The following is a 121,896-nucleotide window of genomic DNA, read 5'->3' as shown; positions in this document are numbered from 1 at the left end:
AAAACCCAAAAACCAATTTTTTTCAAAACTTTGGGCAAATTCAAAAGCTGAAAAATGTCATTTCGGGCTGAAAGAAACGTTTTGATTTTGAACGGGTTTGAATGCTTTGGATTTCCTTCCCTTTTATTTTCAAAACAAGGCTGGAAGGAAAAAAATTTGTTCTGACTGAAACCTAAGCGGTTTTGTGCCAAAATGACACATTTCAAAATTTTCCAGCTTCCTTACATTTCTTTTTCAGGTTTTTTCCCAACCAAAACCATTTGGCAAAGTTGACACAGCGTCGCGAAATGTTTTGGGGTTACCGAAGCTGCCAGAAATAAGGTTTTGGTTGGAATTTTTTTGCCCACCACTCGTTTCAAGACAAGGTCAGGTTCTCCCCTGGGCACAGAACGGCTGTGTCATGGGAATCGCACCCAGGGACCTTTATGTCTGGATATACGACAGACAGACCTCGACCGATCTTCTCTGGTATATGGCGGCGCTCAGTTGCTGGTCTACACTTGAAAGTTATTCCCCGTGCAGAGATGGTGTGAGTTGAAAGCGGATTGACTATTCCCGATTAATTCCATCCACACTCTTCATCCGGAATAAGAACACCTTGTTCCGGATTAGTCTAATCCACTTCCAAAGTGGATCAAGCTAATTCAGGACAAGGCACTTGGCATTGTACGGGAAGCCCTGGAGAGTGAGGAATGAGGGAAAAAGAGTTGATTGGCCAGATGGGCTGTCAATCGCCCAGAGAGAGTAGGGAGGGGGCTTCCTTCCCTGCAAAGGATTCTGGGTAGGGAATCCCTCTATAAAACTCCCTGGCTTCTGGCTGGGAGTCAGAGCTGCAGGATGAAAGGCATCTGGGAAGGACCTCTGGCTGGTGGCGTTATGGTATGGAAGTGCTATTGTTTTTTTAAAATAAATCTTAGTTTTATTGTTTTTAAAACCCTGTCAGCTGGGTCTTGCTACTTCACTGGACAGCCTTCCTCCTGCCCTCTGTCCCCTTCCTCTCCCCCTTCATAGTCTGCAATAAAACTTTCCACATGTGGCATTTGCCCTTTCAGATCCCGCTCTGCGGGTGCAGATTCCCCTCCAGGAGGCTGAGAGCATCCCATGGCCCAAGGGACGGGCCAGGAAACCCATGGGGGTTTTGAAAACAGAAGCAGCCAGTCCCCTGCCTTAATTCAGTGCTGAGACTCCTTTCAAGGAAGGAGAATCAAATAAGAGGGACTCAATCTTCCACCCCACCCCGACATCACCCTCCCCCCCCCCACAGGCCCCAGCATGCAGCACAACCTAGCACCCCAAGTCCTTTGGTTGGGACGTGAGTACGATTTATTCTCCACGGCTCCCATGTTGTCTGCATTTTTGCCATCACCCCGCCAGGGGGCGTGAGTGGCTCGGCCACCCCTTTGAGTTTTTGGAACATGCAGCCCCCTTGCTGCTGGATTTGGAACAGTCCAAGAGGACAGTCAGTCCTTATCTGCGAGGGTGTGCATTATGGGGGTATGGTTTACTGAGTGCTGGAGGCGAAGAGGCTGGGCTATACGGACCCGTAGTGTCTGGTCTGGTCTGGTCCAAGCAGGGAGGTGCAGTTCTGTGACCCCAGAGAGGTGGCTCCTGTTGAGATCCTGGTGGCTCCGGATGCCGGCTGTTTGGGAATTTTCCCCGCTGGGATAGGCATGACGTCGCTCCTGTTCTCTTTGGATGCCCAGCGCTTCCCTGCTCCCTCGGAGAGGCCAGCTGACACAGCACCCCCGTCAGTGCCGGGAGAGCACGGCAGGCAGAACAGCGAAGGTGAAGAAGCTGCTCTCAGCCGGTGCCGACTTGGGGGTCTCGAGGGAATTGGCCAGCCAAGGGGCCCTCAGGTCGGTGTCGTGGGTGCTCTCCTGGGCCTTGTCCACATGTGACGCCTGCTGGTGCAGGGAATACTCAGCCACAAGCACCCTGGCCCGGGCCGCCTGCTCGTGGCTCTCCAACAGTGTCTCAATGTGATTCAGGAGGGCTGAGAAGAACTCCGGGACGCCTTCATAACCTGCGGAGGCCACCAAAGAGTCATCCGGGCTGTACCAGGGCGTCCCAGAGCACCTTACAAACACTGCCTGTTAAACAGCTGCCCTGAACCACCCCAGAGGTGGCTGCACCTTGGTGCTGAGTAAGAGATCTCTGCAGCAACAGCGGCCACGCCCTGCCCATTTCTGCTCCCTGCAGCACAGCACCCCCTAGTGCAACACTGGGGCATAAGAGCCAGCACTGACTGTAGGGAAAGCGCCCCCTGCTGAGCCCCCCTTTTCCTCCCTCGTGCTCTCACCTGGGAAGGCGTTGACGTCTATGACGGCGCACCGCCCCGTCTGCTTCTCCACAATCAGATCCACCCCAAACAGAGAGAGCCCCAGGGTGGAGCGCAGGCCCCGCATGGCTCGGCAGATGACGTTGTCAGAGGGCGGGGTGGGCTCCAGGGTCGCTTCATCCAGCTGGCAAAGGGGCAGAGAGCACCATGGGCTTGGGGGAGTCACAGGGAGGGACACCCGGCGGGGTGTCTCCGGGAAGGAAGCCGAGGGAGTAAGGCTAGCTCTGGGAGATGGACAAACCCCCTCCGCTAGGACAGATAACTCCGAGGGTAAAGCAGCCCCCTAGCGCCGCACTGGAGCATGGGGGACAGTGGCCCCCTAGTGAGCCCCTCACCCCACTCCCTGAGGCACAGCGCCCCCTCAGCTCAGAGCCGCTGCAAGGCTCTCTCCCTCTGCATCTCTAGCCCCCCGGGGTGGATTCGCTCCCTCCCCAGCCTCCCTCTGTCTGCGGCGCTCGCTTATTCTTCCTCTCGGCCTCTGGCCCCGCGCCCGTACTCACCTCAGTCAGGCGGGAGCAGGACTCCGGCTTGGAGACACTGTGGCTGTTGAAGAAGATGCTTCTCCTGGCTGTAAGGAACAGAGCGAGGTCGCGAGCCCGGCTCGCCTGGGCTCGGGGTGCTCCCGGGAGATTCCCCAGCCCCGGGGTCCAGAGAGACTCCGGGTTCAGTTGTCACCGGCTCGGAGCCGTGCACTCTGTCGCTGACGCAACTGACGAGCGATGCCCGTTGTCCCCGGCTGGGGATCTGGCCCCATTGACCCCAGTGGGGCAACGGATGGTTGACCCCGGCTGGGGATCTGGCCCCTACTCTGAGGGCGCGTGAATGCTTTTGCACCCCAGGTTGCCCGGCTTGATTCCAGCTCAGTACAGAGCAAACCGGATGGTCATCCGTGCAATGAGCTTGCTGGGCCTCAACCCTGTTTCTCCAGGGACGGGAGCCCGTGGCACCGAACCGCCCCTTCCAGGATTGGCGCTAACTGCTCTCCCCACCCGCCCTGGGCTGCCTCAGCAGGGAGACCGAGGGCTGGAGGGACCACAGAGTCCCAATTCCAGCCCCCAAAGGAGGAGATGGCCCAGGTGCCCCCTCCGCCCCTCCCACACACACACACACACACACACACACCCCCACATACACACCTGATTCCCCTCGCGGGAAGTTCTTCAGGGACGGCCGGCGCACCACGAAGTGGGAGGAGCCCACCACAAAGACCTTGAAGAGGACAGCGTCGTGGTTGACGAAGCTCTGGAGCAAGCAGGGGGCGCTCACCTCCCCCAGCCCCTCCTCGTTGAAGATCAGCGCCATCTATCGGGGGCGGGGAGAGCGGAGAAGAGCAGGGTAACGGATGGAGGGGCCTCCATAGGGCGGGGACGTGTCTATAGGGGGCCTCTCTCGAGGGATGGGGAAAGGGGAGGGGCTTCCTTAGCCCCACCCCCTTCTAGCCTCCCTCTAGCCCTGGTTGCCATGGCAACTTGCCAGCAGCCAATTGCAGCTGGAACCAGAGGTGTGGCCTGTGAATGGGGCACAGCTCCCAGCCTGCAATGCTGTCTGTTGGACCGACTTGTTGCAGGCGGGGAGTTCCATGCAACGCCCTATACTGAGCCACTGCCCAGCCCCACAGCATGCTGGGAGGTGTGGTCTCATCCAGACACACCCCAGTGGCTGCATAACGAGGACTAGGAGGGTCAGAGAATGGGTGGCAGGGACCGAGGGGCTCAGAAACACAGTCCTGGTGCCTCATACCTCAATTGGTGGGGCTTCCTAGCTGGACTACGTCTCCCATGATGAACCAAGCTTTCCCCTCCTGAGCCACAGTGGTGCATCATGGGAGATGCAGTCCCCCTGGGCAGCTAGCCCATGGGACAGAAAGGAGACATAAAACAGCTGAACTACAGCTCCCATGATGCACTGTGGCGGCTGAGGAAGAGAATAACTTGGTGCATCCTGGGAGATTGAATTCGGTGCCTAGAGCATGAAGAAATAAAGGTCCCAAACGACAACTCCCATAAAGTACCCCGGCAACATTTCCAAATAGAAATTTTTGGGTGTTGGGCCAAATCTGGGGGCGGGGGGGGGTTTGTTCTTTTTTTTTTTTTCTGAGGAAAAGTTGGATTTTTCCAGTGGGAAGCAGCCACTTTCTGTGTAGTTAAAAATCTGATTTTTCCAGCAAAAACTATTTAAATGGAAAACTTCCCAGCAGCCCCACTGCTGACCCCACCCTGATCTTTGGCATTGCTCTTGGTGTGTTAAGAGGGCACTTGCCCCTCCTTTCTTACCCACCCACCCCAAAGTCTCCTAGTGCTTTTATACCCACCCCTCAAAATGGGTCAGCTGAGGGATTTAAACCCACAACCTCTCACGCAGCCACCCAGGCCTCCGCGGCTTGAGCTAAAAGAGTAATTCCATTAGCAAGCCACAGTAGTAGGCTGTTATCCTCCCCGTGGCCTAGCCGCTGGAGGAGGAGCTATAGCCAACCCTTTACGAGCAGGTTCTGGGACACGATGCTACTGACCTCGTGGGAGCTGGGTCCGTGAGCCACCCGGGTTTTGCAAACTGAAGGAGGAAGACGAGGAGACAGTGGGGAGTGAGATGACTTAGCCCCGCCCCTTGTTCCACCCTGGGCTCTGACTCATCCAACAAGAGCCAATGGGGCTCCTGGGCCTGGAACTTTCTACTCCAAATCCCTCCCCTCCCAGCCGTTGGGGTGTGACTGAAGCCGAGCCCCCCAGCACGTCCCCCAGTCAGTGGCTGGGGGGCTGCAGCAGCTCCCACCTCCTCCCCCAGGGGGCGGTGCATGGACCCAGAATAGCCAGAGCACAGGTCTGCCCTGCCGACCCGCCCTGCCCCTTCTCTGCTCTGGCTCCCTTTGCCCCATAGTCAATGAGGCCCTGAGTCGGCAGTTTATTTGGCCAGCGTTCCCTTAGGTGGGAATGTAAGAACCAGCCCCATCCAGGCGACCAGCAGGATTTGAACCCGGGTCCCCCCGAGCACAAGCCGCTACTGCTTGAGCCAAAAGAGCAACTCCACAAGCCAGCAGCAGCAGCAGCAGGCTGTTATCCCCACCGCACTGCAGCCCACGCTTTGCCCACGGCTCAGCGTGGCAGGGCGAGCCGGGGAGCACCGAGGCCTGGAAACTCATTGCACTGGTGAGATTGCAAGCCCAGCATGGCGGGGTGCAGAGCAGCTCCCTGGGTGTCAGGACAGGTGGCAGGAAGGGACGTATTTTGATTGGTTTCAGGTGCTCTGGTTCATCAGCAGCACCTAGTGCCATGAGGCTGGTTCTCCTCCCCCTCCCCCCAGGTATAAAGGCCCCATGGATTAAGGAGGTGCTGGGCTCACTCACTTAAGGGGAAGGTGAGGCCCTGCTCCCGGATCCGTGCCACCGCCTCACGCCCGGTCCCACTGTTCAGCTCCACGTAGGGCGGGGAGAAGATGCAGCTGTCTGCAGAGCAGGGTGGGGCAGAAATAAGCGTGGAGTGGGTGGTTTGCATGGGTGTGAGCTGTCCCCGCTCCCCACCCCACTGCGAGGCTCCACCACCCCTCCCACACACACAGCCCTGCCTGTGCCCCCAAGCCCGGCCCCCAACACACACAGCCCCAGACACACGCCCCACCCCACTCAGCTCCTGCATTCCCGCCCTCCTTGACATCTTAGCTGTTCCATAGAACTGGGTCTCTCGTCCTGCCCACCCCATGTTAGGATTGAACCCCTGGCTCCCACACATGGCTGCTCCCTGAGCCAAAAGCCAAGCTCTTAGCCTTGCCTCTGGAAGGCGCTCTATGGGGCCCAGCTCCCCTTAGCGGGCCGTGAGTCATCACCGCATTCACACTGGCCACCTTCTCTCTAACCTTGCCCTGCAGGGAATATGGTTCAGAGCAGGGAATGCTGGACTCTCAAGGCCTAAGCTAATGCTCTGATCACCAGGCCATCCTTCCTCTCTGGTCCGACAGCGCCTCCTTCTGGTGTGTGATTCGAGTTAGGGGACTGCTTCAGTCTGTTCTGGGGGAAGAGCGCAACTGGATATTGGCCACCTGGGCTTTACCAGGAGACCCCAGAAACGCATACCTTGCTTCTGAAAGTCCTGGAGGAGGCGATAGGATTCAAATCGGTCCAGGAGCAGCCGTACGGCTGGAAATGGGTCAAGGAGGATGATGCTGGAATAGGTTTCCACATAGGTCTGAAGGACCAAAGCAAACGTGTAATTAGCCCTGGGGGCGGGGGAGGTTTAAAGCCGCAAAGCCAGTTAGTGGGTTTGTGTTGATCACCTCGCTGCTAACGCAGGTGCTGTCCAGACTCAGACGCGTCCGAGTGCTTCGTTACGCATTCTGGGGAGCGGAATCCAAAAGGCACTTCCTGTACTAAGGAGCACTATAACCAGAGCTACCACTAGTGGGAGACAAAGACACCACGTGCACCTAAGCAGGGGACTCGTGAGTATCGGTCAAGAGGTTATTTACCCTCCATATTTGGCACGGGTGCGACCGCTGCTGGAATCCTGTGTCCAGTTCTGGTGTCCACAATTCAAGAAGGACGCTGATAAATTGGAGAAGGGTCAGAGACGAGCCAGGGGAATAAGGACTGCCTTATAGGGATAGTCTCAAAGAGCTCAATCTATTTCACTTAGTAAAGAGAAGATCCCAGTCTATAAGGACCTATGTGGGGAACAGAAATTTGATCATGGGCTTTTCGGTCTAGCAGAGGAAGATTTAACAAAATCCAATGGCTGGAAGTTGAAGCTGGAAAAATTCAAACTGGGAATAAGGCGTCCATTTTTAACAGGGTTAATTAGCCATTGGAAGAACTTACCAGTGGTTGTGGTGGATTCTCCATGGCTGGCCATTTGTTGAATCAAGAGGGGATTTTTTTTTTCTTTTAAAGATCTGCTCCCGTTCAAGAAGGAATTAGTGTGGGGAAGGAGGGGATGGCCTTGGCCTGAGTCATGGAAGATCCTAGTGGAATCTACTAAGTCCTTACCTGGAAGTCGCGGATGAGCTGGTGAGACTGGCTGTCATAGCTGGACTCGAGGATCAGGTCAGAGAGTTTGTGGATGATGACGTCAAAGGGGCCCTGCTCACAGAGGGGTTTGGCCAAGTCAATCTGGGACAGGAGGAGAAGCGGAGATTAAAAACCCTTCTTTGCTGGGACCCAGAGCAAGGCTGGGAACCCATCCCAACATTTCCCAGCCCTCATCAGGACGAATCCGAGACCTTAGGAAATGTTTGGCCGACAAAACGCAGAGAAAGAGAGTGCCAGGGGGTCACCACGCTTACCAGGCCTGGAAGACACCCAGGGTCCATCGCTGCTCTGGAAAAGAGACTTGGGATAAGAAGTGGTGAGATTTAATTCCAAAGGTTGTGTTTCCCCCTTCTGTTCTTCCATTATAACCAGCTGTCGGTTTCCTTGCTGAGTCCACCCTCTCCAGTGAGACACCAAAGGACCTTATTTTAGATTTTAACTCCTTTGTAAAAAGTGGCCTAAGAGAGCTCGAAAAGAATTGCTTTAGCCATGGCTTTTACTATTCGAACCTGGTCCCTGGTGGGCCAGCCTAGTCAGAGAGCAGTAGCCACACTCTTCAAAGTGTCTGGAAGACAAGCGCACCCTTGGAAGGGTGACAAATGTGTTAGGTACTAAAGTAGGGTGACCAGATCGCAACTGTGAAAAAACAGGACAGGGGGTGGGTGGTAATAGGCGCCTATGTAAGAAAAAGTCTCCAAAAACGGGACTGTCCCTTTAAAAACGGGACATCTGGTTACCCTGTACTAAAGGATTAATAATTTGGTAGTTGGTTATGAATAAGCAAGTGTCCTGATTTGAGAAATGCTGTTCAAGTTAAAAGTTGATCTGAAAAGAAAAGCATTGAACTAGTAAACTGTTGGATCTGGTTATATATCAGCAAACCTGCGTCGGTAGATTTCAGCTGTAATCGCTAACTGGCATGCTGGCAAATTCACAAATGGACCCCCTTTAGTGTGTGCGTAGGCTGACCAGATAGCAAGTGTCAAAAATCGGGACAGGAGGTGGGGGGTAATAGGTGCTTACGTGAGAAAAAGATCCCAACAGCAGGACTGTCCCTATAAAATCGGAACATCCAGTCACCCTATGTGTGCATAATTTGGTCTTCCCCATCCTAGCAGCGGATTCCGATCTCGAGGCTATTAGCTCTTCTCGGGGGGGGGCGGGGTGATTTCTCAGTCTTTCCTGTCCCCAACTCCAGCTCAGGCCGAGCAGGGATTTAAGCCCTGGTGACGGCTGGAAGGTGAAGCTAGACGAATTCAGAAGGGATCGAAAGCGTGTGTTTTTAACAGGGAGCATCGCGAACCTTTGGAACGACTGGCCAGGCGTCCTGGCGGGTTCTCCCTCGCTGGCAATTTGTAAATCAAGATGGGATGGGCTGCTGCTTTTCTTTTTTCTTTTTAAAGATCTGCCGAAGTTCAAACCGGGATTAGTGCATGTGTGATGCAGGTCAGACTAGGAGGGCACAGCGGTGCCTTCAGGCCTGTGAATGCCAGCTGCATGCCCCTATTTGCTGGGCTATTTGCTGACTCTTGTTGTGAGTGAAATTCCAGGCCTGAGGCCCCCTTCCCCAGGAGATGTTTGGGTTTGGCGAGAAAACTTCCCGCCCCGCTCTTCTGACAGCGTCCTTTGACTTTCGACCCTGCGGTGCCTTTCACCTTTGGTCCCACTACCCTCAGCACCACCAGGAACCCAGTTGTCGCCAATGAACACAGACATTCTAGGACCTGCTGAGCCCCTGCAAAGTAATACTGCAGCGTAGTGGGCAAAGACAGCAAGCAGTGTGTCCCTCCCCAGAAGTGGCTGCATCTCAGTGGGGCGGGAGTGATCCTTTATAATCAGCTGCCCTGCCCCACCCCAGAGGTGGAAGCCTTTCAGTGGCAGGGCGGGGGTGGGAGGGAATCCTCCCCAGGCCCGTAAGTTTGTAAATTGTTCTGATCCTTCACGCTATCTGAAAGTTGTGATGATTCATCACCCGAGGGAGGGGGGGAATGACCACACACCAGTGAACAAAGCACCCGTCTCTTTCACGCCCACCCGAGTTAATGCCTTATTGACTCCGTACCATATTGGTCATCCTCACCCAGTGCCACCCAGAAACGGCTCTCGCTTTATCTCTGTGGACTTTGCCAGCTGCTGTCAGTTTAAACCAGTTCTTATTGACAGACGAGGCCGATCCCAGCGCAGGCAAACAAAGACGGGCACTTAAATCCTCAGCCCCTCTGCAGAGGGAGGCGATGGGTTCTGGCATGCTCCATCTTGGGTGCCCATCAGCCTGGTATCCAGGCAGCTGGGCCATTGACCTATTCTCCCGCCCCCGCTTGATTTTTATCACCTGTCCTCTAGCCAGCTCTGCGTTGCTCTGAGCAGGGCCAAGAAGACCCGGGGTGGGGAGCGCAGGGTTGACCCCAATGTGGTGCTAGCTGGTGCTGGAGGGAGCAGAGCTCGGTAGGGGGGCTCTCTTCCCTCTGAGTCCCAGCACCCCAGCGTGGTGCATGAAGACCGCAGTCATTCCCCTATAGATATCCAGACGCCCTAGCACAGCGGTCTCCAGACTTTTGAGGGTCACGACCCCCCTCACCCCGTCTGTGCCCCCCAGGAGCGGGGCCGCAGCTTGGGCGGGGGATGCGGGCAGGGATTAAGGGGGCCAAGGCTGGAGGCTGGCACAGGGCCGGGAGCAGAGCCAAGCCGAGGCTGGGGATGGGGCCAGGAGTGAGGCTGGCTGGCGCTCCCTCCCTGTCCCCCCCGCCCCCCCCGTGGGGGCTGGCCCCACAATTTGGGGACCTCTGTTCTAGCACAACAACTGTGCAGACCCCGACTCCGCTCCCTGAAGCGCAGCGCCCCCTAGCGCCAGCATCCTGGGTCAGCCCCACCATGCCCTGCGGCATCACCCTCTCCCCGGCACTGACTCATCTGCGAGTCACCCACGCCCCTCCCTATAACATCAGGGTGTGCCAAGGTCTCCCATCCAACCAGGCCGGACGCGGCGTGGCCTGCTGGCACATGGCCAAAAGTTCCCGGTAGCAAACCTCAGGGTGACAGCTTCCCATATAAGACCCGCTCCTCCAGCATCCCCTGCCCCCCCCCCAATGCACACCTCTGCTCCCAGGCCACCCACGGCTCAGACTCACCTCAATGACTTCATAGCCTCGTTGCCTGGGCAAACAAAATAAAGAAAAACCGAGTCAGGGATTTGCACCCGAGCATTATGCTGAGAGAGGCAGCAGGGCCCAGTGATTAGCCAACAGGACTGGGGGTCTAGGGGTCACAGGATCAACCCCCCCACCTTTGCCACCGACTCCCTGTGCAGACTTGAGCCAATCACTTCTAATCGCTCCCTGCCTCAGTTTCCCCACCTGTGAAACGGGGATAATAATTCTGTCCTTGCCTACTTAGATCTAGAGGAGAATGTGGCACCCTTTTACCTAAGGGGTGTCATACTGAAAGGTCCTAATGCCTTTGATCCAACACCAATCACAGGCCTCGCTGGGCTGCTTCAGGCTCAATGGGAGGAGGAATGAAGCCCCTCTCTGGGCTCAAGAAGGTTGCAGGCGCCGGGGGCTTACTGCCCAAAGCATGGCAGGTCAGAGCTAAGCCGCACCCAGTGTGGTGTTTTCCCTGGGCTGCAGGTTGCGGGATATCTGCCAATGGAAGTCACTGCGAGGATGCAGAGAGACGCTGTTTCTTGCGCACAGGACCTGCTGGAGAGGCAGACTTGGGAATTTCGGTGCAAGGAAGCTGCCTGCTGCTGTTTTGACCGTGCTCAGGAGACCAGGACTGTGTGTACATTTCTTGTAAATAAACAGGATGGTGCCAAAGAACACACCTGCTTTGTAGCACCACTTTCTCCTCCTAACAGAAGCGACTCTGCAAAGGCTGGGAACACTGGCAAAACGGCGTAACTTTAAACTGGCGCGAGCCCCTGCCTTGAGACGTATGTTTGTTTAAACCCGTCTTCTTTCACTTCAACTTAAATCAGAACAGGTGGAAGCTAAACCGAACCTATGTGGCTCTTAAACAGGAACCGGAGCTTTCACCCTCGGGTTTGTGCTGCTTTTCCTGGAGCAGCTTCGGAGCCGAATTAAGGTAACCCTTTCCCAAGAAGAGAAGGCCTACACGCTCTGGGGCAAGATTTCGGTGGGCATCTGCAAGGACAGTCATTTTGGAATAAAACTGTCGTCATAGAATGATAGACTATCAGGGTTGGAAGGGACCTCAGGAGATCATCTAGTCCAACCTCCTGCTCAAAGCAGGACCAATCCCCAACTTTTGCTCCCAGATCCCTAAATGGCCCCCTCAAGGATTGAACTCACATCCCTGGGTTTAGCAGGCCAATGCTCAAACCACTGAACTATCCGTCATCGTTTGAGTTCATTGCGCTATCAAACTAGGAAACTTTTGTGCTGACATCAGGGGCCATACAAACTTGCATGCAATTGACAAAAGGTGTGAGTTACCACTGATTTTGTTATTTCAGTGCAAGTTTGCATGTTGTATGTGTCTGTGAGCACCCGGCACAGGGGGGCCCTGATCTCGGTCAGGGTCTGGGCAGCGCCTGGCGTGACAGGGCCCTGATCTCGGCCGGGGTCTGTGCAGCGCCCGGCACGACGGAGCCCTGATCTCGGTGGGGGTCTGGACAGCGCCTGGCGTGACGGGGCCCTGATCTCGGTGGGGGTCTGGGCAGCGCCTGGCGTGACAGGGCCCTGATCTTGGTCGGGGTCTGGGCAGCGCATGGGGTGATGGGGCCCTGATCTCGGTTGGGGTCTGTGCAGCGCCCAGCGCGATGGGGCCCAATCTCGGTGGGGGTCTGGGCAGCGCCTGGTGTGACGGGGCCCTATCTCGGTGGGGGTCTGGGCAGGGCCTGGCATGATGGGGCCCTGATCTCGGCCAGGATCTGTGCAGCGCCCGGCGCGACGGGGCCCTGATCTCGGTGGGGGTCTGTGCAGCGCCCTGATGTCTTCTGTGGCATCTAGGCAGTGTCTCGCTACACATAATAAAGAGGGACTTTCATTCCTTCTCTATACAAACATCACAAGTCGATGCCCTCGAACCTGCTGAGACAGAGAGTGAGGGAGAACAGGGGAGGGAGAAAGGAGAGGAGGGAAAACCAGAGATAAGGGAAGTGGAGAGATAAGATAAGGAGCGAGGGAGGGCTGGGCCTTTAGTGTGCCAACCCTGAGAGGCTTTAACCAATACATGCAAGGGAGGTGCCCTTAGGGTGAATGATCCTGTGATTCATGCTGCAAGCATGGGATCACGCACATCACTCCGTGCCTCAGGTTCCCCATCTGTAAAATGGGGTTGATAATCCACTCTTTGCCTATTTAGATAGTGAGTGCTTAGGGGCAGGGATTATGTCTCACTTTGGTGTCTGGGCAGCACCTGGCATAGTGGGCCCCGGATCTCAGTCGGGGCCTGTCCAGCAACCAGCACAAAGCGGCCCTGATCTTGGTCGGAGGCCGTGCAGCACCCGGCATGACGGGGTCCTGATCTCGGTCGAGGTCTGGGCAGTGCCTGGCGCGATGGGTCCTGATCTCGGTTGGGGTCTGGGCAGTGCCCGGCATGACGGGGCCCTGATCTCGGTTGGGGTCTGGGCAGCGCCCGGCACAATCTCACTTGGTGCCTCTAGACTTTGCTGCAAGTCACAGAATGAATAAGGCTCCTGAAGTGCTTTACAAACCGTGGTCCTGATCGATGTCAATGGAAACAGATCCCAGCAGCTCTGGATCAGACCCTAGGGCCAATCCCCCGACCCACCCCGACATCAGCCGAGGGCAGCTTGTTTCCCCTTACTTGCTGGGGGAAGCTGGCTCTTTAAGAGGGTGATGGCTCCAGGTAGCCTGCTGCCCAGGTGAAGGGAATGAGCCCAGGAGGGGGGAAGGTGTTGCATAAGGTGGGAGGGAGCAATTGACGCAGCAGCAGACCTGCTGGGGGACTAGAAGGGCAGCCTACGCGGGGGTGAGGTTCTGAGCATTCAGGGACAGGGCTCTGAGTCTGGGGGCACTAGCTCGCTGTGAACGGACAGAGAGAGTTGTGTTGTTTTGAGCTCTCTGTTAATTCAGCACAGTAGCTGGGAAACCAGCCCCCGTCCCCGCCTGGGAATCTGGCTAACCAGGGAAGGAAGGGTAATGGAGGCTGTAGAGGGGTCCCGAGGCCAGACCACAGTGGGCCCGTTTGGGCCCTTGTAGATACACGAAACATTTGTCACAGGTGGCCAGAAAGTCCCTTTGCTTCCTAGAGTGTAGGACGCCAGAGGCAGCGTGGCCTAGTGGATGGAGCACTAGACTGGGCGGCTGGAGCCCTCGGTTCTAGGCCTGCCTCTGTGAATGGGGGCAAGTCACTTCCTGCCTGCCCCGTCTTGTGCCTTAGTTTCCCCCACCTGCCGAATGAGGCTGATGATATTAACTTCCTTGGTAAAATGCCTTGAGGTGGCAGGGTTGGCTGGAACTCAGAGCAGCGTGTGCTGGCCAGTTCCAGATTTCCACCTCAGTGAGGCAAAGGACCAACTGATGTTGCAAAAACACAAGCCGGGAGCTGATCTGAACCAAAAGGAAGTGGCTCAACCCCGCGGAGCCAAGCGGGAGCATCGCCCCAGCCAGGATGTTAGGTGAGAGCCTCGGGGCCCAGAGCGCGCACCATCTGTTGTGCGAAACAGACTTGGGGCTATTTTAATTCTGGCAGCTGGAATGGGGGCGGGAGGGGAAAACACAAAGAAAAGTCAGAGTGAAATTCACCCCTGTGCTGGGAGCCTAAATGGCACCCCTTAAATCCGTCCCAGGACTCCTGGGTTCTTTCCCCAGCTCTGGGTTGGAAGTGAGATCTACGGAGGGTGGGCTGGGTTAAAGCAGGGAGCAGTTTTATGAGGTACGCATTATCTAATGGCCAGGACTTCTGGGTTCTTACCCCAGCTGCCAGTCGGGAGTGTGATCTATGGGTTAGAGGAAAGGGGGCTGGCAGTCCGGACTTCTGGGTTCTTTCCCAGCTCTGGGAGGGGAGTCTAGTGGTTAGGCAGAGAGAGGCTGGCAGCCAGGACTCCTGGGATCCCTCACCAGTTTAGGAGGACTGTGGTCTAGTGGCTAGAATTAAGATTCTTGGGTCTTATCTCCAGCTCTGCTACTGACTCGCTGTGTCTCCTAGGGGCCCTTGCCTCTCTGTGCCTCGGTTTCCCCATCTGTAAAATGGGGATAACAATAGCGATCCAGCTCAGAGACCCTCGGATGAAAGGCGCTACGTAAGCATCAAGTATTTTATATGATTTTAGCAACTGAGCTTCCGTCTGTTCTGTATCACTATTACAGATCCCTGTGGGGCGTAGTTATTGACTAGAGATTTAATCGAGGGCCCTCGGCCAACGCGTCCAATCTTCTACCCCCAGCTAAAACAGTAATTAATGCTTAGTTCTTAGGGTTCAATGAAAGCAGGAGGATGTGGGAGCCAGTTCCCCTATAAAGGTCCTGGGATAGTTACACTCAGCCATGAGCGATGCTCCCCTCCAGAGGTGTCTGCATTTTGGTGGTGCCGTGCGGGTGTTGCTTGGGGGCTCGTTTCGGACATAATGCAACCTGGGGGTGAGGCTAAAAACTACGGAGCAGGTACAGACCCTGTAACTAGCATGGCTAGGGTAGGCAGCAGCTGGGGTACTAACCTTGGATATGGGAAACCTGGTTTCAAGTCCCCTGCTTGGCCCAGATCCTCAAATGCATTGAGATGCATGGGTGCGACTGGAAGTTAGGAGTCTCAGTACCTTTGAGGATCTGGGCCTAAGCCATTCCGTGTCTCAGTTTCCCCAATGGTACAGTAGGGATAACAGTCCTGCCTCCCAGGGATAAATACGTGAAAAGGGGGTGTGGAGCTCAGACCCCGCACCGATGGTTGGGGGTCAGTTAACCCCACAGCTAGATGAAGGCTTGAGATGCAGAGCAAGAGGTTTAGAAGCAGAAAGCCAGTCAGACCGGTAGCTGGTGCAGCCATTTTCCCCAGTCCCTTGTGCGTGCCCTGGGCTACCTGCCCCCTCTTTTTGCCCTGCTCCCAAGGATCTCCCAAGGCACTGAGTGCCAGAGACTCTGTCCCTTACCTGCAGAGATCCTCAAACCCCTGGAAATTCAGTTTCCTTTTCTTCTTGTCGTTCAGGCAGTAGCCGATGCGTTTCCCTTTCCTCCAGCTCGGCATCTTTTTGCATCCGTCTCTTTATTTAAAAAATAAATAAATAAACCAGGCCCCACACCTCTCAGTGTGGAAATCTCCCTCTGTGTGAAATGTGCAAATATTGTCTCCTCTGACTCTGGGCCTGTGCCCTCTTCGATCCGAAAGCGCCAGCCCCTCCCCGAGTGGCAAAGTCCTTTGCGAGCAGGAACTGGGCAGGGTGCACACAAGGTGGCAAATTCTATCTTCCTCTGATCAGCTGATGCGCCGTAAATATCAATCCGTGTTGCTTAATAACTCGTGGCCAGGAGCCTGTTACCTGAGCCTGGTCTGGGGCTGATTGTGAGCCGTGATAAACGCTGCAAAATGCACACTTAGCTCCAGACCTCTGGCCTGTGGTGCCATGGGTTGGTTACACCCCGTCAAACTAGTGCCTTGCAAATGCTGACGCTGAGATTTCTGCTGAGCCCCCGCCCCAGAAAGCATCCCTCAGCCTTGGGCCATCGAACACCTGATCTCTGGTACGTGCATCAAATAGGGGTCTCCCTCTTTCTGTGCGTCACCCGGGCCGGTGCTCAGATCATATTGCACCAGCAGCCAGGGAAGAAATCTAGTGGTTTATTCCCCTCCACACACAGGTGGAAATTTGAGCAAGAGGATATGCGTGGAAGTCCCAGTCTCTTCTGCGTTTAGATGCAGGAAGATCAAAAGCTGCTTAAATTGGTTCAGGGGAAGATCTCAGAGCCCAGCTCACCTCCCCAGGGGCTGAATGTGTGAAAATCTCTCCCCTCCCATGGCTGCCTGCCACTCCATGTCTGAATCGGACTGGTTCACAGCCCCTCTCTCTGGCTTGCTGGGGTCTCGAGGGATAAAGTCCTGCCTGAGGTTTAGGACACCTGCGTTCTAGTCCTGGTTCTGTTACTGGCCAGCTGCGTGTCCTTGGCCAAGGCCTGTTCCTGCTCTGTGCCTTGGTTTCCCCACCTCTAAAAGTGGGAGGGGCGTTGGGATCTACTGATGGAAACAAAGGTTGGACAATTCTAATCAATCTCTTTACTTTCCCTGCTCTCCCAGGTTCCCCCCGTTTTGTGATGCCTGAATTTGACAAGAGCCCTCCCATGCTCCACCCCCACCGTTCCAGTGGGGCTGGGGGTATGACCCGCAATGCCACCTCCTCTTGGCCAGGGCTGGCTGGCCAGTAGAGATCCCCCATCAGCCTGCAAATTGGCAAGCCTGCCCCTAACCTCAAGATGCGGTTGCACCTGGCTAACGTTGATCGTTGTCTGGCTGAGTGTCTCGGGTCCCTCTCCAGGGAGAGAGGCCTTTGCCTTGGATTTGCCATTACAAAATTTATAAAATCTCCCCTCCACCTCCGATTATAAGAACATCGGATTTTCACTGCTGCACGGGGTAAGAACTCATCCTCCCACTCCAAGACCCCAAGCAGCTGCTGCTTGAGCTGAGAGGGGGATCTCCCCATTAGCTCTCTAAGGGACTGTGACACATGGAGGCACAGGTCTGCGCTCAGCCAGCAGAGGGCAGAGGTGCATGAGCCAGTCCATTGCCCCGCCTGGCTCCTCGCAGCCAGGGGTCATTGTATCAAGGTCCTGCTGGGTCTTGAAAGGTGCCAGGGGCTCCCTTTGCACAGCGCTGAACAGCTCCGGCCCCCCTCTCTGCCCCGTGATCTCGCTGCCCCCTCTGCATCTCGCCGCCTCGTTCACGCCCCCTCTTCGCTGCCCACCCGGGATGGTACAGACTCCGCAGGCTGCAGAGCAACGCAGGGCGCCATCCGCCTCCGTCTAGACGAAACCCTGCCCTGACAAAGGCCTAGCGCGATCCCGTGCCGTGGCGGTGTAAAGGCCGCTCACGCCCCGAGGGGGCAGCCAATCCACCTCCACCCCTTCCGTCGAGCGCCGTCTACACGGGGGCTTTGGGGGGGGGGGGTTGGATTTTTCACACCCCGTCTCTCATCTGCCTCGGGGCAGGCGGCTAGACTCCAGCTGATGTCACCAGCCTGCTATTTCCCTGCATCTGTGCGACATGCAGCCTCAGGTCTAATGCTGAGTTGAGGTTTTGGGGAGGCTGTGACAGCCATGGCAATTCCCTGCACTGTCTTGGGGAGATCTCCCTGTCTTAGGTTTCTGTACGATTGGGGGGCCAGGGATGGTCTGTAGTGCCATGGGAGAAGGTGACCACAGCCCGCTAAGGACTATGGGGGATCAGGCAGATTCACTCCAGAGAGGTACCCCCCGCTGGGGAGACTTGCATATACTGGTTCAAACTGGGTTCCCCAGAGAGCAGCAAACAAAGAAAGGATTCTTGGCTAAATTGCCCGGGTTTAACCTGATCTGGGACCTGCTTTCTGATCCTGCAACACACCGGATCGTGAGCCGCAGGGGGGCCTCCAATCTGTAGGGAAGGGTTGGAAGGATGGACGTGTGCCCGAGGCTGGAGCTGGGTGGATCTCCGGGGAGCTTTTTAGCCCGCGTGTAGGTTTACATGGTTTCTCCGTCATGCGGTGACCTGCGGAATAAAAGCGCTGGCTGAGAAAGGGCTGGCGGGCGACCGCGGGGCCGTTCTGCGGCCCAGAGCCCCGGAGGAGGGAGCTCAGCGTGGCCGTTGGCTCGTTGAGGCCGTCTGGCTCACTGGGCGATTGCCAGCACTGGGCAGGGAGCTGCGGAGCCTGGGAACACCCCGGTCAGGAGGGGGAGAGCTGCAGGGCTCTGCCCAGGAGAGGTGATGGCGAAGGAGCCCCCGACGTGGGAAATACAGGTGCAGTTTGCCCAGAAATGTGACAGATGTCAGGGCAGGATGGTTCCCCCTGCTGCTGCCCTGCCACCCCAAACTGAACCCACTGGGCTGCTCTGCACCCTCATCCCAGTGAACCCCCAACCTGACCCCCTCCTGACTGCCCTGCACTCCCCAACCCCAGTGATCCCCCCCCCCATATTTTCCCAGCACCCCCTCTGCAGCATCCAGTTCTGCCCAATTAACGCAGCCTTTCCCAGCAGGTACTTTCCACTGGTGAACTGAAAGTGAAAGGGAAAGAGGCGAGTATCCGTGTCTCTGCAGAGGGCCCTGTCTGCCTGTCTCCCTCCCGCTGCCCCCGGGCGGACGGCGAAATGTCCCGTGGGTCCAGCGCCGGCTTCGATCGCCACATCACCATTTTCTCCCCCGAGGGGCGTCTCTACCAAGTGGGTCAGTCTGTAGGGTGCTGTCTGGGGTGGGGGGTTCACACGTTTCTCATCCCTTGGGATTGAAGCCAGAGCCGGGTTGGCGCCCTCGCTCCCAAGCATGGGGCCTGGAATAATCAACAGGACTCCTGGGTTCTGTCCCCTGCTCTGGGAGGGGAGCAGGGTCTAGTGGTTAGAGCAGGGGGGGGGGCTGGGAGCCAGGACTCCTGGGTTCTGTCCCCTGATCTGGGAGGGGAGTAGGGTCCAGCAACTAGAGTACAGGGTTGGTGTCAGAAATCCTGGGTGCTGGTCCTGGTTCTGAGAAGGAGCAGGGGCTAGTGCAGGGGTGGGCAAACTATGGCCCGCGGCCGGATCCGGCCCCGCCAGCTGTTTTAAGCCGGCCCTCGAGCTCCCACTGGGGAGCAGGGTCTGGGGCTTGCCCTGCTCCGCCACTCCAGCCCAGGAGCAGGGTCGGGGACCACTCCATGCGGCTCCAGGAAGCAGCGGCATGGCCCCCCTCCGGCTCCTACGTGCTCCAATGGCCCCCTCCGGCGCTCCAATGGGAGCTGCAGCGGGGTGGGGGGGTGCCTGCGGACAGGGCAGTGCACCACCCAGAGCCTGCACCCCTGAGCTTCTCCCCACACCCCAACCCCCTGCCCCAGCCCTCCAAACCCCTCGGTCCCAGCCTAGAGCACCCTCCTACACCCCAAACCTGTCATCCCCAGCCCCACCCCCAGCCAGAACCCTCATCCCCCCCTCACTCCCCACGCACCCTACTCCCCCAGCCCAGAGCCCCCTCCCTCACCCCAACCCCAATTCTGTGAGCATTCATGGCTCCCCATACAATTTCTATTCCCAGATGTGGCCCTCAGGCCAAAAAGTTTGCCCACCCCGGTCTAGTGGTTAGAGCTGGGGAATTAGGAGTCAGGACTCCTGGGTTCCATGCCTGGGTCTGGGAGGGGAGGGGGGTGAAACTAGAGTGGATTAGGACTGGGGCGGGGCTGGGAATCAGGACTCCTGGGCTCTATTCCCAACATCGTACTGATTTGCAGCATGGCCTCAGGCAAGTCCCTCCCCCCCCCAGTGTGCCTCAGTTTCCCCATGCAGCAGCATGCATGTTTTTGTCTGTGAAGCCCTGATGGAAAGCCCTTGAGAAATGCCATCACCCCCCCACCTCCCTCTCTCTTCTTCCATTTACCGATTGCTGTCTCTGGTTGCAGAATATGCCTTCAAAGCCATCAGCCAGGGGGGGCTGACCACCGTGGCCGTGAGGGGGGAGGACTCTGTGGCCATGGTCACCCAGAAAAAAGTGCCGGTAGGAGCCCAGCGTGTGGGGGAGAGGCCGGAGATTGCGGGGGTGGGGTCAGGCAGGTCCATGGTGCCCTGCATTAACGAGGGCAGCCTCGGCTCTTTGCTGGCGGCCCCGATCCTTGTGCCAGCTGAACCCGCCGTGTGGGGAGCCTTAGGGGAGAAAGAACACGGGCGCAAGAGCTGGAGTTGGGCCAGGACCCCAAGGCTCATAGCTGGGCTCTCGCACATCATGTGCCACAACCAGCTTTGGGGGCGGGCAGGGGGGCTGTGAGTGCTGTGGGGAGAAAGCGTCCACTGCTGGATCACAGCACCCCCTAGCGCCACACTGGGGTCAGCACAGACTGGGTGGGGAGAGCGCCCCCTGCTGAGCCCCCTGCCCGGCTCCCTGCAGCACAGCGCCCCCTAGCGCCACACTGGGGTCAGCACAGACTGGGTGGGGAGAGCGCCCCCTGCTGAGCCCCCTGCCCGGCTCCCTGCTGCACAGCGCCCCCTAGCGCCTCATTGGGGTCAGCCCAGACTGGGTGGGGAGAGCGCCCCCTGCTGAGCCCCCTGCCCAGCTCCCTGCAGCACAGCGCCCCCTAGCGCCTCATTGGGGTCAGCCCAGACTGGGTGGGGAGAGCGCCCCCTGCTGAGCCCCCTGCCCGGCTCCCTGCTGCACAGCGCCCCCTAGCGCCTCACTGGGGTCAGCACAGACTGGGTGGGGAGAGCGTCCCCTGCTGAGCCCCCTGCCCCGCTCCCTGCAGCACAGCGCCCCCTAGCGCCTCATTGGGGTCAGCACAGACTGGGTGGGGAGAGCGTCCCCTGCTGAGCCCCCTGCCCGGCTCCCTGCAGCACAGCGCCCCCTAGCGCCTCATTGGGGTCAGCCCAGACTGGGTGGGGAGAGCGCCCCCTGCTGAGCCCCCTGCCCGGCTCCCTGCAGCACAACGCCCCCTAGCGCCTCATTGGGGTCAGCCCAGACTGGGTGGGGAGAGCGCCCCCTGCTGAGCCCCCTGCCCGGCTCCCTGCCGCACAGCGCCCCCTAGCGCCTCATTGGGGTCAGCACAGACTGGGGGGGGAGAGCGCCCCCTGCTGAGCCTCCTGCCCGGCTCTCTGCCGCACAGCGCCCCCTAGCGCCACACTGGGGTCAGCCCAGACTGGGTGGGGAGAGCGCCCCCTGCTGAGCCCCCTGCCCAGCTCCCTGCAGCACAGCGCCCCCTAGCGCCACACTGGGGTCAGCACAGACTGGGTGGGGAGAGCGCCCCCTGCTGAGCCTCCTGCCCGGCTCTCTGCCGCACAGCGCCCCCTAGCGCCACACTGGGGTCAGCACAGACTGGGTGGGGAGAGCGCCCCCTGCTGAGCCCCCTGCCCAGCTCCCTGCAGCACAGCGCCCCCTAGCGCCTCACTGGGGTCAGCACTGACTGCCCCCCCCGCTCCCTGCCGGGTTTCTTTGGAGGCTCCCCACCTGGCTCGGCACATACAGCCCAGGGATGAGCAGGTCCAGCCGTAGGATGCAGGGGCGATTTCCACCTGGGCCCCGGGGCAACCGCCCTCCAGCCTGACCCCCGGGGCAGCAGGTGACGGGCCGGGGCGTCCTGCCGGGAAATCACCTGGCCTTGGTGTCTTCACTCCCACCCCTAGGATAAGCTCCTGGATCCCAGCACGGTCACCAACCTGTATCGCTTGACGGAGACCATCGGCTGCGCCATGACCGGCATGAGTGGTAAGCCGGGGCCAGGGGCGGGCTCTGGTTCCCTCCCAGGGGATGAATCCTGACCTGGCGTTAGCAATTCCTGGGGACTCCTGCTCTGCGCCCGTCCATGCAGGGTACAAGTCTGGGACCGCCCCCGGAACAGGGCCTGGGCCCTGCCCCTCCACCTTCTCGCTCTGGAGTTCGCTGGTTCAATCCCCCACATCCCCCCATGTGGCGGCCTGAAACCAGATCTAGATCTGACCCGGAGACGCTTACACTGGCTGCCCCAAAGTCCTGATCTAGAGAGCAAGGTGCGTGGGGTGATCTCGTCAGGCTGGCCGGCAAGTTTTTCTCCTCTAGAAACACGCTAGCCTGGATGCACTGAGATCTCAAATGCACGGTATTACGGCAGCGCCTAGGGGCCACAAGCTGAGATCGGGGCCCCTGTTATGGGCCCCCGTCGAGATCAGGGCCCATGTAGTGCTGCCTAGATCCTCCCCCCAACGGAGATCAGGGGCCCCATTTGCCGGGCGCTGCCCAGACCCCCCCCCCCACACACACACACACTGAGATCAGGGCCCCTGTTATGATGGGCGCTGCCCAGACAAGAGCACATTATAGTCCCTACCCCAAGGAGTTCACTCTCTAAATAGCGACAGGCAGGGTGATTATCCCTGTTGTACAGATGGGAAAACTGAGGCCGCGAGAGAGGGAGTGACTCGCCCCAGGTGTCCTTGGGAGCCGGCCAGGGGTCAGAACCCTGGTCCTCCAGCTCCGCAGCGGCCAGGCTCTAAGAGGACGACTCTTGGGTGTAGCAGTATTAGGGCTTTTATCCTGTTTGTGAGCTGTTTGGCCCGCAGAAAGCAACGGGCTCATTGAACGACACAGCTCTGATTCCCTCTAGCGGTGGGGACAGACACACACAGAGCAGGACTTAGACCCTCCAGCCTGGGGTGGCAGGAGGGTGGGACACACACACACACGTCACGCTTGTGCCTCGTTTGACGGGGGCTCCTTTCCCCGCCCAGCCGACGGCCGGTCCCAGGTGCAGCGTGCCCGGCACGAGGCTGCCGAGTGGAAGTACAAGAAGGGCTACGAGATCCCGGTGGGGATGCTGTGCAGGCGCATGGCTGACATCTCCCAGGTCTACACCCAGAACGCCGAGATGAGACCCCTGGGCTGCTGTGAGTGATGGGGGGCAGGGGAGAGCCCCCCCCCCCACCATGGACTCACCCAGAGTCACCCCTCTCCTTTACCCAGCCTCCATCTGTTCCCCACTTAGCCCTGCTCACTCAATCACTGATCACCCCCATCCCCTACCCCACTCACAGCCTGCCCCATAACCCCAGACCACCCCTTAACTCAGCCCTCCCTTAATTGCTAACCCCCACATGGCTGCCCCAGCAAACCCTCCAACTTCTTCCCCTTCTCTAAATGCCCCCTCCCCCCTTTCACCTCCCTGAGGACCCCGGTGGTCCCCTAGGAGCTCCCCCCACACCGCCACTGACTATTCCTTTAGGGCCCCTTCACACTCTGGCTCCAAATGCCCCTGGTTCGGACGGTTCGAGACACAGGATCCCACCCCTTCCCCTGAACCCTCCCTTCCCGCTTCTGGCAGCAGGTATGATCCTGATCGGGATCGACCAGGAACTGGGGCCCCAGCTGTTCAAATGCGACCCAGCGGGTTACTACTGTGGCTATAAAGCGACCACTGCTGGGGTGAAGCAGACCGAAGCTAACAGCTTCCTGGAGAAGACCTTGAAGAAGAAACAGGGCTCACCTGTGGATCCTGTAGAGGTCAGTGTGTGTGTGTGTGTCTCCATGCATGCCTGTGCCTTGTGTGTGTTACCACACAACCGTGCATTACCGTACATGACTGGGTGAGTGTATCCCCTTCCTGGAGCAACGTGAGCCCTGTGCTGGTATAGATCTATCAGTCTGGTGCTAGAACGTATACGCAGTCCTCCACTAACAATCCCACAATGCAACACTCCCTTCAGCAGTGACTTGTCTGGTGAAAGTTTTGAATTCTACTCTCCAGGGGTGTCACGTCCCATTTAAAAAACTAGCACAGGTCATAGAGCGGAAGAATCAGGACCTGTTATTTGTCTCGGTAATATCTTGGGGCAGGGAGTTCCACAGGTCAACCACATGCGAAGTAGAAAAAGTCTTTTCCTTTTCTTCCTTGGCTGACAGTTGGCAATTACTTGCTTATCGACGGTCCTCTCCACGGACTTCAAGGCCAGTGAGATTGAAGTGGGGATAGTAACATCAGAGCATCCCCAATTCCGGTAAGACTTCTTGGCCTACAAGTTCCTCCCGCCCATTTCCAGAGCAGTCTCGAATTAACACCACCCTGTCTTGGTGGCTTGCAGGACACTGAGCGAGGATGAGATCGAGCGTCACCTGGTCACCATCGCAGAACGGGAATAACCTCAATGACCACCGAGTCCTTCAGGATAAGAAACTGCTTCTGAAAGGGACCCCTCGAAAGCCTGGATCTTAGTTATCACATTAACATGTAGATAACCCCACAGTAATCCACTTACAACAGGGCTAATGTCATGATAGCCTGCAGTGCTTTTTAAAATGTTTAATTAAGAACCCTCCTAGTCCAGTTCCTTCCTGACCTCTGTGACCGCTGATGGCCTGAAGCATGAGATTTCTCTGTTTCTCTCTCTCTGTCAGGCCTTGTCTGTGTTATGGAAAAAGGTGCATTTAGACAGAGCACATGCTTAATCTTTATGGGATGTGTGTAACATTAAGCCAGGGCGTAAGTCTTTGCAGCAGCGGCAAGCCCCGTAAAACCAAATACTGTGTCCAGTGCTAGTGCTCACAACTCAAGGAGGACATTGATAAATTGGAGAGGGGTCAGAGAAGAGCCACAAAAATGATTAAAGGATTAGAAAACCTGCCTTGAAGTGACAGACTCAGAACAATCTCTTTAGCTTAACAAAGAGAAGGTGAAGAGGTAAGTGGATCCAGGCTATCAGTACCTCCATGGGGAACAAACATTTAATACTGGACTCTTCGGTCTAGCAGAGGAAGGTCTAACACAATCCAATGGCTGGAAATTGAAGCTAGAGAAATTCAGACTGGAAACAAGGTGTACATTTTTCACAGAGAGGATAGTTAACACTTGGAACAATCTACGAAGGGCTGTCCACCACTGGCACTTTTTAAATCAAAACTGGGAGGGAGGACAAACTGTAATGGGCTTAATCTGCAGCAAGGGAGACTGAGGTGAGATATCAGGACAAACTTTCCAACGCTCCGGGGAGTGAAGCTCTGGAACAGGCGTCCCAGGGAGGTTGTGGGATCCCCATCACTGGAGGGTTTTAAGGACAGGTTGGACTTGCTCCTGCCTGCGGGCCGGGGACTGGACTAGACGACCGCCCAAGGTCCCTTCCAGCCCGAACGTCTCGGATTCTGCGTGCTTGGAAAACACAGCGCTCTGTAAGAGCTAATAAGCTGACGTCACCCTAGGCAGAGCCAGCATAAAGCCTAGTTGTTAGATACATTCCAGGGGCTTTGAAGGATTTAGGAGGTAAAAACGGGCTGGCGTAGCTATTTCAATATCACAGCCCACTTTGGATACTCGATCCTGGAATGAGTGGCTCTACGGCAGAATAGTTACTCCACCCGCAAAGTCAAACGCTACCAAACTAGCTTCGGCTACAATAGCTCTGCCCGTCAATGCCAAGTGGGTCACGTGTGCAGAGGTGTGAAAAATTGAGTGCCTGGCCCAGACACAGCTAGGTGGCTGAATTCTTCTGTTGACCCAGCGACCACAACTCAGATTAACTACAGCAGCAGAAAAACTGCTTCTGGCTACGCATAATAATCTCCCCTGCAGCAGCTGGAGCGCCCTGGGTGTAGACAGGGCCAAAGTAGGGCACAATGCTAGCAGTGAGACTCCTGGACACAGAGATCGGGAGCATCTCTTCTCCCAACACAAGAACAAAGGAAGTATTTGAGGAAACTGAAAAGGTAGCAAAGTCAGAACTCCGGAGAGGGAAGCACGCACTGCGTGGGGGGCAGCATGCAGGACTCGATCAGGCACGCATGGCCTAGTGCGTAGACTGCTGGGCTGGACCTCAGGAGCCAGGGGTTCCAGGCCCAGCTCTGCCACTGGCCTGGTGCATGACCTCGGGCAAGTCACTTCCCCTTTCTGTGCCTCAGTTTTCCTGTCTGTAAAATGGGGATAAAATGCTGCTTACCTCCTTTGTGCAGCACTTTGAGCTCTATGGATGGGATGTGCTATGTAAGAACCAGGTATTATTAGAGATGGACTATGGCGGTGATGCAGCGAGTCCAGTCCTCTGTCCAAACGCCCTGCCCTCCACATGAACACCGGACACGCTGTATAGTTCAAGCAGTAGCTTTAATCTCATCCCCCATCACTGGTCAAGAACATACACGATACAGAGAGCGGGATCCAGCAAAAGCAAAGACTGGTGGGGAGAAAGAACACACAGACACAGAACCGTATAAAGTTGAACGACAGCTCACACAAAACTCACAACATAGCTTAAAACCCACATGCACTGGATGAGAGCGATGTGGTATCTGGGTCTTTAGACACAGAACCAGCTGGGGAAATGAAGAGACAATGCTTACATAGAGAAAGCCATTTCCCTTCTGCCGAGTTTCTTCAGCCAGCCTCTTCAGTGTGGTGTTCGAGAAGAATGAGCCAGGGACCAGGTTGTTTTCAGGAGCTAACCTGGGAGGAGCCTCATGAACAAAAGTGTCCCTCATCCAATGGATCAAAACCCATCTGTGGGGCTGGGCATCGGTCTGTCCATTCCAAGAACGCCAGGTTTGAGGCCTGATCCACGCAGCAATGTTTGTAACAGTAGAACTAGGTCATTTGCGGGGTGACAGGTTTGTGGGGGGTTTTTTTGTTTTGTTTTTAAACTGATAGCAAGACAGTACAACCGCTAGTGTGGTCAGTTAGACTGGTCTAAAGGTGCCTTATATTGGTACAGCCTATTCCCCTTCCCAGAGGGGAATAAAGCACCTTTGTGACAATATAACTGCGTGCCCACAGATGGGATTGTACAACTTTAACTAGAAAGACACAAAGAGGCAGTGTGATCTAGTGCACAGAGGACTTGGTGAACCTGGGTTCTACTCCCAGTTTGGCCACGGGCCTGTTGGGTGACCGTGGCCAACTCATTGTGCATCTGTTTCCCCATCTGTAAAATGGGGACAATGAGACTGACCTCCGTGGTTATCTCCTGCTGCACAGAGCCAGGTGTTGAAGAGCTACAACTTGCGTGTTAGACAAGCCCTTTAGTAATAAGTGCGGAGGCCTAGAGGGCTCAATGCTGGTCCACTTGCGAGCTGGGAAAAGTATTATTGACTCTTAACAGTCAGGTCCCTCAGTCCTTCGCACTGGGGCAAGTGAACTAAAAATCCAACCCTACTTCCTAGGGAGGCTACTGATTCTAGCCCCCCCCCCCCCCGCCAAGACACACCCAGAACCTCATTATCCCACCCCCACCTCCTGGTACTGGGATCACATTGAGGTCAGCTAAGGTGCTCAGAGCTTGAGAATTAACCCCCGCCCCCTAAAAACAGAGAGCCCCAATCTCCCCTTACATTTTGGCCTGTGTTTTCATTTACAAGGCATATGAGAATGTAAAGGAGAAAACAGCAGCCTCGTTGAAGGAGGATTTTGTTTAGAATTAGATCCTTTCTCCCCACACCTTTCCAAACCACAAATGGAATGGGGGCGGGTAGGTCTTACTAATAAACCATCTGTAACTCATGCAGCCAGTTTCTAAATCAAGTCCCAGGTCTGCCTAGGGCAGCTCTTCCAAAATTACTCCCCGCTTTCCCCCCCGGCAAACAGAAGCCATTTCAGACAGCACAGCACCCAGTGGGTCTCATCTCCATCACATTAGACACAAAGATCAGAGCTAGTTGGGAATTTGACAAACCGGTTCCCCCCCCGCCCCCCTGGAAAAAAAACCACATCAATTTGTCAGAGCCAAAGCTGCTTGTGAACAGGGCTGCTTTGGCTGACTTGCTCAATCCAAAACACTGGGGGGCGGCTGGGGGTTTAAAACCGGTGAAACGTCCTGTTTTAACAAGGAAAGTTTCCAGTTTTGTCATCAAAACAATTTTTGGTTTTGAAATGAATAAATTCAGACGACAAAACGATCAAAATTTAACAACGCAACTGAAATTATTTTCAGCCGTTCCGCTCGTGAAAGGCCGAGGTGGGAGTTTTCAGATCAAATTTGGAGCAGGCAAATTTGTTGATCTCTAAAAACGTTACGGGATGGGACAACTGCTTCTCACACAGCTCCAAGAGACCCCATTGACACCCAGCGCCGAGGACAGCACGAACAAGGCTTTACAGCCAATCAGCGGGCACCGAGGAAGAAAACCGACTCCTCAGGGAAAGGAATGAAGATGGTCCCACCCTGCAGTACTGGCTAGCTGCTAAGAAGCCAAGATTGGCCCTTCTGGACACAGATGCATCTTGGACCCTACGCACAGGTACAAGAGATGCGCGGTTTCTACACCAGACAGGGCACAGGCGCAGTCCCTCCTTCTCCATGTCTGACCCAAATCAGACAGCTCCAAACACACCTTGACTCTTTCCAATCTCTCACCCCCACCTTCGAGATCTAAAAGGTCTCGCTCTTTGGCCTCTCTTCCCTCCTCTTCCTCACTCTGTCACTCCCTCTGCTCATCACAGACCCCACCCCCATTCTTTCCACCAGCCTCATCTCTCATCTGCTCCTCCTGTGAATTCCTCCCCCGCCCTGCCTGTTTCAATCCACCTACCCTGTGCCGGAGCTCTTGCCCTGTCTTGGCCGATAGATCCTAAACGCTAGCAGAGGCTCAGATTTTCAAGAGCACTCACCGACCCTCGGCCTTACGGCTGCAGGAGGAGACCAGGGCTGCACGGCGCTCGTGAAAATCCATCCACCTCATTTAGGTGCTTAGATGGGGCCGGATTCTTTTTAGCTGTTCCCAAGTACTAAATCCAACTGGAGCTGGGCGGCGCTCAGTGCTGCTCAAGATAAAAGCAAACAGGCCCAGGGCGTTTGAAAGGCAGCTAAAACCCAGCCGGAAATGTAACATGTGCTGTGCAGCTCCCCACTAACCCGAATTGCTTGGTTATGTGAACAGCATCTGTGGACTCCAGCAGGACCCCTTGCATGGATAGGGATGACGCTCCCGCTTCGAATGCAAACGACAAGTGGCTCAACAGGGCAAAGGATACAGCGAGCAGAGAAATCCTGCCGACAGTCCATCCCAGTTGTGACTGCAAAGAGCAGCAGGTGCCGAAATACCATTTTTTTTATTTTAACGTAATCAAAATAACTCGATATAAACTGACTGAGCTAAGAACACAGAAGAAAACAAACAAGGGGGGGGGGAATAAACGGATTAGATCAAGGCTCACGGCTACCGGTTCCAAGTAGTGGGAGCTTTACACTGAGCATTGCCAGAAACTGCAGCTTTTGGATAAATAGTCGGAACTAGCTGGGAATGGAGAGATTGAGCCACTGCCAAACTTCTTCCCACAGCGGCAGAGCAGGACACGAGTCTTTTACGGAGAGGTTCACTGCCACGATGGGTAACGGCTCACGCTGCAGGGGATGCCGGCCCGGCCCCGTCAGTTCTTATAGTGTCCACTGTTGATGACTATGTCGTCGTATTCCTCCTGAAAAACGGGAGAGCTTCACTGATGACCTGAGAGGTATGGCGGGATCGAAGGGGGCGTGGGCGTGTTTAGAGACTGTTATGCAGCAGGTGGGGAGGGCCAGATTAAAACACAAAGTTGGCTGTTGCTGCCAATGCCCCGTGTTCAGGTTTCTTCCCTTCTTGTATTAGGCTCATAGATCCTAAGGCCAGAAGGGACGACTGTGATCAAGTCTGACTTCCTGTAAAACGCAGGCCCTGGAGCCGCCCTGAATTAATTGCTGTTTGAACAACAGCAGATGGGGGCGGGGGGGGGAGAAGAGACACAGACCTCCAATTTTGATTTAAAAACATTGTCAGTGATGGAGAATCCATCACAGCTCTAGGAAAATTAAGGACTAATTACTCTTAAAAATTTGCCCTTCTCTCCTGAATATCCTGAAGCTAGACAAGTCTGAATGCTTCAATTTCCAACCACTGGATCATCTACTGTCAAATTTCTTATACCCACATAGCAGTGCTTAATTTGTGCTAGGGCCAAGTCCTGGCACCTTTAGGCTTGGCAATTCATAGCACCGGCATCTCGGGGCTTGCCAGGTCAGTCATGAATGTTAAAAAAAAATCACATCTCTTTTACTACAAATTAAGCACTGATGTACGTACTTACAAACCGATACAATCGCCCCTTAACCTGGTCTGTGTTAATCCAACTAGACCAGAGACTCGAGGAACTCAATCCCTTCGAAAAGAGAATCCCCTGCTGGTGAAAGACCCCTTTGGTCTGCACTGCTGCCAATCGCAATGCCAGCTTCCCCACCCAGTGTGTTCTAGAGGGACCCACTCTAAGCAGGGGGGTTCAGTCTCTGTGGGTCCTGTTTGATCTTCAGCGTCCACTAGGCTTACCCAGGAGGGGGCTGGTTAGTGGCAGAGCGAACTAGGAACCAGGCTGAGACCTGCCAATTCGTTCCACATGGGGGATGCTACATGGCTAGAGAATGGGAATGGCTTTCCAGTACTGCTGTCTAGGCCTCAAGTCCCCCGTCGCTCCTACAGGGGGAGGGGTTGCTCTAGGACAGAGATGAGCCACACTTGCAAGGGGTGAAGCTTGGCCTGGTGTTAATTCAGCACCCCCACCCCACTCACGTCACTGCTCTCAGCCAGGCTCTCCTCCGAATCCCAGTCGGGCTCCTCCGAGCCGAACTCCCGGAGCAGCTGCAAGACCTTTTGGTTGGGCCTGTGTACGGCGCTATAGATGGGGGTGTAACCGACGTACATCCGGGCCCTCGGGTCCGCTCCGGCACGCAGCAGACACTCCACCACTTCCGCGCTCTGCGACTCCACTGCCAAGTGGAGGGGACTCCGGCCACAGCTCAGCTCCTGCCAGCGGTGGACAGACAAGTCAGCGAGGCTGCCATGGAGTACTCGGGGAAGGGTAAAAGCCTTCCGATCTCTTCCCACCCCTCCCCGTAGACGATCCACCCCAGCGCCCAGTACTAACTGCCTTGTTGAGATCGGCTCCGGCACCCACAAGGAGCTTGACCACTTCAAGGTCCTTCCGCAGGACAGCCACATGCAGCGGCGTGTAACCTGTGGAAACCAAGAGCGGACAATTTTGGTCAACCCCACAAGTTGATTTCCGTCTCCCTCAGGCCACCTAGTAACCTACTGGTGGACCAGCTGGCTGCTGTCATGGCAGCACGAGAGGATTGTTTGCCCTGCTGGGGGGGGGGGGGGGGGAGGGAGGAGGGAACCAAGACTAGAGGGATCTTTTATGGAGCAGTCTCATTGATTTCTTCGCTCCAGTCATGTCTGGCAACAGGCAGTTCCACAGGTTAACTATAGGCTACACAACAGACTATGTATCCATCCAGCACGCTGCCTTTTGGTTTTTGTCACCCCCAAAGTGGCAGGCCTCTCTCTCTCAGTTAAGCCATTTCTGCACTTGGGGAAAACGGGCATGGAAGTCATTTTGGTGATGGCCAAATTCCGGTGTTTTCTTGGGTATGTTAGAGAAGCCTCAGGACTGCTCTAACTTACGTTTGGCCCTCCACAGGCTCGGAGGGAGCGGAGCATAGCTGGAGCGCAGCATGCTCTGGCCACGGAAGCTGGGCTGGTGCCAGGCTGTTATGCCAGCTCCATATTGGCTGGGGAAGGGAAGGAGGGTGAGAATGCTCATGACAAAGGTCCCACGTGTAACAGGCCCAGTGTATTTCCCAGGTGGGTGACGAGAGTCTCCATACCATCATAATTGGTGCAGTCCAACTGAGCGCAGGCATCATTCCCCTCGCAGGGCCTGTGCCCGCTCAGCGATGCCAGCAGCCACTGTGCGCAGTCCTGGCAGCCCTCCCGGCATGCCAGGTGCAGCGCGGTGTGGCCAGCTTTCTCCTGCACGCAGAGCCCCGCCCCGGCTGCCATCAGCTTGCGGACAAAGTTGGAGGCCCCGAGAATGACTGCGATGTGCAGTGCCGTCTGGAGAAGGGCAGCGAGAGAGAAGGGGGTGAGAAAGCTCAAGGTAGATCTCCCCTAAAAGGGGCCTGGCCTACCGTCATCAACAGCACTAGAGATCACTTCTTTCAGTGGTTTTCACCCCAACTTCTCCCAAACAGCTTTGCACCCTATAACCCAGGAACAGTGCTGAAATGCAGCCACCTCTGGGCAGGAGGGCAGCAGCCAATTGCACAAGAGGGTCAGGAATTTTAGCCAAGGATGCCAGGGTAAATCCACTATTCTCACAAAAGCCGCCTGTAATACTCGGGCGCAGTAGCGGACAAGGTTATATCCTCCCTGTGCACGAGGAGCTGCACGGAAGTCAGTTTATCTGCCTGGGATGAGCGAAGACCCCAGGATGAGTGCAGATCAGCTTATGTCCTGAAACAAAGCCTTCCCTGACCCTGTATCTGCTTTGGTCCATTGCTGTCAAACCCCCACGCTTGCTCCCCATCCCCCTGCCACAAAAGGGGCAGATGTGTTTTGATGTCAGCCCCTGTTAACACTTATTTTGCAGTAGCATCTCCATCAGGTTGGGACTCTATCCTGCTAGCTACAGTACAAACACAAAGCTAGGAACAGTCCCTGCCCCAAAGAGATTGTTGTGCTCTGTAACACTCTTCCCTGCTCCCACAAGTCATTTATGATGCTGAGGGGTTTTTTAACATGGGGTTGTGTTTCATTTTCTAACCAGCACCCCAAGCATTCCATAAAGAAGGTGGCATCATGCGGGGACCAGACTGGGAGCCAGTACTCCTGAGTTCTGCCCCCCGACTTGCTGTGCAATCTTCAGGCAAGCCAATTTGCCCCCTCGTGCCTCAGTTTCCCCACTGGAAAATGGAGGATGATACAGACAGAAAATGCTCCAGTCTCGGCCCAACCTGGCCCAGGTCGTTCTGCAGATCCAAGTATTCCGTCCCAGCCGTGTACTGCAAGATAGAATCCAGAAAGGCCTCATGTTCGTGAATCACAGCCAGGTGGAGAGCTCTGGGGAGAGAAGAACAGACACCACTCCCAGCAAAATGAAAAAGCGGTACCACGCAACTGGCTGAAAATACTGCACCTGAAAGGGAAGCAAAGCGATTAGCAAGCCGAGGAATTGATTTAGTCAACCGAGAGAGAGAGCAGGTACCAAGGAGCTGGGGATATAGCAGGGAGGCCATAGGGCAAATCTTGGTAGGAGCGTAGGCAATGGAAAAAGCTCCCAGGGGTGACCGAGTTGCAGACGCCGTCTAAAGCCTCCCGGGACCCAGAGGCCAGGGATTGAGGGCCAGGGTCAGCGGAGACAGCACTGAAATACCAGCGGGGGGGGGGTGTCCGCGGCTTAGGGCTGAAGCACATCAACAAAGCTGCGTGTCCGAAGTCCGAAACTAGAGCAGGGAGCTGGCTGTGGGCCAGGACCGAGGCGCACCCGGGGGAGCCGACGACTCGGACCCCCCCCGCAATGCTGCACTTTCACGGCCCATCGAGCCGGGCTGCAGCCCAGCGGCTCTCCCGGAGTTGGCTTCCCCCTTAACGTCGCCCCCAGGCCGGGGACCCGTTGGGGAGACGGGGCTGGGGACCACGAGGCCCCAGCCAGGGCCGTTCCCGGGAGAGGGCCCCCGGCGCCCGCGCAGGGGGCCGCGGCGAGAGGGGGCCTGGCCGGTGTGGGGACGGCACCGCAGCGGTGGGCGGCCCCCGGGGGGCGGGGGCTTCACCCCCCCCCCAAGCCGCGGGGGGTGCGGGGGGGCGCGGCGGACAAAGCGGGCGCCCGGACACTTACGTATCCCCGTCCTCGGTCACGAAGCCCAGGACGTGGCGCAGCCAGGCCCCGGGGGCCACCGCGGGCGCCTCCCCGGGCCCGGGCGCGGGGTCCCCGAGCCGCACGGCCTCCACGCCCCGGGCGAGCGCCCCCAGCTCCGGCCCCGCGGCCGCCCCCCAGCCGGCTTCCTCCTCGCCCAGGGCAGAGTCCAGGCGCTCGGAGACCGACCCGCAGGCCTCGGGGGGGCCGGCGGCCGGGGCCGGGCCCGGGGGGGGCTTCTCCGGCGGGGCCCCCAGGCCGTCCTGGATCTGGCTGAGCTGCCCCTCGCTCAGGGAGCCCAGGCCGCTGTCGCACCAGTCCTCGCCCGCCTCCGGCCGCTTGGCCTCCCCGAGCGCGGCCGCCGGCTGCGGCGCCGCCATGGCTCCCGGACCCGCCCTAACCCTGCGGCTCGCGGGGCGCCGCCGCCATGCCCGGCCCGGCGCCGCTGGCTCAGGCTGCGCCCGTGCAGGGGATTTCGGGGCCCGGGGAATTCCCCGCGCCCCAGCCAATCCCCGCCGGGCGACGGGGGGCCGCGGGGCGCGCTGGGAGTTGTGGTCCTGGGCCGCGGGGCGCGCTGGGAAAAGGGGGCGGGGCCGCGGGGCGCGCTGGGAGTTGTGGTCCTGGGCCGCGGGGTGCGCTGGGGAAAAGGGGCGGGGGCGCGGGGCGCGCTGGGAGTTGTGGTCCTGTGGCGCGGGGCACGCTGGGAAAAAGGGGCGGGGCGCGGGGTACACTGGGAGTTGTCGTCCTGGGCGCGGGGCGCGCTGGGAAAAGGGGGCGGGGCCGCGGGGCGCGCTGGGAGTTATGGTCCTGGGCCCCGGGGCGCGCTGGGAGTTGTGGTCCTGGGCCGCGGGACGCGCTGGGAAAAGGGGCGGGGCACGCGAGGAGCTGTAGTCCTATGGCGCGGGGCACGCTGGGAAAAGGGGGCGGGGCGCGGGGCACACTGGGAGTTGTCGTCCTGGGCGCGGGGCCCCCTGGGAAAAGGGGGCGGGGCGCGCGGGGCCCCCTGGGAATTGTTGTTCTGTCGCGGCGGGCGGACCCGTTCCCGAGCCGCTGGCGGAGCCGGGCAGCCCCGCGCCGGGATCTATGGCCAAGCGGGACGGTAGGAAGCGGGGACACCGCCTCCCGCGTCACTGGGGTCCCCCCATCCTGGGGTTTCTCTCCCCCGCACCTCCTCCCGAGTTACGGGCCTCCCCTCCGCACCCCTGAGTCACCCGGGGTCCCCCCCTTCCGTCTGGGGCTCCTCCCCTTGTGCCCCACGGTCCCACCCGCCCCCCCTGCCCGGGATGACTCCCCCTCGTCGCAGGCACCCCCCCTTCCCCTCCTGTCCCCCCTGAGTCACTGGGGTCCCCCCTTTCCTGGGGGGCTCCTTCCCCCTGCCCCCCAAGTCACCAGTGTCCCCCTGCCCCCCAAGTCACCAGTGTCCATCCCCCCGTGCCCGCTGACCCAGCGGGGTCCCCTTTCCACCCAGGCTTCGGATAGCAACTTGGATTTTTTCCTTTCTGTGTCACAGCGGCTGGTGCCGGAGGAAGTGAGGCAGAGAGGGGCTTGGACTCTCCTGTGAGTATTGGGGGGTGCGGTGTGTGGAAGCCCTTTTAGGTAAGAAGCCAGGGTTCCCCTTTGTGGCGAGGCCCAGCAAGCTCGGAGCGGGGCATGTAGTTGTTCTGAGCTAACCCATTGCAACCAAGGGACAGGGGGAAACCCCATCAGGTCCTAGCTAACCCTTTCCCTCCCTGTCCCCCAATTGCACTCATTCCCTGCACTCTATTCCCCAGGGCTCAGCCCCGTGTGGCTTTCATATCCTGCAGCGGTGACACTGGACCACGGTGAGAGTCTCACCCAACAGTTGTGCAAATTGTCCCTTCGGTGTCTGGCGTGAAAGTCCTTAGAGAGACGGAGTTTGGTCCTGATCTCCAAACCCTTCTCTGGTGATGAACCACCAAAGCACGCTCCCTCTTGGAGCCAGGAATAGAACCCTGGAGTCCTGACCCCGCCCCATCTCCCTGCTCTAACTTGCTCGGCCCCACTCCTCTCCCAAAGCTGGGAATAGAACCCAGGTGTCCTGATCCCCCAAGCTCCTACTCCAGTCATTTAGACCCCTCTTCCCTCCCACAGCTGGGGCTAGAACCCAGGAGTCCTGACTCTCCAATTCCCCAGACGATTCTACCCCAGGCTGAGATGCTTCTCACAGTAGCCACTAAACATAGAAGACAGTTCTGTGTTCACACTGGTTTACTTCACCGACAGATCTTTTTATATTTTGTTCTTCAGGACTCTGATTCTGACTCCGAAAACGGTGGTGCCTCTGGAGAGTCTGAAAGTAAGTTGCTTGTGCATTATTCCAGGGGGCGGGATGGGGCGCGTGGGAAGGCCAAGCTGCCTGGGCTTTCTTTTGTCATACCGAGGGGATGGACTGGGCGTAGCCAGCTAGAGAGAGCCTGCGAGAGCCAGCTGGGTCTATTAATCTATGGCTCTTCCTTCCTCTCGGGAGTGCGTTGGGTGAATGCACTTAGGCCATCTTTTTCTGTCCAGGCTTCGAGGCAAAACCTGGTAGGAATCGGGATTGAATAATCAGTGTCGATTGTGCTTGTCGGGCCCCTAAACGCCTCGTGATTTCTAACATATCTGTCCTCATAACTCCCTGGGAGGCAGGGCAGCGCCATTATCCCCAGTGTACAGGTGGGGAAACTGAGGCTTGGAGCCTGCCAGTCCGGCGACACCACCGCCAGAGAAGACGGTAACTAAACTGACAGGCGTGCTCTTCTGCTGGCTTCGCCGCATTGGCGCTGTGGGTTCTGCTGGCACAGCTGGGTCACCTAGTGGGCGTGAACATTCCTAGCCCACAGACCTATGTGGGGAGAACTTTGCAGCGTGCGCCAGGCCTGGGTGACTTGTCCAGCATTGCACAAGGAGTCAGTTGCAGAGCTATGACTTGAACCCTAACCACGGAGCCCTCCTTCCCCTCTTAAGTAGCATCTTCAAGGCGCTTTCCAAACATCAACTAATCTTCACAATAATCCCCCTCTGTGAGATTGGGAAATGGGAATAAATAGGTTCCTGAGGGGGAAACTGAGGCTCAGGGAGGGGGACTACCTTGCCTAAGGCTGCTCAGCAAATCCGTGGAGGAGCTGGGATTAGAACCCAGGAGTCCTGGCCCCCGGCGCCTCCTGCACTAACCACTAGCCCCCATTCCCTTTCCAGAGCTGGGAACAGAACCCAGGAGTCCTGACTCCCAGCCCCCTGTTCTAACCCACTAGACCCTGCTCCTCGCCTACAGTTGGGAACAGAATCCAGGAGTCCTGTCTCCCAGCCCCCTGCTCTAACCACTGAACCCCACTCCCCACCCAAAGCCAGTGATAGAACCCAGGAGTTCTGGCTTCCAGCCCCCTGCTGCTTTTGCCACTAGTCCCCTACTCTCTTCCCAGAGCTGGGAACAGAACCCAGGAGTCCTGGCTCCTAGGGGTCCACAGCGGCTAACGTTGTTTGTTCTCTCCCTTTCAGTGGATTTCCTGCGAAACCTCCTGTCCCGGACGCTGGGCCTGGGCAGCGAGAAGCCGGAGAAGGTGCTGGATGAGCTGACGCTGGATGGAGTGAGCCGCTTCATGCAGAGCGAGAAGTGTAAGCTGACTCTCCCTTCTTGGGAGGAAGCTTCCCTGAGACCAAGCCAGGGAGCCAACCCTCGTTCTGATCCCCCAAACGGGAAGGGGAAGGTGCTTGCGGGTAACTGCCTGGGAGAGACCGAGGGCCAGAGGGGGAGGCATGGAGCCGACCATGGATGTGGCAAGGACTCCATGTTGGTGTAATTTACAAGCTGCGGGACAAGTCTGACTTACACATTCCTACGTGTATCGGTTCTCCTTCCATGCTGCTGGGAGAGATCAAGCCTCTGTGGGCCTGATTCGCAGTTACTCCCTCTCGGCACTTGGGACAGGATTGGTGGAGGTGTCTTTAAACCTCCCTTGCACTGCTCGTATTCTGGTCCTAGCATAAGTTAGAGCTGCCTCAGGGCTGCTCTGCTGAGTCTCTGCTTCCCATGGCCCCTGTGAAGCAGAGAATTGCCATAATGCAGTGTGCTCTGGCCGGGCTGGTCCCCCATGCTGGGAGCGGGGCCTTGATGTGAGCTCCATGCTAGCTGGGGAGGTCCCTAGGGACGCTCTTAGAGGGCTGTCCCTCTCCGGAGCAGCATAGAGGGGCCTGCTTGTAACTGCAGATCAGGACCTGGCCCAGCAGAGGTCAAGAGTGCGGGAAGCACCCCGGTTTTGATCTAGTTCTTAGACGGACTAGCTCTGAAGAGAGCCTGCTGGTTTGCAAATTGGGCCACGTGGCTGCCATGATGTCTGCCGACGCCGGCCCCCCCCAGGCGCCGAGAGCGTGGGGCTGTTTTCCTGGTAGCTTTCCAGAGTCAGGTTTGACACCTCCCTCTGTTACCTTGCAGGCAGGAACATCGTCTGCATAGTGGGCGCTGGGATCTCGACCTGTGAGTACAGCAGCGGGCACGGTGGCGGTAGATCAATCACGTTGAAAAGAAACCAGCGCATAGCAATAAACGGAGGGGTTCTGATACGACTCGGTTCTGCCCAGTGTTTCTATAGCACTTTCCATCCCAAAGCTGTCTACAAGCCACTGCTGAAATACAGCCATCTCTGGGGTGGAACGTGGCAGCTGTTTGTACAGGGATCGCTCACCCTTCCACGGCAATGCAGATGATGCTTGAGGTTGGCAGCTGTTCGTACTGGTCCCTCCTCCAGTGCCGAGACCCAGCCAGTTCTGGGTTTGGGGCACAGTAGCTGTTTATGCAGGGATCACGCATCTAGCACCGAGTTGGAGTGGAGCGTGACAGCTGCCCAGCAGTTAGGAGAGGAAGCGAAGATGAACCCTGTATCTGATTGAAACTGCAGGAGGGTGGTAGGGAGGCAGGATGGAATGGGGCTGGCTGGAACTTGACCGGAACGCTGTGTCTAATGCCAGGGTGTTACTGGGCAGAAGGGAGGGAAAGGTGCTGTGGGACCTTGAACGATCAGGAACGTTCAGGACTTTCATTTAAGTCTTGTCTGAAAGACAGCACCTCTGGCATCACAGCGCCCCCTGTTGGGCCGTGGTTCTATTGCACATCCAGACTTGCACATCGGCCGAGTTTCATAACCAAAGCACCTGGCTCCTGGGCACTAAGACCCAGCACTGAGGTGTGTGGCCAGGAGCTTTATGATGTGCCTATGCCAGGTGGGCATCCACCTAGCACTGGTCAGACTCGCAGAAGGCCTGTCTGCACCTGGAGTGGGCTCCCTGTAAATCCTGGGATGGATTCTGTGGGGAGTTGGGGGACTTTGGCTGTTCCCATGTCCTGGTGAAGAATCTGGAATCCCTAGAACCTAATAGCTGTGTCCACTGCTGATCTAATCTATGCTGGTGGCACCCCAGAAAATGAGTGTTACTAGAAAACTGCTCCCCTACTAGGCTGAGGGACAAGGAGGTGACGAGCCCCTGGCTAGAGGGCTCCCCCCCTCCCCCCCCGCATTGAGGCATCCCTTCTCCATCTCATCCCGTTGACCGACACCGCTTGGCATTTGGGTGGGTTTTCTAACAAGCTCCCCTTGTGTCCCTCAGCTGCCGGGATCCCGGACTTCCGGTCGCCCGGCACGGGGCTCTATGCCAATCTGCAGAGCTACAACCTTCCGTACCCTGAAGCCATCTTCGAAATCAACTACTTCAAGGTAGCACCCAGGATTCCTCCTACCTTGGAGATCTCCTTCCATAATGATTGATCATTGCCCGGTGGGCCACCTGAACAGTCTCTTTGATGCGTCTCACACGCACGCCCACCCACCCACGTCCTAAAGAATTCCCCTCCATTGTCAGCACTTGCAGACGCGTCGTATTCTTGTTTGATCCCTGAGCGAGGACGGATTGAGGTTAAAAACACGACTGGGACTCCCTAAACTGCTCGTGTTTTTAGTCTCGTTAGGGGAAACTGTCCCAGTTCAAACTCCTGAAGATCTCAGGGATACAAACTCGCACCTGCTGCCTCCCGTCTCTAGCCGACTGGCCAAACCAAACCCCTGTCTCTCTAAGACCCAGGCAGCCGAGGAGGGAGGGCCGAACACCAGTAGCCCCCCGCTAGAGCCGATGGGAGCTCAGCACCGGGCCGTAACGCGAGGATGGGGGCGTCCGGAGTGCCAGTGATGGGGAGCTGTGCTTGTTTTGCACAGAGGCGGGCATGGAGTTCAAATCCTGGGGCACAGGGAGAATTGGGGGTGGCCAAAGAACTCCCCCACCCCCGCTTGAGGGCCTGATCCTGAGACCAGTTTGCCAAACCCCAAAACTGGGGGGACCGATCAGTGAGGCATCATCTTGGGGGACATACAGGATTTGTTCTTAATCGGTAAACCAAACTTAACCCCGCCCCCAAAACGTTTGTCTGTTTCCCTCCACACAGCAACACCCGGAGCCGTTCTTTGCCCTTGCCAGGGAGCTATATCCAGGCCAGTTTAAGGTACATCCAGCCTGAGCTGTCGGATGCTCTTCGCTTTCTACAGCATCTTAATACAGAGGCGTTGTGTAGTGCTGTGACCCAGAGACTGAGCGCCAGAGCTCCTGGGTTTATTCCTTGTTCCAGAAAAGGGAAGGGGTCTGGTGGCTAGAGCAGGGGCCTGGGAGCCGGGACTCCTGGGCTCTCCGATCTTGGCACTGGGATGGCAGGGTATTGGGGAATAGATGTGATGCTATCGTGGATCAGACGAAAAGGCCCAGTTGTCTTGGTATCCGTGCACAGCCAGACACGCACCTCACTCCAGATCACAGTGCTACCCGCCCCTGGGTTGCGTTGGACCAGATCATAGAATATCAGGGTTGGAAGGGACCTCAGGAGGTCATCTAGTCCAACCCCCTGCTCAAAGCAGGACCAATCCCCAGTTTTTACCCCAGATCCCTAAATGGCCCCCTCAAGGATTGAACTCACAACCCTGGGTTTAGCAGGCCAATGCTCAAACCACTGAGCTATCCCTCCCCACTTAGATCCACGGATCCTAGCCTGGCATAGCCATCAGACAGATGGACCCAGCTGGTCTGGTATCCCCTCTCTCTTTCCCCATTGGGTCACACCAACTGGCCAGTCTGAAGATGTCCGGCCTCCAACCGCTGCCCCGCTGTAAGGTGTAGAACCCCCCCTTAATGAACCTTCCCTGGCAGTCCTAAACTGGGGTATGGGGGGGAGATTTCCTCCTCCCCTCGCAAGCTGGGGATCAGCTGGTGTAAATAAAAGGCAGGGACAGCTGCTTTTGACCTACAAGGGAATCCTCAAACGTTCCCCTGCTCCGTTCCAGCCCACCATGTGCCACTATTTCATCCGGCTGCTGAAGGAGAAGGGTTTGCTGCTGCGCTGTTACACGCAGGTGGGTGACCCCTGGAAGGGCCAGCGAGGTGTGGTGGGGGGCATGGGGGTGGGCTTAATACACTTAACAGGCTGGGGCTCCCAGCCCAAGGGAGGGAGCATGGCCCCTCTTCATTCCAGCAACGCCCTGCCTCCCGACCAAGGGACACCCCTCCCCACGCTCCAGGAGCCTTCCTGCTACTCTCCAGCCCAGCTGAGCTACTTGCTGACTTCCTGCTCTCCAGCTGATCAGTCCCAGGTGAGGTTGGGCCCCGCCCCCTTCAAAGGGCCAGCCACACTGTGATTTGGGGCAGAGGGTGATCTACGTGGGGCATTCAGGGGCATCAGCTCAGCCTGGGGGCAGTTCAGGCCTGCTCAGTTTCGCTACCTGGGTCTCGGCCCTTACCCAGCCCTGGGGCGTTACAAGGGGCAGGTGGGCATGTCTGTACCTTGCAGAACATTGACACGTTGGAGCGGGTGGCCGGCCTGGACCAGGAAGATCTGGTGGAAGCCCACGGCACCTTCTTCACCTCTCATTGTCTCGGCTCCTCCTGCAAGAAGCAGTACACCCTGGACTGGATGAAAGGTACCTCTTCCCTCGGCTCGCCTTAGCTACCTCCATCAATGGCCACACCATTCAGAGTCCCCGTGGGGCCCCGGTCCGTCACCAATCGAGATGGGCACATAATCCATGAGGCCCGGTTAATCCCCATCTGTTCCGGGTGCTCCCACCCCGCCAGTAAGAGAAGGGACATGGGGAGACAAATCAGCCTGAGGATGTGACAGGAGCGAAGCAAAGACTCCTGCCGGGTTCTTCCCCAGCGAATGGGCGGCCCATGCGAGGTGAGAGGCTGGGGGAGAGTCTGTCACGCACAGGCTTGCGCCTGAGCTAGGAGCTCTGGTTAATGTTGGGGAGCAAAAACCTTGGGACTCGCCAGGGTGGTAGCCGATCTCTTTGACAGACTCCTGCACACTCGATGGCGAGGCAGAGCTTGGGAGTTTGAGGTTAGCGATCTCTAGGTCTGCTTCGCGCTCAAGAGGACGAGGCTGTCATTTGTGTTCCCTTGGGTCTCTGCACAAAGTTGGGACCTCAGGAATTGCCTGCCTGGATCAGACCAGAGGCCCGTCTAGCTTGTATTCCATCTCTGACGGTGGCCCAAAGCTGCAGAGGAAGGTCCGGATGTGGTGTGATCTGCTGTCACGTTGGCTAGTTTCCTGATCTCTTGAGTGTTAGGAATCTGCTCAAAGCTTTTAGATCTTTTCCAAAATCCGTTAGAATTGCTAATGTTCATAACTTGCAATTGGTTCCCATCAGAGCAGTCTGTTCCCGACTCCTCCAAAGCTGAGCTGAGAATCCGGCCTCCGACTTTCATTCCTTTTCCCTCTTTCAGAAAAGATTTTCTCGACTGTCACCCCAAAGTGCGACCAATGTCAGAGTCTGGTGAAGCCAGGTGAGTGTCTAGTTCTCACCCGCTGGTGATTCGTTCATGGGGGATGAATCTAACCTGGTTTACCCTAGGAAAGTACATTGGTCTAGCTTCCTCTCTCAGGGGCGTGAAAAATCCACACCCCTGAGCAACATAGCTATACTGACCTAACCCCTGGTGTAGACAGCGCTGGGATGACGGAAGAATTCTTCCGTTGATTTAGCTACCACTTCTCAGGGAGGTGGATTACCTGCGCCAATGGGAGAACTCCTCCCATCAGCGTAAGTTGTGTCCACACTGAAATGGTGTAGCTGCACCACTGTAACGCTTTGAGTGTAGACGTATCCTAAGAATTGGAGCATGGATCTCTCCTCACGTCTGTCTTTGTGTATGTCTCTCCTTCAGCAGTGTAGTCTGGAAGAGCAGCTTAGCAGAAACTGGTAATAACAACGCTCTTCTCTTCTGATCTTCCTTCGGCTCCAGAGAGCTCGGAGGGTTTAGCAAATCTGAATTAAGCCTCACGGCTCCCCTGAAAAGCAGTGAGGAGCATTCGGTCTCCACCTCTGAAAATGCAGCCATCTCTAGGGCAGAGCGCAACAACTGTTTAACAGCGGGCATCAACGGTTGAGGACAGGAAGTGAAGAATCCTGTATCCAATTGAAATGGTGGTGGTGGGAGGGCAAGGAGAGGAAAGTGATTTTTAGGGAGGTGGAATGAAATTCCCCTGAGTCTTGTATGTTTCCGGGGCCCTTTTTTCCAAAAGTGATTTACAAACATAGGTGCAGAGCGTGGCTGAAATGCAGCCACCCCTGGAACGGAGGGCAGCCGCTGTTGAAAACCTCCCACAGTACAGTGAGGGGAAAGCCAGTTTTGGCTAAGGACGCTAGAGTAATCGCCTGCTCTCGGGATCAATTCCCCAGGGATGGTATTTTAATTATTTGTGTAGGGGTCCCACCTGGGGTCCTCGGTCCATGCCTGCAGCTCCTCTGTGCTAGGCGCTGTACATTTTTGTTGCTATTAGCTGTATTATGATAACGCCTTGGGGTCCTAGGCCGTGGACTCGTCAGGGGCTGTACAAGCACAGAGCAAACACATGGTCCTTGCCCCAAAGAGCTATGAGAGGAGCTGGGAGGTTTCTAAGGGGTGTCTGAAGTCTGTGGGGCCACATCCCCAACTGGCGTGAGCTGATGTTGCTCCATGGGAATCAGTGGGGCCAGACCCCTGACTGGTGTAAATCAACCGGAGCGCCCCTGACTTCACTGGAGTGTCGCTGACCCACCCTAGCTGAGGATCTGGCCCCGGGAGGCTGCCGGCGCCTTGGCTTCTCCTCGGCCCTTCGGGGAGCTGCTGCCCAGGGAAGGGCATGGCCAAGGTGTTGAGTGTGACAGCTTCTCTTTTCCCTAGATATTGTGTTCTTTGGGGAGAGCCTGCCCCCCCGCTTCTTCACACTCATGCAGTCGGTAAGTGCCCCAGCCAGACGCGCTCCCAGCGTCGGCTTCCGAATAAACACCTGCCCCACCCACATGTCCTGAAGCAGCGGGTACCTGTCTTCGATGCAGGCGGGATACCAGGATAGATGGGCCTGTTGCTCTGAGCTGGGACGGTGGCAGGGCGGGATCCTGGGTTGGTCAGTTGGTCTGATTGGGGACGGGGCAGATATATGGGGCTGGATGGGCCCCTTGGTCTAATTTGCGGGGGGGGAAGGGGGGGGAATACAGGGCTGGGTGGGCCCATTGGTCTGACACGAGGGGGACACACCGGGGGGGCCCATAGGTCCGATCATCGGGGCAGTAGTGGCGGGGCGGGGGGGATTACCAGCCCCACGGTGACGGCACTAACCCCCTGCCCCCCACCGTGTGCTCCCTGCAGGATTTCCAGAAGGTGGATCTGCTCATCATCATGGGCACGTCACTGCAGGTGCAGCCCTTCGCCTCCCTCGTCAGCAGGTGGGTGGTGCTCCGGGGCCGCCTGCAAGGCCCCTGGCTGTGGGTTGCCGCCTCCTGACCTCCCCTCTCCTTGTCTGATGCAGGGTGCCCACAAACACCCCAAGGCTGCTGATTAACAAGGAGAAGACGGGGCAGGTGAGGCCTTTCTCGGTGCCTGGGAGCTGTGGGGATGGACTGCTCGAGCGGTACTGACTGGCAGGCTCCCGCGCCAGCCGGGACGATGCCGGCCTGCCATGCTTGGCTGCATCCTGCCAGGGGAAGGGGGTGAAATTAGCACTGTTGGGGGTGAGGAGGAGGCAGTTGTGATTCCCCCCCCGCCTTTTTTTCCCCCACCCATGCCCCAAAATCTTGGGCGTCCACCTAGCAAGCCCCAGGAGTGGAGTGGGGTGGGACATGATTTAGGGTTTCTCCAGGGGGCTCGTATGATCTCCCGATGGCCCCCAGGAGCCCCCCACCCCCTTGCCCCCCCTTCCCCGCAGCCGCCTGGGAGCCTGTTTGTCCTCACTGGCGGTCTGTCTTGTCTGCAGAGCGATCCCTTCATGTCCCTTATGGGCCTCAGCACCGGCATGGACTTCGACTCAGAAAAGGCCTACAGGCAAGTTCCCTGGGGACGAGGGGCCAGCGCACGGCCCACCCTGAGAGAGGGGTGACGGTCAGGGATGACCCATTCCGTTGCTGGGGGGCAGGCTGGGTCTGCCCGGCTCCTGGGATGGAGGGACAGGAAATGGACTAATGTTTAGAGCAGGGGATGGGGGGCCAGGACTCCTGGGTTTTCTTCCCAGCTCTGGGTGGGGAGTGGGGTCTAGTGGTTAGAGCAGGGGGGCTGGGAGACAGGACTCCTGGATTCTGTCCCTGGTTCGGTGGCGGGGGCGGGGGGGAAGGAGGGGCTAGAGTTTAGAACCGGGTATGGTGAGAGCTACACCTTTTGGCTTCCTGCCCTGGCTTTGCCACTGAGTTGCTGAGATCTTGAGCAAGTCGCCAAACCTCTACGTGCCTCAGTTTCCCCTCTGTAAAACAGGGCCAGCAATCCTTCACAAGGTGGGAAATTGCAGATTCTGAGAGAGCCCTTTCAGATCCGTAGCTGATAGGTGCTAGAGACGGGCACTGGGCTCTTCCGCCTCCAGGGCAGGTCATCTGGGGGTGGAGTGAGATTCTCCCTGATCACAAAGCAGTTGCATTAACACCTGCTTGTTGCCTTCTTCCCCTGCGGGGCTCTCCCTCCCTGCCCCAGGGATGTGGCATGGCTCGGGGAGTGTGACCAAGGCTGCACAGCACTGGCCGAGCTGCTGGGATGGAAGGTATTTACTCCTCTCCCGTGTATTCCTGCCTCCCTGCATCTACGCACCATCCCAAAGTCCCATGCAAGTTCTTCTTAAGAGTCCAGGGTGTCAAGCTCGGGTGTCCTGGCCAGAAGCCGAGCTCTGGTGACCCCATTCGCGTGGAGCTGCCTTTGCTCTGGGCCTGCGTCAGAACTTGCCACGTTGCGCCCCAGAAGACGCTGTGTTTCAGCGCTGGGTGAGCGATTCACAGACACACAGTTGCCCTGCCCCTCCCCAGAGGTGGCTGCATTTCATAGGGGGAGTATGCGATCCCTATACAAACAGCTGCCCTGCTCTGCTCCACCTCCACGTTGGAGGAGGGACCCCTGTGTAAACAGCTGCCCTGCCCCAGAGCTGGCTGCATGCCAGTGCTGAATGAAGGATCCCTGTACAAACAGCTGCCACGCCCTACCCCAGAGGTGGCTGCATCTCCGCGCCGGTGAGGGGTCTCCGTACGCATGGTACGGCAGAGCGAGCTGAGATCCTGGAGGAGGAAAGCGCCTCTCTCAAGGCAAAGGTGATCAGAGATCTTTGCTTTAGCCCCCTTCCCAGGGCAGCCAACTTCTCCCCGCTCTGCCCCTTGCTCACCAGCCCCACTGCCCTGTGGTTTTGTGCAGAACGAGCTGGAGGCGCTGGTGAAGAAGGAACACTCTGCCATCGATGCCAAATCGGGGCAGGCCGGCGAGGCCGGGGCAAGCCCCTGTCTTCCCCCGGCTGGGGCCACGGCAAGCCCCTCCACTCCCCCAGCGAAGCCAGGGTCATCGCCCGAGAAGGAAAGCGACGCCGGAAACAAGACGGAATGATGGAGCCTGGCCGTGGCTGGCGAGGGCCGTTCATTGGAGTGGATTTGAACTCGCCACTGCCTGGACAGTCTTCCCCGACGAGGGGCGAGAGCCGTCTCTGATCTAAAGACGGCTGGGAGCTAGGGTCACCCCAAGTTTGCGGCTTGGGGCGGGGGTCTGAGCGTTGAGATTCAGGGGAGTTTGACTCTGGAGCCACCTATCCCGGGTGAGCTGGGGCTTCTTTGAGTCATTTCACGCTGACCGCATGTTTCGTTATTTCCCCACCGAGCTAAACTAACTGAAATCCAGGGCTCAAGGAGAGCACCGCAAGATAGAATTGCATTTCCTTTCTAATTTGTTTCCCCAGCTAAGATTCAGTTTCCCTCAGAGACCCATCTCGCTAATTAATACCAGGCCCAAGACTTTCCGACAAACGTCGCCGTTAGGTGCATTGGGGCTGAAAACCGAATACTGGCACCTTACGCAGTCTCCCCCCCACCCCAGCTTGGTGTTTACTTTGGATTAGTTATTGCAGTGTATTAAGTATCACTTGACTATTAAATTTTAGCATCTTGGAGGTAGGCTTGTGTTGGCTTTTGGGTCTCTCTCACTCAAATGAATTCCCGTTTATAAAGGGAAATCGAATTTCGTACAGAGCCGTAGATGGTCCTGGTGCTGCGGAGGTATTGGCCCACATTCTGTCGGTCTGGTGTAAATCCGGAGTGACTCTCTTGACTTCAAAGGATCCCTGTATAAACAACGGTCCTGCCCCAGAGGTGGCTGCATTTCAGTGCTGAGTGAGGGATCCTTGTATAAAGAGTTGTCACAGCCTACCCTGGGGTGGTGTCATCTCTGTGCATCCTAGAGGGGACGGGGGGGGCCAGTGTTAGGCAGTGGCTTATGAGTGAGACCCGGGTTCAATTCCCATCTCTGCTGTAGACTTCCTGTGTGGCTGTGGCCACAGGAAGTGGCCCTGAGTCTGCTCCCTGCCTGTTTCCCCATCTGTGAAAGGGGGATGGTAAAGCTGCCCTGCCTCACAGGAAGGATAAGTCCGTTAAAGAGAGTGAGGCTGGTTGAGATCTGGTAATGACAAGCGGTAGAGAAGAAATAGAAGCGCCGGTGTGACTGGGAGCGGATTTAGCCGAGATCAGAATCCGAGTTTCCTTCCCCTTGTGGCACTCGACCTGCTGGCAGCAGTGCAGACAGGCTGCAGGATCAGGGCCCGAGTCAGAGGTTACACGCTGGCAGGCAAGACCATGGCCCTCTGCGCTTGGTGTGTGTCACTTTAGGAGGACAGCTCTGTATTTCTATCCCCGTTCCACAGATGGGGAAATTGAGGCACGCAGAGAGCGGGAGGAGTGACTGGCCCCAGGCCAAAGAGAGATTCAGTGGCACGCTTAAGATGAGAACCCAGAAGTCTCAGCTCCCACCCTCCCCTGCTGTAACCACTAAACCCCACTCTCCTCCCAGAGCTGGGGCAAGCGCCAACTGCCCTGCCTCTCCTCCGCCCAGGATGCCAATGCTGGAGCAGGCCGGGCGAGCTCCTGTCAGAGGCAGCAGGTCCAGGCGAGCGGCCGGGTTACGAAACCCCTTTGACTCCAAGACCGGAACAGACGCAAACCAAACAGCCTCCCGGCTCGGCCCGCAGGGAGGGGCCGGGGGCTGTGGCGTCCCTTCCCAGCCACGCAGGGACAGAGCGGGCGTCAAAATGGCTCCAGTGCCCCTGGCTGAGCTGTGGAGGGAGGGAGCAGGTACGTGCTGGGCCGGGGACCAACCTGAGCCGCAGAAGGGAAGTAAAGCTGTTATCGGCAGATAGGGGCTAGTGGTTAGAACCGAGGACGGGGCGGGGAGGCAGGACCCCTGGGTTCTGCACCTGGCTCTGAGAGGGCGATGGGGGTCAGGACCCCTGGGTTCCCTGCCTGGTTCTGGGAGGGTGATGGGGGTCAGGACTGCTGGGTTCTTCCCCTGGCTTTGGGAGTGGGGATGAGGTCTATGGGTTGGAGCAGGGCTGGAGCTGGGAGCCAGGACTCCTGGGTTCTGCCCCCAGCTCTGGGAGGTCGGGGGGGGGGGCTATGGGTTGGAGCAGGGCTGGAGCTGGGAGCCAGGACTCCTGGGTTCTGCCCCCAGCTCTGGGGGGTGAGCGGGGGGGGGCTATGGGTTGGAGCAGACCTCAGACACTCCAAGTCTAGCTGACCGTGGTATTAACCGTCTGGCTTTTGTGAGCATCTGCAGTGGTCAGACCGGGGTGGGGGAGCTCTGCTTTACTTCTGAGCCATCCCTTCCTGCTGCTTGGAAGGAAGACCCCACCCCACTGCACCCCCAGCCCCACTTACTGCCTCGGCCTCGCCTAGTGAGCTGATCTCACCCTGCGTCAGCTGCTGCACAGATGGCTGCCCCTAAGACAGGCCGAATTCCCTGCTGCGGGGCAGCTGTGATTTGCAGCTCTGCCTTTCCCTGGCTGTCCCCGGTGCCCAGCTTTGCCCCCTGCCTGGGTAACCGAGCGATTCCCCCTGGTGGAGGTGACGGGGAAGGACCACTCCCCCCTGCTGGGATAGTCCTAGGAGTGGGCGGGGGGGGGGAGCGGTTCCCGCTCTTCACCCACGGCCCGGCCCGCGGCCGGAGGCCCGTGGCGTTTTTAGCTGGGGATGCAAAGCGGCTACGTGCTTTCCTGTCGCAGGCCGAGGGTGGGAGGAGACGGAAAGTTACAGAGATGCTGAGCGAGGGGAGAACGCGCAGGAGCACTGGGGGCTGGGGGGAGGGTTTGGATCAGCTGGGCCAAAGAGCCCAGTGCGGGCAGACAGCCGGGATACCAGGCTAGATGGGCCCATGGCTCTGATGTGGGGCGGGGGGGAAGGGCAGCGATGGAAGGTCTGGGGGAATTGCTCCAGGAGCTCCTTCCATCCCCGCCACCCCCAGTCCTCCACCCCGCACAGGCCCCCGCTCTCGAGCACAAGAACCAGCACGCCCCGGGCCGGCCCCCACCTGAGCTGCGCTGCGTAGATCTGAGCTCAGATAAAGGAGGCGCGGGAGGAAATACCCTGTGCGGGCCTCTTGGGCTGGGCCCCTTCTCCCAGCATCCCTGCAGGGCTCTGCACCTGTCGGTACGGCCCCGGGCTCCCTGCCGCGTGCCCCCCCCAGCCCTGCCGGTGCCCCTCACTCCCGACCCGCAGCCCCCTGCCAGCCCAGCCCTGCCGGTGCCCCTCACTCCCGACCCGCAGCCCCCTGCCAGCCCAGCCCCAGGCTCCCACCACCCCAGCCTTGCCAGTGCCCCTCGCTCCCGACCCAGAGCCCCCTGCCAGCCCAGCCCTGCCGGTGCCCCTCACTCCCGACCCACAGCCCCCTGCCAGCCCAGCCCCGGGCTCCCGCCCCCCCAGCCTTGCCGGTGCCCCTCACTCCCGACCCGCAGCCCCCTGCCAGCCCAGCCCTGCCGGTGCCCCTCACTCCCGACCCACAGCCCCCTGCCAGCCCAGCCCCGGGCTCCCGCCCCCCCAGCCTTGCCGGTGCCCCTCACTCCCGACCCAGAGCCCCCTGCCAGCCCAGCCCCGGGCTCCCGCCCCCCCAGCCTTGCCGGTGCCCCTCACTCCCGACCCACAGCTCCCTGCCAGCCCAGCCCCGGGCTCCCGCCCCTCCAGCCTTGCCGGTGCCCCTCACTCCCGACCCACAGCCCCCTGCCAGCCCAGCCCCGGGCTCCCGCCCCCCCAGCCTTGCCGGTGCCCCTCACTCCCGACCCGCAGCCCCCTGCCAGCCCAGCCCCGGGCTCCCGCCCCCCTCAGCCTTGCCGGTGCCCCTCACTCCCGACCCGCAGCCCCCTGCCAGCCCAGCCCAGGACCCATCCTGAGCTATGGATGGCGATGAACCTGGCCCCTTTGCCTCCGCTGTCCTGGGGGGAGTCGCCTGAGGGCACCCATCCGAGTCACTGGCGCTCCCGGGTCCCAGCGGGCATCAGAAGTGTGACACCCCAACGCACTGGTCCCTCCCCCTCCTCTCTCTCCTTCACACCGTGCCCCGTGGCCTTTCCCCTCCGCCCGGCACGGCCCAGAGACCACGTGAAGGCTGCCGGAGGTATAACAACCACAGCCCTGGTATCGCAGCCTTCACTCCTTCGTCATCGCCTTCCCACTCACCCTCGTCCTCGCCAGAGATCTCCCTGCCGCCACTTCTTCCTCCCCAGGTAAGAGCCCCCTGGCTTTGCTGCTTTCTTCCTTCCCTGGCTTGCTCCCGGCAAAGGGCCTGGACCGGGGAGATCTGGGTGAAGGGGGGCGGATTGGGCTGGGGCCCAGGGGCAAGAGGGCCTGATTCGCAGCCCACTGGACTCCCAGTTGCTCCGCTGAGCCCTCGGGCATCGGAGAGAAGCTGAAGTATCTCCAGCCCGTTCTGTCGGGTGTCTACCAGCCGGCAGGGCCCTTCATCCAAGGTACAGCCCGCCGCAGCAACACACAGCCCAATCTGTGGGGTCAGACACCTGTCAGCTCCCTCCGTATGGTTCAGGCTAAGAGGCAGCGTGGCCCAGGGGGCTGGGATTAAGGAGAGCTAGGTTCTGGCCTCCGCTCTGCTGCGTGACCCCCAGCAAGTTGTTGCTCCATGCCTCGGTTTCCCCTCCCACCCTTTGTCCATTGAGCGTGGAAGCTCTTTGGGTCAAGGGGATATCTCTCGCCCTGGGTCTGTGCAGAAGCCAATGCAATGGGACTGTGATCTCGGTCGGGGTCTGGGCAGCGCCCGGCCCGACGGGGCCCCGGTCTCGGTCGGGGTCTGGGCAGCGCCCGGCCCGACGGGGCCCCGGTCTCGGTCGGGGTCTGGGCAGCGCCCGGCCCAACGGGGCCCTGGTCTTGGTCTGGGGCCTTTTGATGCTACCATAATACGCTTTTTAAATTACAAACCAATTTGTGAGCCCAATCTTACGTACACCCCCAGAGTCTCTCTGGGCTCCCGCTTGCAGGGGTGGCGATGCTGGAACATGCCCAGATGCTAGAGAGAGCAGAGGACCTGAAATGCGGGTTGCCATTACCCAGTGACTAAGCCTGGGGATGATTCCACCTCCCCCGATGACACGCTGGGCGGATTGAAACCAGCGCTGGGTTTGTTTTGAAGACTGGCGGCCCTGTTTGGAAATATGGGCTTGCAGGTGGGAGGGGAGGGGGGTGTTAAACCCAGTGGGGCTCCTGGGCCCTGATCCAAGCACCCGTCGGAAAGGCTCCCTCGGGCTCGGCTGGGGGGCAAGCGCCCCGGAACTAGGCCCATGGAGGGGTCAGGAGGGGGCCGTTAACCCTCTCCAAGCGCTCTTTAGAGATTGATGCGCCAAGGGGGATGCCAGGGAGTTTCAGCGGAGAAGGTGGCTCTCAGGGATACACGGGCCATGGAGCCAGGACTCAGCTGGGGTCCTGTCCAAGGCAAGGCTGAGGGGCATTGGCTCTGTGTCGGGGGGAGCTTCCGCTCCAACGACCAACAAAGGACTCCGGTCTCCAGAGACGTCCATCCCCTATTTGATGTTTGTGCCTCAAGGCCCATGGCACCCCAGGAAGAGCTACTGAGGTGCTCCCAGGCTGAATAGCCAATGCCTGGGACCGGAGAGGGTCAGGCTGGGTCCGATCCTACGAGCCCGTTATCCCGCCCGTGGGCCGTGGTGGAGCCACAAGGAATCGCTGTCCTCCGGAAGCAGGAGACGTGCGTTGAGGAGAAGCGCCCCGCAGCGATGTACCCCAACACAGCTCGCACACCCGCTGTGTCTCCCTTGTTAACCAGGAGACAGGCTCCTGCTGGGACCGCTGCGCTGTGCAGAGACACGTAGAGGCTGAAGGGGGTAATGGGAGTGACAGTAACACTGCAGCAGGCAGGGGGGCAACACCCCCCTCACAATGGCCCCCCCCCCCCCCCCGTTACAAAGTTGTCTCCTGCTTGCTCCCCTTGCAGAGGGATCTGGCGCCTAAATGCATCCTGGGACACGGGTTTCTGAGCAAGCCGCCTCTGCTGATGGGTTAGTTACAGCTGCCGGGCTATAAAGGATGCCTCACTTGTCTGCTGAAGAAGATGTCGATCCTTCGGGGGCTGGGAACAATGATAGCAGGTAAGCAAACTTGAGGCGGGACTGAGTCTGTATCCAGCCAAGCTTCAGGCAGTGCGTGTGCAACCACTGCCCTCTGCTGGATGGCACCTGGGCTGCTCCTGCGTGTCATATGCCCTGTACTGCCCCCAGTCAATGGGGATTCGCCTTTAACTCGAGAGTCAGGGGGGTTTGAGCCCTTGGGGCAAAGGGAACTGGGTTCTAGCCCCCTTGGTGGGAGGGATGGTGGATTGGTCAGCCCCTGTGTGGGGTTGTGCGAAGCTTTGCAGCTTGTCCCAGTCCTCGCTCTGCTGTCCAGGACATCCAATGGCAAAACTTTTCCTTTGGGGGCCCCAAGAAAGGGTGTGGATGGGGACAGTGAGGCCAGGGCCAGACAGGGGGTGGATGGGGGAAACTGAGGCCCAGGGGCAGTGCCACGGATATGTTCCCTTCCTGGAGGAAACGGTCATTCGTGGTTCTGCTTTTCCCCCATGCACAAGTCTGGGTGCTTCCCAGGTTGAGCTGGGAGTGGGTTTGATGGGATTTCAAGGTTTATGGGTATGCAGGGTCTGGGGGGCAGGGAGGAGAGGTGTAGGCTGGAGTGCAAGGGGTGGCGTGTGTGTGGACCCCCCTTCCTTTTCAGGGAGCCCTTTGAACACATGTTCAGACCATTGCAAGTTTCTACCTCCCCCCTTGGCTTCGGGGAGCCCCCCAGGGCAGGGCCTTCACCTCCCCCAGCCCCTAGAGGCCTGGAAATCAGCCAAGGGGGTTGGGGGAAAGAGACCCTGGCTGTGTGGCTTTTTCAGCTGTTACAAAGGGTGTGTGGGTGGAGGGAGCCAGCCCATGGCGGAGCTGAGTTCCTTCCCCAGTGGGGTTGGGTAGGCGTCACTCGCAGGAGGACAGGGAGTTTTGTGCACATCTGTCCGTCCCACACGCAGCTTGGCGCCAGGAGAAGCAATTCTCTGTAGCGTCTGGATCCGTTTGGCAACATTTCGGATCCAAGTTGGGGGCAGAGCAGCCCTGGGAAAGGGGGCGACGCTGCACAGAACCCCCCCACCAACCAAGTTTGCCCCCGCATGATGCCAGGACCTGGACTGATCCCTCTTAGGTTGGGGGGATCCTGTTATCCTAGGAGCTGCACCAACCCCCCTGGCCAAGATTGGGGCCCTCATTGTGCTGGGCACTGCACAGACCCTTCTCAACAAAGATCAGGATCCCCCTGTCATGCCAGGTGCAGCAGTACCCCCTCCCCTCCCCCCCTGCCAGATATCAGGGGTCCCCCATTGTGCCCAGCCCTGCACAGACGCATAGTAAGAGACAGTTCCTGCCCCCAATGAGTTTGCCATCTAACTAGACAAAGGAGAAGGGGCGTGACACCCATTTACAAGTGGGGAAACTGAGGCACAGCAGGATGCCGTGACTCACCCAGGGAGCTGGGGATTGACCCAACATGCCCTGAGTCCCATCCAGCGCCTTCAATGCTAGACGCGTGTGTATTTGAAGCTACGGCCTAGTGGTTGCTAAGATGCTTAGGCACAGATATGGGTGCAGAGAGGTCTGTGCCTTGGGCAGAGGGGTAGAGAACCACCCTCCCTCCCCCTGCTCTGAGGAGCTGTGGGGCTGGGCTGGGACCTCCTGCCACCAGCTAGAACCCAGGCATCCGGGACATCCAGCCACGGCTTTTCATGCCCCGCTAAATTCAACTCCACGAGCAGGAGCCGGGACAGCGCTGCCGCATCGGCCAATGGGAGGCTAGCCAGAGGCTCTGCCACGCCCTCTCATTGGTTGGACGCACCCCCAAGGCGTGGCTGATGCCCACCCACAGAGCCTCTCGTGTGTTTGTACGCAGCCTCCAGCGTCCGCTGCAGAATGGCAAGTGCCAGGCCCCGGCGGGAGACCAGCCCTCGCCCCCCCTGACGATCCTGGACAGGCTCCTGCTGACCCAGGGGCTCTGGCAGCTGCTCAGCCTGGGCCCGGAGCAAGCCACGGAGCTGCTGAGGATGCAGCCGCCTGGGGTAAGTGGCTGGCCAGTGAGGCAGGCAGTGGGTGTGGGACCATGCAGGGCTATAAGGGGTGGCCGGGTGGAGCTCTAAGGTGGGCAGGGCAGTAAGAAGGTGGGCGGGGGTGGAGCTGTAAGGTGGGCGGGGCCGTAAGGTGGGCGGGGGTGGAGCTGTAAGGTGGGCGGGGCCGTAAGGTGGGCGGGGGTGGGGCTGTAAGGTGGGCGGGGCCGTAAGGTGGGCGGGGGTGGGGCTGTAAGGTGGGCGGGGCCGTAAGGTGGGCGGGGTGGAGCTGTAAGGTGGGCGGGGCCGTAAGGTGGGCAGGGGTGGAGCTGTAAGGTGGGCGGGGCCGTAAGGTGGGCAGGGGTGGAGCTGTAAGGTGGGCGGGGCCGTAAGGTGGGCGGGGGTGGAGCTCTAAGGTGGGCGGGGCAGTAAGAAGGTGGCTGGGTGGAGCTGTAAGGTGGGCGGGGCCGTAAGGTGGGCGGGGGTGGAGCTGTAAGGTGGGCGGGGCCGTAAGGTATGCAGGGGTGAAGCTGGAAGGTGGGCGGGGCTGTAAGGAGGCGGCTGGGGGGCTAGGGGCTACACCGTCCCCTTTTCCTCCCTCCGGTCCAGGGGAGGGCTGGCATTGGGGTGGCTAACGCCCTGGGGCTGCCATTAGCACCGTTCCTGTCGGGCAGGGGTCAGACTGGGAACTGCAGGCTTCGGGGACAAACCAAGGCCCTGTGGGGCATGGAGAGAGCCAGACTGCCCCCCCACCCCCGTCTCCACTTGGGACCCCCCAAACCAGCCTCCAGAGGCAGGCCCTGGGGCCCTCACCCAGACCCGCCAGCCGGCTCCCTTCCAAACCTGCCGAACTCTCTCCCCTCCCCAGACGTTCCTGGTGACCGGCGCGGGGAGCGGGGAGCTCAAGGTGCTGTCGGTGCAGAGCAGCGGAGAGGGGTGCCACGCCGGAGCCGTCTGCCGTTTCCACATCAAGGAGGGCGGCTCGGGTAGGTCGGGGCAGCGGCTGGGCTCATTGCAGAGGGGTCAGCCGGCGCCCCAGCCCCCGGGAGCCACCTGTCTGGGCTCACGCAGCACATCAGCAGAGCCAGGGATGGAACCCAGGAGTCCTGATGCCCAGCCCCCTGCTCTGACCAGTAGACCCCGCTCCCCTCCCAGAGCTGGCGGTAGAACCCAGGAGTCCAGACATCAGTTTTTCATGCTCTAACCTCTAGTCCTCACTGCCTCGACAACAGCTGGATGATACAACCAGCCCATAAAGTTCTGAGGTCGGTGATGTCGTTTCCTCCTGCTGAACAAGAAAAGGGAAGGGCCTCAAGCTATCAACTTGAGCAAAAGCCTGGAGGGGGAAGGATCTGATGCCATGCCGGGGACCCCCGGGAGGGGCTAGACCCACCCACCCCCCCCAGGACGCAGCCGGCTGCTCCCAATAGCAATCTTGCTCTGGGTTTCAGCACCAGCCTCTGAGCTTCGCCCCTGCCCCAGCTCATGCTTCCTTGGTGAGGTATGTGGGGCAGGAAAGGGCAGCTCCCAGCTAGGGAGGAGTTCAGTCGAGTGATTAGAGCAAGGGGGCTGGGAGCCAGGACTCCTGGGTTCTCTCCCCAGCTCTGGGAGGGGAGTGGGGTCTAGTGGTTAGAGCAGGGGGGGCTGGGAGCCAGGACTATTGGGTTCTATCCCTGGTGCTGGGAGGGGAGTGAGGTCTAGTGGTTAGACCAGGGAGTGGGCTGGGAGTCAGGACTCCTGGCCCTCTTTCTCCTAACTCACTATGTAGCCTTGAGCAACTCTGTTCCCCTCTCTGTGCCTCAGTTTCCCCCCTTTAAGACATCTTAGTGGGGAGGTTAAATCATCTCCATTTTTAGGATAGATGGCGTAAACTGAGGCACAGGAAGATGACAGCTCTTGGCCCAAGGTCAGACGGAGGGCGGAAGGGAGGGGATTGAACCCAGGACTCCTGGATTCCCATTCCCAGCCAGGAACTCCTTTTCCTCCATCAACCCCTTTCCTTCTTCCTAGTGAAGGAGCCGAGGATGGATGGAACCCAGGTGTCTGAGCTCCCTGTCCCGTGCTCCTGCCAGGTTTCTCTCCAAGGTGCATCTGGCTTGGCAGCCCAGGGGGGGTTGCAGGTTGTGGACAGATCCTCGTGGCTGGGGGTGTTGGAAGGGTGGGGGGCTGTGATGGGGTGAGGAGGCAGCTGCCGGAGGTGGAGAAGGGGCAGAGCTTAGCTTGGTGCAGAGCTGGCTGGGGGGAAACTGAGACACGGAGTGATGGCAAGTCTGGGCCCAAGGTCAAGCAGGTGGATAGAATAATCCCTCCCCCCCACCCCGGACTCCTGGGTTCTATCCCCAGCCAGAAACTCCATCAGCCCCAGGGTCAGTGATGTGAAGGCCCCAGCCGTGCCCACACCCCCACCCTGCGCTGGCATCAGGGCAGCCTGTCGTAGCTTCCTCCTTGCTTCTGGGAAGAACCGGGGCGGCTTATCTCTGCTGATCTCTGCTGCAGACGTGTTGTGTGCCTGGGGCGGGGGGGGCGATGGGGTTACTCAGGGCAGTCCTGAAGGGAACAGATCGCGGTACGGCCACCCTGGAGCCAGCCAGGGCCTCGGTCTTGCCCCTGAGGGGTCAGTGCAGACCAGAGCTGGGAGAGTCAGGAAATAGCCCAGGCTTGTACCTGATTTAAATGAGTGCCGGACAGTGCCAGATAGTGGTCAGAGCAGGGTGGGGGCTGGGAGCCAGAACTCCTGGGTTCTCTCCCCAGCTCTGGGAAGGGAATGGCGTCTAGTGGTTAGAGCAGGGAGGTGGCTGGGTGTCAGGAGTCCTGGGCTCTCTTCCCAGCTCAGGGAGGGGAGTGGGGTCTAGTGCAGAGGTTCTCAAACTGTGGTCCGTGGACCACCAGTGGTCCGTGAACTCCATTCAGGCGGTCCATGGATAGTTCCCTATAAGGACTGCCCTGGGCCCCTATTCCCTGGGCGGCCGCACACGAGAGAATGACGGACCACCCACCGAATTAGTGGAGCAGCACAGACGCACATGTAAGGTGAGGTGGTGGCCTTGGGGAGGATAGAGGGTAGGTTGGAGGGAGCAGTGGGGTGAGAAGAGGGGGTGGGGGGAATTTGGGACATGCAAGGCTGCAGCGGCCAGAGAAAGAGGCAACTTTCCCCAGCTCCAGGGCTGCGGCTGCCTGGAAGAGACCCTCCCCCCTTCCCAGCCCCAGCTCGGGGGCTGCCGCGGCAGGGGAGAGAGGGTGAGACACCCCCCCGCCTCCTTCCCAGCCCCAGCTCGGGGGCTGCCACGGCAGGGGAGAGAGGGTGAGACACCCCCCCGCTCCTTCCCAGCCCCAGCTCGGGGGCTGCCGCGGCAGGGGAGAGAGGGTGAGACACCCCCCCCCGCCTCCTTCCCAGCCCCAACTCGGGGGCTGCCGCGGCAGGGGAGAGAGGGTGAGACACCCCCCCGCCTCCTTCCCAGCCCCAGCTCGGGGGCTGCCGCGGCAGGGGAGAGAGGGTGAGACACCCCCCCGCCTCCTTCCCAGCCCCAGCTCGGGGGCTGCCGCGGCAGGGGAGAGAGGGTGAGACACCCCCCCCGCCTCCTTCCCAGCCCCAGCTCGGGGGCTGCCGCAGCAGGGGAGAGAGGGTGAGACACCCCCCCCGCCTCCTTCCCAGCCCCAGCTCGGGGGCTGCCGCGGCAGGGGAGAGAGGGTGAGACACCCCCCCGCCTCCTTCCCAGCCCCAGCTCGCATTAGAAAGGTAAAACTACTGATATGAAAATATGAGTCGTGGGCTTTTATTTGTAGAACAAAAATAGTTAGTTATTATTAAGGTTTTTTTTAGTAGTAGTGCTTTTATCCAAAGCGTGTTGCAATAGTTAGCTAAAGGTACAAACAACATTTGGAAAGATCATTAAGTGGTCCGCCGAGACCTTCAGGTTTTTCAAGTGGTCCGTGGGGAAAAAAAAAAGTTTGAGAACCACTGTCTAGTGGTTAGAGTGGGGAGGTGGCTGGGTGTCAGGACTCTTGGGTTCTTTCCCCAGCTCTGGGAAGGGAGTGGGGTCTAGTGAGTAGAGCAGGAGGCTGGGAGCCAGGACTCCTGGGTTCCTTTCCTGCTCTGCCATGGACTCTCTGCGTCACCTTGTTTCTTCATTTCTTGGAGCCTCTGAGTCCCCATCGGGGACATGGGATCGGGGAGGGTTTCTGGCAGTCTGGTGCTGTGGGGAGCACAGACTGGGGAGGGGGGGTCTGGCACTGGAGGCCCTGTCCCTCAGATCCACCCACACATACACACACTCAACCTTTGGAACCGGCCTGGCCTGGGACGTGCCCCCCCCCCCGCCCCCCCCCCCAGAACAAGCCACTTCTTAAGAGCTCAAGAGAATCTCCCGACTGAGGAAAACTTCCAGCCAGCTTCTACTACTGGGCAAGCCCCCTGCAACCCCCCAGCCCTCCCCTTCTCCACCGCCCCCAGCACCTAGGCTGCACTGGGGCCCCGCTCTGTCTCTCAGACCCCGTCTCTCTCTCTCTTCCAGCTGTTTCCCTGGAAGGGTCCCAACTGCGTTTCCTGGGGCTCCTGGAACTGGTCGCCTTCCTCTCCGTGAGCAGGTGAGCGGGGCTGGGTCAGGGGTGGGAACGTGCTGGTGACACTTTCCCTGAGTCTCCGCTCTCCTGTCTCCAGGGCTAGGCCTTTGCCTCTGTCAGTTATGGGCTGGGAGCCAGGACTCCTGGGTTCTACCCCAGCTCTGGGAAGGGAGTGGTGTCTAGTGGTTAGAGCAGGGCGGGACTGGGAGCCAGGACTCCTGGGTGCTATCCCAGCTCTGGGAGGGGAGTGGGGTCTAGTGGTTACAGAAGGGAGTCTGGGAGCCAGGACTCCTGATTCCCCATCCCACTCCCTTTTAAAGACCCAATAACCTGCCCCCACCCCACTCGTCAGGTGAAAAGCCCCCTCGCAGAGGGGATGTGAGTGTGTGATGGGGGCGCCCTTCAGGGGTGGGGGCATTCCCCGACCCCTAGCCCAGCATTCCGGGAAGTGCAATTTATGGGTGCTTGCCTGGGTTTGAGGAAGCTGCGAGGGTGGGGGCAGGGTGGCCACGGTGACTTCCTCCTGCAGCCACCCAGCGTGGGGCATGCCCCTCCCCTGCAGCACCCCTGCTTCTTCCACTCCAGGGCCCTGGCCAGTGCGGGCGTCTGGTGCGGGGGGCTGGATGGTGCCAGGAGGGCAGGATCCTGGCCAGTGCGGGCATCGGGAGGGTCCTTCCTGCACTGCCCCTTCTCCCTACAGCCCTCCGCTAACTGGCTCCTGGTCTCTCTTGCTTGCAGGGATGTGCTGCCCCTCCCGCTGCGGCTCCCGGCCGCCTTGCAACACCTCAGCAGGGCCGAGCTGAACAGCTGTGCGGCCCTGGGCATGAGTGAGTGCTTCGCCCGCGGGCGATTTCACCCCCAGCCAGGGCCTCTGCGAGGAAGCCAGACACCCTCACTCGGGGGCGAGGGAGGAATGGGGTCAGGTCGCCTCGTGGGTAAAGAGGCACTCAATGTCCGACCTCTGTATGCAGCCGGATGAGAGAACCCAGGAATCCTGGCTCCCAGCCCCCCCTGCTCTAACCACTGGACCCCACTCCTCTTCCAGAGCTGGGGATAGAACCCAGGAGTCCTGGTTCCCAGCCCTCCCCACCCCACCCGACTTTAACTAGTAAGCCCCAGAGCATGACAGCGAGGCAGGAACGGTACCTGTGTCCTACCCTCAGCACACAGCGCTGACCCCCCCCACCCCCAAGCTGGGTTACATCTGCCCAGGCATTCATGTCTGTCTCCTGCTGCCCGTTGTCCCCAGCAGGGTTCTGGAGTCCTCCCTTTAAGGCGTCGGCCACAGGCGAGGAGGAGGAAGAGACCATGGGGTCCAGCCCCGAGTCCCCCAACCCCCCGGAGATGAGCGGCCCGGCCTGCTGCATCCGGGTGACGTCGGAGGACGGGGCGCTCTGCATCATCAACCCTCTCTTCCTGTCGGAGCACAGCAGCGAGGGCTGGCTCCCCGCTGGGGTGCCGCCCCCGTTCCACCTGCCTGAGAGAGGGGGCACCATCCGGCTGAAAAACGGGCAGGGCCCCGGCCTGTTGGACAAGCTGCCGGCGCCCGCCGACGCCGAGATGGGCCAGTTGGGAGCCCCGGAGCCCGGGAAGGAGTGGGAGCCGGGCAAAGGTAAGCGCCGGTGGCCTACCAGTTCGGGGGTGGAGGTGTTGGGATCGGGCTTGGGGGGCGAGTGTGTGCTGGGACTCAATGGCGTTGGGGCGTCTGTGTAACACGCCCACCCTGGCTAAGCCTTCATGCCTAGGCCGCTCCCTTTCTCCTCTCCCACAGGGGTCGTCCCCCACCCCCCAAATTGCAGGCTCCTGGGGGGCGGAATTGCCCTGCACTCAGGATCAGGGGAAGGGAGGGGGTGTAAATTCCTCACCCCAGAGCCCCTAGCGGCCAGCTAGACACGAAGGAGTTGCTCCCTTTTGCGGCGAGCCTTGTAGTAGGTTGTTATCCTGATAACGCTCCGGGGCAGGGGGGGGGGCTGCGTGGGGCAACAGGCGCGAGCCGCGCTCTAGGGGGCTGCCACTGGGTGAGCGAGACGCCAGCCCCTCAGCGCTCCCCCCCCGTCCACCCCCCAGCAGGCGATGCCCCACCGGCCTCGGTGAAACGGAAACTGCTACTACGCCGTCCGGCCTGGAATATGTCGGAAGACCAGGTGTCCCCGCCGCCGACCGAGAGGCAGGAGGGCCCGGCCTCCCCGCACCGGGTCTCTTGGATCGAGGGGGCCTTGGACGCCCCCTGGGCGCTGAAGAAGTCCCACTCGGAGTCCTCGCTGCTGGGCCCCCGGGACAGCCTGCTCCTGCCGCCCATCCCCGAGCTGGACTCGCTGTCGGTCAGCAGCGTGGAAGAGGAGCCCGACGCCCACCCGGCCACGCCCCGCAAGAAGCACCAGCCAGCCGCGCTGCCGGGCCGGGTCCTGCACCGGCTGTCGGCCGTGGGCAGCGCCCTGACCAGCTTCCTCTCGGCCGAGCGCCGGCTGGCCAAGCGGGTCCAGGAGCTGACGCAGGAGCCGGCCTCCTACGTCGGGGGCCTGGTGCAGAACTTCGTGGGGCACGTGCTGCGGGGCGGGGCAGCCCGGCACCCCACCAGCACCGACCTACTGCAGGAGATCCGCCAGATGATCAGCAGCCTCAAGGGTTACCTGTGCGAGAGCTCGGAGCTGCAGGATGCCTGGGAGTACGGGGACCTCGAGGACGTGGACCTGGGTACGGGGCGGGGGGCGTCCGCTGGCTATGGGGGACTCAAAGGGATGAGGGGCGTCAGCTGGGAACTGGGCATTGGGCTCAAGGGGGTAGGGTTGTCTGTGAGCTGGGGGAGGGGAGGCATCTGGGAGCTGGGTTTTGGGTTCAAGATGTGGGGGGCAGTGGCTGGGGGCTGGGTATGGGGGGGCAGTAGGATGGGGGCGGCTGGGTATGGGGGGGGGGCGGCAGGATGGGGGTGGGCTGGGGGCTGGGTACGGGATACAGAAGAAGACAGACGTCCTCCCCCATGTGAGGAATTCTCAAGGCGGTGAGGGAGGTGGGGGGCTGGCTCAGTGGATCCCACCTTAAGGTCACCGCTTTGGTCCAGCTTAAGGCCCGTCATTTACCACCCCCAGTCATTTACCACCCCCCCACATGCTTCCATCCCTGGGGTGGGGGTGAGACGCGCTGGGGCTGGGGGGCAAGTTGCCCAGACTCCCCCCGATCTTGGGGCGGGGGCAGGGTTGGCTCAGGCAATTGGTGAGGGGAAAGGCCCCTGACTCAATTTCCCCTGCCCCCCCGAGATGGAGCCTGTCACGGGTAAGCTAGTAGCGGGGGACCCCCCCCCCCGCCCCGGGGTTATAAATAGCCCCTCCAGGAAGAGAAGCGCTGTCTGTAAATGCAGCCGGAAAGGCCACTGTGGTCAAACCGCCCCCCAACCCACTGCAGCATCCGCCCTGGCTCCGGGGTGTCAGTGAACGCCTGTGCAGGAAGCTGGGGGGTGACTGGGGGGGGCCAGAGGAGAGCTCTTAAAGGGGAACCGGGCCTGGCCCCTTGGTGCTGGGGGGGGGGGCCCAGAGGCTCCCCCCGCTCCTGGGGGAGGACAGCTTGGTGCCAGGCCCGGGGAGCCAGGCAGGGAAGGGGGGCGGCTCGGGCAGGGCAGTGGATAACGGGTACCAGCTCCACCAGGCGGGGCAGGGCGGGGTGCAGCGTTAGTGATGCTTTAAGGGAGAGAACAAAGTGCTCTGGGGTTGGAGTGTGTGGTATCGCACTCCCCTCCCCGAGCTGGGGAGAGAACCCAGGAGTCCTGGCTCCCAGCCCCCCCTGCTCTAACCACTCAACCCCACTCCCCTCCCCTAGCTGGGAGAGAACCCAGGAGTCCTGGCTCCCAGCCCCCCCTGCTCTAACCACTCAACCCCACTCCCCTCCCCTAGCTGGGAGAGAACCCAGGAGTCCTGGCTCCCAGCCCCCCCTGCTCTAACCACTGAACTCCCCTTCCCTCGTCACTTTTGCAGCTTCCTCTGCCCTCCAGGGCCCCAGCCCCAGTTGCCTCACCCAATGTAGCAGGCCCAATGGAGACGAGGTTCCTGATCCGGAGCCCCCGAGCTCTTGCCCTGTGCCAGACGCCCCCCGGCCTGACCCCCCTCTCTCCGTCCCCTTCCCCCCCCCCTCAGGCTCCGTAGTGGAGACAGCCCTGTACAAGTGCGTCCTGAAGCCGCTGCGGGACTGCATCTACGGCCAGCTCCTGGAGTTTCACAGCCGGGACGGGAGTCTGCAGAAGCTGCGCGACCACCAGCTGACCATGGGCCGCCAGAGCCTGGCGGAGCTGGGGGGTGACGGCCAACGTCCCAGACGCCCCGGCCCTCGAGCACATCCAGGCCAAGCTGGTCCAGATGCACCAGGCCTACTCGCCCAAGAAGAAGGAGGCCCAGCTGCTCAAGGCCTGCAAGCTGATCTACGAGGCCATGAACCACGGCACGGGTGGCAAGGGTAGGGGAGGCTGGCTGGGCGGGGGGGAGGCGGGGGCGGCACGAGGCTGCCAGGGAAACCTGCACCCAGGTCCCGGGGAACCCCCGCTACCGCATGGGACCCCACTTAGCTGCCTCCCAGCCCCCAAAGATGGCGTCCTACACCCTCCCTGAGACAGCCCTGTCTCCCCCTGCCCCTGTGAAGTGTTTCTGAGCTGCCATCTCTGCCCCCCGGCCTTGATGGGTCTCTGTTTCGGGGGGAGAGGGGGGGATTGTGTGGGGTACTGTGGACATCCCGTAACTTGGGGTATTGGGACTGGCCCCTGCGGGAGGTGGGCTCGAGCCCCTCCCCAGGGTATTGGGACTGGCTGCTGGGGACGGCGGGGAATCAAACCCTCCCCGCACCAGGGGTATTGGGACTGGCCCCGCAAGGGGTGGGATCGAGCCCACACACACACAGGGTATTGGGACTGGCCACTCCAGGGTGGATGGAATCAGTCTCCCCGCCCCCGCCCCCCACCCCCCTCCCCCCGTGGGTATTGGGACTTGCCCCTGCAGGGGGTGGGATCAAACCCTCCCAACCCCGGGGAATTGGGACTGGCCCCAAGGGGACCGTTCTCACCGCCTGCCTGTCTCTGCTCAGAGGTCTACGGGGCGGACGACTTCCTGCCTGTCCTGACCTACGTCCTGGTGAAGTGCGACATCGTCTCGGTGCAGCTGGACGTCGAGTACATGATGGAGCTGCTGGACCCCAGCCAGCTGCAGGGAGAAGGTCAGAGCCCTGACCCTGTCCTTCCCCCAGCCGGGCTGGGGACCCGCAGGGGTGAGCCTGCAGCCGGGCTGGCCGACCCGGTGGCTCATGGGGTGGGAAAGCGGGTGCTGAGCGTTTTCCCCCTCTCCCCGCTCGAACCATGCCCTGCTCAGCAGTGCCCGGGTGGCCCACACCCGCAGCCCCCCCCCGATGGCTCCTTGGCTGAGCTGAGCTGGTGGGGCCTCGCAGGGCTTAGGGGGGAAGCCGGCGCCACCCGGCTGCCTTGCAGCTCAGGACAGCGCGTGAGAAGCAAACAGGCCACGGAGACTGTAGGGGGGCAGGTCTCCCTTCACCGGCAGCAGTCCTAGTCCCTGTACCCTCTCTGCGCACCAGCCCTTAGCGGTGACGGGCATGCCCACGGGCCCCTGATGTCTGAGCCCCGCATTCCTCCCCACCCCTCCTGCAGGCGGCTACTACCTCACCACCTGGTTCGGGGCTCTTTACCACATCAGCAACTTCCAGTCGGCCATGGTGACCCGGCAAATCAGCGTAGAAGCGCAGGACTCCATCCATCAGTGGCAGCGTCGACGTACCATCCACCACAACCAACACAGCCGGTGCCGCTCCCCGGTAGGGTCGGCTGCTCTGGGAGGTCACGGCTCTAAGGGGAGGCTCAGGGGGCTGCTGGGTTCTCTACCTGCCTCTGGCGCCGTCTACTGATTACAACGGGGCGGGACAGGGAGCCAGGGTTCCTGGGTTCTTTGGCCCTGACGTGCTGGGTGACCTTTGGGGTCTGTCCCTTCGCCGCTCCGTGACTCAGTTTCCCCATCCGTGACAAATGGGATCGTCAGTTTATTCTGAGCAAGGACACGCAGCAGCGAACGAAAGCATGAATTCCCAGTCGCCTTGTAAACGTGTCAAATGCGTAGCGAGTAGGAAAAAAGACAGGAGGGAGAGCAAGCTGTGTGCAACAGGTGCACGAACTGGGAATCTGGGATGCCAATGAACCAATCCCAAAGTGCTTAATACTATGGGGAGGTGGGTTCTCAGTGTGTTGCAGAACATGTAGATAAGCTAGCTAATAGCTGTGCTCTCCGGATGGGTGGTGCCCCCTTCCTCAGGGGCTGATCAGCACCGCATGGTTCTGCTGCTTGCCCATAAACCGGAGTGACAAGTCCAGGGTCAAGCGTGCTAGTGACCCATATTTTGGAGAAGCCCCTTGGGCTGGAAGGACTAACAGGCTTCTGGGTGTTACAATGAGCTGTCGCGGATGTTTCTGCGGCATTCCTCTTCCCCCCTCCGCACGGAGATGGAATTGCTCCGCTGTGCGTGTGTCATAGACCCAACGCTAAAAGTGAAGGGAGATTCTCCTTCATCGCCAGTGCTTTTGGAACAGAGGGGTCTGAGCTTTAGCCTCTCCCGCCATCCCGTTTATATGAGCAACCCACGGAGAGGCAAGCCCCGAAGAGCTGAATTTGAGTGTAGCTACCAGCCATGTGTCTTCCCTTGCTTATATACACATAGCACCTAGAGGCCTCAGTTGAGATGGGGGGGCCCCATTGTGCCAGGTGCTGCACAGTCAGAGGCAGCTCCTGCTCCAAAGAGCTGACGCTCTAAATAGACATAAGAACATAACATAAGAACGGCCCTACTGGGTCAGATCAAGGGTCCATCTAGCCCAGTATCCTGTCCTCTGACAGTGGCCAGTGCCAGGTGCCCCAGAGGGAATGAACAGAACAGGGAATCATCGAGCGATCCATCCCCAGTCACCCATTCCCAGCTTCTGGCAAACAGAGGCTAGGGACACCATCCCTGCCCAGGGTATTGGGATTAGCCCTTAAACTGGCTAATCGCCATTGATGGACCTATCCTCCATGAATTTATCTAGCTCTTTTTTTAACCCTGTTATGGTCTTGGCCATCACAACATCCTCTAGCAAGGAGTTCCACAGGTTGACTGTGCGTTGTGTGAAGAAATACTTCCTTTTGTTTGTTTTAAACCTGGTGCCTATTAATTTCATTTGGTGACCCCTAGTTCTTGTGTTATGAGTAGTAAACAACACTTCCTTATTGACTTTCTCTACACCAGTCATGATTTTATAGACCTCAATCATATCCCCCCTTAGCCATCTCTTTTTCCAAGCTGAAAAGTCCCAGTCTTATTAATTTCTCCTCATACGTTCTATACCCCTAATCATTTTTGTTGCCCGTTTCTGAACCTTTTCCAATTCCAATATATCTTTTTTGAGATGGGGCGACCACATATGCGCAGTATTCAAGCTGTGGGCGTATACATATGGCAGTATACATATGTGGGCGTATACATATGGCAGTATTCAAGCTGTGGGCGTACCATGGATTTATATATAGGCAACATGATATTTTCTGTCCTATTCTCTCTCCCTTTCTTAATTATTCGCAACATTCTGTTGGCTTTTTCGACGGCCGCTGCACATTGAGTGGATGCTTTCAGAGAACTCTCCACACTGACTCCGAGATCTCTCTCTGGAGTGGTAACAGCTCATTTAGACCCCATCATTGTATATGTAGAGTTGGGATTACGCTTTCCAGCGTGTGTTACTTTGCATTTATCAACATTAAATTTCATCTGCCATTTTGTTGCCCAGTCCCCCAGTTTTGAGAGATCCTTTTGTAGGTCTTCGCACTCTGCCTGGGTCTTAACTATCTTCAGTAATTTTGTATCGTCTGCAAATTTTGCCACCTCACTGTTTACCCCTTGTCCCAGATCATTTATGAATACGTTGAACAGCATTTGTCCCAGTACAGACCCCTGGGGGACACCACTATTTATCTCTCTCCGTTCTGAAAACTGACCATTTATTCCTACCCTTTGTTTCCTATCTTTTAACCAGTTACCGATCCATGAGAGCACCTGCCCTCTTATCCCGTGGAAACTTACTTTGCGTAAGAGCCTTTGGAGAGGGACCTTGTCAAAAGCTTTCTGAAAATCTAAGTACACTGTGTCCACTGAATCGCCCTTGGTCACCTCTGGAGCCCTTTTTAAAAATTGCATCACATTAGCTACCCTCCAGTCGTCTGGTACAGAAGCAGATTTAAATGATCGGTTACAGACGACAGTTAGTAGTTCTGCAATTTCACATTTGAGTTCCTTCAGAACTCTTGGGTGATACCATCTGGTCCCAGTGGCTTATTGCTGTTTAATTTATCAGTTTGTTCCTCTCATGACACCTCAATCTGGGACAGTTCCTCAGATCTGTCACCTAAAAAGAATAGCTCAGGTTTGGGAATTTCCCTCACATCCTCAGCCGTGAAGACCGATGCAAAGAATTCATTTAGTTTCTCCGCAATGGCCTTATCATCCTTGTGTGCTCCTTTGCACCTCCCTCCTAGACAAAGGGTGGGAGGGGAAACTGAGGCACAAAGTGGGGACAGGACTTGTCCAAGATCACTCAGCAGGAATAGAGCCCAGATCTTGCGAGTTCCAGTCCAGTGCCCTACCCACTCTCTCTGTAATCTGATCTGTCTATGGTATGTACAGGGTGCCCATCACCATAGCCTCTGGACTGCTTGATTTATTATTCTTCCCCCTCTCCTTCTCTCAGGACATCCTCTACGTCTCCTTCCAAGAGCCCTTCGCGAACCAGAAGGCCATCCCCGTCCCCGCCCACATGACAGCGGCCTCAGTGTGTGTGGTCTGCGGCAAGAAATATGGCGTCCCCAACCCGGAGGCCTATGGTCTTTTCCTGGTGACGGACAGCACCTCCCGGCTCCTGGCGGAGGACAGCCAGCCCCAGCAGATCCGCTCAGCATCCCTCAAATCCCACAGCGCCTCCAGCTGCTTTGTTTACAAGCTGAAAAGAGAGGAGCAGGAAGCCCCATCTGAGGGCGACGGCCCGGCTCCTGCTCAGGAACCAATATAAGGCCGGGGGAGAGACGGTGCAAGCAGAGGCTGGCCGGATGGGAGCGTCCAGTCTGTGCAGCCAAAGCCCAGTGACCTCAGGACTGATGCCGGACTCTCCCCAGAGCCTCCCGGGTCCTAATATCTCGGGCCACCTGGGGAAAAAACAAACCCAAACTTCCCAAGGGTCGGAGCAAACGGGCGCTGGAGTGGCCAGCAGAAAGCGTGGAAGCCCCATTGACTTATAACTAGGAACGGCCAAAGCCCAGAGGAGCTGACCGGAGGGGACAATCCTGCTGGGGCGGACGGGGCGTCCCTCATCTCTGCAGGGCACAGCTTGGGGGAGTAGGTGTCCCAAGCTGGGACGGCCTTTCGCTGTCTTGGAATGCTACCAGCCTTGGGGCCGTGTTGGTCGTTTAGGCTCCCAGCTGCAGCCCAGGGCCGGGACGTGGATGGCTCGGGATGCTGCGGTCCGGAGCACAGGAACCGTTCTGCTCTAGCCAGCTGCCTGAGCAGGGGCGGGGTGGTCCCGTGCTGTACGGGTTTGGGAGGTTGCAGCCCAGTGGGAAAGGGGCAGGGGAAAACCAAGTCCAATTTCCTCTCCATGGCAGGACTGGCATATATTGCCCAAGGGGCACAGCGGTGGGGGAGCAGCTTGCCCTGATGTCCCTGCATCAGCTTCTGTCCCAAGGGCTGCACCAGACCTCCCCACACCCCAAATCCAGATGACTGTAACTAACCAGCCCTTTGGTTCCCCCCACAATTCGAGGCTGTTCAAATGTGCTGTGAGCTTTACCACTTCTCTCTAGGGCCAGGAACCCAACTCATGGGAATCCCTGCTTAAAGGGGAAGTGACCTTAAACTCCTCAACCTTCTGCCTACGTCAGGGACTATATATTTATATAACCTTCCCCCCTGTAAAGGGAGGACTTTTGCCCGCTTGGTTACTCTTTCTTTAAATAAAAAGAGAGAACCTCTGAAAATGCAAGACCTGGCAGACCGTGGGCGGGGGGTTTGTGGTTGCTGTTCGGTGTATTGCAGTACATAGGCAGGGTGAGGGACAGCCCCGGCCCCCAAGAGCTTAGGCCCAGCCCCTGGCAATGCAAATTAAGCATCCAAGTTCTTTTTGAGGAGCTGGGCCTAAATGGACAAAGGAGGGGAGGGGAAACTGAGGCACAAAATGGGGGAGTGACCAGCCAGGAATAGAACCCAAGCGTCCTGCCTCCCCGCACGCTGCCCTGCCTCGCCTCAATGAGTTTTTCTGCAGCTGAAATGCAGCCGCCCCTGGGGTGGAGCACAGCACTCCCATCATTTTCCATCCTCTTCTCTCTCCCTTTCTTAATGATTCCCAGCATCCTGTTGGCTTTTTCGACGGCCGCTGCACATTGAGTGGATTATCTCAGAGAACTCTCCGCAGTGACTCCAAGGTCTCTTTCTTGAGTGGTAACAGCTAATTTACACCCCATCATTTTATATGTATATGTCCATTTTAAGAGGACAGATGCATATAAATTAGCTGTCACCCCCTGTAACAGTTTATGGCAGCGGGCAGTTGCCTGCAGCTTGGCTGAGAGGGGGTAAGACAAGGGCCACAGTCACCTGGCATATGTTTTTGCACTGGGGCATTTCAGCGGGTCTCAGTGCAACAGCCTGCTGTCTTTTAGCCTCTTGCCTGCTCATCTTCCTCAGTGCTCTCCAAAGCTGGGCTACTTCTGTGCGGGGGGAGGCGCCCCTGGCAGTGTGTGCTGGCCCCAGTGCAATGCTAGGGGCCACTGCGCTGCAGGGAGCAAAGTGGGGGGCCCAGTAAGGGGCGCTCTCCATTCAGTCCCTGTGGCCTGCAGTTGCGGTGGGGGGCTGGTGCATGGAGTGGGGGAGGAGCTCACACCACTCTCCTGCCACAAGGCATGAATAGTGGGGAGCTCCTGGACTATAGCTTAATGCCCCCCCCACCCCTTAAAATGGACAGCTAGCCCGGGGCCCGGCCCCTCTGTCTCCTAACAGCCAATGGAAGCAATCCAAGGTTGGGCACCTCGATTGCTTTCAGGATCTGGGCCCAGGTCTGCTCTTCAGTGCCTGTCTGTCAGTGTGCTAGGCCTGAGTCATGGGGGCAGGGTGGGGCCTGTGGTTTGCTGGGTACCACCGGCAACTCCTGGGTTCTAAGCCCACCTCTGGGAGGGGAGTGGTGTCGGGGCGGAATTGAGTGTCAGGACTCCTGGGTTCTATTCTCAGCTCTGGCTCGGACCCTGTGTCCTGGGGTAAATACCTTCATTTCCCCATGCCTCACTTTTACCTTTCCATAAAATGGGAGAGATGCTGAGTAGCTCTAAGCAGGTGGTGGTGAGGTTTGATGTACTCCATTTGTAGACCCCTTGGAGGGTCTTAAAAGGATCTGGAAGAGGGGGAAAGTGTGTTTTAACTGTCTTCCCATGGCAGGAAGTTTTGTTTAAAATCGGGCACAAAACTGAGGTGTAGGATAAGAAACCCTTTCAAATCTATTGGGGATTATCTATCTATTTGTGACAGAATTTGTCTTTCACTATACACACAATCTATCTAGCTATCCACATACACCTCATCTATCTATCTATCTAGCCTCATTCACACCCTCTATCTAGCCATGTATCCACCCATCTACAGTGGCTACGGGAGAACAGCTCCGGCCCAGTAGCTGCACCCTGGGGAGCTGTAGTCTAGACCCTTCCTACGTCAACAGATTGTTTGTCCATCGCTGTAGCTCACCCATCTATCTCAGAGGCAGTAGCTAGGTGGATGGAAGAATTTTTTGGTTGACCTAACTGCATCTACAATGGCTATGAGGTCGACCGAACAACAAAATCTTCCACGGCCTAGTTACAAAACTCAGAGCCAATCTAATTTTTAGGTGTAGACGAGGCTTCACGTGGACAAGGTGAATGCCTGGCGTTAGACCAGTTCCTCGAAGAGGTGTGGAAAGGCTGCCAAGTCCTGGCCTGGGTCATCTCAGGTTAAGCCCTCTTGGGGATGGGCAGCTGGGCTAGCTGGCTGGTCTAATCTAGTTTCGCAATCTTCCAGTCCCTTATTAGTCACATTTATTTGTATCGCAGCCGCGCATAGGAGCCCGAGTCCTGGCCCAGGACCCAGCTGTGCCACCTAGCTATGGCCAAGCATCCCCCTCCAACCTGCCACCCTGCCTATCCCCTGCCTCTCTAACCTAGAGCCTGGTCTACATTTAAAAATTACACCAACCTCGCCATGGCGTTCAGGGCTGAGAAGAACATTGTCCCCTGAGCGCTGGGGAGAGAATCATAGGGATAGAAGCGACCACAAGGGTCACCCAATCTAGCGCCCTGGTGTAGACAGGACTCCGTCATCCGTCAACCTACTGCCTGCCTCTCAAAGAGGAGGATTAACTTCCAGCGCTGGAGGCTGCGTCTACACCACGGCGCTGTAGCCAGAGCCCATCTACACGGACCCAAGGCAGGCGAGACGCTATCTTGCATGGGCCCAGCTTCTGCTGGTGGAAGAGATGAGCTTGCCCGCCCCAGGGAGCCCGTCTTTGGAGCTGGGGTTCTGGAAGAAGAGCCCTGGGGCAGCAGGCAAGCGCGTCGCACCCACAGAAGTTGTGGGGGGTACAAGAGATCACCTCGCCCGCCTTGGCTCGCTAACGTCCTGGGCCCGACCCCGCTGCAAGCCAAATACCTGCTGGACGGCCCTATCTAGCTGCCACTGCAGGTCACTGTCCCCTGCTGTGAGGGGCATTAGACTCCCCAGGGGATCAGGCCTGCGGGGGGGGGGGGTAAGTTTCCCCCCAGGTGGGGGGAGGGGTGGGCGTGGCTTGTACAAAAGGGGGCGTGGCTCCTCCCCCCAGCTGTTGTTGCCCGGTGACTCCACGTGGCTGGCGGAGCGGCTGGAGAGCCCTGACATGCGGGGCGGGGAGCGGGGGGATCGCTCCGGCTTTATAAACCGGGAGCCCGGCGCCGGGGAGCTGCCTCCGGGATCCGCCTCGCCCCGAGCCATGTCCTGCCTGCGCTGGGGGCTGCTCCTGCTCCTGGGCGGCCCCGCGCTGGCCGCCCCGCTGCGGTGGGACCGGTCCCCGGTAAGGTGACCCGAGGGCGGCAGGGATCGGGGGAGAGGAGTGGGGAGGGGCTGGCTCGGGGGGGAGAGGAGAGTGGGTAAGGACACGGGGCTGGCTCGGGGGGGGAGGAGAGTGGGGAAAGGACACGGGGCTGGCTCGGGGGGGAGAGGAGAGTGGGTAAGGACATGGGACGAGGGCTGGCTCTGGGGGGGGGGAGAGGAGAGTGGGGTAAGGACACGGGGCTGGCTCTGGGGGGGGGAGGAGAGTGGGGAAAGGACACGGGGCTGGCTCTGGGGGGGGGAGGAGAGTGGGGTAAGGACACGGGGCTGGCTCTGGGGGGGGGAGGAGAGTGGGGTAAGGACACGGGGCTGGCTCTGGGGGGGGAGGAGAGTGGGGTAAGGACACGGGGCTGGCTCTGGGGGGGGAAGAGGAGAGTGGGGTAAGGACATGGGACGAGGGGCTGGCTCTGGGGGGGGAGGGGAGAGGAGAGTGAGGTAAGGACACGGGGCTGGCTCTGGGGGGAGAGGAGAGTGGGGTAAGGACACGGGGATGGTGGGAGGAGAGTGGGGAAAGGACACGGGGCTGGCTCTGGGGGGGGGAGGAGAGTGGGGAAAGGACACGGGGCTGGCTCTGGGGGGGGGAGGAGAGTGGGGAAAGGACACGGGGCTGGCTCTGGGGGGGGAGGAGAGTGGGGAAAGGACACGGGGCTGGCTCTGGGGGGGGAGGAGAGTGGGGAAAGGACACGGGGCTGGCTCTGGGGGGGGGAGGAGAGTGGGGAAAGGACACGGGGCTGGCTCTGTGGGGGTAGGAGAGTGGGGAAAGGACACGGGGCTGGCTCTGGGGGGGGAAGAGGAGAGTGGGGTACGGACATGGGATGAGGGGCTGGCTCTGGGGGGGAGAGGAGAGTGGGGTAAGGACACGGGGCTGGCTCTGGAGGGGGAGGGGAGAGGAGAGTGGGGTAAGGACACGGGGCTGGCTCTGGAGGGGGAGGGGAGAGGAGAGTGAGGTAAGGACACGGGGCTGGCTCTGGGAGAGAGAGGAGAGTGGGGTAAGGACACGGGGATGGCTCTGGGAGAGAGAGGAGAGTGGGGTAAGGACACGGGGATGGCTCTGGGGGGGAGAGGAGAGTGGGGTAAGGACACGGGGCTGGCTCTGGAGGGGGAGGGGAGAGGAGAGTGAGGTAAGGACACGGGGCTGGCTCTGGGAGAGAGAGGAGAGTGGGGTAAGGACACGGGGATGGCTCTGGGAGAGAGAGGAGAGTGGGGTAAGGACACGGGGATGGCTCTGGGGGGGAGAGGAGAGTGGGGTAAGGACACGGGGATGGTAGGAGGAGAGTGGAGAAAGGACATGGCGGAAGGGCTGGCTCTGCGGGGAGAGGAGAGTGGGGTAAGGACACGGGGCTGGCTCTGGAAGGGGAGAGGAGAGTGGCTAAGGACATGGGACGAGGGCTGGCTCGGGGGGGGGAGAGGAGAGTGGGGTAAGGACACGGGGATGGTGGGAGGAGAGTGGGGAAAGGACACGGGGCTGGCTCTGGAAGGGGAGAGGAGAGTGGGTAAGGACATGGGACGAGGGCTGGCTCGGGGGGGGGAGAGGAGAGTGGGGTAAGGACACGGGGATGGTGGGAGGAGAGTGGGGAAAGGACACGGGGCTGGCTCTGGAGGGGGAGAGGAGAGTGAGGTAAGGACATGGGGCTGGCTCTGGGGGGGAGAGGAGAGTGAGGTAAGGAAACGGGGTTGGCTCCGGGGGGGGAGAGGAGAGTGAGGTAAGGACATGGGACGAGGGCTGGCTCTGGGGGGGGGAGAGGAGAGTGGGGTAAGGACATGGGACGAGGGGCTGGCTCGGGGGGGAGAGGAGAGTGGGGTAAGGACATGGGGATGGCTCTGGGGGGGAGAGGAGAGTGGGGTAAGGACACGGGGATGGCTCTGGGGGGGAGAGGAGAGTGGGGTAAGGACACGGGGATGGCTCTGGGGGGGAGAGGAGAGTGGAGTAAGGACACGGGGATGGCTCTGGGAGAGAGAGGAGAGTGGGGTAAGGACACGGGGATGGCTCTGGGAGAGAGAGGAGAGTGGGGTAAGGACACGGGGATGGCTCTGGGGGGGAGAGGAGAGTGGGGTAAGGACCCGTGTAGGATGGTAGGAGGAGAGTGGAGAAAGGACATGGCGGAAGGGCTGGCTCTGCGGGGAGAGGAGAGTGGGGTAAGGACACGGGGCTGGCTCTGGGGGGAGAGAAGAGTGGGGTAAGGACACGGGGGAAGGGCTGGCTCTGGGGGGAGAGAAGAGTGGGGTAAGGACACGGGGGAAGGGCTGGCTCTGGGGGGAGAGGAGAGTGGGGAAAGGACATGGGGGAAGGGCTGGCTCTGGGGGGAGAGGAGAGTGGGGAAAGGACACGGGGATGGTGGGAGGAGAGTGGGGAAAGGATTTGGGGGAGGGGCTGGCTCTGGGGGGGCAGAGGGTGTGGGAGAGGGCATGGGATGAGGGACTGGTGCTATGCGGGGAGAGGAGTATGGGAAGGCTCATGGGGTGTGGAGAGAGTAGGGGTTGGCAGTAGGGAGCATGGTGGGGGGCTAGCCATGGGGAGAGTGTAATTGTTGTGGGGCTACAGGTAGGGGGCTGGGGCTAGCTATGGGGGAGCATGGTTGTGAGGCTAGAGGTGGGTTCTGGCTATAGGAGGAGGGAACAGGGGAGGGCTATAGGGAGCGGGGTGAGGGGCTGGGAGTAGCTGTGGGTGCCCTGTGCTTTAAGGACTAGCATTTAGTCTCGAGGGCTGCTTTGCTGTCTGCTATGGAGGGGAGGGGTCTGCTGGGGGCTCCCCTCCAGGCTTTTTGGGGTGGGTTATCTGTGGGGTGGGGGATCAGCCCCGGCTGGCAAGGCCTGTGGCAGAAACTCCCTTTGCCTCGTGGGTTGGCGCGGCGAGAGGGTCGAGCTGGGGCCGTGTCCCATATGCAGGGCCGAGCAGACCCTGGCGGAAAAGGATCGAAGCTCCCAAGAGAATGGCACTGGAGGGGGATCGGCCTGGAGGGGGGCGCTGAGACGCCCGGAGGCCTGGGCCAGCCTTGCTCGTAGGGGTGCCGAAAGCCGGTGAATGCACCTGTGACCCTCGGGGACGATGGAAGCCTGCAGGTGGCGGGTTGCTGCTTTTGCTTCAAACCGGAGGACACTGCCCGGAGGCGCGTATAGCTTCCACCTCTGTGGGGCAGGGGCGGCCTCTTCCTGCGGGGCTTTAAAGGGGAAAAAAAATCTGATCGCCTCACTCCTCAATAGCCCAGCTCCCTGCCCCCGAACATCACCCTGATTGCCTGCAAAAGCAACCCCAGCGGATCTCCCCCAAATTCAGCTCCTCCTACAGGTCCCTGGGTTTTGCAAGGTTAGAGCTGCTAAGGAGGGGCTTTCCCTTTTGGGGCTCTGGGCGAGCTCTGTGTTTGCAGCTTGTGGGGTGCAGAGGGTTCTGTGGAAACACTGTCTCCGGTGTCTGTAATGTTCACTCCATGCATCTGAAGAAGTGGGTTTTTTACCCACGAAAGCTCATGGCCAAATAAATCTGTTTGTCTTTAAGGTGCCACCGGACTCCTCGTTGTTTTTGTGGATTCCTGGGTTCTCTACCAGCTCTGTGACATAGGGCAAGTAGCTTCTGCTCTCTGTGCCTCAGTTTCCCTTTCTACAAAATAGGGTATCTTTTTTACCTACCCTCTGGGAAGAGAACAGGTGCAAGCCTTACTGCTCCTCAAAGGTCTTTGAGATCCCCGTGCAGAAGGGGCTGGCTGTTGGCACTTGGTTGCAGCCGTGACCCGGGAGCTCCTGCCATGCGCCGTGTGGTGAGGCTAAGTGGCCGGACGTGACTGGAGAGGGCCAACGAGGCCTTGAAGTAATTGACTTCTGAATTGGCCTCGCGTAAGGCGTGTTGGGTGAGACGCTGGCTGTGCTTTGCCCCCTCTGGTTTTTGGTTCGAGTCCATCTCGCGGGCTAGAAGGAGAAGCTAGGAAACTCCCCCAGCACAGAGCAAGCAAATGCCCTTGGGCGCAAATCTCCCTGATCTTTCCCATTGGGAGACCCCTTATCTAGCTGCTTGTGCCACCCCTGGGGAGCTGATTTCACTAGCCTGGGCTCTTGAGCACGCTGCTTTTAAGACCAGAGCCAAACTCCCAGCCCGTGGAGTGAACCCTAGTGGGATTCAATGCTAAAAAAATCCACAGTTTGAAGGATCTAGTAACTCTCCCCCTCACTTGAACAAAAGAGATTCGAGATCTGGGTTCAAGTCTTGGTTCCACTGTCGGCTCTCTGTGGCCTGGCGGGGGAGTCATTTAGTCTTTGTGCCTCGATTTCCCCACCTGTCAAACGAGGGCTGCCCTTGCTATTTAGATGGAAAGACCTTCAGGGCAGGGACAGTCTTGCTCCATGTCTGTGCAGCGCCTGTGGGGGGAGGGCGGCCAATCTTGGTCGGGGTCTGCGCAGCACCTGGTGTGATATAGCGAGGGCAGGGTGATCTGTAGGTGCTGCTGGAATGGGAATAACTGAGATTGGATCTGTGGAAATGGGGGTGCAGGAAAGGCAGGGTCTTCCAACTCTTAAACTGCAGCTCGAGAGGGAGAAGGGGCTCCCTAGACAAGATGAAGAGTAGGCTGGGAAACTGAGGCACAGAGCTGGAAAGTGATTTGACCCAGGTCGCCCGGCAGGTCAGTTGCAGAGCTGGAACTGAGACCCCAGGCCGAGGCTCTAACCAGTAGACCATACTGCTTTAAGGTAGTGAATCTCCATTGCTTAACAGATCAGTCTGACGCGGGCGGGAGGGGGGCAGAGTGCGAGAGAGATTTGGGGCAGCGTTTCCCTCTAGCAGCTAGTCCACAGTGGATAAAAGCCTACTGCTGCGCCTGGCTAGGGGAGTCGCTCTTCAAGCAGCACCAGCTCGGTTCTCTATTACATGAGCTGAAGATCCTAGGTTCAAATCCTGCTCTCCGCCCATGGTAGATGGCAGTTGTGTGGCATGTTAACATCAAGCCCTTGTTCTATTCCACGGCAGCTGTCTGTGGGGGACTGACTTGCTCCCTTGGGATGATCTTGAGAACTGAGGCATTGTGGCTAAATCTGGGAAGCCCTCTGGGGGTGGTCTCCTAAAACCTTTTCTGGGCTGAATATGGGAGGGAACCATTAGCTTGTTCTCAGCTGCATTGACGGGGGGCAAGGGGAGAACTATAGACTTAGCCCACCACCCCCTCGGTTCCACATCACCTTCCTGTTCTGGGAGCGTATCGAATTTTGCAGGGTTGGCAGCATGAGGGGTGTATTAACTCTGTGCGGGGGACAGCCTGGTGGGATCAGCTACAATGAGATGGGTCTGGTTTTTTTGCTTTGTGTCTGTCCACCAATGTACACCACAGGGTGACTCTCGAGGCTGGGTGATGCCCCAGACTGGGGATCAGATGGGGGGACTGCAGAGCAGAAAGCGAGGCTCAGAATGAGAGCCTGTTCCATCCCCAGTACAGGCCGGGGGGTATAGAAAAGACCCCGCGGAGTGGGTTACAACTGCATGGTTCTGGTGAGCACCTAGCAAGACTCAGAGCCTCTAGCATCCAGGTTGGTGAAAGCCGAACTGGCTGGTAAGCGAGGCTGGCGGGTGGCATGAGTTGGTTGGATCTCAGACCAAGACGCAGGGACGGGCACCAGTTGGGCACATCAACAAGGCAAGCTCCCAGTGGAATTAGAGTGGGGTGGTTTAACGAGGAAACCGCAGTTTATAAGCAACCAGCATGCAAAATAAGCATGATTTGTAACAGGGTGGAGGTTCCCCCAGAACTGTAGCGGGGTCATTGGACAGGAAGGTAAGCTGCATCACATAGCTTCAGGGGTGTTGCTTAGCTCCGATCTGGCTGTGGTGCAAGCTACGGGCAGCGTCTGTATTTAGTGCCTGACCCAGCCTGTCTGGGTGCTGATGCACCTTCTAATTTTAATCGCAGCCCCATGCTGCCATCATCCTCTTGGGCCTTATATATATCGGCCTTAGTCAGCTGCAGGCCCGGCCAGCGCGTGCCCTGGAAAGCGATCAATACGGGCTGGGTTCGCTGGCTGGCATGTGACCTTGACTCCCTGATGCAACAGGTGGCCCGGCTTTACCCATGCTAGAATATCAGCTGCTGGAAAGCCGAGGACGGAGACCTGACTCCCAAGAGACTGGCTTAGCCACCGGGCCCTCTCTGCAGCTCTCTGCATGAGGAGTCGGGGCATGCGTGCCAGCCGCCTTTTGCACCTCTCAGGCCATTGGGGACAAATGTTCTCTAATGTGGCTGCTACAACACACCAAAAGCTCATGTTGTCTGGCCAGATCCCGTGCCGCGAGCTGCGGGGCTCGGAGGAGGGGCTGAGCAGTGCTGGCTGGAAACTCTTCATCAGCATCCTTGTGGAAGAAAGTACCACTTTCATGGAAACTGACGTCTTTCTGATCCTGTCAGTTTCATCTTTGGGGGGGGGGGGAGGACAAAATGAATGTTCCAATAATCTCAGAACATCCTGTTTTGACCATTTGGAGACTGAACATTTTAAATTTTTGCCCTTTCCAAACAAAATTCACTTTTTAAAATATATTTTTAAAAGACAGTTTAAACGTCAAAACTGGAACAAAACACTTTGACCCCAAACCAACTGGGGTGGGTTGTTTTTCCCCCCCCCCAGCTTTTTTTGGTTCAGAACTTTTTTGGTTCAGAACTTTTGGAACTTTTTTCCCTGCTTCTCTGTCTCAAAACAGAACAATTTGAAATCCCGGCGTACCCTGGGAAAGGGAAAATCAAATTTCTACCCAGCTGTTACTGAGGTCCCCACCTGGCTACCACTGAACTCTCCAAGATACGGGGGCGGGGGGATGTCACCCCCCAAACCCATGTCATGCTGCGGCAGGTAGCATCAGTCATAGAATCCTAGGACGGGAAGGGACCTCGAGAGGTCTCCAGTCCAGCCCCTGCCCTCATGGCGGGACTCAGTATTATCTCGACCATCCCTGACAGGGGTTTGTCCAACCTGCTCTTAAAAGGGAGATGCCACAACCTCCCTGGGCAATTTATTCCAGTGCTTCACCACCCTGACAGTTAGGAATTTTTCTCTAAAGTCCAACCTAAACCTCCCTTACTTCAGTTTAAGCCCATTGCTTCTTGTCCTGTCCTCGGAGGTTAAGGAGAATAATTTCCACCCCTCCTCGCTGTAACAACCTTTTATGTACATGAGAACTGTTCTCAGGTCCCGAGCCTCAGTCTTCTCTTCCTCGCTCTTATTTTTACATAAGAGGTCACCACGGATGAAAAGTGAGTTGGCTTCCAACCTTAATAATAGGAGGCTCCCTCAGTAATGGGGGAGGGACTTTAATTATATGGCTAAAGGAGTCCAAAACCTGGGTTCCAAAAACTAGATCTGGCTGGGGAATGTTTCAATGAAAATTTTGGGGCAAAAAGCCCCCCCAAAAGCAGCTTTGTTGGGAGCGGGACTGTTCCTGGGGAAAGGGTCGATCCTGATGCGTTTCCTGACTCGACATGGAGAATTTTGAAATTTCAGAAGTTTCAAAGTTTGTGTTTTAGTTCCAAACAACTTTGTGTTTTGAAATTCAACTTTGGTTTACACTAAAAGGGCCAAAATCAAAATGTTTCAGGAGTTAGAGAAACGTTTCGATTGACCTCAACTCTGACTCGAACTGAAATCTTTTGTTTTGGTTTGTCGGTCACATTTTTGTTTGTTTGTTTTTTGTGTTAATTTGATTCCCCCCGCCCCCAAAATCTCACATTTTCATCGAATTTCCTTTCCTTTCCTTCCCAGCTCTACCTCAATCCGTGTGCACAGGTCGATATTTAGGCTCCTACAGAACAAGTTTGACCGTCGAGCTGTTTTTCTCCTCCTAACACTTTACCTGGGCCTCTGTCTCTAGGCTTCTCTTCCTGAAAGTCTCTCCCACTGCATCTCTGCTTCTCCATGCGTGGGGATCGGAAAGGGTGTGTTGGGGGGGGACACTGAGGCCACACTGGGTCCTCACAGCACAGAACTCCAGACGTTCTGATCTCTGGGCTCAGTTCCTCCCCCCCTCCCTCCCATAGCAAGAGCCAGAGCCAGGTGTGCAGCCTGGGGCCTTGTCTCCTCTTGATAGGAACTTGAATTGGGATCAAGTCCCCTCCAGCGGTGTCCTCACATCTCCGGTTTGCTTTGGCAGCAGGGAGCTGTTTGTTTTGGGGTTGCTTGGGGCTGTGGGTTCCCGGGAGGAGATTCCCTCTTGGATTAGGTCTGGCCTGGGGATTTGCTGCACATGAGAATCATGCGGGGCTGGGGGAGATGGTCTACAAGCATACTGAGAGGAGCCATTTATATGGCTGCTAGGGGGATTGGAGGGGGGGAGCATGCAAGGCAGGCATGGTGGCAAGTGCTGTACGGACACGTGTGTAGGGGGACAGTCCCTAGCCCAAAGGACTTATGCTCTTGGCTAATGACCAAATGCAATTGAGGGGATTAGGGGAACAAAACCAAGATAACACTCTGCCCGGTTTCTTAATCTATCACCCACCCCTGAGCTACGATCCTTAGCTTTTATCTGGCATTTTTGTCTGTTGATCTCAGGGTGTTTTACAAAGGCAGGCAACATTCTCCCCCTTTTACAGAGCGGGGAAACTGAGGCATGGAGCTGGACAGGGATTCACACCACAGCAGAGCCAGGAATAGAACCCAGGTCCGACTGCGGGGAGGGGAGAGTGGTGTGTGCCCAGGGTGGAGGCGCTATTGTCGGCGTGCAACACGTCCACCCCTCCAAGGTCTCCTCCCGCCCCCTCATCTTGCGCATCTGGTGGGGGCTCTTAGGTACCAGGCCCTGAAAGCTTCCAGCTGAGCTCATGGTAGCATCGGCTCAGGCCTAGTCTCCGCACCACCGTCAGGTTCATCCCTCCCCCCAGGGCTGTGGCTAGGCCAGCCTTGCCCCCGGGCTAGGTTGGTGGAAGCTTTCTGCCCTCCACCACTGCTCCGTGTTCCCCCCCCTCCCTCCCTCCCAGGTAGCAGCAGAGGTGACATCACAGATCTGGGCCCCCCCACCCTCTGGCTTGCTCAATTCCCCACCCCCGCATGCCAATGCAATGCAGATCCAGCTGTCTCTGTAGGCCAGGGCAGGACGAGCTCAGGGTGGGGGTGGAATCAGGAAATTAGCAGGGATTTTCCCCTACCCTCCCACGGCCCGTTTCCAGGCAGAATCCAGCTCAGTACAGGCTGCGGGAACCCACCCAGGTGCTGCTGCCCATGGGCAATGAACGCGCTGTCCCAGGACCCAGGCCAAGGAGCAACAGCGGCATGCGAAGGGGGAACGTCAGACAGACAGCTAGCCTCCCACGGGCTTGCTCTCCTCAGGTGTGGGAGGGCCATTAATTGATTTGAGGTCGCTTGTGCCAGGGAAATCAGGGTGGGGGGAGGGCAGGCCTGGTCTTTTCGTTCCCCTCCCTCCATTCTTCCCGAATTGGGAGGGGTTGGGCTGAGGACATGGTAAGGGGAAAATCTCTCTGGCCAGAGTCCCATTTCTCTGGAGCCAAGAGGACACCCTCCATCCCCAACCTCCGGCTCTGATCCTGCTGAACCTAGTGCTGGCAAAAGAGACAGATCTTTGAGCAGCCGGTTTCTGGCCCTCGCGGCACCAGAGACGCTTCCAAATGTCTCCCAGGGGTGCAGCCCCGTCTGCCTGAGTCTGCAGGCAGCCCCAGTGCCTCCGCGGCCGCTCAGTGCCTCTGCTGGTCAACACCAGCCGGCCCAGCTCTTTGGCAGCGTCCCTGATCACAGGAGCATTCTTCTGATCAGGGCAGCCTCCCTGGGCCTGGAAAGAATCGGATCCGGTGGTCACTGTATGGGGGAATAGGGTGCATGGGCTTGGGAGCTGGAAATGCAGGCTGCGGGAGGGGTAGCCTAGCAGGAAGGGACCCCTCCTCTTCCACCTGTCACATTTCGTGGGGTTTTGGAGTAGCCTGACAAGGCAGGGGCGTGTGGATTGGTAACTAGGTGAAAGCACAGGTCGCTATTCAGCCTCTGCTGGTGGTGCCCCCCTGCTAGCCCAGCCTTGCAATTCCCCCCTCCAACTCGGAAGCATCCCCTTCCCGCAGCTGTCCCTGTTGCAGCGGGGAAGGCAGGGCTGGAGATTCGGCTGTCAAGCACCTGGTTATTAATAATCTTTTCTCCCCTTTGTTGCTTAAAAGCCTCTTTTGGACAGAAATCCTGAGGGGGGGGGGGAGGGAAGGGGTCTCTGATCTCATCTTCAAGACTGAGTCAATTTCAGCCCCACGGATTATCTTTTTTTCCCCTCTTTTCCCTTCTCAGACTAAGGCCCCCTTCATCCGCCTGGCCCGGTCGCTCGCGGCCAGGCCTCAACACCGGCCTTATACAGCGAGGGCTCTTGTTGTCTGAGGGGGGGAGGGAGCGGGGGGGCCGACGGGCAGGGCCGGCGCGGCGTGTGGCTGGTACACAATGGCCCTTTGACTCGGTGGCAGGGCCACCAGGGGCCCTAACAAATTACCCTCGGCTGACAGCTGTATGGGCCCGTCTGTGTGCCTTGGCAAGCACTGGCAGCCAGGAGGCAGGCGCGGGGGGGGGAATCAGCGGGAGTCGTGGCAGGGACGGACACGGCCCTGAGATGGATGCGGCTGGCTTGCCAGGGCCCTGAGCATGCAGCGGGTGTCTGCCAAGAGCTGGCCAGACACACATGCGGGAGGGGACACGCTCCCTGGGGGCGTTTCCCCCCCCCGCCGCCCGCTCCAGGGATGGAGTGGAGGTGGGAAGAGGAATCTAACCAAATATTGGCATTTAAAGGCATTGCTCTCTCGGGCCGGGCTCCACGGCCCCCCGGGGGTTGGACCAGCCCGTCAGGGCGGCCGTGCTGTCTCCCGGCCGTGGCTGCGGGGTGTTGATGCAGCTGAGGCTGGTGGGGACGGGGTGTGGTCTCTGGCTCCGGCTGCCAGAATTAACCTCCAGGTGAGAACCGGCCTAAGCGACCCTTGATGAAAAGACAACTCAGCGGAGCTGGTTTCCCAGCTAAATGGTAACGAAGCCCAACGGCCGATTATTAATAAACCGTTTGGAGCCTGGCTTATTTGTAGGGGTTATGATCAGGGCTGGACCCCTGCCTGAGAGGTGGGGGGGGCTCCCCCATTGTGTCAGGGGGCTGCCCCCAACAACTCAGTCTAACTAGACAAAGGCAGGATCGTTATCCCCATGTTACAGCTGGGGAAACTGAGGCACAGAGCTGGGCCTGGACTCTGGCTCTCCTGGATCCCAACCCGTGGGCCACAGAGGAAGCCACCAAGCCTCATATTGGGCACTTTGACTCCAGTTCTTTCACTAAATGTGCCCGTTTTGAGGCCATCTCCACAAACCACTGAGCGGGCAGCCAGTCCCCCAGCTGGCGGGCGAGGCGGGCGCTCCAGGGCTTGCCATTCATTCATGCGTTTCCTTCCCCCCCCCCCAAGGCTAAGGAGGAGAGGATGCTTTAGAGGGTGAGAGCAGCGGTGGTCCACTCGGAACGAAGGCTGAGGTCATCACACATCCACCTGCTTCCAGGAGCTGGGGCTTTAAGGAACACGATAATTAGCAGGAGACTTGTGACCAAATCATGAGTTGGCAACACTGCGTGGGGGTGGGGGTGGGAATGTGGGGCTGGAGGGACCCACAGGTGTGATGGGGAGCAGCTGCTAGGATAGCTGGATCCAGTTCCATGGGGCTGGTGCGGTTGAGGAGGGGTTGGATGCGGAGCTAGAAGGGCCCGTGCGGTCTGAGGCGGAGCTGGGGTCTCCCACCCGTGGGCCGTCGGGCTGGGTGTGGAGGGGTGCAGGTGGCTAGGATATACAGCATCCCCCCTGCAGCCCTCCCGTCTCCAGGCCTGGCTGGGTCAGCGGGGGTGGGGATTGCCAGTGGCTGCTACCTTCATCCTGCCTATCAGGGGTCACTGGAGCCGCAGGCCGGGGTGGAATAAATAGACCCTGGGGGGCAAAGAGGTTCTGAGCTTGGCTCAGTAACCGCAGAGCAGTGGCCAGGAAAAGCACGTGGTGGCATGGGCCCCGAGCTGCGACGGGAGCCGTCAGGCCGGCTCTCTGGCCTCGGCTCCCACGTGGGCAACCCGTGTCCCTCTGAGGAGCAGCTGCAGGGCTGTATTCCCCTCTGTGTACATGTGGGCCGGCTTCGCCCAATGCAGCTGCCTCTGGGGTGGGGCAGCTGTTTGTACGGGGATCCTCAGCCAGCGCTGAGATGCAGCTGCCTCTGGGGGAGGGGGGCAGCTGTTCCTGCAGCAACCCCCTACAGTGTGGGAGTGTGGGGTAGTGGGAGTCAGGACTCCTGGGTTTCCTGGTGAGTGGCAGAGCCAGGAGCTCTCCTTCCCTTCCCCTGCAGTGGAAAACCCCTGATACCTTCCCCCCCAGAAAGCAGTGAGACTGCATGCCTGAAGGAAGTCACAAACTGCCCTTCTGGTGGGAGTGGGGGTGGATGGGCTGAGCTGATGTCTTCACCCCCCCCAACTCCCTCTGCTGATTGCTTGTGAAGGGGGGGGCAGGCCCCGGTAGCCTTGGGGCTCACTTCCAGTTTCTTTCTTCTGTTCCTAAATCTCATGCTTCAGGGCTTCTGCTGGCCAGGGTCAGGAAGGGATGTCCCCCCCACCATGTGTTCTGGGAGGGGTTGTTTTGTTTTGTTTTGTTTTTAAATCCCCTTCCTCTTAACCAGCAGGGATGGCCCCAGCTGGGGAAGGGCCACTAGACTGGGTGAGCCGGTACCTGAGATGGCAGCGGTTGTTCTGTCTCTCGCAGGCGCTTGCCTGGCTGGTTCTGGCTCGTGTGCTCAGGGTCTAACTGGTCACCAGAGGAAGGAATTTCCCCCCACCCCCAGCTCAGATCGGCAGGGATCCTGATGGGGTGTCGTCTTCCTCTGCAGCAGGGGGTGCGGGTCACTTGCCGGGATTACCTGGGTCCATCTCACTTCCCTGCCACTGTGGGGGTTGGGGGGTCTCGAGTGCTGGTACCCCTCAGTCCCTCTTGTTCTCTGCCGGGGGCCCACGGCAGTCGTGTCTGCTATGGGCTGGGATATTTTGGTCTCAGTGGGGTAGCTGGCTTCGGCCTGTGGGGGCTGGTGGCCAGTGATACACAGCTTGGACCAGCGGCCTGAAGAGTGGGGGGGCCTGCCTGCGAGCAGCTGTATAGTGGGGGTGGGGAGCTTCCCTCATTATTGAGGCGCCCTCCCCCTCCCAGTGACTTTGCTACCACGCTGGCTATGTGTGTGTGTGTCATGTCCCCTCTAGTGGCTGGAGCCAGCAGCCTCAGACCCTCTGTGGCATATCTGGGAGGGACGCAAAGAAGAAGTGAATTCTCGGAGAGGGGTGGGTGGCAGGGGTTCGAACTGGGATCAGGAGGCCTGGTCCATGAACAGTGTCTAAGCGTGAGGGAGGGGGTGGCGGCCTATAGCCAAGTTCTTCTAGCATGCCCATCCCCACGGTCTCTGAGCTGCTACCAGCGTCACGTCCACCAGCAGCCTGAGGTGACTAGCGTCTGCTGTGGGAGAGCTGGAAGGGAGCGGAGACTCAGCCAGGGATGGACTCGCAGCTGGGGGAGGGGAGGCGGCTCGGTGGGGAGGGGGGGCTAGTCCATGCCAGCTGTCCCTGCTCCTCGCGGGGTGGGGGACCCGTCTCATGGAGAGGCGGGAGGAGTGATGTCACGTCTGTGCGGCTAAGAGACGCCTTTGATGGAAAGAGGCGTCGGGTGTATTTATTAAGGGGGGGGCCCTCAGTTGGTGTCCTGTTTGCAGCGGGCTGGGGGGTGCCGCTGGCCCGGGGCTGTTGTTTTGAAAAGCACCGTGTGCGTCTAGGGCTCTTCTCCGCGTGAGGGTTTGGGAGCTTCGGCCAGTTCGCGCCCACCCGCCCCTGCCGGTTTATGTCACCGTCCCGTCATTCTGTCAACAGCTTTGCCCTTTGCACGGCAGCCAGGGCAGCTCCTGGCCTCGGGGCCCGCCACCCGCTTCCCATGCCAATGCTCGCGGCCCTGCGGGATCCCAGCCCCTTGGCGCCAGCGGGAGGACCTGGCTGGGCAGGGTGGGGATAGTGGCCCAGGAGGATGGAGGCTGCTGGTCTGCCGGGGTGCAGGTGTGGCGCCCGGCGCTTGCCAGGGCCGGAGGGCAGAATTCAGCCTCTCCGCCGGCAGCCCCCTTTTGTGTGGACAGCGCTGGGTGTTGCAGGGGGCTGGGAACTGGGCTCAGAACCAGCCCGCTTGCTCCACCGGGGCTGCTGAGCAGCCGATCAGACAGGCAGCCTGGAAGTGCAGGCCTCTGTATTTCCAAGTGCCCCATTCCCATGCAAGGCTCCCTGCTCCTGCCCCCACCCCCCACCCCAAAACCCCCTCAAGTGCCTCTTATCTGCTTCTGGGCGACAGGAGGGCTTGGGTCGGGGCGCAGCAAAGCCAGGGGTGGAATTGCCGGGGGCTGCGGGTCAGGACTAAGGGCACCAGCAGAGCTGGAGGAGGGGGGAAGCTGGGAGGTGGAATTGCAGGGGCTGGGACACCCGCCTGGGATCACACCTCTGCTCTGCCACAGGCTCCGTGTGTGAGCTTGGGCAGGTCTCTTAGCCGCTCTGTGCCTCAGTTTCCCACTCTGTACAACAGGGACAACAGCCCTGGGAGGGGCTCAAATATTTCAATAATGGGGGCCGGACAGGTACCTCAGAGCTTCTTGGGTGACCCACCCTCCCCAGTGACAGCTGCCCTTGCCCCCTGAGGTGGGGTGATAGGATGGAAGGACACCCACCCACGGTCCCTCCCCGCTTCACCTCAATCCCCTGCTAGGGGCTGCACAAGTTTATTGCTATTAGGTGTATTACGGTAGCACCTGGGGGCCTGACCTCTGTCTGGACTCCTAGGTGCTACTGTAATACACCTAAATGCACACCACCTAGCAGGACCCCTAGGGGGGTCCCGGGTCTCCCGTTGTGCCAGGCGCTGTCCATTTTTATTGCTATTAGCTGTATTATGGTAGCACCTAGGCGCCCCAGTCAGGGAGTGGGCCCCCACATGCTCACTGCTGTACAAACCCTTGGGGCTGGGTATCAAGGATTGAGAGTGGGGATGATCAGCCCCTCTTCTCCCCCACCCCCGCCCCCAAATCCTAGATTTTCTCTCTGTCCTGTCTCAAGATCCCACCTTGCTCTGCCAGTGACAGTGTCCCTTCCCGCGGGCCAGAGCAGAGTGTGAGCTGATGGGGCGGGGATCAAAGATTTCCTGGTTCTGTGCCCAGTGAGCAGGGAGCTCTGCCCCACCAACCCCTGGTCTGGTGCACCCCAAGACAGAGGATCGTGGCATGGACCCATTTCCTACCATGGAACATCCTGAAGAGCCCGGCTCTTGAAATCTGGGTGCTGTGTCTCAAGTCGGGGATTGAGGGGCATCAGTGGGGCAGGGGGATGTTCAGGGCTGGGATAGCAGGGGGCTGTGGGTCGGGTTGAGGGGCATCCATGGGGCACCCAGGGCTGGGATAGCAGGGCTGTGGGTCGGGTTGAGGGGCATCCGTGGGGCACCCAGGGCTGGGATAGCGGGGCTGTGGGTCGGGTTGAGGGGCATCCGTGGGGCACCCAGGGCTGGGATAGCGGGGCTGTGGGTCGGGTTGAGGAGCACCAGAAGCACGAGGGGGCAGGACTGGGATAGTTGGGGGTGTGATGCATTCCCCCTTTCTCCCTTACACATGAGCCCTTTACCGTCACCCCAGGACTTGGCCCCCGTAACCGCCGACCTAGAGCGCTCCTGGCGGGGCGGCCGCCCGGGGACCCCAGCTGAGCCAAGCCTGGGAAGGGAGCCGCGGTTCTGCCCCGGGGACATGGGTGGGCCAGGACACTAGACACGCGCTCTCCCGGTTTACAAGCGCAAACAACAACCTGCCCATTAATCCGCCTGCGGACCTGAAACGTTGCCCGCCTCCTCCCATTTCCAGCCTGGCACCGGAGCACTGGAGAGGTGGCAGGGTTCCCCTGAGTCCAAGCCGCCAGCTGCCAATCACCCTCTTGTTGGCACGGTGCCCCTGGCGTGCGGGGAGCAAAGAGGAAATTCTTGTTTGGGGCAAGGCCTTTGGTTGACTGCCTCTCTCTCTCTCTCTCTCCAGCCCAGCTACCACGTTACCTGTGCCCGGCCACCGGAGACTGGCAGAGGGGCCCAGGCCCCCCTGGGCTGGTGTGCCAAGGCCCGCTCCCGGGGTCGCTGCTTCCCACTGGCTGGGGAGGAGTGGCTCCTCTTTCAAACTCTCCTCTGTTAACACAAGGCGCCCGCTCCCCTTGGCCAAGGCGAACTGCTGGCTTGAGAACCTGGCCCCAGGAGGGATGGGAGCAGACCTGGGAAGTGGCTCTTTAATTCGGAGGGGGATCCCCCTGTCCCTGTGAATTGACAGCTGGGGGGGGGGGGGGGGGGAAGCCAGGACACCTGGGTCCTATTCTTGGCTCCCCTATGTGACCTCTTTCAAGTGCTTCCTTTCCCTTGCACCTCAAGATTCCACCCCCCAATAAAAGAGGGGCAAATCCCTCCTTCCCCCCACCTGCCAAGCGTGGCTTGACTGACCTCCGTGCATTGGAGGCCTTTGTCGGAAAGGAGCTGGAGGAACCCAGGCGTCCAGGCAGATCCAGCGGTTTTAAAACCCCCAAAGGGGGAGAGAGCGGCATGTGCCTGCCGGGCACCTAAAGGGTTACGCCAGCTGCTTTAAGTGACGGGCTTGTCCTGTTCCCTGCCAGCCCAGCGCGCGCTCGCTCTGGAAAAAACACCGGCATGAAGCAACCGAAGTCTGAAAACTTAGTGGCTTTTAATGGGCCCCCCTTTCGCCTGGCGTTTATTTACTGTGCAATTAGTTAAACCAACTCCTGTCCCCCTGCCAAGTCACACAGGGAGCTCGGCTCCCCCCGGGCAGGGGGGATGGCTGAGCAATGCCCGGGGGGGTGTGTGTGTGAATTTCAGCTTGGATCTATGGAGAACCCCAGGACGGGGCTCCCGCATTTCCTCTCCATGGGGCACCTCTAGTGTTGGTAGTCTAGCAAACACCTTGGCCTCCCGTCACCACCTGCCTGGGTCCAAGCTACAGGGCTCTGTGCTTTTTCCGTGGTGGCCTAGTGGTTAGCACGCTGAACAGGAGTGACGGAGATGGTGCTGCTATTCCTGGCCCTGCCAGCTGGGAAGCTTCGTGCAAATCACGCCCCCCCTCCTGTGCCTCAGTTTCCCCATCTGTTAAATGGTGTGACTGATACTGACCACGTGCTGGGAGAGCTACCGATGAACTGAGAGGCCTTATTCATTCATATGGCTAGGCTCCTACTCATGTGCCCCTTCCCCCCCGCAGGGGGCACTCTCTAGCCATCCTGAAATCGGGGCCGGGGGGCGGCTATGGGCTGAGACAAGGAGGGAGCCTGAGAATCGGGGTGTGGGGCTCTGCTGTCCCCTAGCACGAGGGCATCCTTGGATGTGGTGGGGGGAGGGTATTTCTGTGCCTTCCTGCCACATCCCCAAATAGTGGTGCCTCTCTGAGCCAACGCTTCTGCTGCGTTCACCCCGATCCCTTCTGGGGGGCTGCTGGCCAGGAGTTAGGTGCTGGAGAGACGCACCTGGTCCACTGGGGGTCCAGCAGCCTTGTCTCAGTGGAGCCTGCAGCCTGGTGGGGGTGGGGTGGGGGTGTTGGGTTGGAGCAGGCGGGGGCTGATGTGCAGGACGGATTTGGGGGGAAGCAAGGGGGAGCTGTGTGGGGTGGAGTGAGGGGTCAGGGGTGCCATGGGGGTGGATTTGGGGGAGTGCAGGTTGGATTTTGGGGAGTGCAAGGAGGCTGTGCAGGGTGGATTTGGGGGGGGAACAAGGGGCCATGCAGGGTGGATCTGGGGGGACAAGGAGGCCATGCAGGGTGGATCTGGGAGGATAAGGAGGGGCCATGCAGGGTGAATTTTGGGGGTGCAAGGGGCCATGAAGGGTGGATCTGGGGGGACCAGGGGTTCGGTGCAGGGTGGATCTGGTGGGGGGCAGGGATGCTGACGTCTCACATCTCTCTCTGCCCCTTTTCTCCTTGCAGTTCATCATCTCGGAGAGCGAGCGGGGGCTGCCGTGCCCGGCCGAATGCCCCCACGACCGCCACCGCCCCGTCTGTGCCTCCGACGGCAAGCTCTACAAATCCCACTGTGTCTTCCAGCGCGCCCAGTGCCAGGAGCCCCACCTCGAGGCGCTGCCCCGCTTCCGCTGTGGGGGCGCCCACCGGGACCCCACCAGTAGGTAGAGCCCTGGCAGGGGAGCAGCTAAGATGCCCTTGGAGCTGGTTCCCGCTCCCCACTCTGACCGGCTGCGTGGGTGGGGTGGGGAATTCCCTGTCCCCCGGCTTGTGATGCCAGGGCCATGGGCATGTGTCCCTTGCCCCTAGACCCTGGGCAGCCCTGTGGGATCCAGCAGCCCCCCCCCCTGTAGCCCCCTCTAACTCTCACCTTTCCCCCTGCAGGCGTGAACCTCACCCGGTGCCAAGAGGACCGCACAGCGGCGTTGGCCCGGGACCAGGCGGACTCCATCTACGTCCCTGAGTGCAACGAGGACGGCTCCTTCTTGCAGGTACTGGTGAGGGTGGGGGGAACGTGCTTCTCCCCTTCCCCCCCACCTCCTCTGCGGGAGAACAGCAGGGTCCCTCTGCGCCCCACAGCCTTCCTGGAGAACCCCCCTCATCCCAGCCCTCGTCGGCTGCAAAGGGAGGATGTGCAATGCGCCGGCTGTCACCGCCCCTGCCCAGAGGGGACCCCCCCCCGCTCTTCACCCCAGATCTCTGCCCCCCCTTGTATCAACGTGTGTGGGGTTTGGGCATGGGGGGCCCCTGCCATGCAGCACCCTCTAGTGCGGGGGGTGTGTGGCATGAATGCCCTTCCATAGAGCCCCTGTGTGGAAACTGGGCAACCAACCTGCAGGGCCATGTGCATGGGGTGTGGCCTCCCTTCAGGGGACCCCGGGGGGGGGGGCAGATCCTGGCAATGGGGGGGCGCGTTGTCAGCTCCCTACAGCCAGGGCTCCGCGAGGGGATCGTTTCTCCCCCGCCCCCGAGAATTTCTGAGAGACTCGCCCCGTCCCGCATCCGGCCCCAAACGTCCAAACCTCCCCCCCCTGAAAATCCCCAAGCTCCCGTTCGGGGGTCACCTGCCTTGTGCGTCCCTCCCCGCCCAGGTGCAGTGCCACAAGCAGACGGGTTACTGCTGGTGTGCCACCGCCGAGGGCAAACCCGTCAGCGGGACGTCCGTGCTCAACCAGACGCCCAACTGCACAGGTACCCGGCAGCCCCCCCAGGCTGAGGCAGGTTAAGGTTTCGTGGGGCTCCGGGCCGGAGTAAGTGAGGGGCCCCTCCCCGCCCCTTCTGCCTGCGGCCCCGCCCCTTCTGCCTGAAGCCCCGCCCCTTCTGCCTGAAGCCCCGCCCCTTCTGCCTGAGGCCCCACCCCTTCTGCCTGAGGCCCCGCCCATGATCCCACCCCCATTTTGCCCCTCCCTCCGCGGCCCCCCCAACACACGCACTGTGGCCCTGCAACTTGTTTGCTCCGGGCTTCCGCCACCCCGTGGTGGATTTTTTTCCAGGGGCCCCCGGCTGGCCAGGGCCCCCTGGGCACGGGCACGGGCAGCCCAGTGGCTAATCCACCACTGCCCCCAGGTTGTGGTCCAGGTCCCCCACCCCCCCACCTCGGCAGTGCACCCCCCCACACACACATACATCCCGCCTCCTGCTGTGTGCTGGGCCCAGCATCTTCCTAGGCCCCACACATCCGGGACGGACCCTGTGTCCTCCTGAGCCCCCAGCTGCATCTGGGCCTGGTCTGGGCACGCAGGGGTTGTATTCCTAGGGCGGGTAGGAGGTGAAATTGCCCCCTGTAGGGCAGCATCCTGCCATGGGGCGAGGGGTCTGGTCTGAGCCCTCCCCACCGAAGGAGTTCATATTCAGGGACCTGGGAAGTCTTATGTGGAGGAAGAGGTCAGAGATAGGCAGGGGGGCTGGGCATCAGGACACCTGGGTTCTATTCCCAGCTCCGAGAGGGGAGTGGGGCCTAGGGGTTAGGGCATGGGGGGCTGGGCATCAGGACACCTGGGTTCTATTCCCAGCTCTGGGAGGGGAGTGGGGCCTAGGGGTTAGGGCATGGGGGGCTGGGCATCAGGACACCTGGGCGATGGGGATGAATTGTCTCTCGCTCATCCCCAGGGTCCTACGTGGTGCGACCGTCCTGGCAGGACCCTAACTCTTCACGGAGAGGTAACCCCCCCCAACCCTCATCCCAGCCCCCCCCATGAATGCTATATCTCCCCCCTTGCCCCACTGCAGTGCCATGACTCCTGCCTGTCTCACCATACCCCTGCTCCATCCTCTGCCATGCCCGTCTGCATAGCCTAGCACCCCGGCAGGGCAGCGAGGGGGTGTCCCCCACTGGCGGTTGCTGCACCCCACAGATTTCCCCAGCCAGCTGAGCAGTGAGTGGGGAGCAGTGAGTGGGTACCCTCTAGAGGGAGACCCAGGTACTGCAGCCTGCTTCCTAATGGGTCTTTGCGGGTCCCTGTCCCAGACTCTAGCCCTGTAACCTGGGACTGGCCAGCTGCCCACCAGCTCCTTAGAACTGGGAGCCAGGATGCCTGGGTTCTAGTCCCGTTTCTGAGTCACTGCCCCTTCCCTGTGCCTCAGTTTCCCTCTCTTTGCTGGGGGGGGTCACAGGTGGTTACAGGGAGAAGAAGGCTGAAAGGACAACAGGAAAGTGCCCCGAAGGGCGGGGGGCCAAGGTGGTGTGTGCCCGGTGTCCTGGCGGCCGTGATAACGGGGGGGAGCCCTTATTCCCCCCACCCCACCTCGCTTCTCCCCAGCAGGGCTGCTGGTGCTGGGGTCTGTGCTGTGAACTCCACTCTTTGGGCAGAATAGATGGCACTAAGACCTCTGTAATAGTGGCCTTCGAACTCTTTTCCTCCCTGAACGCAGAAGGCGGGAGACCCAGGCCCACCCCGGCAAGCCCCCCGCCTCACAAGCAGGAAGGTAAGCAACCCTCTCCCCGCCCCCCGCCTCCCATTCATCGGGGGGGCACGTACCCGGCTGACGGCATGCACGTCTGCCACTTTGCACTCGTGCCAGGGAGGGTGGGGGAGCTTTCACCACCCCAGGTGGCTCTCAAACCGCTCCCAGGGGTGCCATCTGAACCCCCCCGCACCTGGGGCATTCCTGGGTCCCCTTTGCTCCCCTGGGCAAGGCTGCAGCTCTGCTGTTAACCCCGTGTGATCTCCTGCCCCCTTTGTCCATCCCACAATTGGCTCAGCCACCCCTCCCTCATGCCATTCCTATCTGCAGGGGATGGTTCCCCCCCAAATATAAGGGGCTCTTCCCCTTATACCTCCCCTGGGGGCTTTGCCCCCTGGGCCACACCCGGCACCTATGAAGGGGAGAGCCCCGAATTGGTCAGAGGCATCAGAGGTCTGTGCCCCCCCCGGCACGGTTTTAGCCTTGGCATCTCTGCCCAGGCAGGCTGGGAGGAAAGGGGGGGGTGCCTGCTGCCCCCTGGTGGAGGGGCGTGTGTCCAGAGAAGGCAGGGGGTGGGGTGGGTGGAAAGGGTGGGAGGAGGAGCCTGGGGGGTTTCCTTCCCCCCGCCACCCCCGAATCTCTCTCCGCCGCTTTCAGAGGGGACCTCGCTGCCATTCCTCATACCCATCATCCTCCCTGACTTCAAGCCCAACCACACGGTGAAGCGGATTCAAGGTAACTCGGGGCGGGGGGGCAGAGAACCCGGGGTTCAGTTCCCAGCTTTGCCCCCTGGCTCTCCAGCTGCCGCCGGGGCTGAATTCTTTGGGGTCTCGTTTCCAGACCCTTCTCTGATCCCCAGCTTTGCCCTGGGGTGCAGAGAACTGGGGGGGGGCCTGTTTTCAGTGAGGGATCATTTTCCTTTGGGTCTCTCTAGACTGGAGACTTTCTTTTGTACAGCGCCGGGTGCCATGGGGCCCTGGGCCGGGTCTGGTGCTGATGCCCCACAAATAAAAGCCCCAGAAAACCAGCTCTGGGATCCACTGTCAGACACGTTGGTGCCACCGAAACCAAATGGGGTGGGGACGATGTCTGGGATTTCGGCAAGGGCGTTGACCCCAAAGTGGGGCGAGGAAGGGAAAGGGAGTGAGAAGGTTGATCTAGTTATGCTACAGTTGGGGGTGGGATGTAGGATGCCTGGGTTCCACTCCCAGCTGTGGGGTGGGGAGGGATGGGGGGCGGGCAGGAGGGACTGGGTGCCCGGACACCTGGGTTCTGATCCCAGCTGGTGGAGGGGGGGCAGGTGGGGACTGTGTGCCCGGACACCTGGGTTTTGATCCCAGCTGGTGGAGGGGGGGCAGGTGGGGACTGTGTGCCAGGACACCTGGGTTCTGATCCCAGCTGGTGGAGGGGGGCAGGTGAGGACTGGTTGCCCGGAGAGTTAAAAGGTAAAAAGCACCCCCATAATCCCCCCTGCCCCCCGCATCCTGCAGATTTCCCTCCGTCCTGCGAGCAGGAGCGGCTGGAGGCCCTCGAGGAAATTCAGCAGCACCAGCAGGAGGGGACCTTCGTCCCGGAGTGCGAGGGGGACGGCACCTACAAACCCGTGCAGTGCCACCAGGCCACGGGCTACTGCTGGTGTGTGCAGGCCGACACCGGCCGGCCCGTCCCTGGCACCTCCACCAGGTCAGCGTCCAGCGCCCGAGACAGCAGAACAGCTTGCTGCATGCGTGGCTGTAGGTTGGCATAAGCCTTGACTGTCTCCTGCCACCTGGGAGCGGAAGGGGTTAAAAGCCGGGGGGGGGGCTAGAGCTAGGGGGAAAAAAATCAGTTTTTTGGACCCATTGGAAATTTTGAAAATGGGGGGGAATCATTTTTATTTGAATTTTCCATGGGAAATGTTGGGGGGCTTTTGGTTGGACTACATCTCCCATGATGCAACCGCCTCTCCAAGAAAGGGGGGTGGGCGTGGTGCATCATCGGAGGTGTAGTCCAGTCCGGGAGCCTAGCCCATAGAAGAGAATGGGATCCTGAGGCACCCAAACTACAGCTCCCAAGATGCACCACAGCCTCCCCGCTTGAAGATGCAATTACTGCAAGGGAGTTTCTGGCCCCAGTGCATCATGGGAGATGTAGTCCAGTCAGGGAGCCTAGCCCATAGAGGAACAGGGAAGCATGAAACACCTAAACTACAGCTCCCATGAGGCACCGTGGCAGCCTCTCTGGATTGAAATACTGAGGCCTTCCTCTTTTTGGATGAAAACTTCAATTTTTCAGCTGGAAACAGACACACTTTTGTGGGGGAAATTCTGTTTTTCAAAGGAAAATGTTTGCCTGAGTCAGAACTCTGATGGCTGGAGCCAACTCTAGGATTACGGTCTTCACCGGAGTCACCCCAGGTGAATCCTGGTGCATGGCACTGGGCAGACCCCGCGCGTCCACGTGCGGGATGGCGAGGGGTCCCAAGGAACGAAGGCCGAGGGGAGGAGGCAGAGTCCTTGTTGAGTTATTGGCCATCGGTCTAGCGAACCCATAAACGTGTGCAGAGAAGAACTTAATGTGGATTTAATGTGTGAACTACTGAATCGCTCAGTAGCCAACACCCGGTTTATGGCTAATGCTAATGCTAGCTTATGTGGTCATAATGGGAGACTAGTGGCCAGATGGGGCTGGGAACCAGGACTCCTGGATTCTGTCCCCAGCTCTAGGAGGGGAGTGGGGTCTAGTGGTTAAAGGGAGGGGGAGTTGGGACTCTCTAGTGCTATTCCTGGCTGACCATGTGGCCTGGGCCAAAACTTTCCTCCCACCCAACCCCTCTGTGCCTCAGTTTCCCCTCCTGCAAACGCGGGGGAGAGGTTGCCTATGGGGTATGTGTGGAGAGGGGTTGGAAGCACCAAAAGTCCTGCAAAGCGCAGCCCCTTTCCACCCCGAGTCCTCTGCCCCAGCGCTGGGAGCTGCGAGTGCCACGCGCCAATTGTGAAAGTCCAGGCGTTGACCCGTCTCTCTTCCACCCAGGAACTTCCCGCCAGACTGTGAGTCCGATGCCGCGGCCAAGAGTGCAGAGATGAGCTCTCTCTTCCGGGACAGGGTGCTGCCAGGTGGGGAGGCAGCGCAGGGGAAAACCAATGTCCTTGGCACCCTAACTTCCATGGGTAGCCTGGGCGGCTTGGGTTCTCCGGCCATGTGGCGCTCGGCTACCCCCAGTGTCCTGCCAATGAGCGGCCCCCATGCAGCGGGGAGTCTGGTCCTCTTGGCCTCTCTCCTGAGGCTGCCCACGAGGGAGCTGGCTGAGCCTGTCGCAGGCCGGGCAGAGCTCCCCGAGTGGGTGTGGGGGTGAGAGCTCACACGTTGGAGCTGGTGCCCCCTAGAGGGGAAAGGCCCCATTCCCCCCCCCTCCCCCCAAGCCAGCCAGTCCCCCACCCTGGGGCTGAGAGAGGAAAGGCCCTGTGCCCCAATCCCCGCCCCCCCACGCAAGCCAGCCAGTCCCCTGCCGTGGGCCAGATCACCAGTGCCCCCTACAGGGGAAAGGCCTCATGCCTCATTCCCAGCCCCCCACTCTCGGGCTGGATGGGAGCCGGCTCCCCCTAGAGGGAAAAGGCCCCGTGTCCCATTCCCCACCCCCCTAGCCAGCCAGTTCCCTTCCCTGGGGCCAGATGAGATCCAGCGCCCCCTACAGGGGAAAGGCCCCGTGCCCCATTCCCTGCCCCCCTGAGCCAGCCAGTCCCCCGCCGTCAGGCCAGACAACAGCTAGCACCCCCTACAGGGGAAAGGCCCTGTGCCCCATTCCTTGAGCCAGCCAGCCAGTCCCCCATGCTGCCCTCCTGGCGACAGGGGCTTGTAACTGTAGGAACAGCGGGGTGTCCCTTTGCTCCGAGTTCCCCGCTGACGTTGGCTGGGGGGTCCGTGGCCACCCCCAGGCCGAAAGACTCTAAATCCAGTTGGCTGCCGCCTCCCCCCGAGCATCGTGCCGGGGTCTCTCCCTCCTGGCGTGGGTGACGGAGAGAGGCCCCACGAGGGGCCTGCAGTGGGGATGAGTCATGGGTGGGCAGCTCCCCAGAGTTCACATAACCCCCCCACCCCCCTTCCAGGCTGCCCGGGTCCCAAGAAGGCGGAGTTCCTGTCCAGTCTGATGAAGGCCTTGGCATCCGACATGATCGAGTCCCGGCTGATGCTCATCACGTATAGGAGGTGAGCCGGGCTGGAGCAGGGGGCCCGGTGAATGCTGAAGGGCGAGCCGAGGACTCTCTGGCGGGCTCTCCCCCGACACTGGGGGCTGGCCTGTTGCTCTGTAGCGACCCCTGCTGGCTGACGGAGGGCTAACCATCCCCCCGGGGCGGCCAAGAAGAAGCGGGGCGGGGCCGGTGCTATTGACGCTGTGCAAAGGTTCATCAACTTCTTAGTCTTGTGACCGGCCAGGAGGCTACAGGGCCCCCCGGAATCTGTTTTATAGGGGGACCACGGTGGTGCGGCTAGCCATTCAGCCCAGGGCTGGCCGTGGCTGGGAGGTGGATGGGCTCATCTGATAAGTCTAGACTCCTTCCCACTCTGCTTCCCCCAAGACAGGGAGGGGGGTACAGTGGCTAGGCTACTGCTCCCGGGCTCAGGAGACTTGGGTTCAAGTCCTAGCTCTGCCACTGACTTGCTGGGTGAGCAAGTTACTGAGTCGCTATGTGCCTCGGTTTCCCCATCTGTACAATGGAGATAATGGCCAAGCTCTGCCCCACAGGGAGTTGGGAGAAGCCTAAAAGGCCCCAGGCCTCTCCTTCCTCAGCCAGCGTGTGCACCCCCCATTCTCCCCATACAACTGGGTTCAAAAAAGAACTAGATGAGGTCCTGGAGGACAGATAGATCCATCAGTGGCTATTAGCCAAGCTGGTCAGGGACGTAACGCCGGGCTCAGGGGAGGGTGACCAGGTGTCCCGATTTTATAGGGACAGTCCTGATTTTGAGGTCTTTTTCTCACATAGGCACCTATTACCCCCCACCCCCATCCCGATTTTTGACACTTGCTATCTTGGTCAGCCTAGCTCGGGGGGACCCGAAACCCCCAGCTGCTGGAAGACAGGGGTGGATCTTTCCAAAATCGCCCTGGGCTGAGTTAGATGGACCATCGATTCTCGAGGGCCGGGTGCTCCCATGGGGAGCAGGGTGTAGACGCCCGCTCTCTTTGCAATCCCCTGACAGCTGTTCTTGCCAGAGTCCTCTGCCCTAGCCCGGCGCTTTGGGGCGCTTCCCGGCTGGCGTCCCAAAGTCCCCGCAGGGTGGTGGGGTGCAGCAGGCGTCCCCATCGCCCTGCCGCGGCCCCGGCAACCTCACGGCTCACTGGCGGCGGGGGGGGCTTGCGCGCCGGGGCTGGGCCTTCGAGCCCCGGCAGGTGACCGTGTCTCTGCCCCCCGCAGGCTGTCGGATCGCAGCCTGGAGGAGCGGGCGGTGCGCTGGCATTTCGTGCGCCTGGACAAGGACTTCAGCGACGGGCTGAGCGAGCGGGAGCTGCGGCCCCTCAAGCTCTACGTGAAGCAGCGCACGCGGCCCAAACGCTGCGCCCGCAAGTTCCTGGAGTACTGCGACCTGGACGCCAACCGGCTCGTCTCCCTGCAGGAGCTCAGGGGCTGCCTGGGGCTCAGCTAGCGCTGGGTGAGCGAGAGGGCTGGCCGCTGGCTTTCGATTAGGTGGCAGCAGAGCCCCTGGGCTGAGAGTTCAAATCCAGCCCGGGGAGGATGGATGGGGAGGTCGGCCGGTGTGGAACCCAGTTCCCGGTGCTCTCGGGCGGGCAGGCTGGGGGGAACTGTGTGGCAGCAAAGCCCCTTGCTCCGGGCCAATCTGGGACTGGAACTCGGGCAGCCTGGCTCCCACCCCCCGGCCCCACTCCCCTCCTGTATCTGGGGGACCCGGATTTGCCAGGGGTTGCAAGCTATCACAGAAAGCAAGGGAGGGAAGAGCCCAGTTCTCTTGCATAGGACAGGGGGAAAAAAATCCCCTTCCCAGGCATCAGTGTGTCTTAGAAAAGGGCCTTTCAAGTGTCGCTCCCTGCAGCTAAGAGCTGATTTACCCAGAACACCTGAGCAGTAACTCAGGGCAGAGCATCTCTCGTCTCCAGCGGTCATTGGCCAGGGGATGGTCCTGTCCCTCCAAACTGGGACAGCAGGGCAAGTCCTGAGCTTGCCGCCTCTCCACGGCAGAGCTGGCCTTTCCCGGCTGGCCGCCCTACGTTAGACAGAGCCAAGGCGGAGGTATTGTCTTCTCGTGGCCCAAGCTCTGTGGTGAGAGAGAAGGCGGCCCGATGAAAGGTATCACCTCCCCCACCTTGTGTCTCGAATATCCTGGGACCCACATGGCTACACCACCACTGCCCAGGTGAGAGAGCTGCAGCTCAGCCTGGTAGCGCTGCGGAGAGCCGGATGGGTAGGGGGCAGGCTGGGGCTGGGATGGCAGGGGCTGCAGGTTGCTCATTTCAAGGCCAGAAGGAACCATTGTGTTCATCTCATCTGGATAGCCCAGGCCAGAGAACTGCTCCCGAAACAATCCCTAGAGCAGATCTGTTAGAAAAACATCCCGGCTTGGTTAAAAAAAAATCCTCCGGGATGGAGAATCCACCACGACCCCTGGGTAAGTCGTTCCACTCATTAAAAATGTATCCCTTATTTCCAGCCTGAATGGGCCCAGCTTCAACTTGCAGCCATTGGATCGTGTTAGACCTTGGTCTGCTAGACTGAAAAGCCCAGTATTAAATATTTACCCTGCTCCTCCCTGTAGGCACGGATAGCCTGGGATCACATCACCACTTCACCTTCTCTTTACTGAGCTCCTTGAGTCTCTCACTCTAAGGCAGGTTTTCCAGCCCTTGATCATTCCTGGGGCTCTTCTCCGAGCCCTCTGCAACTGATCAACCTTGAAGGTCACCGGCAGGGCTGTGTATGAAGCCGCCTTTTGAAGTTCTGGCTTTGGTGGGTCGGAGGAAGCGTGATCTGCTGGTTAGAGCAAGGGGGCTGAGAGCCAGGACTCCTGGGTTCTATCCCCAGCTTTGCACGGCCTTGGGTCAGTCTCCGTACCTCAGTTCCACTCCTGCCCCTCCTCTGCTGTGCAAACTCTGGGGCAGGGACCCTCTCTCACTGTGCGCCCAGCACCCTGGGGCCCCACGCTGCTACCGCGGCAAACACCTGCATCTGATCGGCATTTCTCTTTCCCCAGGCGTCTCCTTGAAGAGGGGCGCGCCCTGCTTCGCCCTTCCCACCCCCAGGGGGCGCTGCCTCGCCCAGCACTGCATTCCCACCTCTGATGGCAGACGATTTGCACTGTGAACTGTAGAATGTGGATTTTATTTTTATTTCCCTGGCGCTGAAGAAAGTCGGACGGACCTTTTAGAAAGAAGGGGGTCGGTCGATCTAAGGGATGTGGACGTGTCGGGCCATTTATTTGCATCTGGGCAACTCCGCTGCAGTTGAGTCCTGGTTTTCCTCTCTTCTGTAGAAAAGAGAATCCTGCAAAATGTAAAGTGCCGTTAAGGGTTATTATTTTATTTAACCCCCCCAATCTTTGCTTATTTTTACTGTTTACTATCGGAGGGGGGGTTAAAATTGGCTCCAACTACTTTATAATCCCTCCACTTCCTTATAAAGCAGAAAACGGGCAGGAAAAAAAACAACCCAACAGTCCTGTAATCTGTGTCCTGAATCAATCAATTATAGAAGTATCCTGGTGATGCCTCGGTTTTTCGCCCACAGAGTAACTACCCACTGCTTTCTTTTCTACCTGGAGATCTCCGTGCGTTCTTAAAAGGTTCCTCTCCCTTTTAAAAGTGTAATACTCTGGACAGTGGGGTCTAGTGGTCAGAGCAGGGCAGCTTGCTGTGGGGGGGGGGGGGGCAGGGGGGACTCCTGGGTTCCCTTCCCAGCTTTGGGAATGGGGATAGAGACCCAGGGATGTGGTTTGCCCAGAGTCATCCAGCAGGCCAGAGGTGGCATCTCCTGAGTCTGTCCGCTGAGTCCCCCTGCAGCTATAATGCGGTTGCTGCCTGGTGGCGTGAAGCCCTGGGTGTTTTGTTCTGCTTGGCCCAAGGGAAGATCCAGGCACCCTGTGTCCATGCCAGCCGGGTTCCCCTTCTCTCTTGCTCACAATCCTGGCCCGTAATAGCTGGAGCTTAAAGTGGGGACCCGCCTCAGTCCCTACCGACGGGGAAACTAGGCAAGGGGAGGAGAAGCCAATTGCCTAAAATCCAGGGACAAGTCTGGGGAAGATCTGAGCCTAGAACCCAGGAGTCCTGATGCCTAGCCCCCTATCTAGGGAACTGTACGGCCCCGATTACTGTAACAGGAGTGCTTATCCCCTATGCTACACCCCCCATTTGATGCTAGGGATAGAACCCAGGAGTCCTGACTCCCAGCCCTCCCCTGCTCTAACCACTGGACCCCACTCCCCTCCCAGAGCTGGGAATGGAACCCAGGAGTCCTGCGTGTGTAATTATAGGAGGGAGGGTGTTCTTCTGAGGGGCTGAAGCCCCCTTATACCTGGCTCCTAAAGCTCTGGTGCTGAAGGGATCCATCCCCTAGGGCCATGACCGGTTCTCAATCTGCCCTTCCCGGGTGGTCATATGCGGGGGGGGGGGCAGCTTCCTCTGCGTGGGGCATGGTTCTGTGTAGCCAGATAGGCACCGATCCTGTGGGCAGGTGCTGTAGCCTCTGAAACCGACGAACGTCCCTTGTCTCTGGAATTCCTTGCTCGGTGCGCTAGATTGGTGGCAGCAAGGGGATCCTGGCCAAATGATCTCTTGCGTAAAAGAGAGATGCATCAGGCTGGAAGGAACCTCGGGAGGTGTCTGAGCCCAGCCCCTGGCGCCGAGGCAGGACCACGTAACCCTAACCCAGCTCTGACCCAGGTTTGTCCAACCTGTTCTTAGCAACCTCCAATGGTGGGGGGGTCCCACAACCGGTTCCAGGCCCGGAGCTGAGCTCTGCCAATCCAGAAGCTGTAGGAGCCCAGTCTCTGATGGCTTCAGAGGGCCCCCAGCCCGACAGAGCCCTTGGGAGGGCTAACTACAGCTCTGTGGTGCCCTTGGCCCCTGCTGCAGCCGGTGGCGGCCTGCTTCCAAATCCTGTTTCCTGCACCTCTGATGAATTGCAGAGTCCCACGCTGCTGCCCTGTTCCTGGCCGTGCTGTGCCCCCTAAGCCACCAGCCAGCTCGGGGTTGTCCTTGGAGCGGAGACGCAGCACTGGGTGGCTGCGTTGCTTTCAGCACAGGGGATGCGTGCAGGTGTCCCGGGCCTGCCCTGCCCCTCTCTAGGCTGCCGGGGGAGATGCTGGGGTTCCTGAATCCCCACACCTAGAGCACATGTTTCTCAGGCAGAGCGGGGCGTGGGGAGTGGTGGCTGAGGGGGCTGCGGGCACCTGCTCTGGGCTGAGACATGGGGTGTGTCACCCTCCCCCAGTCTCCCTCTGCTTGGAGGGCAGCCTGGGCTGGGCTGCTCTGGTCTCTGAGGGACCCCCATTTCCAGCTCTCTGCTCCCAGGTCAGGGCGGGGGGGAGTCAGACTGGATGGTCCCTTATGGCCTTAAGCTCTCCGAGTCCTGGCTTGCGGCCAGTCGTGCTATTCCAGGTCTTCACCCACCCCCTTACCCCGTCCAGCTCTGCCGGTGCCCCCCACTCTTGACCTGCAGCCCCCTGCTAGCCCAGCCCTGGGCTCCCCCCGCCCCAACCTCTGCCGGTGCCCCTCACTCCCGACCCGCAGCCAGGGCCCCTTGCCCTCTATTCTCTGTGTTTGCCAAACAACTCCGGGGCCTGCCAGCTGGTCCTGAATTGCCATATACAGCCTGCCTAGGCCTCTCATTCCCAGGAGAAGGGCGCCCTCTGCTGTCTGACTCCGGTATTAACCGAGCCCGCGGCGCCTTAACAAGGCGGGGACGTTTTACCCTAAGAGCCGCTGCAAAAATCTTCTTTTGGCCTCGTCACCCGCCCCCGCCCCGGGCGCTCCCAGGCCCCCGGCCCCAAATAAAACACCTGCTCTGCCACTTTCAACAGCGTAGCGCTGTACCTGCTTATGCACGCCTCTGACTAGGACTGGAAATAGAACCCAGGAGTCCTGGTTCCCAGCCCCCCCGCCCCCGCTCTAACCACTAGATCCTACTCCCCTCCCGGAGCTGGGGTTAGAACCCAGGAGTCCTGGCTCCCAGCCCCCTGCTCTAACCACTAGACCCTACTCCCCTCCCAGAGCTGGGGTTAGAACCCAGGAGTCCTGGCTCCCAGCCCCCTGCTCTAACCACTAGACCCTACTCCCCTCCCAGAGCTGGGGTTAGAACCCAGGAGTCCTGGCTCCCAGCCCCCTGCTCTAACCACTAGACCCTACTCCCCTCCCAGAGCTGGGGTTAGAACCCAGGAGTCCTGGCTCCCAGCCCCCTGCTCTAACCACTAGACCCTACTCCCCTCCCAGAGCTGGGGTTAGAACCCAGGAGTCCTGGCTCCCAGCCCCCTGCTCTAACCACTAGACCCTACTCCCCTCCCAGAGCTGGGGTTAGAACCCAGGAGTCCTGGCTCCCAGCCCCCTGCTCTAACCACTAGACCCTACTCCCCTCCCAGAGCTGAGGTTAGAACCCAGGAGTCCTGGCTCCCAGCCCCCTGCTCTAACCACTAAACCCTCCTCTCTCACTTACTCCAAAGCAGCTCTCATTGCTGGAGCTTCCTTGCCAGCATTTCCACAGAGGATTCCTTGGGGCCGGGAGTTGGGGGGGGGGGCGGGAATTGTGTGTGTTGAAAGTTGCCTCATTAACCCCATTGCTGCCGCCTGATGGTGTCCAGCTGGGTAGTTTTTAAAGGGCAGCTACTTAACCTGGGGCGAGGTTGGGATGTGCTGGTAGGCAGAGGGGCTGGAAAGTGAGGGCTGCCAGCATCAATGACATAGGGAGGGGCATTTGCCCAGCACCCCCAGCTGGGCCCTAGGTCCTGGCAGCCCTGCCACGTTCCCCTCCTAAAGGGGGACCCAGTTCCCAGCACTCCTTCCCACACTAGGCTGAGTTCAGGGGTGGCAGGGGGAGATCTCAGTACAGCCATGGGGGGGGTTGCAATCTGCAGATTGGAGGGGCAGGGGGTTGTGGCTCCCTCTGAGTCCCGTACAGCACCAAGAGCCGCGTGAGCAGCCAGCAAAGCTGTAACCAGCTGGTGCTTTGCTACCTCGCAGCAGCAGTGGCTTAGCCCCTCTCGGGCCTAAACACGGGCCTAGCGCTAAAGGGGATCACCCTCAGCTGTAAGCAATGTAGGGGTCTAGGACACACAGCAGAGCAGTTCTGCACCCACCCACCCCCGCTGCACAATCACCGATTTCAGGGCTTGGCAGGTCCTGAGGAAGGAGAGAAAAATGCCGTGCTGCCTGGGTACTTTCTTAATGCCGTTTGTTCATTGACACTGTATGCACCAGTCCTGGAGCAGAGGCGGTCGCAAACGACACGCGCCCAGTCCCCTCCGGCAGGGATCGGAGCCCGACATCTGTGCGCCATTCCCAGGGGGCGACTTTGCATCAAAAATGGAGGAAAGCAGAATGGAAAGGCCCCTGCTGCTTGCAACAGCTCCCCCCACAACCAGGCGGCACCAGCTACATTCATCCCAGCCGCAGTGTTTGTTCAGAGATGAAACATCTGCCCAACTGCTAAGTAAAGACTCGGTCAGCGCGTGTGTGACGGTGCTGCCTGGCGACGCCTGCTGCAGCCAGAGAGACAGGTGATGAGGAGCCGAGCCACAGTGAGCAGGGGAGGGTAAAAAGTTATACACACATTTGCATGGCAGGGTTGTGTGCGTGTATGAGCATGTGTAAGAGAGAGAGATGCATGGCGGGTGTGTGGGCATGTGTGTTATGCACAGCTGGTGCGGGTGTGTGTTGCATGGTACATGTGAGTGCGTGTGTGGTGCATGGTAAGTCTGTGTGTGTGTGTGTGATGTATGTGTGAGACAGAGTCGCATGGCGACGGGGTGACGCATGGTGGGACTTGGAGTGTGCGTGCGAGGTCTGAGGCGTGTATGTGTGGGGGTGGGCGCAGTGACCCTCTGCTAACGGGGAAGGCAAACCCCAGGGCCCCGCATAATGGCTATTCCACGTCCCCAAGGCTTGCCTAGCCAAGGAGCTGAGCTGTTTCCTTCACACGGGCACCAGTTGTGTTCTACAAAAATGTTATTTGTTGTCCCCACTTGGAGAGAAACTTTCCAGTTCAGCCTGTTCGTGTCTTTTATTTTGTAAAGCTTGCTCAGGAAAAGGAGTGGGATGTAGTGGTTCGAGCAGGGCGGGGCTGGGAACCAGGACTCCTGGGTTCTATTCCTGGCCCAGGGGGTGGGGGATTGTTACTTCAGGGGAACTAGCAGAGAGCAGGAGCCTGACCTCCCGTTCACATACGCTGGCCCGGCTGGATCAACCCATGGTCGCAGCACCCTTATCAATGCTGCCCCTTTTACACTGAGCCGCAGACCCAGGTACAAAGGGAGGGACTGAGCCCAGCGGGGTTATCTCGGGATCCCTCCAGCCTGCCGCTCCCCACTCCCACTGCCCTAGCCCGCAAATCCCAGGAGGAATGTGCCTCGTCAGTTACCAGAGTGAGATCTCAGCTGCTGGGATTTCATAACCTGAACAAATCTTATAGTTACTATTGTCATTTATTAGGTGTATTATGGCAGTGCCTAAGAGCCCTGCTCATGGCCCAGGCCCCCATTGTACCAAGTATGGTATGTTTTTATTGCTATTATGGGTAATACGGTAGCACCCAGGTGTCCCAGTCATGGGTCAGGCCCTTCTGGCACTGCACAAACACAGAACAAAGAGTTGGCCCCCGCCCCAAAGCGCTTCCAATAGAAGGTCTTGTCTACACTAGAAAGTCATGACACAACTCCCCTGCGTGTGAACATAGGGCCAGATTTTTAAAGGTGTGTGGGTATTTAATTCCCATTCATTGCAAGCCAGCGTTATACATGCTCTCTGCTGGCCTACCTATTCCCGAGTGAGACGGGGACTAAGCTATACCTAGCTTGGCCCAGATCCTCAATGGTATGTCGTGGGAGTGACATCATACAACTCAGCGCAGAGGCTAGTTAACTTGCTGGCCCTGAACAGCAGGAGCGCTGGATCTCCCGGAAGAGAGACCAACCAGCTGGATGCCTTCCTCTAATCCAGCTGCCAACCTCTGGTTGACCAATCTGAAGTGGCAGGAGAGTAAAAACAAGTCTGGCTCGTTCTGGGCCCAGGGAGGGGTGCTGACGGGAGGAGGCCTCCAAATGGAATGGTGAATAAGCCAATTACATACGGACTTCACGGTGCAATGGACAAGCAGAATCCATCACAGATTCGTAGGTTCCAAGTCCGGAACAGCACTGGCCAGAGACCTGCCCCTGAATAATTCCTAGAGCAGATCTGTTAGAAAAACATCCCAGCTTGATTGAAAAACAGCCAGTGAGGGAAAATCCACCAGGCCCCTTGGTCAATTGTTGCAATGGTCAATTACTCTCACCGTTAAAACGGTGCACGTGCCTTCCTTCCAGTCTGAATTTGTCTGGCTTCAACTCCCAGCCATTGCATATAAGGATGATACGGCTGAGGCTGTCTATCCCCATGTACATCTGGAGCTTATCTATCTATCTATCCCCATATACTCCATCATCTATATCTATCTATCCATCCCCATCCACCCCCTCTACCTATCTGTCCCCACACACCCCCTCTATCTAATCTAATCATCTATCTAGTCTATCTTATCCTGGCACCCAGGTGCAGTACCTAGTGCATGGTCTTATCTCCTTTTAGTTTTAAAACAATCTTCAGCTCACTTGGCTGGTCTTATTGGACCTTCCCCCCCGCCTTTCCTCCGGATGCAAAATGAAGTGACATCAGCAAGATCGTCTCGGTTTTGTTTGGGGCGTGGTGGAAGGAAATATGTGTAAATGCAAGACCGGCACCTGCCTCTTCTACTTCCCTTTTCTCCTCGCCACCCCACCCTCCGCGAACAGCCCTTTGGTTACTGCAGCCTCATGGCTTGGAGAATTTGCTTTCAAGCTCCCCAGCTCAGTGCATGTGTGTGTGAGAAACTGAGAGGGGGGCATGTGGAGGGGAATCCTCCTGCTCCCACACCCCTGCCCCCACCTTGAGAATCTGAGTTTCTCTTCAGAGTTGTCTTGTTACCTGTGTTGTTATTATCATAGAACTCAGAGACAGGCCCAACTGAGATCAGAGCCCGATCGTGCCGGGCGCTGCACAGACCCCGACCAAGATCAGGGCCCCATTGTGCCGGATGCTGCACAGACTCATCGTGAGAAACAATCTTTGCCCCCAACATTTTACAGCCTAGAGAAATGAGGTAAAGGAAGAATCACTATCCTTATCTTACAAGTGGGGAAATTGAGGCACCAGGCAATTCAGTGCACCGCCCAAGCACTAGTGTCATGCACAAGTAACTCGACCAAGAGTCTGCAGCTAGTTCAAGAGCCAGTCCCGCTGCCAGCAGAGAACTATTCCAAATGCTAGTGTCACACACGACACACCCTGTCCCTAGTGTATAACTCGTCCAAAGGCTGGAGTCACACACCCGTCACAGGGTAGCTGGCTTGTAGCTGACTCACCCCCTCACCCTACCTCTGGTGTATGACGAGTCTCAATGTTCGTGTCACACACTTGCTCTGTAAGTGGCTGGAGCCTGAGCCCCACCCTGGTGTGTAACTAGTCCTTCTGCATGTCACATTCGACTTTCATTCATGCAAAGCCCCAGCCTCTCATGGGTCCTTTCTTTCTTTCGGTCGTTCTTTTTAATCAAGGGAAATACAGCTTAAAGGACAATGCAACACACACGCGGGGGGGCTACCCCGGAGGGGTGGGGGCTGAGCAGGGATGGTTTGGGCTTCCCCCAATCCCTCACCAATCCCCTAAAAATACTCACTGCATAATTGCCACAAACCAAACAATATCCCAGCCTAACACATGCCAAGACTCTCCTTGCAATGGCCATGGTCAGTAAGATGGGTGGTTTGGGGGTACAACAAAATCAGGGCCCCATGAGCTGCTCGGAGTCTTAATCAATTGCTTATTGGCTTCAGCTCATTGCCACACACACGTCATGTCACACAGCAGCCTTACACACACACACACACTCGTGTATTCACCCAGCAGCCCTACACACACAGACATACACACGTATTCACTTAGCAGCCCAGCAAATCCCCGATGCTCCCCGTTCTCTACAGGAAAACTGACCAGAAACCCCCCCCCCATTAACCACCCTCGTCTGGGTGGAAACAGCGGGAAGGGGGGGGGGGAAAGAGGTCGGGTCCCTTTAAGAGCTCCGGAGCATGCGCACGGCTGTCAAAAGGGCGGGGCGCCCCCCCTTCCCCAGTCCGCGCCCTTTCCATTCCGGGACGCCCAGGCGGGCAGAGCGCGGCGCCGGCTGGAGGCAGGCGGGCCAGGGCCGGAGCCGGAGCGGGGCCACACGCCGGCCGGTGGATCCTGCAGCCGGGGCCTCCCTGCAGCGCGCCCCCCGCCCCCCCGGATCCGCCGCGCCTCGGGGCCGGGGCGATGCCGAGCAGCCCGCGGGCGGCCGCGGCCGGGCAGCCCCCCTTTGGAACGTCGAGACGCTGAAAATTGTTACATCGCGTTCGGAAGTTGGAAGCGGCCACGACGCCGGGGCGCGGCGGAGCCCGCCGCGGGGAGCCGCTGGGGTGCCGCTGACCTCCGCCCCGCTCGGGTGAGTGGGGCTGGGCGCGGCCGGGAACCGGAGTGGGGCTTGGAGCCGGGGGTACTCCCTGGAAACCCCCTTCCGCTTCGCGTACCGAGGGGGTGGACCCCCGGCCCCCCCATATACAGTGCAATGGGGGGGCGGGGGGGGATATGCATTGATCGCTCAGTGAAAACCTAAATACCAGCCCTCGAATGGGGGGGGAGAGAAAACGATCAAATTAAAGGGTTTCCTTTCTCTTCCCCCCCCCCCCGCCGGCTTCTTGCTTTGAAAATACCCCCCCACACACATTAAGGGGTGAGGCGGGGGGGTGTGGAGGCGAGTGTGAACTTCTGATGGGCGCATGTGGTCGGGGGAGAGGGGAGGATTTGAACTCCAGTCTGACGGGGGAAGGCTTGAAACTTCTCACGGGTGGAGCTGGGGAGGGGCTGGGGGGGGGGTTAAATTCAAGTTTGGAAGGGGAGGGGGAAGTGATCCGATTAAAGGGGTGTCCTGGTCTCTTCTTCTGCCCCCCCTCCCCCCCCTTGGTGTGAAATATTTTCCCAGCGCATCCCGGAGGAGGAGGAACAGGCGTGTGTGCGCCCAAGGGTTGAAACTGCTTGGGTGGATCTGCGGGGTTTGAATTAAAACGGCCAGGAAGAGCCCTAGAAACGACTCCCTGTCCGGAAACAGCAGCACATGCACCCCCCCGCCCCACCCCACCCCCGGAAAAAACCCAACCTTGCTTGCTGCGGGTGGGGGCAGGAAGAAAGGGGAAGTGGTCGATTTTTTTTTCTTCCAGTGCTGACTTGGGTGCCGGTAGCAACCAGCTGCTCTGCTGATTGGGGAGGGGATATGTTTTTTTTCCTTTTCCCAACCAAATTCGGGGGGCGGGGGGGGGTCCTGAGTCTCTTTCCTTGGCCTGGGATTAAAATGTGGTCCCAGAGAGACTCTTGCTAGAATCAGTGGTTTGTCTGAGTTTGCCGGCAGCACGGCGCACCTGTCCCCATTCTCTCCAGTGTCTTACTGGAGGTTTAAAAAAAATTAAATCCAGTCTTCCTCCAACCCTCGGCCCAGCTGTCCCGCTTGATGGGGACAGAAGCTTCTGGGGTGGGGGGGGAAGCCACATGTGCAGAACTGGGCAGCCAGCCTTTTGAGCTCACTTTGCAGGGTGGAAGAGCTTGCTTGAGCCAGGGAACCTATAAAAGCTGGGTTGGGTCTGGCTTGACAGGTGGGTCGGGATTCCCTCTGGCTCCTTGTGGGGGCCATTTTGGAGCTCGCAAAGCAGGTCCCTTCTGCTGTACCATGCTGGGGGTGGGACAGTTGCTGGAGAGTTGGACCCTCATTGAGCAATTTCTGTGGCTCAAAGGTCAGGTCTGCGCTCGAGATTTTTGCCAGTACAGCAAGATCAGCTAGCGGGGTTTGTAGGACTTTTTTAGACCAGCAAAAGTCCTAGTGTAGACACAGTTACGCTGCACCTCCCCCCCCCCCCCCATCCTGTGGTTGGTATGACTTATTTTGTTCAGGGGACTGGCATGCGTTCTACGTGCCGGTATGATAATCTATAGCTTTTATCGATCTAGAGCTTTTCATCAGCCCATCTCAAAGCCCTTTCTGAAAGAGGACGGTATCTTTATCCCTATGTCAAGCTGGGGAAACTGAGGCACAGAGGAGGCAGCAACTCAGCAGGCCTGAGGCAGAGCCAGGAATACGTCGGGGCGGGGGGGAGCGGAGCAGATAAAGCTCAAGGACAGAGTTGGTACAAGAACAAATGGGGATAAACTGGCTGGGAGGAAATCCGAGGCTGGAAGTCAGAAGGTTTCTACCAATCAGAGTGAGGGGGGTGCTTTGGAAGAGCACCCCAGCAGGGGCTGTGGGGACAAACAACCTAACTGGCTTTCGGCTGGAATTTGAGCCGTTTATGGGTGAGATTCTGTGATGGGGCGACCGACAGTAAGCCGGGAAAGGGACTCGGTGCCTTTCTTGTCTGGGTTCCTACGGGTCCCCATGCAGGGAGGAGGGGGTTCGGAGGGGCCATGCTGGGGGAACCTCAACAAACTTGCCTCGGTTTCACGAAGCTAGTTAAATTGGGTGCAGCCCCCTGGGCAGGTGCTCGGATTTCAGGTGCAGAGTAACAGCTTAGTTAGGGGCTTGCCTAAAGCTATTTCTGATGGCCTGATTTCGGTTCAAGGCAAACAAGGGACAGGGGCCCGCTAAACCAAAATAAGATGCTCTTAAAGTGTCGTGAGAGTCGCCCACATGGGAGGTGAGGGGGAGGGGGGTGTCCCGTTAAACCAGTTTAACGAAAAGGGTGCAGATTGGTGTGGCGTCAAGGAGCCAATTCCCACAGTGGAATTTTGAGACACTGAGATTGCTACTGTGTGTTCTGACGCTCTGGACGTAGTTGGGCTCAGAGTTTGTTGCCTTCCTACCCTGGTTCCTTTTTGGCTAAAGGAGTCTTTCACCTCCCATAGCTTGGGAAGGACAGACAGACGAGGAGAACTGTTCGGGGTGGGACAAAGTGGGGGCAGATGCCGGCTGGAGCCGCTGTGCCCTGGGGGCGAGGCAGCCCAGCCCAGATGATGGGTATTTTCCATCTCCTGGAAACTTTCCCTCGAGTTTGACCTTCAAGACTGCTCTGGGCTTGTTCTCTGTCTAATCAGATGCTGGCTCAGCACGATCCCATGGGGGGAGGGAGGCTCTGCTCCCCAGGGACTTTGTGGAGAAATTGGCCCCTTCCCGGCCCCTTCCGCTAGGGTAGCAATGAACAGCTGGTGTTAGGAGCTGCCCCGCCTGTACTTCTGGGGTAATCCTGGCTTCTTTGCAGCAAGGCCAAACCGCCGCTGATTTCAGTGTGAGCTAAGTGCTTAAATTCCTCTTGAGGATCTGGGCCAGAGACCTCAGTAATGGTGTGACATTTCCCCAAGCTTTTGCGTTTGGCTAAACTAGTTACAGGTCTGCTTCTGTCCTCAGAGGTGTGGGATCCATTCCTGGTTTGCTGTTAATATCTGGCTCCTTATGAGGAGTGGTGGTGAGGATGGGGGTGGCTCAGGACTCCTGGGTTCTGCTCCTAGGAGGGGAGGGATTGGGAGTCAGGACTCCTGGTTTTTATTCCCAGCTTTGGGAGGGGAGTGAGGGCTAGAGGTTGGAACAGGGGACTGGGAGGTGGGACTGTAGGAACAAGACCTTGATTGTTGTGTGACCTGCTATGTCCTCTCTGCCTCTGGTTTTGCCCACCTGTGAAATGGGGGAGGAGTTAAAGAGCTTTGAGATCCTCTGTGATCCAGGTGGGCGAAATTATTGCTATGCTAGACCGAGCCTGAATGCTTTGGAGGGCCTCGGTTTCTGTGTTAGATTCATGGCTACCAGTAGCACCTAGGTGCTGTGACGTGTTGGCCTGCTTCTTCCTCTGCCCCAAGGAGCTTCCCATTTAAGCAGACAAAGGGTGGGGAGACAGTGTTTTCCCCATTTTACAGATGGGCAAGACTGAGGCCTCGAGAGCTCAAGTGGGAATTGGTGGCAGGGCTGGGATATGAGCCCAGATCTCCTGCATCCCGGCCCATCCACCCTCTGAATACTGGTGCCTTGCAGTGACCTGCCTTGGGGTGGGGTGGAGTACAGGAAGGGGGCCCAAGGCTAGGCAGATCACAGGCCCTTGCCTTGCACTTGACTTCATCTCTCTGTGTTCCTTCTCCAGCCTTGTATGGACTTTGCTGCTTGCCTGCAGCCATGGGGAAAATGCTGTCCAAGATTTTCGGCAATAAGGAGATGCGGATTCTGATGCTAGGGCTGGATGCAGCCGGCAAGACCACCATCCTTTACAAGCTGAAGCTGGGCCAGTCGGTCACCACCATCCCCACCGTGGGCTTCAACGTGGAGACGGTGACCTACAAGAATGTCAAGTTCAACGTCTGGGACGTGGGGGGCCAGGACAAGATCCGGCCCCTCTGGAGACATTACTACACAGGTACCCAGGGGCTCATCTTCGTGGTGGACTGCGCCGATCGCGACCGGATTGATGAAGGCCGGCAGGAGCTGCACCGCATCATCAACGACCGGGAGATGCGTGACGCCATCATCCTCATCTTCGCCAACAAGCAGGACCTGCCCGATGCCATGAAGCCCCATGAAATCCAGGAGAAATTGGGACTGACGCGTATTAGGGACAGGAATTGGTATGTCCAGCCCTCGTGCGCGACGTCCGGGGAAGGACTTTGCGAAGGTCTGATGTGGCTGACGTCCAATTACAAATCCTAATCCTGGCTTTTTGTACCCGAGCCCGCGCACGAGTCTCTAACCAATGAAACTTTATTTCCCCATCCCCACCCCATAGCCCCATCCTCCCCCACTTGTCTGTTTCTCTCTCTCTCTCTCTGTCTCAGAATTGCTGGTGGGGTGGGATTGGATCCCTGCTATGGTACCTTGGCACTCGCCCTCTAAAATGGGGGGGCCTGGGGTGTTGTGAATGCTGCGGGCTTGGGCGGGGGGGGGGGTGGCTCTTTAGATCTGAATGCAAGCCAGTTGTTTTTTTCTTGTTTCTGATTGTAAATCCTGTAGAGTTTTATTATTTAATTAACTTGGGAAGCAGGGGATGGGTGTAGACTCTCTCCTTCTCCTCCCCCGCAGCTATGTTCACAGGGGCAGATCATCTGGTGCTATTGGGGTGCCCTCAAGAGCAGCCCTTCTCACCTGTGGTTCACAGACTCCATCCCGTTCCTTATGTCCTGGTGGTCTGCAGAACCAACTGGGGGGCGGTGGGAGTGTTGGAGATCTCTCATACTAGGCACTTAAGATTTTTGCATTGGAGTGGCAGGTTCATGGGAGCAGCTTATGGGGGTCCCCCGTCCAGCTGCCCAATAATCCACAAATATAAGAATGTCCTTGCCTGTTGGGAGTGACAGCTGCGTGCCCTGATCAAACTCAATCTCGGATGATCCTTATTTATCCCCCTGCCCTGCCGTTCTTCTCTGCCACTGACCCAGCCCGGGTGAGGTGTGAGGGCTGTCCCACGTGTGGGAGGGGACTGGGCCGTGCACGCCTTGGTGACTAGCTTACCCTGGCAGGAGGAGAGCTGGTGTCCTGGGGAGATGCAAACATGCCCACATGTCTCCGCCCAAACCAGTTTCCCCAGCACGTGGGCGGGGGGAATCAAAGAGCCCATTCATCAGAGCCGCCTTAGAGGAGTGGCTCTCCCCCGAATCCTGGGGCTACCTGTCCTTGCCGGCTTACATTCCTGTTCGTGGGGAATGCGGCCACGGGGCTGGTGGAAATCCAGGGGGTGTCCATCTCCTGGGATGTCAGTGGGCCTTGGATCAGGCCCAGCTGGGATCGTAGTTAACCTGTGGGTGTGGCCGCACCCCTTCCCTTCCTCCAAAGCTCTGTCCTTTGCTGAGCTGCAGGCTGGGACCTGGGTGGGGCGGGGCAGGGGGTTCCCTGGTAAATGCCTCGCATCCATCTCCTCCCCCCCAGCTTATCAATTGGGGTACAGGTTTCCCCCTGCATTGGCTCCAGGCCATCTGCCCATAGAGGCCTCCCAGTCTGTGACCAGCCCAGGCATGGGCTGCCAATACCCCAAGGATCTGCTGAAGCCAAGCAAGGGGGTCCTGATGGGAATGTTTGGGGGAAGGGACCCCTTTAGTCTCTGGGATATGACTTCGCTTCCTATTGGTGGGGTATTCCCAGGGCAAAGGGAGGAGGGGCCAGTGCGTGTAGAGAGAGGACCCCACCACATTGGGGGGGGCCCCATGGCTAGGGAAAGTCCTGTTCCCAGTTTCCGCTGGGAGGAGTGGAAGTGGCACTGGCTTGCAGCTGTTGGCCTGGCCCCTCTTCCTATGGGGTGACAGGCTCTGCCCCCCAGCTCCTCCCCGCTCTGTCCTCTTAGCATCCTCCTCCAATGCCCACAAGGTGGCAGGGGCTGTTGCCAAGGAAACTGCATCCAGCAGAGGCTGATGATCCTGGTGGAAGGGGAGGAGCAATGGGGGGGGGTAGCACCGTTTGGTGGGAGCCCCCTCCTTCCTTGGAGGGAGGGTGCGAAGCGGCCATGCCAAACTGGAGCTGTTCCCCTTCCCTCTTAACCCTCACACACGCAGCGCTTCCCCCTTGGGGCCCCCTGCCCCCTCTGATTTCAGGCGGCTTGCGCCCAGCCCCTGGTTCGTGGGCCTTTTTCTCGCTCGTCGGGGAGGCGGGCAAGGCAAAGCTGCCACCTTGCGAAACCTGCTAGACGAGGGAGTGGATTAAACTCCCTTTTTCCTCCCCTGCGTGGGTGCTGCTCCAACCGAACCCAGTGCTGGAATGAGTTTTGCCTGGCCTCTGCCTGCCCCGCCCGAGGCCTGTTCGCACCCCACCCTTTCCGCCTGCCACACACATCCACTAAGATGTGCCGTCCCATCCTGCCAGGATCCAGCTGCTGGGGCTTTGAGCAGGGACTGGTCTGGGAAGGAGTCTCCCTAGAGCCATGTCCTCACATCCCCTCCTTATTTCTGAGTCCTGGGGGCAACGCTTGAGGGAAATCCCACACTCCCATCCCTGCAGCCGGGCTCCCAAACTACTCCCTGGGCGTGCCCCCCTGGGAGAGAATGAATCATAACTAGGAAAAGGGGCAGTGCCTTCCCCCCTCAGGTGTCCGAGTGTCTAATTACCGAGGAGTCAACGCCCCTTTTTGTTGCAAGCTGGCTCCTGGCAGCCCCGGTGCCACCCACTCTGCAAATGCTGCCTCTCCCCGGGGCTTGGCCTTGTAAACTTTGTCCCTGCCTCTCGCTCGAACCCGGCTCGGCCGTGCGGAGCAGGGCGCAGGACGTGCCCTGACTCCGAGGGGAGACTAGCCGGTGTCCTGATGCTGCCTCTGTCCTTAAGCCTTCCAGCATTACCTTTCTTGGCGGGGGCATTCGCCCTGTGGACTAGCCCTTAAAGGTGCAGGTGTGCCAATTCCCCCCCCATCTGACGCACGTTTTGGCTGGCGAGAAACCCCGTGATGCGGTAGAAGCGAGGCACAGGGCAGTGCCAGTTCCATCACAGGGCTAGAGGCGAGTGTGTGATGGGCAGATTTAGGAGCAGATTTCCTCCAACATTCCAGTTTGGTACATGTCTCTTTCCTTTTGCTTCCCCCCCACCCCCTTCCAAAATTCCCCCTCTGGCACAGGGGGCCCAGTTTGCTCCTGCTCCCTGCTGAAATGAAGCTGGAATTGATGAGACTGCGGCTCTTGTTTATTGTTTACTGCGGGACAGCTGTGATTCTTTGGGCAGGCTCCTCTTCCTGCAGAAAATAGAAACGGGCTCGGGTTTTTTCCCCCCCTTCCACCCCCCTGCTCCTGCATCTTGTACAGGGTGAGCAGGCCAAAGCACTTAAGTCTGGGCGTGCGTCTGGCACAAGCAGCTTCTACCGTAGGGGTGGCTGCAGAGCATGAGTCCCATGTACTCTTCCTCCAAACTCAGCTGATCGGCCATGTTAACGGTCCGTGCTGGCTTTCCCAGCCTGCATTCCCGAGGCGCAACCCTCGCTGTGCGGGGGGGCCGCACCGGCCCTAGGGCTTTAGCAGAAGCTGCTGCTGCAAGGGGGCGTCCTAGGGCTGTTTCCGCTCCCTGGAGCGGGCTGAGCTGGGGCTGTGAAATAAGCGTCTCCTCGTTACACAGATGTTCATCTCAAGAGCGTACGCTGGTGTGGGAGCTGATCCTGCTGTGCGGTGGGTGGCCGCCTCCGTAATCCTGCGTCAGGTTTGGTTCTGATCCAGAGCTGGTGGAGCGTTTATCTTCCCTGTGTGAAGTGGGGCTGTCTAAAACCTTCCTCCTGAAGGGGAGAGAATTGGAGACTCTTGTGCCTTTACTGGAGTGCCCCTGTTGCGACAAGGAAAACGAAGGTACTTTAAGAGCCAGCTGTAAGATGTGCTGGAAACCCCTGGGGGCTGTAATCTACTTGGGGAGATGCTACACAGGGGAAGTATTCTCTACTGTACATGTAACCTGGGAAGATTTAGCATTTCCCATTTTTCGTTGGTAAATTTCTCCCTGCAGCCGGAGAGGCTGCAAGTGCAGTGTGTTTCAAAGGGCTCATGACATTCAAACTGTGTGAGGGGTTTTTTTTAAGGGGTTTTTTTTTCTTTCTAATCTTTATGCAAATGAAAATCTTTTTTAAAAATCGTATTGGCTGCCGTCCTGTGCTTTATTTCTCACTTTCATGCAGAGATTTCCCTCTATAAAAGGGCCTGGTTTTTTATTCCCTCCCCACAAGTGTCTCTAACAAGGCAGCATGGGACAGTGGTTAGAGCTCTGGACAGGGCCACTGCAGTTCAGGGTCTGTTTCCGGCTCTGTCACTTTGACCGCTTTCCCCGCTCGCCGCCGGAGTTTCTTCACCTGTTTAAAAGGGGGTTGTGACCCGTCTCTTGTAAAGCACGGTGGGATCCGGGGGCTGAAAAGGGCCATGTCACAGCTAAGCCCAACGCTGCCATAGCAGCGCTCTGTGGTTCTCAAACGAAGGCCTGAGCCCAATGTCCTATGCCTTGCGGAGGGGTTGGCACTGGGTGGAGTTGGGGGTACAAAACGACGGCCTCAGAATGGGGGTGATTTTGCAAGGGTGCAGCAGGTGCAAAGCATCAGTGAACCAGGCCCAAGGTTTCAGAGCAAGCATGGTTGGTTAAGCATCCCTTCTTTTTAAGATGACGGGACCCCTGGGTACCTACAGGGGCTGTGGGGTCAAGCAGGCCCCTGAAAGGTGGGCTCTGGGCGCCGTTCTGTCCCCGTATGGCTCCCCCTTCTCTGGCTCGGTTTGCTGAGCTGGGGCTGAGGTTCTCACAGCGTGCTGCGGGGGGCCAGTTGGAAGCACTGAGTGGCTGGTGTCTTACTGAGCATTTCGGTTCCTCTTTTGAGAGGCGAAGCTTGGCTGTGACTCGGGAGTGGAAGCAGGCGCAGGAGGTGTTGGAGGCAGCTGATCTCATTGCCGGCTCGCTGCACCAACGTCTGGGCACACATGTGACACCCCTCCCCCCCCCCCCCCCCGCACCTAACCCACTAAGCCAACCACCTCCTCTCTGTACAGCGGGTCCTTCTGCTTTTCACTGCCTCGCTTGTTTCCTGCAGACCTACTGAGCAGGGACCTAGAAGTCAGGACTCCTGGGTTCCAGGCTCAGCTCTCAAGTAGGGGTTTGATCTTGGAGTTTGCGGCCCCTCTCGCTGCCAACCCAACCTGGGGGAGGGGCTCAAGAAATTCTCAAAAGCAGGCTTGGGCCCTTTTGAAAACCGAGCTATACTTTCCCTCTTTGCTAGGTGGGCTCCTCTGTGTTCTAGAGGGGGTGGGGGAAGAGGGGAACTGCTCCCTCTGTGCATAAGGAGTGGGTTCACACAGGAGTGGGAACCCAGCTGTTCCCACTCCCCATCTTGGGGGCTTTCGACTGTCCTTCCTCCCCTCTCGAACTCTGGCCTGGGTGCTACAGGAGGGGATGCTTCGTGCCCACAGCGGGTCTGCCCTTAACATCTCTGAAGCTGCTGCCCAGTGACCACTCTGAGGCAGTCAGCAAAGGGGGCAGCTTTCGGGAGGGAGACGTTCCTCCACCAGGACCAAGGCTGAGACCTTCCAACTCACTCCACTTGGGAGACCAAACGGCCTCGGGTAAGAATGTTTGGTCCCTCCTAGCCCGGAGTGGGATTTGAACCGGAGAAGGTTCTGTAACCCGCTGCCCCACCTCTCAGCCTCCCGCCTGCCATCCCCTTGCCACTTGACCGAGATCCTCTCTACAGGCGCCAAGGTGGGCACTGTGTGCTTTGCACGCCTGGGACGGGTGCAGCTCGGAGCTGCACAGGGGGCTGTCGGCAGGGTGCCCCACTGGGAGATGGTGGAAAGGGGAAAGCTGGCAGGTGGGAGGGGTAAGCCAAGGCCCCCGCTCGCTGGAAGTGAGTTGCAGCAGCCTGGGCCGAGCAAGCCGCTGCGTTTCCTGGGCTGAGCCAGCTGGTACCTCTGCGCTCATCCGCTTCCTGTCTCTGCGGTTAGCCAGCCAGGGCGCTCTCCCCAGAAGAGCCCTCTGTCTATTGTGTTCGCATCTTTGGATCCAAACGGCACATCTGGGGGCGGGGACTGTGGTCTGTTAAAGCCGCCAAGCTGCAGTCGCTGAACTGAGACCGGACAACTCGTTTCACCTGTGCCTCCCATTCTTCATGCACTTGGGTTCTGCTGCACGAACAGCCCTGGAGAACGAGGGGCTCTGTGTACCCCCCACATAGGTACAGCACAGGTCTGCCCCCCCAAATCATTACCCCCAGCCAGTTGCCCAGCAGGCTCGGTCTCTGGGGTCCTGGTTACTCCTGGCCCTCCCTGCTGGGATGTGTGGGGTGCTGGGGGGGCTGCTCCACCGGGAACGAGACTCAAACCTAGCAGCCTGCTCCACACGAATCACTGGATGTTGGATAGTCATCGACTTTGCTAATATAGGTTAGATTAGAGCCAGTCCCTTGGGGGGAAGGCCCCCTATCCCGTTTCCTGTTCCCCCAAGCCTGCCAGTCCCCCCTACCTGGGCCTGGATTGGAGGTGGCACCCCCTAGAGGGGAAAAGCCTTGTACCCCATTCCTTGACCTTCCTGAGCTCACCAGTTCCCCCTGATCTGGGGCGGGATTCGAACCAGTGCCCCCTAAAGGGGAAAGGCCCCATATCCCATTCCTTGACCCCCAGTCCCCCTCTTGTTCCCTATTTGTAACAGCCCTCCCCCCTTTTTGTTTTTGTTTTGCTCCAGTTTAAACGGCAGCCTGGCAGGCCCCCTCCAGCGATCCTCCTTCCCCCTTTTGTCTTTCAAGCATTCTCGGGTTGCGGAGGAGCCAGCGTGCGGCTGCCTGCCCCGAGGGCTGACGCCCTTCGCCGTGTCTGCAGGACGCCCTCCCAAGTGGAGGCCGCTCCAAGACCGACTGGTGAATAGGGGCCGCCCTTCCCCACGGCCACTCGTGCGGTTATCACGTTCGCTCTGGCCCCAGCTTCTCTTCCCAGAAGATCTAGAGCTGAGGGGGCGACCGATTACGTAGGCTCAGGGTGGGGAATGGCTCTGGTCCCTCAGGCCCTCTTGGTCAGAAGGGGCCATTGTGATCATCTGGTCTGACCTCCTGCCCCTTGCAGGCCACAGAACCTCCCCCACCCACTCCTGTAACAGAGCCCTGACCTCTGGCTGAGTTTCGGACGTCCTCGAGTGACCGAGAATCTGCCATTTACGCTCGTTTGAACCCGCCCGTGCCCCGGAGCCAGCTTCTGCAGGGGAAGCGTGAGTTCGCACCCCCCCATTAGCAGAATCTTCTCCGCTGGGTTTGCCTGCCCCCCGCCCGCATCCCCACCGCTGCCTTTTCAGATGCTGGGCAAGGCTTGGAAAGTCCTCTCGCCGCACGCCACCGAGCAGGGCGGCTTTGGGAAGCAGCAGGGGGGTGTCCTTCCTCGCCGTGGGACCCTGGGCTTTGTAGGACTGAGTGCTCGAAGCTTCCCGCTGGCCTACCCGCCACGCTCCCCTAGCCTGCTTTTCTGGCCCCGTGTTAGAAACGTCTCCCCTGCAAACTAAGCCCAGGGTTAGTCGGATTCAAGTTAGCAGCTTGTGTGTGTGTTAACCTAGGGCCTGAGCGTCTTGCCCGTGCTTGTGACCAGGTTAGGACGTGTTGAACCCTGGGGCACCAGCGTCCACACTGCATTACATCAGCCTGAGTCCAACCAGCTGAATCCCAAACCTCCTGTGTTTGTGGTGCAGGGTGGGCAACCTTGACTGGCCAGAGGGCCTACCAGAGTCCGGGGAGGGGGGCTGCGTCTACACTGCAAAGCAACAGGGCTTGAGCCCTGGGTTGGAGCTTGACTCCAGCTCAGACGCTCTGGCCCTATGGGGTCCTGGGACCCGGGACCAGTGCAATTTGTGCGTAGGCAGAAGTGGGGTGAAGCTTGAGCCTGAGTTTGAACCTGGGGCTTATGTTGCAGTATAGATGATCCCAGCAGGTGGAAAGCTGTATGGCCAGATGCAGAATGGGCAGCTCCTACCCAGGAGGCAGGCTCGTTTGCTTCTTGGCCATCGTGCCGAAGTTGCCAGTCAAGGGGCTGCCGAGCACCAACGGGGAGGGGAGGGAATCAGGGGGCGGGCACTTGTGCCAGGGTGTGAGCTGAAACCGGCCCAACTCCTCTCACGCGTGAGCCAACGGTAATGCGTTGGCAACAGGAGTAGAGGGCTAAGGCACAGATCCTGCAATCTGCTGAAATCAATGGAGTTAGGTGCTTAGGACCAGATCCTGGCGGGTGTTGAAGTGTCTGTTCTGCCTTTCTGGACAAGCCCTATTGAATCGGTTCTTTGGCTTGCGGGATACGCTCGTTTCAGCTGGTCGGGGTGACCCTGTGTCCCCCTGCAGAGTTGCTAGTCCCTAGCCGGGCAGCAGTAGCCTGACACCCGGCTGAAGAGCCCTGAGATTGCAGGGCCCCGGAGCAGGGCTGGCAGCCATGTGAAAGGTGTTTGCTCTGCCAGCTGTGTGCTCTGGTCCCGCTGGGGTGGATCCAACTCAAATATTAGGTGTGTGTGTGTGGGGGGGGGGAATCTCAGTCTCTGAACTGTCCTTTGTCCTACAGAACAGCTGATTCCCCTTGTTCAGCAAGGCTAGGGTGAAGTAAAAGGTCAGAGCAGCGTTTGCAAAAGGCAGAGGAAATCTCTGAGCGAGGCAGCAAGGGGAGCAGGGGCTGGAGGAGAGGGGGATCAGTCATGGGAGATGCTGATCTCAGCTGTAGGGTGCTGAATCCAGTGATGGAAAGGCACTGATCTCTGAGGGCAACGATGCCCCTGTGTGTCCTGCTGTTCCCATTCAGGGCCCTTGCGGCCTCTCGCTCCTGACTTGCAACTCCCTATGTTCTTCCAGCCCAGGATTCCCCACCCCAGCCAGCCCTGCTGATGTGCCACAAGCCCGCCCCACAGCCCTGCCTGGGTTCCCTTTACACCCCTCCCTGCTGATGCTCTCGACACACCCCCCCAGCACTCCCCACACACCCTGCCCCACCATCCCTGCTTGCAGCCTACTCTTGTAACGTTTGTAAAGCTCTAGGAGTTGCGGGGCGGTTGTGTTTTGCTGGGGACTTGAGTGGAGATAATGCAAGACTGGAAAGACCCGGGCATGAGGGGATAAGCCAAACTGTAGACTGCACCTCGTCGCTCCGGATGGAGGTTTGAGGGGTGG

General features: G+C 58.9%; 7 protein-coding genes across 8 annotated transcripts; 5 read left to right on the top strand and 2 right to left on the bottom strand.

The window, feature by feature from the left end:
- Nucleotides 1-1,748: 1,748 nt before the first annotated feature.
- Nucleotides 1,749-15,518, bottom strand: LOC144279266 (inositol-tetrakisphosphate 1-kinase-like). Its single transcript, XM_077840756.1, has 10 exons — nt 15,424-15,518; nt 10,481-10,505; nt 7,311-7,433; nt 6,402-6,513; nt 5,679-5,777; nt 4,848-4,888; nt 3,475-3,640; nt 2,839-2,906; nt 2,300-2,462; nt 1,749-2,023 (listed from the first exon to the last, which is right to left on the bottom strand). The coding sequence occupies exons 1-10, from the start codon at nt 15,516-15,518 to the stop codon at nt 1,749-1,751; spliced, it is 1,167 nt and encodes a 388-aa protein (XP_077696882.1).
- Nucleotides 15,519-18,550: 3,032 nt separating this feature from the next.
- On the top strand, nt 18,551-24,562 carry LOC144278725 (proteasome subunit alpha type-6-like). The gene is made up of 7 exons (XM_077840051.1): nt 18,551-18,686; nt 19,882-19,976; nt 21,590-21,671; nt 22,670-22,825; nt 23,263-23,438; nt 23,838-23,932; nt 24,017-24,562. Exons 1-7 carry the CDS (start codon nt 18,611-18,613, stop codon nt 24,072-24,074), a joined length of 738 nt encoding a protein of 245 aa, XP_077696177.1. The 5' UTR covers nt 18,551-18,610; the 3' UTR covers nt 24,075-24,562.
- Nucleotides 24,563-26,006: 1,444 nt separating this feature from the next.
- Nucleotides 26,007-34,087, bottom strand: NFKBIB (NFKB inhibitor beta). The gene is made up of 6 exons (XM_077840050.1): nt 33,556-34,087; nt 32,675-32,780; nt 31,547-31,775; nt 30,805-30,893; nt 30,450-30,683; nt 26,007-29,328 (listed from the first exon to the last, which is right to left on the bottom strand). The coding sequence occupies exons 1-6, from the start codon at nt 33,951-33,953 to the stop codon at nt 29,281-29,283; spliced, it is 1,104 nt and encodes a 367-aa protein (XP_077696176.1). The 5' UTR covers nt 33,954-34,087; the 3' UTR covers nt 26,007-29,280.
- Nucleotides 34,088-34,468: 381 nt separating this feature from the next.
- On the top strand, nt 34,469-46,987 carry SIRT2 (sirtuin 2). The gene is given in 17 exon segments (XM_077840358.1): nt 34,469-34,556; nt 34,559-34,672; nt 35,084-35,130; nt 35,842-35,890; nt 37,072-37,188; nt 38,006-38,047; nt 39,175-39,281; nt 40,004-40,060; nt 40,890-40,958; nt 41,393-41,522; nt 42,328-42,387; nt 43,768-43,823; nt 44,233-44,309; nt 44,393-44,444; nt 44,837-44,904; nt 45,541-45,607; nt 46,246-46,987. Coding segments are annotated over 17 exon segments (1,386 nt in total). The 3' UTR covers nt 46,432-46,987.
- Nucleotides 46,988-48,117: 1,130 nt separating this feature from the next.
- RINL (Ras and Rab interactor like) lies at nt 48,118-68,984 on the top strand. The gene is given in 13 exon segments (XM_077840164.1): nt 48,118-48,161; nt 52,318-52,471; nt 54,297-54,462; nt 55,316-55,433; nt 58,959-59,031; nt 59,746-59,834; nt 60,260-60,619; nt 61,075-61,701; nt 63,132-63,286; nt 63,288-63,447; nt 64,069-64,197; nt 64,643-64,806; nt 67,760-68,984. Coding segments are annotated over 12 exon segments (2,421 nt in total). The 5' UTR covers nt 48,118-48,161; nt 52,318-52,409; the 3' UTR covers nt 68,078-68,984.
- A 2,972-nt stretch (nt 68,985-71,956) lies between these two features.
- On the top strand, nt 71,957-98,706 carry LOC144279264 (SPARC-related modular calcium-binding protein 1-like). The gene is made up of 11 exons (XM_077840755.1): nt 71,957-72,130; nt 90,145-90,337; nt 90,562-90,668; nt 91,269-91,368; nt 92,287-92,337; nt 92,992-93,102; nt 93,739-93,816; nt 94,572-94,764; nt 96,094-96,176; nt 97,167-97,266; nt 98,478-98,706. The coding sequence occupies exons 1-11, from the start codon at nt 71,957-71,959 to the stop codon at nt 98,704-98,706; spliced, it is 1,419 nt and encodes a 472-aa protein (XP_077696881.1).
- Nucleotides 98,707-108,458: 9,752 nt separating this feature from the next.
- LOC144278900 (ADP-ribosylation factor 6-like) lies at nt 108,459-116,876 on the top strand. Of its 2 annotated transcripts, XM_077840270.1 has the most exons (3): nt 108,459-108,770; nt 112,438-112,915; nt 116,370-116,876. In XM_077840270.1, coding segments are annotated over exons 2-3 (447 nt in total). In that variant the 5' UTR covers nt 108,459-108,770; nt 112,438-112,469; the 3' UTR covers nt 116,371-116,876. The 2 variants fall into 2 exon arrangements, with proteins under 2 accessions (XP_077696396.1, XP_077696395.1); XM_077840269.1 differs by lacking the exon at nt 116,370-116,876 and having other exon boundaries at nt 108,461-108,770; nt 112,438-113,210.
- Nucleotides 116,877-121,896: the final 5,020 nt, after the last annotated feature.

The sequence above is a fragment of the Eretmochelys imbricata genome, chromosome 23, assembly GCF_965152235.1.
Source record: "Eretmochelys imbricata isolate rEreImb1 chromosome 23, rEreImb1.hap1, whole genome shotgun sequence".
NCBI lineage: Eukaryota > Metazoa > Chordata > Testudines > Cheloniidae > Eretmochelys > Eretmochelys imbricata.
This window is presented reverse-complemented; position numbering and strand designations above follow the sequence as displayed.

Excerpts from the sequence above, each read along its gene's own strand:
- LOC144279264 (XM_077840755.1), top strand. The coding sequence starts at position 71,957 with ATGCGGGGCGGGGAGCGGGGGGATCGCTCCGGCTTTATAAACCGGGAG. Across the intron at positions 91,369-92,286 it reads CCAGACGCCCAACTGCACAG|GGTCCTACGTGGTGCGACCG; the intron begins GTACCCGGCAGC and ends GCTCATCCCCAG. Across the intron at positions 94,765-96,093 it reads GTCCCTGGCACCTCCACCAG|GAACTTCCCGCCAGACTGTG; the intron begins GTCAGCGTCCAG and ends TCTTCCACCCAG.
- LOC144278725 (XM_077840051.1), top strand. The coding sequence starts at position 18,611 with ATGTCCCGTGGGTCCAGCGCCGGCTTCGATCGCCACATCACCATTTTC. Across the intron at positions 19,977-21,589 it reads TCACCCAGAAAAAAGTGCCG|GATAAGCTCCTGGATCCCAG; the intron begins GTAGGAGCCCAG and ends TCCCACCCCTAG. Across the intron at positions 21,672-22,669 it reads CGCCATGACCGGCATGAGTG|CCGACGGCCGGTCCCAGGTG; the intron begins GTAAGCCGGGGC and ends TTCCCCGCCCAG.
- NFKBIB (XM_077840050.1), bottom strand. The coding sequence starts at position 33,953 with ATGGCGGCGCCGCAGCCGGCGGCCGCGCTCGGGGAGGCCAAGCGGCCG. Across the intron at positions 31,776-32,674 it reads TGCAGAACGACCTGGGCCAG|ACGGCACTGCACATCGCAGT; the intron begins GTTGGGCCGAGA and ends GCCCTTCTCCAG. Across the intron at positions 30,684-30,804 it reads GAGCCGATCTCAACAAGGCA|GAGCTGAGCTGTGGCCGGAG; the intron begins GTTAGTACTGGG and ends CACCGCTGGCAG.
- LOC144279266 (XM_077840756.1), bottom strand. The coding sequence starts at position 15,518 with ATGCCGAGCTGGAGGAAAGGGAAACGCATCGGCTACTGCCTGAACGAC. Across the intron at positions 7,434-10,480 it reads GAGGCTATGAAGTCATTGAG|ATTGACTTGGCCAAACCCCT; the intron begins GTGAGTCTGAGC and ends CTCCTGTCCCAG. Across the intron at positions 3,641-4,847 it reads ACGGACCCAGCTCCCACGAG|ATGGCGCTGATCTTCAACGA; the intron begins GTCAGTAGCATC and ends CGCCCCCGATAG.
- LOC144278900 (XM_077840269.1), top strand. The coding sequence starts at position 112,470 with ATGGGGAAAATGCTGTCCAAGATTTTCGGCAATAAGGAGATGCGGATT.